The following is a 140,095-nucleotide window of genomic DNA, read 5'->3' as shown; positions in this document are numbered from 1 at the left end:
ATAATAATACATACAATAATAATAATAATACATAGTACATAATAATAATATATATAATAATAATAATAATAATAATATTAATACATAATAATAATAATATATATACATAATAATAATAATATACACACACATATACACATACATATATATATATACACACACACACACACACACACACACACACACACACACACACACACACACACACACACACACACACACACACACACAAAAAAAAAAAAAAAAAAAAAAAAAAAAAAAAAAAAAAAAAAAAAAAAAAAAAAAAAAAAAAAAAAAAAAAAAAAAAAAAAAAAAAAAAAAAAAAAAAAAAAAAAAAAAAAAAAAAAAAAAAAAAAAAAAAAAAAAAAAAAAAAAAAAAAAAAAAAAAAAAAAAAAAAAAAAAAAAAAAAAAAAAAAAAAAAAAAAAAAAAAAAAAAAAAAAAAAAAAAAAAAAAAAAAAAAAAAAAAAAAAAAAAAAAAAAAAAAAAAAAAAAAAAAAAAAAAAAAAAAAAAAAAAAAAAAAAAAAAAAAAAAAAAAAAAAAAAAAAAAAAAAAAAAAAAAAAAAAAAAAAAAAAAAAAAAAAAAAAAAAAAAAAAAAAAAAAAAAAAAAAAAAAAAAAAAAAAAAAAAAAAAAAAAAAAAAAAAAAAAAAAAAAAAAAAAAAAAAAAAAAAAAAAAAAAAAAAAAAAAAAAAAAAAAAAAAAAAAAAAAAAAAAAAAAAAAAAAAAAAAAAAAAAAAAAAAAAAAAAAAAAAAAAAAAAAAAAAAAAAAAAAAAAAAAAAAAAAAAAAAAAAAAAAAAAAAAAAAAAAAAAAAAAAAAAAAAAAAAAAAAAAAAAAAAAAAAAAAAAAAAAAAAAAAAAAAAAAAAAAAAAAAAAAAAAAAAAAAAAAAAAAAAAAAAAAAAAAAAAAAAAAAAAAAAAAAAAAAAAAAAAAAAAAAAAAAAAAAAAAAAAAAAAAAAAAAAAAAAAAAAAAAAAAAAAAAAAAAAAAAAAAAAAAAAAAAAAAAAAAAAAAAAAAAAAAAAAAAAAAAAAAAAAAAAAAAAAAAAAAAAAAAAAAAAAAAAAAAAAAAAAAAAAAAAAAAAAAAAAAAAAAAAAAAAAAAAAAAAAAAAAAAAAAAAAAAAAAAAAAAAAAAAAAAAAAAAAAAAAAAAAAAAAAAAAAAAAAAAAACACACACACACACCCCAACACACCTACATTACCCACGACACACACACACACCCCAACACACCTACACTTACCCACGCCACACACACATACCCAAACACACATCCCACACCCACGGCACACACACACACACACCCAACACACCCACACACACACACACACCAACACACACACCCCAACAAACCCACACTTTACCCACGCCACACACACACCCCAACACACCTAAACATTACCCACGCCAGACATCCCGACACACCTACACATACCCACGACACACACACACACACACCCCAACACACACCCACGCCAACACACCCACACACACACACACACCAACACACCCACACACACCCACGACACACACACACACACACACACACCCCAACACACCTTACAACATTACCCACGACACACACACCCCAACACACCACACATTACCCACGCCACACACACACACACACAACACACACACCTTACACTTACCCACGGCAAACACACACCCCAACACACCCAACACATTACCCACGCCATACACACCCCAGCACACATTACCCACGCCATACACACCCCAACACACCTACACATTACCCACGGCACACACACACCCAACACACCCAACACATTACCCACGCCATACACACCCCAACACACCTTACACACACCACGGCACACACACACACACCCCCCAACACACCTTACACTTTACCCACGGCACACACACCCCAAACACACCCAACACATTACCCACGCCACACACACCCCAGCACATTACCCACGCCATACACACCCCAGCACACATTACCCACGCGATACACACCCCAACACACCTACACACACCCACGGCACACACCCCAACACACCTAACACATTACCCACGCCATACACACCCCAACACACCTACACATTACCCACGCCACACACACACACACCCCAACACACCTTACACTTTACCCACGGCACACACACACCCCAACACACCTAACACATTACCCACGCCACACACACCCCAGTACACATTACCCACGCCATACACACCCCAACACACCTTACACATTACCCACGGCACACACACCCTAACACACACCCAACACATTACCCACGCCATACACACCCCAACACACCTTACACATTACCCACGGCACACACACCCGAACACACCTACACATTACCCACGCCACACAAACCCAACACACCTACACATTACCCACGGCACACACACCCCAACACACCTAACACATTACCCACGCCACACACACACACCCCAACACACCTTACACATTACCCACGCCCCACACACCCCAACACACCTACACATTACCCACGCCATACACACCCCCACACCCCTCACACATTACCCACGGCACACACACCCCAACCCATCTACACATACCCACGCCACACACACCCCAGCACATTACCCACGCCACACACACCCCAACACACCCACACATTACCCACGGCACACACACCCCAGCACACACACCCACGCCACACACACCCCCACACCCCTTACATTACCCACGGCACACACACACCCCAACACACCTACACATTACCCACGCCACACACAACCCAACACACCCACACATTACCCACGGCACACACACCCCAACCCACCTTACACATTACCCACGCCACACACACCCCAGTACACACACCACGCCACACACCCCAACACACCTTACACATTACCCACGGCACACACACCCCAACCCACCCACACATTACCACGGCACACACACCCCAACACACCTACACATTACCCACGCCACACACACACCCCAACACACCTAACACATTACCCACGCCACACACACCCCAACACACCTTACACATTACCCACGCCACACACACCCCAACACACCTACACATTACCCACGCCACACACACACACCCCAACACACCCACACACCCATGGCACACACACCCCAACACACCTACATTACCCACGGCACACACACCACCCAACACACCCACACATTACCCACGGCACACACACCCCAACCCACCCACATTACCCACGGCACACACACCCCAACACACCCACACATTACCCACGCCACACACACCCCAACACACCCAACACATTACCCACGCCACACACACCCCAACACACCCACACATTACCCACGCCACACAACCCAACACACCCAACACATACCCACGCCACACACACCCCAACACACCCCACATACCCACGCCACACACACCCCAACACACCTACACATTACCCACGCCACACAAACACACACCCCAACACACCTTACTCATTCCTCATGGCACACACACCCCAACACACACCCACACACCCATGGCACACACACCCCAACACACCCACACATTACCCACGCCACACACACACACCCCAACACACCTACACATTACCCACGCCACACCCCAACACACCCACCTATTCCCCACGGCACACACACACCCCAACACACTTACACACACCACGCCACACACACACACACCCCAACACACCCAACACACACCACGCCACACACACCCCAACACACCTACACACACCATGGCACACACACCCCAACACACCTAACACATTACCACGCCACACACACACACCCCAACACACCTACACATTACCCACGCCACACACACCCCTAACACACCTTACTCATTTCCCACGGCACACACACACACCCCAACACACCTACACATTACCCACGGCACACACTCCCCAAACACACCTACACATTACCCACGACACACACACTCCAACACACCCACATTACCCACGTCACAGACACACACCCCAACACACTACACACACCACGGCACACACACACACCCCAACACACCCACACACACCCACGACACACACACACCCCAACACCCACACACCATGGCACACACACACACCCCCAAACACTTTACACATACCCATGGCACACACACCCCAACACACCTAACACATTACCCACGCCACACACACACACACCCCAACACACCACACATACCCACGCCACACACACACACCCCAACACACCTACACATACCCACGCCACACACACACACCCCAACACACCCAACACACACCCACGCCACACACACACACCCCAACACACCCACACATTACCCACGCCACACACACACACCCCAACACACCTACACATTACCCACGACACACACACACACACCCCAAACACATCTAACACATTACCCACGACACACACACACACACCCCAACACATCTAACACACACCCACGACACACACACCCCCTGACACCCACACACTCCACGACACACACACACACACACACCTACACTTTACCCACGCCACACACACACCCCGACACACTTACACATTACCCACGCACACACACACCAAACACACCCACACACACCCACGGCACACACACACACTATAACACCCACACATTACCCACGGCACACACACACACTATAACACACCCACACATACCCACGGCACACACACACCCCAACACACCTTACACTTACCCACGGCACACACACACCCAACACACCTCACACACATCACCCACGATACACACACCCCAACAACACACTCCACACACACCACGCCCACACACACACCCCAACACACCCACACTCTACCCACGCCACACACACACCCCAACACACCCACACACCCACGCCACACACACACCCCAACACACCTACACATTACCCACGGCACACACACACCCCCAACACACCTACACATTACCCACGACACGCACACACCCCAACACACCCCACACATACCCACGACACACACACACACCCCAACACACCTACACTTTACCCACACACACACACACCCCAACACACCTTACACATTACCCACGCCAGACATCCTGACACACCTACACATTACCCACGACACACACACACCCCAACACACCCTACACATTACCCACGCCACACACACACCCCAACACACCCACACACCACGGCACACACACACCCCAACACACCCACACATTACCCACGCCACACACCCCAACACACCTACACATTACCCACGGCACACACACCCCAACCCACCTTACACACTACCCACGCCACACACACCCCAGCACACACACCCACGCCACACACCCCCACACCCCTTACACATTACCCACGGCACACACACCCCCAACCCACCCACACATTACCCACGCCACACACACACCAGCACATTACCCACGCCACACACCCCAACACACCCACATTACCCACGGCACACACACCCCAACCCACCCACACACACCACGGCACACACACCCCAACACCCACACATTACCCACGCCACACACACACCCCCAACACACCCAACACATTACCCACCACACACACCCAACACACCCACATTACCCACGGCACACACACACCAACACACACACACATTACCCACGCCATACACACCCCAACACACCTACACACACCACGCCACACACACACACACCCCCAACACCTACACATTACCCATGGCACACACACCCAAACACACCCACTCATTCCCTGCACACACACCCCAACACACCCACTCCATTTCCCACGGCACACACACACACCCCAACACACTTACACATTACCCACGCCACACACACACACACCCCAACACACCCAACACACTACCCACGCCACACACACACCCCAACACCCAACACACCCACGCCACACACCCCAACACCTACCCATTTCCCCACGGCACACACACACACCCCAACACACTTACACATTACCCACGCCACACACACACACACACCCCAACACACCTAACACATTACCCACGCCACACACCCCAACACCACATAACACCCATGGCACACACACCCCAACACACCCAACACATTACCCACGCCACACACACACACCCCAACACACCTACACATTACCCACGCCACACACACCCCAACACACCTTACTCATTTCCCCACGGCACACACACACACCCCAACACACTCCACATTACACCCACGGCACACACTCCCAACACACCTTACACATTACCCACGACACACACACTCCAACACACCTTACACATTACCCACGTCACAGACACACACACCCCAACACACCTACACACTCCACGGCACACACACCCCAACACACCCACACACACCCTGACACACACACACACCCCAACACCCCACACATACCCATGGCACACACACACACCCAACACACCTACACATACCCATGGCACACACACCCCAACACACCAACACATTACCCACGCCACACACACACACCCCAACACACCCACACATTACCCACGCCACACACACACACCCAACACACCTACACACACCCACGCCACACACACACCCCAACACCCAACACATTACCCACGCCACACACACACACCCCAACACACCTACACACGCCCCACACACACCCCAACACACCTACACACACCACGACACACACACACACACACCCCAAACACACCCAACACATTACCCACGACACACACACACACACCCCGACACACCACACACTCCACGACACACACACCTTACACTTTACGCACGCCACACACACACACCCCTGAACACTCCCACACACACCCACGGCACACACACACACACTATCACACACACACACACACACCAACACACCCACACATTACCACGGCACACACACACCCCAACACACCCACACATACCCACGGCACACACACACCACACCCTCACACATTACCCACGATACACACCAACACACCTTACATTACCCACGCCACACACACACACACCCCAACACACCTTACACTTTACCCACGCCACACACACACCCCCAACACACCTCACACATTACCCACGCCACACACACACACCCCAACACACCTACACACATTACCCACGGCACACACACCCCAACACACCTTACACATTACCCACGACACGTACACACCCCAACACACCCTTACACATCACCCACGACACACACACACACCCCAACACACCTTACACTTTACCCACGCCACACACACCCCCACACACCTTACACATTACCCACGCAGACATCCTGACACACCTACACACACCACACACACACACACACACCCCAACACACCTTACACATTACCCACACACACACACACCCCAACACACCTTACACATTACCCACGGCACACACACACCCCAACACACCCCAACACACCTTACACATTACCCACGACACACACACACACCCCAACAAACCTACACTTTAACGCCACACATCCCACACACTCACACATTAACCACGACACACACACACCCCAACACACCCATTAATACCCACGCCACACACACACCCCAACACACCACACATTACCCACGCACACACACAACCCCCAAACATTAACATCACACCACGACACACCCCAACACACCCCCAACACACCCACACATTACCCAGCCACACACACACACCCCAACACACCCACATTACCCACGCCACACACACACCCCAACACACCTTACATTACCCACGGCACACACACACACAAACACACCCCAACACACCTTACACATTCATCACAGACACACACACACACCCCCAACACACACCCACACACACACCCACGGCACACACACACCCCAACACACCCCACACACCACACACACACACCCCAACACACTCACACACACCCACGCCACACACACACCCCAACACACCCTACATTACCCACGCCACACACACACACCCCAACACACCCACACATTACCCAATGACACACACACACACCCCAACACACCTACACTTAATCAAGCCACACACACACCCCAAAACACCTTACACATTACCCACGCCACACACCCTAACACACCCACACATTACCCACGACACACACACACACACCCCAACACACCTTAACTTATCCACGCCACACACACACACCCCAACACACCTTACACATTACCCACGCCACACACACACACCCCAACACACCCACACATTACCCCACGCCACACACCCCACACACCTTACACATCACCCACGACACACACACACACCCAACACACACACCCACACACACACACACACACCCAACACACCTTACACATTACCCACGCCACACACCCCAACACACCTTACACATTACCCACGCCACACATAACCCAACACACCTTACACATTATCCACGCCACATACACCCCAACACACCTTACACATTACCCACGGCACACACACGCACCCCAACACAACTCACACATTACCCACGCCACACACACCCTAACACACCTTACACATTTCCCACGGCACACACACACACACCCCAACACACCTTACACTTTACCCACGGCACACACACCCCAACACACCTTACACTTTACCCACGGCACACACACCCCAACACACCTTACACATTACCCACGGCACACACCTTACACATTACGCACGCCACACACACACCCCAACACACCTTACACATTACCCACGGCACACACACCCCAACACACCTAACACATTACCCACGGCACACACACACACACAACAACAACCTCACACCAACAGTACAGTGCAAAGATTGACGATTAACCCACAAGTGATATACAAAAGTGGCAATTTCAACTCGAAGGAAAAGCTCAAAAACACAGCAATATTGATTGTGGCTGGATCTGACCTAACCTGACCTGACCTCGTGGCTGGATCTGTTAATCTAATGTTCATAATCCTCTAAAGCCGTGTTAAAGGACTCCGTATAAATGATAAACCGGATAATGGTCTAGGGGAGAAGGTAGGATTAATCAGCGTGGGTGGTCGCCTTGTTCTGGTACCTTACCTTAAACTCCTACAACCAAATCACGTTGAAATGGATTTCTACCCCAGAGAAGCTGTCAAGATTATTCAGTATAATTAAGTCCCAGTCATCAACATTTCTATACAATTAATGGGCTATCGAATTGACGTAGTTTGGAGAGAGAAATAAGTTGTATTGGAAATATACACAGCGACTTACCTTATATTTTTCAACACCAACACACACATGATGGCGTCTGTATTTTATAATCCTTGACAACTGGATGTATTAATTTAGGAGCATTTTGTTAACGTTAACTTCCGTCACACATCCACTAATCGCCTCGACCGTCTCACTACTGGCCGCCTCCCTCCCTCCACGTCTGGCTGTCCCTGGTCTAAAGTTCATCCACATCTCCGCCACACACTGAACCATCTCCATTGCGAACATACTGATACCATCCAAAGTGACAACTGAGAGCTCGACTCCCAGACACTGAACCACCCGATCGAAACTTCTATCTAACCGACGCTCTTGTAATGATAAGGACCGTATATTACATGTAAATGCTCACTAACAGAAGAACTGAGTTGCTTCTGCAGGAAATAATGGGAAACGTTTTTTATTCAGCTGATCAACAAAAATCACAGATGGTTCAGAGAAATGTGGCTCCAAGCTCGACTCCTGATTCAGCGCTTCGTTTGTGGTGACCAGCCACTCAGAACTCATGATACAAACGACAGGTTGACATATTCCCATAGGTAGAGGTTCTGCATGATGAATACATTCTGAATAAATTACACGTAATGTTATGTAGATAATCAGAATTTATTGCATATGCCAAACAAAGATTTTTATTTGGTACATTACGATATATTTATTTTTATGAGAAAATCTACAAAATGGCGTAAACGAACCGAAATAACCACTAATTTGTACCAACTGACACTGCTGGTAGTCAAGGCGGGCGGGGGAGAGGGCTGAGGGGTGGTAATGTGTGGTGTGTGTGATGATGATGATGATGAATGATGACGATAATGATGGCGTATATGTGATAACGACGATGATGATAAATAATGAATAATGACGATAATGATGGCGTATATGTGATGACGACGATGGTGATAAATGATGACGATAATGATGGCGTATATGTGATGACGATGATGCTGATGATGAATGATGACGATAATGATGGCGTATATGTGATAACGACGATGATGATAAATGATGATAAATAATGAATGATGATGATAATGATGGTGATGATGAATAATGATGATGATTGATGCTGTTGAATGATCCCCAGTTATTATAAGGCAATTCATCATCATTACACACACACTTGGTTTGATTTACAGGGGTGAGGGTGGCAAATACTGGGCATGCACCGGCTCCTGAATGTACCTGAACCCGCTCCAGTGTTAGTCAAGTCTTGTCTTGAAAGAGCTCACACTCGGTGTCGTCACAACACTCTCTGGTAGAATGTTCCAAGAGTTTACAACCCTCACTCCGAAAAAGTTTGCCCTCACAGTTTTCTGGACTTGCGGCTTCTTCAATCTTGAGCTGTGACCCCTTGTGGGGCGAGCGTCCGCCAGCTCCAAGTAGGGACACTCAACTGAGTAGTGCCCCCTGAGATGCTTATACACCTCACTAGGTCCCCCCTTGCCCGTCTGTAGTATAAGCTAGGCAAGTTCAGGCGCTCCTTTGAACATTTTCAACCAACTGACAGTCCCTAGCATATCTCGGGGACCAGATGGGGTGACAGTACTCCAGATGGGGAAGCACTTCACTCCTGAAGATCGTTACGAGGGACGGACCGTCTAGATATCTGAACGACCTTCTTATAAGACCCAATAATTTATTTGCCTGAACAGACCGAACGGCAAAAAGCTAAGTGCATAATATAATAAATCATGAAATATATACAGTATAGTGATCGTAAAATATGAAGGTGGGACTGAACAAATCCCAAGAATAATTAGATTTTGAAGAAAAGATTTTTAGCTCCCAAGGTTAATGCCAAACCCTAGGGACTGGCTACACTGATGTTTACGGTGTCCGAGTGTGGCTTGTGACTTGGACTTTTCCCCTCACTCTAAAAATAATTCTGCATTTAGATTAATTAATCATTCATACCGATACTTTAATATTCAATTTTTATATTATAAATATAATAAAATTATAAAAAGTATAGTTTTTAAGACAAAATTCACCATAAGAGGTGAAATAGTTATTTAGCCAACATTTAATGCGACTGAACACTTTGGCTGTTATGTTATTGGAGACGGACGTGAGCACAAGAACGAAACAAAATGTCTTTATTACGGCCACTCCAGCGTTTAATATCTGTAAGTTGAAGGAGATCCCACTACTTCAAGTATCATCCACCCAGAATTCTAGTAATTTTGCATTATGTTAATTCTAAATACCTCATGGGACCAGTTACCGGCGTACACCTAACTTGGGCCAGTGCTTGGGACTATACAGTAGTATGCTGCATAGGGTGACCTGTGCTGTAATGGTCTGCATGCTCGCCTCGCAGGCGAGTGGACCCGGGTTCTATCCCTGAGCAGGGTGAAACTATGGGCAAGTTTCTTTATGCCATTTGCTTCTTGTCTACCCAGAGTACTGGCAAGGGGGGACCTAGTGAGGTGTATAAGCATCTCAGGGGGCACTACTCAGTTGAGTGTCCTTACTTGGAGCTGGTGGACGCTCGCCCCACAAGGGGTCACAGCCCAAGGTTGAAGAAGCCACAAGTCCAGAAAACTGTGAGGGCGAACTTTTTCGGAGTGAGGGTTGTAAACTCTTGGAACAATCTACCAGAGAGTGTTGTGACGGCACCGAGTGTGAGCTCTTTCAAGACAAGACTTGACCAACTTTGGAGCGGGTTCAGGTACATTCAGGAGCCGGTGCATGCCCAGTACTTGCCAACAGTGTGTAACAGAGACATGACCGATCGCCCAAGCGGCTAACAAGCCGATCAGTGGCGAAGAGAGTAAAAGTAAAAAGTAATTGGGAACCTGGATGTTAATCAATTTGCAGGTCGTGTTCCGGGGTAATGGTTAGCCAGTGCAGTTGGTGAGTTTCCCGGTCCTCTCGGACTATTCCTTGACACTGGGTCATGCAGCTCGTTAACTTAGTGTGATTGTTGTGCTGGTGACAGCGGTAAATTTGCATAAGCGCACCCTCACTCTGTTGGAAAGTAAAAAATATATTTTTCTAGTGTATTTGTGTGCGTTTAGACCAAATATGACTTTCATAGGCACATTGAGACATCCTTTTAGTGTCCTATGATAAGATTTTTACCGAACAAGTATTTTACTCTGCAATTTCCCTCATCCTTCATGACCTGTCCACTACAGGTGATTTATGGTTGTATTACTGTTCCCAGAAATTACCAATACAGTATTTTAAGAGGCAACAAATTTTTATTTTAATACCCCTGTATTTGTCTTTTTTTTCTCTATCTATGATCATAAATCACCTGTAGTGGACAGGTCATGAAGGATGAGGTAAATTGCAGGGTAAAATACTTGTTCGGTAAAAATCTTTTCATAGGACACTGAAAGGATGTCTCTATGTGCCTTGTACATGAAGAAGTGGTATTGTATGAGAACACCACTGACACCAGAAGGAGTTGTTCAATTTTATTAATTTTTCCAGATTTCTTATTAAAGGAAATGTTTTAAAAGAAATGACATTTACTAGAACCTAATAGAACCTGACCTAACTTACCAAAGAAACCTACTTAACCTTCCTAATTTGCTAGCTGGTAAGCAGATCCCCACCATATTAAACAGAAAGTACTTATTTTGATATGTGGTACCAATGAAAGCAACTTTGTTGAAGCGTCTTGGTGTAATTTACTTTTTTTGCGGACCTGAGAGCGGGTCGGTTCTCAACTGGCTCAGCCATGTTAATATTGTTATTATTATCCACTCTGTATCTGTGTTTTTTTTCTGGCTAAATAAACTGTTTCAATTCAATTCAAACAGACGACACTGTGGCTAGGTTGATTTTCGGAGGAGTATTTACAGTAAATAAATAATTTCTTCACCTACAAATCATGTATAGACATCATTTTTGCAGTCCAACGAATTACCCAAAAGTACCAAAATGTACCCAAAAGTATATTAAATCAGGGTAAAATCTTAATGAATATATGTTTTACATCAATAAAACCTAATTAATAATGTTTTCATTGAAATGTAGTCAAAATAATGAAATAATAAACAGCGAAAAACGCTAAATTCCAAAGAGTCACCTATCCAAAATGGAGATATAATTGCCGATGTTTCTGTTACTTTGGGGTATTTAACATAGCCGTAGGATTTACTTTTCTTTAGGTTAGGTTAGGTTAGCGAAGTGCATCACGATGGATCTGAGTTATCTCCCTCGTTCACGAACTCTTTGGAATTTAGCGTTCACCAATAATGAAAGTTTTTCGCTGTTTATTATTTCATCTTACAAATTATTTTTACAAAAGTACACTAAAAATATTATTAAACATTTTTTGTGTATGTATATCAGATATTCGTTAAGATTTTACCCTTATTTGCTATACTTTTGGGTAATTCGTGGCTCCCTCATTTTTGTGTCATGTGATCAGTTTTTCACCAAATTTTACCCCACAATTTCCCTCATCCTTCATGCCCTGCCCACAACAGGTGATTTATGGTCGTAGATAGAGAAAAACTGTAAAAATAAAATAAAATAAAGTTAATAAAAATAAAAAGTTGTTGGCTCTTTTAAAATACCTACTACTGTATAATGATAAGAACATCTGTGGAAAAAATGTATGTAATCGAACAACTCCTTCTGGTCATAGCGGTGCTCTCATAAATTATGGAAGAAATTAATTATTTACCATAAATATGCCTTTGAAAAATCTGCCCGGTCAACTTGTGTTGTTGTCTGCACTGCATATTTACAACCGACCTACAGTATTTGATCCGCGCGTACTCTCATGTTCACAACAAAAAGAAAAAACGTAAAATTACATCATAATGCTTCAACACACTTGCTTTCATTGGTACCACATATCAAAATAAATATTTTCTGTTTAATATGGCGGGTTACTTGGGTTTTTAACCAATAAATTTTGATGGTCATATATTGTACATTAATCCCTATTTCTAGTCTCGGTCATACAATGGTACAATATTTTACATCAAGCCCTGATTTTTAGTCTTTTTTTCCTCCCATCAATTACAGTTGATATTGGTTTTCAGTTTTTCCAATATTCTTGTTTCATTTCAAATTATACAGGTATTGTAATTATAGTAGATACTTACAGTGATTATAATGTACAGTATAGCTAAATTAAAGTTTATTACAGGTATGTCTTGTCATTGTCATGATCCAATAAAGTGCAGGTAGCTCTTTTATTGCACTGAAAATGTTGTAACTTATAGTGTTAAAATGTTCTGGTCTAGGAAAATTAAGAGAACATCTTTGAGGTAAGAGAAAACGACAATTTTGTTAAAGTTAATATGTGATGGATTCATTTTCTCTGTTTTTAATGAACTAGAATATGAATACTGTACAGTATTTGACCATTTGTTCTTTTTGCAGTCTAGTAGTGGTCTTTACCACCCGACCTCACGATGCCTTGTCCATCCACCTGTTAACTCACACATCACAAAGAGGACAATTGGCATGATTCCTATTGTAATAGAACAGACAGGAAGAGGAGAACGTGCCTATGATATCTTCTCTCGTCTTTTGAAGGAACGGATTATTTGCATCATGGGGCCAGTAAGTTCACGATTACATTTTGTATAATTCAATAGATGAGGCCAAGGGCTTCTTTTGTCCTTAATGATGTAGTGGGAGCTGTCATCAGCTTTGGCTACTTTAGCTCACCAAGTTCACATGAATGACCTGGTGTCACTTGTTATGAATGTACCAGAGTTGTAAAACTAGTACAGAGTACTGGATTTTGTTACTTAAATAAAAGTATTGTTACATTTGCAAAATGTTACTCAGGTAGAAGTAAAAGTATCCAAATGTCAATGTACTCAAGTAGAAGTAAAAAAAGTATTTCATTCTTAAAATACTCAAGTACTGAAAGTAAAAAGTAACAACAAAATTATTATTTGTCTCTAATATTAAAATTAATCCACAGTAAATTATAAAAAATTGTTAACTAAAGATAAAAATACAAGACACATAGCATAACTGATTCTCAAAATTACGGCTGTCCAATCAGGATCTTTTAGGCCTAAATTTAAGCCCAGCCTGACCTACCGAAAGAGAATATGTTCAGCCGCTCTTCTCCCTACAATCCATTGCAGGGATGGAGAATGGGCTGAAAATATGTCCCTCCAACACTATGATCTGTTTCGTCCTTATCCACACAAGTAATGTCAACGTGGACTGCAGACATAATGTTGTCTCTGCTTGCATTAGGTTAGGATGATGACCTATCTGAGGTGGTGAATGACTAGCACTTCCCTTCCTGCAAACTCTGTAACTGTCCCATCACTAACACCCTTCAACACTATTGCCTTGATTGTCCCATTGTCAGGGACCTCCTACCACAGGGAGAGTCACTATGTCACTACCTACTTATTCGTAACAATTTAGATTTAATTCTTGTACGCTACCCACACTTTGGTTGGGTGTTAACTCCCATTGTTCTTAAAATTTTATCAATATTGCCTGCATACCACAAGTCATAATGTGTCCGGCGAGACACGAGTACCAATGTATTATTGTCTGACTGTATGGTCTTGTGACCAGGCTTGTCCCCCCTGGGGTGTAATAAATTAATTAAATAATAAGCCCAGCATGACTAAATAGATGCTCACAAGCAGCAAATGCAGGTAGTGGGGTGTTAAGCTTCAGAGATAAGCCACATAATGTCAGGAAAGACCTCAGTAGTTCCATTCCATCCCTGGGCATTCCAAGTAGCTATCAAGCTTCGTAAGTTGAGGAGTTTGTGAATGAATGTTGCCTCCATAGTGACTGAGTGTGACTAAGACTCCCTGTGAACTGTCAGCACAGGTATCATGCATCATGCAGTAGCATGGCTCCTCTAATTGGGGGTGTGACTGTGGTAACGACACGCTTCGATTCTAATTGATGAGTAGATACTAAATTGCTTTACATAAATTTTTTGGGGGGATCACAGCCTCTTTGAAATTCGTTTTAGGTACAGGGATATGCAAAGGGCAACTGACGTGTAACAGAAAGGTGAGGGAGATACCTAAAAATTATTGTCGAATAGAGTACTCAAGTAAATTTATTTCATTACTTTACAACTCTGGAATGTACATGTATTTCCTCAAGGTATTCTGTCAAATGATCTAACTTTTGATGATAGTAGTTGTAGGCAGCTATCAAACAGAGAGGTACTACTGCCTGGGAAAATGCTGAAGCATAATGTGTTGTCTAATGGTAGACCCTGCTGCCATATGGCATCACAAAAATTGTGACCAAATCCCAGGTTGCTCATCTGACTTTCTGCCACATTTACCGACAATTACAGTGTTTCAATTGTTTGTCTTACTTTCACAACACAACATATATACAGTATATCGTTTCTCACTCCTGATCTTTTTTCTTTTTTTCATTTTTGTATTTATTTATGGTTCTTTAATAATTATAGTATTATTGTTATTTTTATTATAAGTTTTATTTATTCATCATCATCACATCATCATCCCCCCCTGCCCCCCAAAGCTCCACTGTGAGTCAGTGACTTGTGCCTGGGTGGGCTAATCTGCTTAAAAACAAAACAAAACCTTAACTGTGTCAATTTAATATTATATTTTGAATAACTTTCACCATATTTGTTGCTTCCATCTACACCCAGTACTGTACACTGTACTGTATTCTTTTGATTGCACTTTTTGTCTATCACTTTTCACCATTTATAATATTTAATAGTAATCAAGGGTTTGTATTTAACATTGGGTAATTGTCTGAGGTTATTAAGGTAGTAGAAGGAATGATAGAACTTGAAATGTGGTTTTTCAATGTTACGGGACTGCCTTACCATTTCCTATTTTCTTGTTTTTGCCTTTTTTGCACAATAGTTTTATTTAATCCTTTGGCTGAATAATTAGATTTTGCAATTCATAACTAAATACAATAGTGACAGTATGCACAAAAAATTAAATGCTATTTTGACTGGTTTTACTTTTTGTTTTTAATATGACATCATCGTAAGGTTTCCATATTTGGCAGCACGTTCCCTTAAAAATAATATTTTGTGGTAGAAATAATTTTTTGTAAACAAATATGAAAATGTAGTAGTATTCCTGGACTCTTCAGTTATGCTGAACCTTTGCTACAGTAATTCAGTATCATTGGGGTTCTGAGTCAATTAATTTTGTTCAATACATACAGTTCTGTACTGTACAGTGTTGTAATTAAGGTTAGACCCTGATTTAAGAAACATCTCTATAAAATTTTGAAGTACAGTACTGATTTTTTTTTGAGCCCACACTTTGATTTATGAAGAAAACATGCATGTTTATTCTGATATATATACTGTATATGTACTGTGTTATTATTTCAGATAGATGATAACATAGCAAGTTTGGTGATTGCGCAGCTACTCTTTCTACAGTCTGAAAATACCAAGAAACCTATTCATATGTACATAAACAGGTAAGTGTTCCAGTTGATTGTAGCCTGTTACTGCCACGAGCACAACGCACTTGACTTGACACAACTAATGAAAGTGATAATGGAGTTATTTGAAGAGTTCACTGTTAATAACCTGCTGATAATCTGATGTGCCCTCTCATGGTTGGGGAAAGCACTACTGATCAGGAAATCCAAGAATCTCATATTTGTAATAAATTTTTAAAAAATAAGGGAAAAATAAGCAGATTTACTTCTTTTGCACATTACTGGCAACCTTTGATTATTATCCTGGATCTTGATACATAGGCCTTTGTGTCCATAATGTACAGTGATGCAGTATCTCTGTTAGCCAGAACAGTTGTTGCAGAGGTTTTCTAGGGATGAGAGAGTTCCTGATAATGAGATGACTCTCTCAAACCTGGAAAAAGTCCTACATCCTGTAATTTTTCCAGGCACAGGCACCTAGAATTGTAAGTTTGAATACCGCACACAATGAGGATGAGCTGCCATATTTATTGCTATGATATAGAAGAAAATCGATACATGGCATATTATAAAATTCAATAGCACATATTTTATGTACAAAATATAGCTCCTTCCACACTCAAACCATCCTTTGGGCAACGAGACACACAGTTCTGGCAGTCGGCCAGCTAACTCACAGACATGTGGCTGCCACATGGGTTGTGAGTATGCCTTGATGTCACATTGGGAGGGAGCGCGGCCACACAGTTATAGCCCAGTAACCGACCGCCTTCACTCACACATTCCACATACAATGAACCCTCAAAGACCTGGACTAAAAAGCTGATTGTTCAAATCTTCTGGCAAATGTACTAAATGTATAAAAACAATAAATAATTATATAAAAAACACCAAAATACAGTACAGTACATATTATCCTGGGGTTAGTTATACAGATCTTTTCCTGTGAAAAAGCCATAATTTTGAGCAAAATATTACTGTACTGTGCTCACTTTGTACTCAAATGTACTACACTAAAGGACTAAAAATTTTATCTCGTGCAAACTGTGTGATGTCTACTCAAATTATTCGCCGTCTCGCATGAATTCCAGCAATGCAAGTTATATTCTGCTAAGTTTAGTCTGTGACATCTTATAAGATGAAAACTTTAAGTCTAAAACTATACCTTCATCCTGTTTTGGGGAGGCTTCTTAGCCCAGAACCCCCAAATTTTTTGTCCGAATTTTCCGAAATCCGGATTTACGGGGTTCAAATTTTCGAGAGTTTACTGTGTACACGCCCATCTCTTCAGTTTTCTTATTCTTTAGTTTTATATTACAGTATGTTTTCTTTTATATCTAAGCCTTTGTACTGTAATGATTTTTCAGCATCTTTTATAGTGTAATTTCATTACATGTAACAATAAATGCGGTGGCTGGGCTGGCGACTTGGCTAACTAGTTATAACCAACCTCCTCCACACACGTTCACTTCCCACACCTTCACACCCATTACAGTAGGATCTCAAGTTTCACAGCTAATTGGTACTGGTTTAGCTTCGTGAAACTCAGAATCGTGAAACGAGTGACACTGAAATACGCTGTACAGTATTGTGCATGTCAATAAATCTAATCTGTTCCACAGTCAGTCGCCCGAACCTCCCTATAACGACCTACAACCCATCCAGAAAATGACATTAATGTATTCATACATATTTATATTGTACATATTGTTGATAACAATATTTATACACACTCATACTCTCATACTGTAGAATAACTTACCTTGATGGAGTCAGTTGGGGCTGGTTGATGGGTTCCGAGGCAGGGAGGGCTGGTTACTGCTCCCTCCTCTAACCTCAACATCAAATCCCTCAAGGTCTTGAGGGAGCTCTTCCACCAGTAAGTCACCCAACACTTCAATATCATCATCGGTGATGCCATCATCATCTCCTATATTGATATTTGCCAAGGCATTAACAGTCTGGGCCTTGAGCAGCTACCGTGTAATAAGAGCAGGCTGACGAGCATTGACACAGGGCATGTGCATGGCCTTATATTCCACCATAACCTTATCAATGACAGGGCAGATATGGTTCTGGGCATGAGGCCTGGTATCATATTCTTGTAGCTGTTCACCGAGACGTGTGATGGTTGTGAGCACCTCAATCAGCTGATGTGTTGTAGGTTCACCAGGTTTATCTTCCTCTTGTGTTGCTTGCTGTTCTTCTTTTTGGTCTTCATCCTTTTCCAATAAATATTGAGCTGTGACATATTGGCATGATGGTAGGCTCTAGGATAGGTAGCACGGTGAACAACCAGGGGTCTCCTCATGAAATCTTCTTTGAAGTCTTTAGACCCCTTCCTTGTTTTTCATCCTTGGCAAAGAAAGTGCTCTTAGGTGAGCACTTCCACAAAATGCCAGTTTCATCACAATTGAAGATCTGGTCTTGGCAATAACCACCCTCTTTCACAAGTGCTTGAAAGATGGGTGGATAATCTTGTGCTGTTACGACATTGGCCGATGCACTCTCCCCATGGTAGTGGGCAAACTTGACTTCATAATGCTTCTTAAAAGCAGCTTTTTTTGGTAGTGGAGAGTTGATGCGCTTCTTCTGTGCAACTGAAGTGTAATAAACATGTGCTTGATGCCTTATCTGTCGCCCAGACAGGTTGCCCTGCTTACGGTTTCTTTTTTCCACCCACTTGTGAAGGTAAAGTTCTGTGATAACAAACAGTAGGTTTTATTGTGAAGTATCAGAGAACATTCTGTTACTGGAAAAATCTTGAGAATACATTCACAGAAGTAGTTAAGGCTTCCTTGTTCTTCTTAACGGAACATATGATGGATTCGGAGCAGTTGAACCTATGCTTGATGTCACAGATATGAGCACCACTTTTGATCATTTCAAGCATCTCTTGTAGTCACGCTTGGCATGGGGCTTTCCTTGGTGACCACGGCAACTGTCACCCTCACCTTCTCTAAGGCCGTCATTACCACCAGAACCGCTCCCAACATTTACATCACTCACCTCTACTCGTAGTTAATACACAAGAATCTCGCTCATTCAAACTAGCTGCTGTAAACAAATAAAGATGGTGGATAATAAAAGGACCACGACAATGCCCACTCTCCCTTGATTCTTGGAACAGGTAATGAAAATGGCTATCATGAGAGGCTGGAAATTTTAATAGTACGGGTAGTCCGCGCTTAACGTCGTCCCACTTAATGTTGTTTCGGTACTACGTCGCTAAACTTTAGAGACCAAAAATTTGTTTAACGTCCCTGGTGATCCTATACTATGTCATTTTGCTTCGTCACGGACTACCTTCTATGGCGTATCACCCTCTCGTCTGTCCCCGCTATGCTTTCTCGGCTCGGCGCAGAGTCTTAGTGACTCACCACCCTCCTCCTCTCCCGCCACACTCCTCCCCTCCCCCACCTCCCTCCTCCTCCCGCCCACACTCCTCCCTCCCGCCACACCACACTCCCTCCCTCCTCCACACCTCCCTCCCTCCCCTCCCCGCCCCCCCCTCCTCCCCGCCACACTCCTCCCCTCCCGCCACACTCCTCCCCTCCCGCCACACTCCTCCCCTCCTGCCACACTCCTCCTCTGCTTCACTACCCACCACACACTCGCTCTCCCACCTCTGCCCATCGGTGAGTACCAATACAAACGTAGTAGTTGTACAGTATATGTATTCACTATTTTCCATAGAAATGGCAATGTTTTTTTGTATATGTAATGTATTTCATGGGACAAAGGGAGGCTGGGGAACGTAACTCCTGTATTTATCTATTTCTTATGGGGAAAATTGATCCTTCTAAAGTTGTTTCATATAACGTCGCATTTTTAGGAATGTAACCCTGACGTTAAGTGAGGACTCCCTGTACCGCAAAAAAATGAATCGCGAAACTAAAACTGCCGAAACCCGAGATCCTGCTGTACCATAATGTTTTTGGCAGTTACAAATTTAATTTATTTTTATTTTTTTCTGAAATGAACACGGACAATCGATAGACATGGTAATTGGGTAAGGGTCAGAAAAATGCATGGATTTGCAGATAAATGGATGTCTGAAACACGAATTTGCAAGGTTACGGTGTATAATTGTTCCCGGCTTCGCACCCCAAAAGTATCTTCATTTGACGGCCCATGTCACATAGTTTTTTTTTTATATACAGTAGTACCCCGCTTAACGGGGTCAATAAAACCCACAGGGTACCGTGTTAAGTGAAAACCGCGCTAAGTGAACAACAGAACATATGGGATTAATTCCAATAGAGACCAGCCCGACCCCCAAACTCCACTTTTTGACGACACATAACTATGTTGTAGTAAAAATTTTATCTTAACTTTATGATGGTATGAACAAACAAGTAATATAGAAGAGGTTAGGTTAGGAAAAATAAAGGTTAGGTTAGGAAAATTAAAAGTTAGGTGTAACACTTACGTTAGTAGAAGACACACACTGCGCAACCTTACAGCGTGGCTTGCCCAGGCGGAGGGAGGCGGGAGGGAGGGAGGAGAGGCGAGAGCAGGCAGGCAGGCGGGGTGAATCTAAAAATAGCGTCTCGAGCCGGACACTCACCGAGTATACGTGGAAAAAACCCGCGTTAAGTGAAAGTTCGGCTCTGGCGAGGCACCGCGTATACGGTAAAACGCGCTAAGCGGGGTATTACTGTATATACATTTAACCAAACTTTTATATAAATTATTCAGGAATTATTTTGGGAACAAAATTGTGTTTCTAACTAATTAGAACTGAATTTATAGACTGGTATAAAAATTTCTTACAATTTTTCATAACAGAATTGAGTCTCCATCATTATATTATGTCAAAGTATTCTGTTTAAGGATCTCTTATTGAAACGACTTCTCTCTAAGACAATTAGAACAGATACTGTGAATAAAATTTTTACTTTTTCGCTAGCTGTACATTCCAGGGATGAGAAATTCGTCTCAATGCCCAGAAATCTCTCATTCCTGGAGGAGCTCTGCACAAATTATTCCAGCTAATGGGGATATCACTGTGTTTGAACCTTTTCCTTTAAGCCCTGGTGGAGTTGTCACAGCTGGTCTAGGAATCTATGACACTATGCAGTATGTCCAACCTCCTATTGCTACATGGTGTGTGGGTCAAGCATGTTCGATGGCATCTCTACTGCTAGCTGCTGGGAGTCCAGGGATGAGGCACTCACTACCACATGCACGTATCATGATCCATCAGCCCCATGGTGGAGCTCAGGTTAGTCCAGGTTTATTTCATATCTATAGCTGTAGTGGTGATAGTACAGCATGCCCTTAAAATTCATGGGGGTTTGGGTCACAAAATGGCCGCGAATATCATTTGCAAGCCTGGGGGGAGGAGGGGGGGGTGTAAATTTATACTCGAGTGCAAAGAATTGTACAGTATATTCCCTTCATGTGTTTGGCTTTAGGACAGTTATTTTTTTTACCTGTATTGTATATATGTGTGTGTGTTTGTAGAAACACACACACACACACACCTTTCAGCATTCATTGTTGTCCCCACTGGATCTACAATGTCAGACTTCACTTCATAAATGAGCTAAAATGTGATTACATCCTGGAATAATAAAGGCTTTTGCCCACAATATTTCCTGTTATTTTTATAGTAAGCCTATAAAATATTCATTTGAGTTGCAAGAGTTAATTCAATTGTGTTGATCCAAATTGCATTGTTGAGTTTGCATTTGTTTGTGGTAGTAACCCTACCCATGTACTCTGAGCAAAGGTTAACTCGTGGACTCACAGTATAAATAAATTAGCCTATCTCTTGGGGTAACACTGCATTGACTGGCTGGATACCTGGACCATGGGGTTAGAATATCCAATTTATGACTAAACAATGTTATAAGAGTTCATTTAACAAAAGCATTTAAACTGTTCCAGTTAACTCTAAGAGTTTAAGTCACTCTGGGCTTTTGAGAAGGAAAACTTAGAGACAAACTAGACTTAGGAGTTCCTATGTCAAAGGTAGATTATATTATCATGAAATCATTCATTATTTCGCTTCTTAAATCAATACATTGTTATTCATTTAGTGTTTTGACATGGTGTATTTATTTTCAACTTAGTCTTCAATTACTAAAAAATTCCTCAGTTTAGTTCCAAGGACAAGGTGTAACCTTGGGATGGTGGAATTAGGTTAGGCTGTTAGGTTAGAATCATTGCATAGAGAATAAATTAGATATAAATCAAGTAAGATGAGATAAACTCTTGTACCCAACCTTCAGTGGTAATAAAACACGGTCTTGACATAGATCTCATTCTCCCACAGGGTCAAGCCACAGACATCCAGATACAAGTAGAAGAGATTTTGCGATTGAAGCACAGGCTTAATAATTTATATGTTAAACATACTGGCCTTGCTTTAGAAAAAATAGGTAAGTTTGTATGTATAGAAGAGTTAAAAACTCACTCCAGGTATAGACCCTCAAATCCGGGACCCTTGGCACCAAGTTTGAACTTATTTTGAGGATTTTCCGGTTTCCTGGGTTCTAAATAATCCATGTTACTCATGGTCTGCCAGTAGACGACTCAAGTTTTGCTTCCAATCACAAATACCAGCTCAGTTGAAATTTGTTTTATTTCTTAATTAACAAAATAAAGAAAACAACATTATTGTGTTGTGCATTAGAGCAAAATATACTTATTTTATTCAAATTAGTTATTACTAGCAGTGCCTATTATATGATAAACTCAAATACAGTAATAAGTATTTCTAAAACCTTGATGTTCATTACAGCCCCGATGATGGAGCGTGACAAATTCATGGAAGCAAGTGAGGCCAAAGACATTGGGCTGATTGATCAAGTCTTAGCCAGCCCACCTAAAGTAGGAGATACTGCACCTCAGCCTTCAGAGTGACCTGTCATGGAGTGTAAGCTGACCCAAAGAAAATATATGAATTACAATCAGCATACTGTACAGAAAACTATATTTCTCTCCCCTAAAGTAAACTTTCAATTGCATGACGCTTTTGTGACAGAGACAGGACTATCTAAGTTGATAATGTGGCATCTATTTCACTATGAACATATACTGTATGTCTCAGGTACAACAGTAATACAAAGAACAGGTGCTGGCATATTTATATTAATTTTTTTTTGATTACATGCTGCCAGAATTAAAAACCCTGAAGATTCTGTTAATGAAAGATTTTAAATAAAGATAACTGGCTAATATATATGAAATGACACAAAGTTTCTCTGTGTCATTTCAGCTTTTGACTAGACAATTTGAAAAATAATTAATGCAAGGTTTTGGTGAAATTTGAGGATGAAGATACAGTAGAATCCCAGTTATCCGGCATCCGGGCAATCAGTAGATTCAACTAAATGGCACCAAGTTAGCAGTACTCCAAGTTAGGAAGAATGAATCCCTCATGAACTTAAAGCAACTGCTGAGGAGTGAAGTAGCTAAGGCATCTGGGCTTGTTGCCCCCGGAGGTGTAATAAATTAATTAAATAATAAATAAGTCCAGCATGACTAAACAGATGCTCACAAGCAGCAGATAAGTCACATAATATCGGGAAACACCTCAGTAGCTCCATTGCTTCCTTGGGCACTCCAAGTACCTATAAAGCTCCTTCAGTTGAGGAGTTTGTGGATTGTTGCCTCCATGGTGACTAAGTCTGACTAAAACCCACCGTGAACTGTCCCTCTAATTGGGGTATGGCTGTGGTGACTTCACTCTTCGATTCTAATTGATGGAGAAGAGAGGGATTCGATGGGCGAGGGAGGAATAAGAGGGAAGGCTAGGTGAGGTGGGTGGTCAAGGTGCTAATGGACACAAGAAGTTCAAAGGTGAAAGTCCGCTGTTATGGCCACAGCCACCTGACCTGAACCTGACCTCACGAGACCTCTAGGTATGTGACCGCATGGTGTCTCCCCACACCTTTCCCTCCACCCACACAACTCTCTTACTATAGTTAATAATTAATTAATTAATTAATTGAAAATATATTATTAGTTTGCCACAGACATTAAAACTATCTGTTAGTTTGTTTGGGTCATGTAACGAGTAATGATTTTTGTTATTTGCAGTTGTATTGGAGTAAAAGTATTAGAAAACCATACTTAAGTAAAAGTACTAAAAAAATTTATTACTTTTTAAAAAGTAGATATCCAAAAATGTTACTTGAGTACGGTACTCAAGTAAATTTATTTCACTACTTTCTAACTCTGATTACATGTAACAATAAACATGGCGGCTGGGCTTACGAGTCAGTGTAGTTCATATCCCACACACAGTACACACCCAAGCTCTTCATTTTTCTTATTCTCTAGTTTTATATTATATTTTCTTTATTTCTAGGCCACATCATTTGTATAGAGTGAAATAAGTGTTAAAGAAGTCAGTTTTTTTTTTTAGATGAATTTGCCTGGCCAGCCTGTAACACTGTGCATTGTAGGATTTATTGGGGGATTCTAAGAATGATATGCAACTACAGTAGTACCCCGATTTACGCGGTCAATTGAACCCACGGGGTACCGCGTAAAGTGAACAACAGAACATATGGAATTAATTCCAATAGAGACTGGCCCGAACCCCAAACTCCACCTTTTCAGACACAATACCTATGTTGTAGTAAAAATAACATCTTAATTTTATGATGGTATGCACACAATTAATAATTAAGAGAAATATCAATAATATTAGGTTTTTTAACACTTACATTAGGAGAAAAGATGGCTGGGCACACGGGGATGGGAGGTTGGTTCCGAGGCAGAGGGCAGATTATTGGTCCTCACCTGTATCACTTGTATCAATTGTATCACTATCCACCACATAGGCATGCAGGGCCTCTTTGTCAAACCCCTCAAAGTCCATATCCTCACTATCACTATCTTGGGCCGGCTGTGGTGGGTGAAGAACTCGGTAATGTTTTGATGACTGGGCGACCTTGTGCGCATCCTGCCCGCGCCGCTTCCCGCGTATATGAGTAGACGCACCGCGTAAAGTGAAAGTCCGGTTCTGGCGAGGTACCACGTAAATGTAGAATCACGTAAAGCGAAACCGCGTAAAGCGGGGTATTACTGCATCTGAAAAAACTGTGTATATGGCACCTCACAATCCCTGAAGGTGCTGGATAACTGGGATTCTACAGTGTATCGGATTTAGTTTATACTTGTTCGTCTGGTGTGTTGATGGTACAGTATTGGTTTTTCTCGTGGTGTTTGCAGGTGGTGAATAGATTTTATACCGTACTAGGATTCTTCATGTGGATATTTTTGTAGATATTTAATTGCATGGTTTGTCTTCTTGTTTGAAAAACTATTAAAATTGTTGTGGTTTTTATGAGAATTCACTATTATTCCTGGGATTTTATATCTTTGTGGTAGCTATCCAGCACTGCAGTTAGTATCTAACTTAGAAACCCTTAGGTGAACAAGTATTATATTCAAGGTGGCATAAAAATCAAGACATTTGTTAGTGTATCGCCCTTTTCTGTTGAAAGTTGAAAAGGTGGAAAATTTACTAAAGGTCAGGAACAATTAGTTTTATGTATGCTAAAGAAACTATCCTAACCTTAACCCAACCCAGGCTGACTTAACCACACCTACATAATGGGGTCTGATGTCACATTGATGTCATGAAAGTGCATTCTGATGTCAGTGGGATGTCATGTGAGGACCAATGGCATCATCATGATGCCCTACAGGGACCGCTGATTTCATTGTCAAATCATGTGAATGTCTTCTGGTGTCGTCATTGAAAATTTCTGAAATTTCTAAAAAAATTGCAATTTTTAAAAATTACCATATGCAATATATTTATCATATTTTGCCCCCAAAATTAAATTTTTGCAACTTTTTTCAATATTTTTGCATTATATTTAAAAAATATATATTTGCCTAAAAAATTCATTTTGGATACTTTTTTGTAACATTTTTTATACATAGCTTTGCAATTTTTTTTTCATTTTTGTGATCCTTTTTTCATTTTTTTGCAATGTGTAGTATTGTAAATTTTCCAAAATTTTTCGGTTTTGCAATTTTTTTTACCTAGGAGGCCTCCTGGGGGCACTGCTGCCCCTGGGAGGGCCCCTGGGGGCACCACCACCCCTGGAATGGACCCTGGAAGCGATGCTGTCCCTATGGAGAGCACCTGGGGGCGCTGTTTCCCCTAGGCGGGCCCTTGGGGGAGCCACCACTCCTGGGAGGTCCACTGGGGGCACTGCTGCCCCTGGGAGGGTCACTGGGGAGGGCCACCATCCCTGGGAAGGCTCCTGGGGGCACAGCTGAACTTAAGTAGATCCCCTGGGCAGGCCCCTGGAGGCACCACCGCCCCAGAGAGGAACTCTGGGGGTGCTACCGTCCCTGGGAGGGCCACCTTGGGAGTGCCGTCGCCCCTGGGCGGGTTACGGGGAAGTCCCCTGGGGGCTTCGTTGCCGCTGGGAAGGACCCTGGGTTGCCACCACCCCTGGGGGTGTCATTGCCCCTGGACTGTCCTCTAGGGGGCACCAACGACCCTGGGAGGATCCCTGGGGGTGCCGTTGGCCCTAGGCAGGCCCCTGGAGGAGCCAATGCCCCTGGGAAGTCCCCTGGGGGCGTCGCTGCCCCTGGGAGGGCCCTTAGGGGCGCCGCTGTCCTTGGGAGAGCCCCTAGGAGCGTTGCCACACCTGGGAGGACCCCTGAGGGCACCACCGCCTGGTGAACTCCGCTGGGGGCGCCACCGTCCCTGTGAGGTCCCCTGGGAGGGCCCTTGGGCGTGCCACTGCCCCTGGAAGAACCCCTAGAGGCACCACAGCCTCTGGGAGGGTCCCTGGAGGCATCGCTGTCCCTAAGAGCCCCTGAGGGCGCCATTACCCCTGAGCTGGGCCCTGGGGGCGCCACCGTCCCTGTGAGGTCCCCTGGGAGGGCCCTTGGGCGTGCCACTGCCCCTGGAAGAACCCCTAGAGGCACCACCGCCTCTGGGAGGGTCTCTGGAGGCATCGCTGTCCCTAAGAGCCCCTGAGGGCGCCATTACCCCTGAGCTGGGCCCTGGGGGAGCCACCGTCCCTGGCAGGGCCCCTGGGGGTGCTACTGTCCCTGGGAGGGCCCATGGGTGCCACTGTCCATGGCAGGGTCCCTGGAGGCACCATCGCCCCTGGCCAGGCTCCATGGGGACGCCACTATCGCTGGAAGGGCCCCTTAGGACGCCACCGCCCCTGGCAGGGCCCATAGGTGGTGGCGCCCCTGGCAGGACACCTGGGTGAGGCAGTAGGACCCTTGGGGGCACCGCCGCCCCTTGCAGGGCACCACTGTCCCTGGGAGGACCCCTGGGGGCCTCACCGCCCCTAGCATGGGCTCTCCCAGAGGCGATGGTGCCCGAAGGGCACTCCTTGTGGTAGTAGTGCTCCAAGGGGCTCTCCCAGGGGTGGTAGCGCCCCCCAAGGGACCTCCCATGGGCAGTGGTGCCCCCAGGGGCCCGCCCAGGAGCGACGGCGCCTCCAGGGGCCATTCCAGGAGCATCAGCGCCCCCAGGGGACCTCCCAGGGGCGGTGCTGCCCCCAGAGGCCCTCACAGGCAAGGTAGGTAGATAACAGGTAGCCTCAATCCCATAGGATCTACGCTAATGAAAATAAAAATGAAATTTTTATACACGTATTTTTGAAGGCTTATGATGGTATTAAAAGTTGTACAATAAATGTATGGAATGGAGATTTTTTTTGTTTTGATTTAATTGGAGCCACTGATTAAATATATAAAATAAATATAAATATCTTACTTGCGACCCTGGATTTCATCCGTCGCTGATTGGCTAGCGATGACATCACTTATTAAGCTCCGCCCACTTAGTTACATCAAACAGTAGAACCAGATAATAATACCTCAATATTACAAATGCATGAAGTGGCAAAAGGGGCGTGGCTTAGCGATCTCGGGAGTAGAGTTGCCAATTAGTGAATTCCTATGGGCCTGCGTGAGGCTACCTGTTATCTTCCTACCTTGCTCACAAGGGCATTAGCGCCTCAAAGGGCACGCCTAGGGCTCTCATTAGGGGCAAAGGTGGATCCAGGTCGGAGACGGTACGAGTCAGTTGGGAAGATGAGCAGACTGGCGGTGACCAGTACTAATGACGGAGTTGAGTTGCAGGGCGTGGGAGTATTATGTCTGTCACGTTCATATTGTATTGTGTAATTACGTTCTGAAATGTATGGAGGATCATTTTTGTTATTTGTTTGTCAATTGCCCTCATGGTAGTTCGGACCCTTAGCATCAGCTAAGGTGTGGTGGTGCCAGTTGCCGGCTAGCCAGGGCAGTTGTATCCTGACCGGCATTGAGAGAGGATCACTTGTAACCTTGTCAATAGATCCAACTAGAACTCCCCTGGACTGTCATAGATAATGTAAAATTTTTAACATAGAAAATGTAAAATTTTGACCATACAATATAGTAAATTTTGACCATAGAAAACAGGAAATTTTGACCATAGAAAACAGGAAGTTTTGACCATAGATAGCAAGAAATTTTGATAAAAGAAAATGGGAAAATTTGACCTTAAAAATGGGAAATTTTGACCATAAGAACAAGATATATATATATATATATATATATATATATATATATATATATATATATATTTTTTTTTTAACCATATAAAACTGAAATTTTTACCATGGAAAACGGGATATTTTGATAAAAGAAAATGGGGAGTTTTGACCATAGAAAATAAAAATTTTGACCATACAAAATGGGATATTTTGATAAGAACCAGGAACACTTGATCAAAGAAAATGGGAAATTTTGGCAATAGAAATTGGGAAATTTTGATCAGAAAATAAGAAAATTTGATAACAGAAAACTGTAAATTAGATAAAAGAAAATGGGAAGTTTTCATCAAAGAACACAGGAAATTTTGATCATAGAACATGGGAAATTTTGATCACAGAAAATGGGTAATTTAGATCACAGAAACGGGAAAATTTGATTATAAAAAGGCCGTTTTTTCTAAAAACCAGTTTTTGTGATATAGCTTGAATGCGACGTCAGCAATGCAACCTACAGGCAATTAAAACATCTAATAATTACTTAATAAGTAATATCAGGAGGACATGTCGCTACCTGGCACTTAATTGCAATTCTCAAACCCCCTCCTTCACCCCCCACTATGCGCATCATGAACCTCATCTCTTGCCTCAGAGAGAGCAGTAATTAAAAGTCAACTCTCGAGGGGTGGAGATGGGTGAGTTATGGACGTCGCATTCGAGCTATATCACAAAAACTGGTTTTTAGAAAAAAACGGGTTTTTGTTCAAGCTCTGAATGCGACGTCAGCAAGAATACCCGAGCAGGAAGTGGAAAGGGAGGTGACTTTGCATACAAGGCTCCGCTGACTGAGGTCCCGATTATATTATAAACCGTTTTGAACTTTTCCAAAATTAGGAACATTTACCGGGAGGTAAAATGTTAATTTACTCACTATTCTGATGAGGAAGAAGGTCCTGGTAGTGGAGATTGACTAAATGGGGGAGGGAACCCAGCACCACCACATTAGAAGCATCTCTCAGAGATAGATGAAGATGGCTGTCTTTGAAAGTTTTTGAAGATCCCCAAAAGCCCATTTCCTTGATCTGACTGAGACTCATATGCCACAGAAAGGCCACAGACCCTGCATATTTCCTAGTGTCATGTGCCAAAAATTTCTTGCCAGGGTCTACTTGATTCACTAATTGAGATAAGGATTTTGTCAATTGACTAGGAGATAATTTCTTACCATCGCTTGATGAGAAAACATAAGGGCCTCTATTAGGGAATCTGGTTAACCATTCCTGAAGATTTTTAACTGGACACGATATGTGAGGAATCCTCGTTTCATCCATTAGAAGTTTTGTCCCAATAGGTTGAGCTTGGAAATCTTCCCTTTCATTTTTTCTTAGGAACTTCGTAGGAAAAAGGATAACATCCTCGTCAGAAAATACCAATAATGATGGATTATTGGAAATTGAAATCAGTTCACTGATTCTCATACCCGTTGCTATTGCTAGAAGGAAAGCTGCCTTCTGGAGTGATTTATCCCTGTTCAGATTTATATTGTAATTAGGCCCCATAAGAAGATTAGTAACTTTTTCCAGAGACCAAGGCGGGATTCTCTTGGGTCGAGGAAGTCTCTGAATGAAAAAGGACAATCTTAGCATTTGATAAATCCTTGGGTTGAAAGTAATATTAAAACCCCAAGCCAGAGGGTCAACCAACGCTGATTTATAAGATGCAATTGTCGATCCTTGAAGGCCTTTAACTCTGAACAGAAATTCTAACAATTCTAACACAACTGTTTCCGATAAATAATCTGGAGTTGTTAACTTGATAAATTGTTGAAAAAGATTCCAAGCTTTCTCATATTGAATAGAAGTTTGGGGTCTATGACCTGCTAATACTTGGTTAGCTATATTGGAATTATCCAACAACCTATTTAAACTTTTTTTGAGAAACTCCAAGCGTGAAGTGCCAAGGATATCTCGAACTGAGAATGTAGTACCTGGTCTAGACATCCTTGTTGCTATTGTAGAGGATTCGGGCACCAGTCCAGTAGATCCAGGCACCAAGGTTGTAGGATCCAATATGGTGCAATTAAGAGGACTTTGCCTCAGAAGGATCTGAGTTTGTGAACCACTTTGGGCAATATTTTCACAGGTGGGAATAGATAGATTGAATTCCAAAGGTTCCAATCTAAGAGGAGGGCATTTCCTAAAAGATTTAACCTTTCCAGAGATGCATAAATTGGCATCTTGTGATTTGTTAGGGAGGCAAACAGATCTATCTGTGGAGTTCCAAACTTCTTCACTAGACTCTTGAACTCCGATACCTTTAGGGACCATTCTGTTTCTGTCGATACTGGCCGGAGAGGGGACAGCTCATCTGCCCAATTGTTTTGCACTCCCGGTATATAAGTTGCTTTGAGGTAAAGTGTTTATGTTGCACAAATACTGAAATTTTTTTTTTTTGATAGTTGTAGAAGGGGCCAAGACCTTGTTGACCCTTGATGATTGAGACAAAACACTGCCGTTTTGTTGTCCGTGGCAAACAGGATCGTCATATTTTGTAAATTTGGGTTTGCCGACAAAAAGAATAGGACCACTGCTAATTCTTTTACATTTATGTGTTTGTCCCAAAGGAAGTTGCTCCACTTCCCTTGATTGAATTCCCCTTTTGAAGAATAGTATCCCCATCCTATTTTGGACGCATCCATACGAACGACCAAACCTGTTTGAGGTGGAACCCAGGGAGAGGGACCGATTAGATTGTCCCAGTTTGTCCACCATAACAGATGATTCTTTATCTGAATAGGGAGAGAAGAAGCAACGTTTCTGTTTCTGCGAAGCAACTTCGAGCCCAGATGAGATAGTTGCTTTTTCCTTAACTTTCCCAATGGAACCACTATTGTGGCAAAATTCAACAGGCCCAGAAGTTTTCCCAATCGTGCCAAGAAACCTTGTGCTTTACACAAAAGGCTTCTACTTTGTTTATCAAATATGTTACTTTTGTTCCTGGTAAATTGACTGACTGCCGATTTGTATCCGAGTGGAGACCTAACCAATCCAACTTTTGATATGGTATTAAATTTGATTTGACCTGGTTTATCTTTACACCAAGGTTTTGAAATAGTACTAGTGTACGTTGGGTCGCCCTTTGACAATCTTCGAAAGAGTTTCCCATTATCAGCCAATCGTCTAGATAAGCAAAGGTTCTTATGCCCTCCTTTGTAAGGATCTTTCTGGGAATATTTGCCAGTTTTGCAAAGACTTTTGGAGCAATTGTCAGACCGAATGGCATCACTGTGAATTGATAACTTAATTCCCCTACTTTGAACACCAGAAATTTTCTGTACCTGGGAGCAACAGGAACGTGATAATAGGCATCTTCGAGATCCACTTTTGAAATCCAAGCATTGGGCGGTAGATGCCTCAGATGGTCGTACGTGAGCATCTTGAAACTTCTTTTGGTAATAAATTTGTTTAGGATTGAAAGATCCAAAATCCAACTTAAATTGTCGCTGCCTTTCTTGGGGGCTGGGAATAGGCGAGACATGAAACATTTCTCTGACTGCAACAGTTCTATGACACCTCCGTTTAGTAGTTGACTTACAAATTTTGTAAGTAATGGGGTTGGCTTTTGACCCTTTTTTGGAAATGCTAGGGGAGGGCACCTCAACCAAGTCCATGTGAGACCCCCTTTGATTGTCTTGTAAGCCCATATGGAAGAAGTCCATCTGTTTTCCCAACCCCCTAGACGACCCAGTTGTCTGGCTTCATTGGAAGGGGGAAGTTGCTGAGGTGGTGGAATAAGGTCTCCTTCCATTTCTGAACAAACGGCCACCTCTATTAAGTCTTTGATTATTTCCTCCCCTAAAATTTCCCCTAGGTTGATAACTGACCCGGGCAGCTGGTCCTGTTCCCCTGTAAAACCTTCTTCTCCTAGGTTTCCGAAAGGTCTGAGGACTCCTGGGGACATTAATATTAATAGTATTCTCCAAAGATGATCTATAATTAATCAATGATTGTTCACCAAACAAAGCAGGAGAAAGAGGAGAAGAACGTATCAACAAATAAGCGCTACCACTTGAAGCATTATTTGTTGCTTGTTTCCTTAGCTGCACTTTCAGTCTTAGGGCTTTCAACAAATGATCTAAGAATGAGTTGTACAGGGAATATGGGATTCCTTGTAGAGCAGCAGCAAAACATTTGTCCACTTCTGAATTTTCTTCATAGTCCAGCACAAACTTAGTTAATAACTGACACATCATAATTGCAGACCAAACATCTGCTGCCAATTTCCTAATTTTAAATTCTTCAAGCAGCAGTGCAGGGGCAACTGGATTCAAATTTTTTTCATAACTTATATCAACACATTTTGAAGTAGACAAATATTGGGAAAGATCATATAAGGAACTCTTTTCGTCATTAAATTGGAACTTCAAAAAGCTAAACTTGTGAGCATTCCTGTCAGCGGGAATGAATGTTAAGTCTTTCAATAAATTAGCCCAGACTTCGTCTATTTCAGAGATCATCTTTGGGCAAATGTCAGGCCAAGAAAGTGTAGTATCACCTTCCAAAAACAAAGAATGATGAACCAAAGTAGCTTGTCCTTCCTGTCTCTTTGTAGTTGCCGAGATATCAGGAAGCTTAGAGGCATTTTCATAAAATATTTTGAATAAGGAATCCACAGATTCAGATGGATTAGTGAACAAAGAAGAATTAGCTCTTACCAATGTTATCCATGGCCTGTTAGAATCAACCTTACACTCAATATTATCCAGCAGCTGCGTGTCAGTCGACAGCAGCCTGTTTCCACTCGCAGTAACCAACTCTTTTGCCCCAGGTGGAAGTGGTTGCCAAGATGTGGATAGGATGAAGTCAGTCTCAACAGGTTCTTCCTGCTCAAGAGACTGGATACTATGATTAGAACCAGGATCATCAACCTGATCCTGGAATCCACTGAAATCAGATTGAGTAGATAGAGGTTTCTGTGGACTTCCTACTGCCCCATTGTCTGGAGGGTCCAATAACTTATTTCTCTTAGCAGAAGCAGTCTTGTCTAAGTGGGGATTAAGTCTTTTACCTAACACCAATAAACCTAAACTTTCTGCCGACTTGGGATCTTTCCATTGTACATTAAAAAATTTACTCTTCAAGGCCTTATTCCACCTATTTTTAATTTGTAATTGCAATAAATCTTTCTTATCACCTGTAGCTTGATGAAATTGAAAAATTTTATCATAACAAACTGCACAATCCATTGGTGAAAATAGGTTATTTGAGACACAGCTGCCATGAATTATGCAAGCCACATGAGGATCTATCTTAGTAATCCAAGTTGCTTTACATTTTTTATAATTACATGTACTATGGCCCCCTTGGGTCTTGGGTGAAACTACTACTACTTAAGTCAAATTCTCTACTGACAGACAATTCCTTGAATGTAGTGCCTGAGCTGAACTTTCTAGTCCTTGTAGCTCATCACTCATTAGTATCTCCTCAGGGACAGTTCCATAGTCTCCTCCATTATCCATAGGCCCAGACTCCTGTCCTTCATCCTCCAGTTGCACATCACTCATCTGAACTAGGAGGATACCATGAGTCACATTATATCATTATAACACAAAATAATAATAATAATTAAAAAGGGAGAAAGCATTTTCCCCCAAACTTAATCAATATGACTCATAAATGTTATATTATTCGTAAGTTAATGCATTAATATCTCTTATTGTTATACAAGTCACTCATATGACAAATATAAACAATAACTCACTATTTCATATCTGTCTCCCGACTCTTATTTATCAAGTATCCCTTAGCTCAATGAAACTTATTTATTTAAAAAAATTTTATAAAATAATTTCATTCAGAACATTTATTGAGAGGGATCATCAAGATCTATATTTGTTGCCAATCAGCGGCACAGACATTATCCCCCAAGTAAACACTTAAGGGAAAATTCCTACGTGCGCACTATCACCCGGCAGGGTTGACAGTACTGAGACGCTAACATAGCGCTCTATTGGCAGCAATGTTCACAGTTACTCTAGCAATATTCATTGGGTTGAGAATTCCACCCTGAATTGGTCTCGTATAACCCATAGAAGGTGTAAAGTTCATTTCAACATAACTCTAGATTGCTAGGAAGACCGGAAGGTCAACATTCCGGAAGGAACGCTAAGTCAAGCAGCCTTGCTAAAGTTCGCCTGGAAAGGCTGAACCCGCTACTGAGGACATCAAAAATAAAGTTATGAAGAGACAAACTCAACTCTGGCCTTTTTGCTGAGAACAAATAGAAACCCAAGGGCGGAAGCCCAAAGGTTTTTGTGAATGAACATAAGAGTAGGGAGAGAGATAGTCATGGTATTCATATTAGCACGTGAATAATTGGGGGACAAAGAGATCGTAAACAATATACATATATATGTATATATAAATAGATATATTCACATATTCTCTTTTAGTGAAGACGAGCCCGGGAGTGCGCAGCGACATTTACTGAGTGACTTAAAGGCAAGGGATAGTCACAACGATCTCAACGATCTAAATGACTCGCAAAGAAAATGTGTTTTGGTCGCCATGCTGACCAAAAGTCGTATAAGAAAATGTCCCAAATACAATAAATGAGACATAACAAAATAAAAGTCACTCTACTTCATCACTGTGCTATTAAGTACAAATACCGTATATAATATCCTTGCGGAGGTGAGTATTTCAGCAATTGGAACACAAATTCGCGGAGCTTCCCTTTGTGTGTATTATAGCTGAATCGCCAGGCAAGAGATGAGAGTCGTGATGTGCATAGTGGGGGGTGAAGGAGGGGGTTTGAGAATTGCAATTAAATGCCAAGTAGCGACGTGTCCTCCTAATATTACTTATTTAGTAATTATTAGATGTTGTAATTGCCTGTAGGTTGGCCTGGCGAATTGCCTAGGAATTAACATACCTAGGAACAAAAATGGGAAATTTTGATGAAAGAAAATAGGAAATTTTGATCAAAGAGAATGGAAAGTTTTAACCATAGAAAACAGTTAAATCTGATAAAAGAAAATGAAAAATTAATAAAAGAAAACTGGAAATTTTGACCAAAAAAGTGGGAAACTTTTATTACAGAAAATGGTAAATTTTTATCACAGAAATTGGAAAATTTTGATAACTGAAAATGGTATATTTTGATCACGAAAAATAGGAAATTGATAAAAGAAATCGGGAAATTTAAATAAAAGAACATGGGAAATTTTGCTTGTAGAAAATGGCAAATTTCAAAAAATAAAGTGGGAAGTTTTGACCTTAGAAAATGGGAGATTTTGGTCACATAAAACGAGAAATTTTGATAACAGAAAATGGGATGTTTTATCACAGAAAACTGGAAATTTTTAGCAAAGAAAATGGCAAATTTTTATAATAGAAAACAGTTAATTTACCACAATGAGTATTTTTGATCACAAAATGGGAAATTTGGATCAAAGAAAATTGGAAATTTTGGTCATAAAAATTGGAAATTTTGGTCAACAAAAATTGGAAATTTTCATCAAAGAAAAAAGATTTTTTTATTAAAGAAAACAGAAAATTTTATGAAAGATGTTATTGCTGTAATTGTAACCCAAATTATGCCTAAACTTTACAACTTCCTATCTTAAGAGTTGCCAGCAGTCATCAGCTTCATAAGGGAAACACTTCTTGTGCACATACTTTTTTTTAATAGATTAAGATTTTACAGATGTAACTCCGTTGTTTTACGATGAATCAGCATTAAAAATTAAAATCAAACTTGCACTGCTTCCTAAAAGTGGTCTTGCAACCCGCACATTTAAAGATAGGTTAATCAGACCTACCAGGAGAAGTGACCAGTAACACAATATCCTTTGCTAATTAAGCTAAGCATCCATAATTGAACCATTCTCAAAACTGTGACTGGAACATACTAACACTTGTACAGAGTTTCTTAATACAGTACAGTATTAGCTTTACCTTATAAAACTTAGGACATTAGCATATGATCAACCCATCTATCATTGCCAGTGAATGAGTGAAGATAGCAATTTGCTAACAGATAAATGATCTCCACTTTGGTATAATTATAACACATATGATCCCTAATTCACACTTCAACATCCCATACTATATCATCTCGTCCTGGTAATATATGGTGCTTTACAATATTACGGAGATTCCTTGAAGACTGCTGCTCAAATTCAAAAGCTTTCTTTAAGGATTGATAATCACGCAGGAGTGTGGCAACTTGGTCCTTCAGGGCATACACAGTGTCCACCAGACTCCTATAAAGAACAAAACATTTACAGTAAATGGAAATAGTCATACCTTTCAGACTTTCTCTAACAAGGACCAAACTGGTATGTGTGCCACACCCTTATAGAGTATGTGTCCTTGCCACATCAGAAAGTCAAGTCACATGGGACAGTAGGCCTTTAGTCAATCCAATAGAATGCCAGACTTTAATTTATACTAAATATTTGAAGTGAATGAGGGGATCTGATAGTCACTAGTTAGACCAAAACTATGATAGAGAACATGAGGGAGGTGACAGTCACTAAAAACTTGGTAAAGAACAAGGGGATCCAGTAGAGTTACCAATAAAGTTAATTTTACTTGAGTAAGAAGGGTTCAAATGAAGAATTATCAAAGAGGCAAAAGGAAATTTTTTGTTGGTATATATATATATATATATATATATATATATATATATATATATATATATATATATATATATATATAATATATCTCTCCATTAGCTGGAATCCTGGATCCCCTGAACTCTCCAAAAGCCAGAATTGAAATTGGGCTTGAAAATTTCTGGGGAAAACTTTCTCTATTTTGGGTCTGTCAATGAGTTTTCATGGGGAACCAGTGTTTCTTATTGGGGGGGGGGGGCACCCTCTTCACCACAATTCTCAGTAGGCAATGTTTCCAGGCTTACCAGGCACAAGTTGCGTGAGTTATGAGCAGATATTACTCGTTTGGTTGTGGATGGATCATGCCCAGCCGAGTACTATTGTCAATGACAGTTTTAAATGAGGCACACAATCACATTGGAATAACAAACCCATTGCTGTGAAGAGAGTGTCAAAAGAGGTTGAGTGCTGAGAGCAAGAGGCAGTGTGCCCTTTCTTTGAACCCACCCAGCTTAATAACTATTAGAGCAGTTGGTTTATCTAATGTTAATAATACAGGAGGAAAACCTGTGGTGATTGGTAGTAAAGACCATATTGAATAACTTTCATCCATACTTGAGCTTATAAAAATACTAAAATGTGTGTGGGGAAGAAGCAAGCCTAATGCTTCCACTAATTACAATCAAGGATTAAATTATTAGTACAGTACAGTCATCCCTTGGTTATAGCGCACTTGGTTATCGCGATTTTCGTTATCACGCCTCCATCAAAATCTGCACACCTGCTGTTATAGCGCATTTTTCAAGCCGAGAATTTCGTTATCACGCAGTTGCTTCCAGGTGTTTTTACCCATTTGCTTCACCTACATGTAATGAAGATAAAATCTTTCACCTACAAATTGACAATAACACATATGCTGTAATCAGACATATCTAAGTTGCCTCAAAAATTGCAACCCCAGTTGCAATTTCAAATTCTGTATCTTTACTAAGGAATAACAAAGTCTCGGGTGCACTCTAAGATTGAGAGAAAACGGAGGACTCAGGAGTCCTGAAGCAATGAGAAAACGGACTCCTCAGACGGGGGACTCAAATAAAGAAAGCATAGCTACATGTTTTGTGGACTACAGTATTGAGCGTACCCTTTTCATCACTTTGTAATAAACCAAGCCATGCTTTTGTGTTTTTCTGATACTTACCATAACATTATCTATACAGTATATTTAGTGGGTCTAAATCAGTGGTGTCAAACTCAATACCTTTTGAGGGCCAATTCTTATGTTAGTTACCCTCTTCAGGGCCAACACAAGTGCTATATCACATATTTGCAGGATTGAAGTTTACAGTTTCACACATTGCCTTACCTGGCTTACCAGGAATACTTCATTTGGGTTTGTCTGATCTTAGGTATGTAAAATTAATTTTACTAAATAAACAGGATTATATCTATTTCTTTCATAATTTCACGGGATGATAAATTTTACCGTCATCCCGCGGGGTACACCTGACCATCCCAAGGGCCACATTTGGCCCGCGGGCCATGAGTTTGACACCCCTGGTCTAAATGGTTGTAAAATGGGAAAATTGGGGTTGGGTCTTGGGTGCCTGGAACCAATTCGAATAAATCCCATAGGTTCTGTACTTTCGTTATCGCGTATTTCGTTATCACGCACTCGGCGCGGTCCCAATTAGGAGTGATAACCAAGAGATGACTGTAGTAGTACTTTGCCACTGGTTGAATGTTAGTAGTCGAGGCAATTATCTGTACCAGGGTTTTTTATAAAATTCTGATTTAATTATGATTATTTTCAAAACTAAAATAATGCTAGACATTACTAACACAGCCTGCAGTTACAATTCACTGATGTCACCAAAGTAACAAGAAAGAAAATACTGTACAATACTCACTTCTCTTCCATCACCACCTGGTTGCCATGGGTCTCTTCAACAATGATTTTCTCCTCCTCAGCAATCAAAACTTGAGGACTATCCAGTAAGGCTGAAAGATATACAGTGTATTAAATTTTTCATAAAGAAAGTTAAAGATCATTTAACATTAATATAAATATAAAACCAAATAATATGCCACTAAATTTAAAAAAAAATTTACTCGGTAGTTACTAACATAAAGAGTATAGTCACTAAAATCTACATACTGATATTCTTTAGTTACATAATAAAAAGTTGAATTAATATATAAATATGTCATGTTGCATCCTGATGTAAAGTTAGTATGAGTCAACATTAAGTCAGATAAAAGAAACAGGAAGGTTCAACATTTTGAAAATAAATTTATACAAGGTGTCCATTCATTCAATAAGTGTAAGTTAAGTCTATATTAAATATCCATCTTTATTTACCTTTCACAACAGTCTGCTCTTGCCCAACAGAGCAATTTTGGATGATAAAAAGCACATTACTGTCAGTACACATGCAGAAAATAAAAACTTAAATCAGATAACTGAAGCTCAGTAATAATTGCTTCAGAAAAAATCAAACCAACCCCGTAATACATGGGATCTGAGAGTAACTCTATCACAGCACAAGCCTTTGTTTTACTCATGCAACAATATTTAAATAAAAAACAAAACTGAGCGGGTCAACCGGTAATTCAAAAGGTCAGTCTTACGGAATAATGGTACTGTAGTAGCAGACATGTCAACTCAGCTGTCATACTTTCCTCCATTCACTGTGGATGTTTGTTTATAAATAGTGCAACACTTCCATCACTTAATGGTACATACTCTCATTGTCTCTGGGTTAAATCATTATTTTGTTTAATATATTCATCATACTCTGTATATGAAGTGGTAATGGTTACTTAACCTTTATTAAAGAAAAAGAAAGTTGAAGTATAACCATCACAAAAAAATCATGTTAGTCTTTGATAAATAATTCACGTTCACACTCCTTTGTGTTGTGGAATACTGTGACCAGAAATATGTGCACTGCACTGTACTTATTGTACTGTACATTCCTCTCAGCTAACAGCCAACACACTCCACTACCATCAGTCCACTTACATGCCTGTCATTGTTACCTGTTATTATAATCCAAAAGAGATAACTGTCCCATTGTGCTCATAAACTGAATCCAGATTCAGATTAATTACAAAGATTCTTCTCTGGGTACCGCATCCAGATTCAGGCATTGTAGGCTTGGTTGAAAAAAGAATTTTCCAATTCGTAATTTTGCAAATTTTCATGTTTTCATTAAATTAGAATTTTCGGGATTCAGTGCATGCATAATTAAAAAATTATAGTATAACTAACTTCCATTTATTATTGACTGGATGTAATACAACAGATTGTGACTATCCTCCTCCTTTTAGCATCATTTGTAAATCTATGAATATCAAACTGGATGTAGAATTTAGTTTATCCCTCTTCTTAAGCATGACTCAGCCTTCCCTGCTACTATGCTTATTAATTCTATGTCTGTAATGGTAACATCCACCAAACTTTACCAATATAATTTTTATACCTGTATTTAGGCCCTTCTCACCCAAGAGTGGAATCTTGCATACTCTATCAAGCTACTCTTGAACCTAGGTCACTTTTTAACAAAAATGGTGTCCTCTTCACTGCATCACCATAGCTCCAACACACTTATTAGGGATAATGCTGTCTACTTACTCCACCACCATGACCATTAAGTGAATTTATAATTCTCACCCAGGTGGTTGTTGCCCTACTTGCTCAGCAGCACAGAACTCATTGCAACACTTGAGTGCATTTCCCATACAATCAGTCAACACTAGCATCCTCTCTTCTTCATCACTCGCTATTCTTTGAGTCCTTTATTTATCACTAACATAAAAATCAAAGTCAACACATTTAATAAAATCATTATACAATATCACATTCACAGCAACTCATTTCTATATAATATAGAAAAACAGAAAAATTGGGAAAAAGATTAATGAAAAATAGCTATTGCTCACAAACAACTTGCCAATGCATTACTAAAGCACACAACCTGTTAGGATGCCAAACATATGAAAACCATATTCATCAAAAGTGAAAAGATGAAGACCTTTGAATCTAGTAATGACATCTAGGTATTCAAGAAACTTGGGCCACGTTGCAAAAATCTTAAAATTTAGCTTTTAAAACTTTGGCATAATACCCAAAAATAAGCAAAATTTCTTTTCAAAGCAAACAGCTTTCAATTTTTGTGAACATGGCTTCAGTAGAAAACACATGTATATGTATCTCACCTTTTTATCCCTATGGCATACTGTCAAGAAATTTCAGACATCTGCATAACACTTTAAATGTAGTTGAATCATAACTGATAAGGAAAGACTGAAGATACAACATAGACTTTAATTCCATAACTTCTATATAAAGCTAAAAGTTGTAACAAGAGCTTCTAAAAGAGACGAGTTACATGAGCTTCACATTACCATTTGAGGATCCTCTAAAGAAAACCAACTATGGATCGTCTGGTATGGTGTGGGAGTCATATGTCCCAGGTTTAAACTCTATTCTAATCTTAAAAGGCCCAAAAATCACGGGTTTTTCTGCATTATTATCACCAAAGAGAAATATGCTGGAAAATAGCTTAAATATTGAGAAGTGAATAATCTGTTCATAAAACAGAGGACAGGAAAACAAGGAAGTATCCTAATATAAATAGGAAGTCTGTCCAAACTTAGAACTCTTCCCCTGAGAACATTGAGAGTTTCTGGCATAGGAATTAAAAAATATAGCAAGTTATTACCTATGGAATACAATACAGTAATATATAATTGTTTTGAACAAACTGAAACTGGAAGATAAGTATTATTACCTTTTATTAGGAGGAAAAAGAAATACTGGTTCATGTTTGGTAAACCACTACAGTACAGCCCAGCTCTGCAGTGTAATTTGAACTAATACAAGTTCCAGGCTGTTGATTACACTTATCTTATAATTAACAGTGTAAGGCTAATATCTGAAGTCTTCCATTGAGTTTTAGTTTTGACCGCCTGCTGTGTCTTAAGTTATCAAGACACTATTTCACAATAAAAATATTCTTTGTAAAGCACTGATATTATTTCTTTAATACCACTGACCACATTTGGTACTCTTTAAAACAATGAATACCAAAAATTAAAGATGTACCATTCTTTCATGTCCTTAGCCTTTACAACACACAAACATAATAAATATAGCTTACTTTTAAATCTCCTTTTCACAGACTACACAAACAATTTATTTCTAAGTTTGTATTATCAACTTTGAAGACTCGGTAATCATTTGAAACAGTTCAAACTAATCAAGAAAATTTTGGACTTAACAAAACAAACAAACAGTTTTGGACCTTTCATTCTTGATAGTAAAATAATAAAAAGTTTTTGTCTCGACTTAAAAATCAGATAATCATAAGTATCCAGTATTATCCATTGTGATATGATGAGTTTTGCCAATAGCTTTCTTTAATTACCAAAAACCAACTGAGCAAAATACAGTACAGTAAAGATATTTTCAAAACATAGCAAAAGGGTCCTGTTATGTTTATGAACTGCTAAGTGTTTGAAATTATAGTACTGTATGAGTAATGATCACAGACTCTGAGAAAAGGCACATACATACATACATACATCTAAGTAAGCCAAAGTCTAAAATTTCAGTTTAAAACCCTCAAAAACTTACTCCATGTGTGTATGTTACAACTGCAGTAAACTTCCTCTAATCGAGACTAATTTAGGGGGTGTGAAACCTGCCAGATTTGACTGAATTTTCGGGTTGGGTGGAGTGTCTATTGTCTATATTGCAAGGTACCTAAAAACACCAGAACTATTCAAATTTTTAGTCTGAACACCCTTTGGGTTTTTATATGCCATATGAATGTTTTTTTTTTACCTCTCGAAGCTTGGTGTTCACTCTCGGTACAAATGAACAGTACTCGGCAAGTTACTGAGGGACTTGTGTTGCCAGGAGCTCTCATACGATTTCTTGCAGCAGTGTATGCTATCTCGGCTGTTACACTCGGCCCCAATCGACCCTCACACCCCCAAAATATCTCCATTTGATTGTCTGTATCATAGTTTTTTTTTTAGGATTATTATGGTACCAAATTCAACTTTTGAAGACAATTAGAACAGATGCTGTGGTTAAGTTTCTACACTTCTTTGCTCACCATAAATATTTTTGCTCATAGAAGAGTGCTTCAGTTGGTACTGTATACATTTTTCTGCACTATAATATGTCTGTTTAAAAATATAGAAACACATAGTACAGGTAATGATCAAATACTGTACCGGAATGCCCAGGTTATCACAAGGGATGTATTCCTAAGTCATTGCGGATAATGAATTTGCGAATATCGGGCAATTTTTCCCATAAGAATTAATGTAAATAGGGGGGATGCGTATCCAGCCACCAACTTCCAAAATATTTTTTTGATATACACTCCTCATTATCCGAGGCTATTAGGTTCTAGTGTTGCGTGTATAATGTAGTACATGCAGGTATCCCTTAAGATATGATCGCCATGCTTGACCAGACCGTTTAAAAAATTGCCCCAAACACAATATCTGAGAGACATAAACAAAATAAAAGTCACTCGATTTCCTCACCGTGCTAAGATGTATAAATACCAAATATAAAATCCTCGTGGCACTTAGTATTTCAGCTATTACAACACAAATTAGCGGAGCCTTCTTTGTGCGTATTTACAGCCGATTCGCCAGGCAAGAAGATGACGGTAGCAATGCGTGTGATGGAGGGTGCGGGAGGGGGTTTTGAGAATTGCAATTAAATGCCAAGTAGCGACCGTGTCCTCCTAATATTACATATTTAAGTAATTATTAGATGTTTTAATTGCCCGTCTGTTGGCCTGGCGAGTTAATGCTAGGCATTTACATACCTAGGTATAAAGCTAGACGTCACATTCTAGATTGAACAAAAATAGCACTAACAGCATTGCCTGGTAGAAGGAGCGCTAGGGGGATGTAGCTACAGGGACAATCTAAGTTGGCAACCTGTCAAGTCAACACACATATTCATTTCATACATATACACACCTATGCTCTTCATATTTCTTAATTTAATATTTATCTTTTTCAATATAATGTACAGGTATACTCCATATAATGCAATAAAGTACAGTCAACCCTCACTTTACGCGGTTAATTCAACCCACAGGGTACCGCGGAAAGTGAGAAAGGCGTAAAGTGAACAACATAACGTATGGGATTAATTGAAATAGAGACCGGGCCGACCCCCAAACTCCACTTTTTGACGACACACAACTATGTTGTAGTAAAAATATTATCTTAACTTTATGATGGTATGCACACACAATTAATAATTAAGAGAAATATCAATAATATTAGGTTTTTTAACACTTACATTAGTAGAAAAGATGGCTGGGCACACGGGGATGGGCGGTTGGTTCCGAGGCAGAGGGCAGATTATTGGCCCTCACCTGTATCACTTGTATCAATTGTATCACTATCCACCACAGAGGCTTGCAGGGCCTCTTTGTCAAACCCCTCAAAGTCCATATAAGTCCATATCCTCACTATAATTATCACTATCACCGACTTGGGCCGGCTGTGGTGGGTGGCGGGTGAAGAACTCGGTAATGTTTTGATGACTGGGCGACCTTGTGCGCACCATGCTCGCGCCGCTTACACAACATGGCGGATGGCGGGAGGTTTGAATCCAAAAATGCCGCGGCTCGCCAGCCGCTCTCCGCGTAAAGGGGTACACGCACTGCGGAATGTGAGCATTCCTGTTTCGGCAGGGTACCGCGTAAACGTGGAAACGCGGAATGTGGGTCCGTGTAAAGCGAGGGTTGATTGTAACTACAAAAACAATGCAAAAGAACACTCTGCGTGAGTGAGTGTGTGTATGTGTGTACGACGACTGTAAATGTGTGTTAACATTTAAACTAGCATTTACATTGCCAAATGAAAAATTCTAGAATGCACGGTGTATTTTTTCACACCACTATTTGGAAGTACAGGTACAGGCGTGGGGTGAGCGTCTCCTGCATGTGTGCACCGTGTGGACGGTCCTGTTGAACTTCATTAATTACAAAACCACGTATGTCTCTATCCACGAAAATAAAAACCCACTCGTGTGAAGCGGGCCTTACAACGGTATATAAGAGCTGCGGGTAGTCCACCTGGTTTTAAATATTGCCGTAGCGTATCGTAATTTTTCATTTGCGAATATCGAATAAGGGTATTAAAATACAGGGGGATCAATTGTGGATAAGTGAGGTTGTACAGTAAATAGCAAAGTATTCCTGTATCCCTTCTGCTATTAACTTCTAATGAGGCAGTTGAATCTTGGAGATGAAGCAGTTGAGGCAGGAAGTGATTGTACTACACTCACAATGAACGCCACTGAAGGTGTGCACTACAGGCAATCCCAGGGTTACGAACGTCCGACTTTCGAACATCCACGGATATGAACGAGATTAAACTATAATTTTGCAGTATTTTATGTACCTGAAGACTTACTATATTTACATTCATTCACTGTATTTTGTCATCCTATTTCTTTTTTTCTCTTAAATTAAGTGATTTTAGATTTATATAAGGACTTAGGCTATGATATAGTGGGATTTTACACAAAGTTCTGTACAGTATACAGTATGCACATAGCATGTGTTTCGACCTGGGTACAATTTTTACTTAAGAACGTCCCCAGGAATGGAACAAATTCGTAACCCGGGGAGTGCCTGCTATTTATATTTCCTAGACACTTAACTTTATATTTCCTAGACACTTCACTTTAGTGTTCCTCAGTAAACATCTCGACCTCAGTGGCAGCCCCCACTTACATGAAATTTCTCCCATACTAACTGGATTTTGGATGTGTTTTTCTGGGTTGGGGATACATCCAGTGATAGACCCCAGTCAGGTTTGTGATGGGATCTGGATTAAGCGAGTCCAGGTTAGAATGAGTTTCCTGCACTTGGTCACACATGTTTTGATCATGACCCAGGTCAATATTCCAACACAAGGTTGTCTAAACAGATTACACTAGGCTTACAACTTTCTCTCCATATATCCACTTTTAAGTACAATTCTTAATACAATAATAACAAATAAGGACCTGTACTGCTTTACAAGCTATATGAATTTGAACATTAAAAATACAACACTAATGGAAAAAACTCATTAGATAAAAATGTCCCTTCCAAATCCTGCCTAAAACTACAGAATATAATCATTGCCTTAAAAAAGCACAAAAGTAAATGTGCACATTCACATGACACTAACACTTTCAGAATACATTAATAAATGAATGAATCACTCCGACCTGACAAAGTGGAGTGATTCATTCATGAAAAAATACTATCTACTACCTCAAGGAGATGCCAGATGTCTCCATAGGCCACAAATTTTCTCACTTTCTGTGATGCCAACTGTACACGACCGTATGTGTGAAAGGATACAGAAATGATGATTGCTGTCGATAACTTAAGTGGGTTAGACGCAATGTAAATAAGGTCGTGGTATAAACTAAGTGACATAAACCGGTGTATTACTATATACAGTATAGCAGTATACAATATATCACACATACACATCACAGGTGGTGGTAATAATTACAAAATAATAATACAGTACATGTACCTGTACTGGAATAAAAATTTGTATCTTTTTTCCAATAACTAATCAATCAATCTGATCCAAATTCAGACAGAGTTTGGTTAAGTAATGACATTAAACAACTTCTTAAAATTATCAGCAAACTGAAGAAGTCATTTTTATGTTACAGGCAATTACAAAGTTATCCTTATCTGGCAGAAATGACAGTTGACTTTTATGGTTTATTCGCACGATTATCCTCATTTCATGTGACGTAAGCATCCTTGTGCTCAACAAACCTTCACACTTTACATAATATATCAACGTGAACTGCCCAAATTTCATCAAAATTTAATTACAGAACTACAAGAACTTAAACTGTTCTATGGTTCAGCTGGTTGTCACAGAATGAATCAAATTGTTGGAAAGTAACAGCACGGCAAATGGCTACATAAGTATAGTATATATTGAATTATAAACTTAATGTAATCTTCAATAGAAAGCAAAATTCAGTATCATATAATCATGTCAGTGATCCAAAAAAATATCAACGCACTTCCCACTTTTAATTTATCTTTTTTATTGTTTTATTTTATATTTTACTGTATATGTATATATATATTACTAAGTCACAATACAGCACTGAAATAATATTCATATTACAGTAGAACCCCAGTTATCTGGTACCTATGGAAATTGAGAGACTTTCCGGTTAATTAAGCCTCACGTTTTGGATCCCCCAATAAATCCTACAATGTACAGTGCTACAGGCTGACCTAGCAAATTCATGTCTCAGAAACACAGACTTCCTCAACACTTATTCCATTCTATGAGGCCTAGAAATAAAGAAAATATCATATAAAACTAGATAGAATAAGAAAAATGAACAGCTTGGGTGTGTACTATACGTGTGGAGGCACTCTCTACCAATGTGGTGTCATGGCATACACACACTGCAGTGCAGCAGCCACATATCTGAGGCAGCTGGGTGACTGCCTGGCTAAACTGTGTCATGTAGCCCCAGAGGATGGTTTGAGTGTGGAAGGAGCTATTTTTTGTACATACAATATGTGGTATTGTATTTTATGTTACACTATGTATCGATTGTATTGTTTATAATAGCAATAAATATGGCAGCTCATGCCCGTTACGCATGGTATTCAAACTTACGATTCCAGTTGATTTTGGAGGAAGTTTTATTTTTATTATTATTACTATTATTATGACACTGTATTTCATTTTTGTGGCAGTTACTCGGGCTCCAGATAACCGGGGCTCTACTGTAAACTGTTATTTTTTTTTTCTAAGTCATATCAGAGCATTGAAATGATATTCCCACAACAACTTTTATGATTGCTTATATAAACAAACACTGTGGCAGCCACCACTCAGCTGCAAATTATGAATATTTCACCACGAAAAAAAAAAAGAAAAAGAAAAAAGTGGTCGTATTAGAGGAACCCACGAATTTATGACTGTGAATTTGTATTTTGTGAATTATCATGACTCCACTGTATGACTGTTTGCAGGCATGTTAAAAGGTGTTATGGCTATTCAAATTCAGAATTCATAATGTATGGATTAAATTTTCAATGAAGATGGGATGCTGAGATATCAGACAATTTTGAAAAGAAAGAATGTTTCTTCAGTTTTGAAGAAAGATCAGAAGGGAAAATATGAGAATCACCAGAAGTGAGGATGTGTTATAGACAAACTTGTAATATCCCCAGTTGCAAAATTTTACACATTCTTAAGTCTGTAAAGGGCTTCAATTTGGGCAACAAAATAAACAATAAAACTTGTGGATGCTCTCCAGAATTAGAGAGCTGACAAAAGAGCACCCACTTTTGACCTTTAACCCCATGTAACCTTGACCTTCATTATAGGACCTGGGAGATGTCTGTAACACACCATTCTGTTGACATAAGCCTTAAAAAACATTATCATCAGACTTCCTTCATTGGTCCAACAGTTATTGATGCATACAAAATGTAGAACAGACAGACTTGTCTGGCTTTACCTGAGTTGCCAATATCAGGAACTTGGCTATAAATTATATTTCTTTTGTTTTAATCCCTTCACTACAAGGACATCCCTTTTAATATTGTATTTGATTCGGCTAATGCCAGACAAATTTTACTCGCCTCAGAGAGAACCCCATACACATGGGGTTAACAGCTCTAATCATGTGTATGACACATTTACTGTTAAGATGTCAGTTTCATTACCAGGCATCAGGAAATAATGAGCAGATATAAGTTTGTCTGTTTGGATCCTTGTAAAATTGGGCCCAAAACACAGATGCCCATGAGCTTTTAACTTCCAAACCCATAACTATATATTGATGACAAGTGTATAAACGATAGAAGTCAAGCTGTGTGGAAATACTGTACTGTACATTCATTGCTGTATTTACAAAGACAGTACAGCTAAAGCCAACCATCCCAGACTTATCCCAACAGGGATTCTACTCTCTCCTGAACAGTTAGCACCTCCCATAGTAAAATACAACGAATCTAACATGAACTTTGCTTGGTCGTATTATTCACTCTTATGTTACTGCTGCACCTTACATCTGGCTAAGAAATGGAATGGACATCATCATGAGTTCACCTGGCATTATCATCTTCCAAATATCATTATCCAAAAAATGCCATTCAAAACAGTGTATAGAACACAAATGTTCTCATAGTATATCAGTCATAGAAAAAATCAACAAACAGCATTAGATCATTAAAACAAGTATTTAGTAAGTCACTTGTGCCAATCTACCTTAACTTGAGCTAACCTCTTTATCTGGAATCTTGGGACTGAATTCATCAGTGAGAAGGTGAAAAACTTGTATGTACTGTATATATTATCTTGGAAAAACAAAAGAAGGGGCTCTAGTAAAATATGTTTTATATGATTTGGGGACAAATTGACAGATATATTTCTTTAAATGGAATCATAACAGATAATGTTGGTTGTAATAATCTAGTAATAAAGCTTCCTCAGCACAGCTCAGGTATCAAGAAGTTTGATATATGTAGTAACCCAAATACACAAGAGGCACTTAAGCACATCAAACCTAAACTCCTAAAATGAAAAGAATAACCTGAGTGGTTTAAACGTGCAGCAAACTCCACAAAAAAATAGATTAAACATTTTCTCCACTTAAACACATTCATGTTATAAGCAAAGAAAAACTGATACTTAAATCAAGAAAACTTTTATAAAGACTTGTCTACATATAGTAAATCAGTGGGCAGTCATGCATCCAGAGAAACATGAGAAAATAGGAACAATACAATGATCTCTCTACCTTCCATGTGATATCAATCTACAGAAGGATTAATTAGAGAACTGTTGCATCTGCCCATGAAGCCAAACAGTACCCATACATACAGTACCTGGTTATTCTGGTATATGAGTTAACCAATAGAAAAATAATAAAAGTTGCAGTACAAAAAACAATAAGAAATAATATAATATGGGTTTGCAACACCCCATTACCCTAAGATGGAGAAATGCAATAGCTTAATAAACAATAGTTGTCTAATGTATTGTACACTTTATATATTATTTACTTCATTTCAGGAATCACTCTTCAAGTTATTAAAAAAAATAACAATACAGTATTAGCTGACTAATACCCCCCTCATGTACTTTATTAAATATAACCGAGTTCAAGAATTACTCTTCATCACTGCAGTTATTAAGGAAAGATCCGTTCCATCTACTCAACACTATACGGTACTTTACCTCAAATAGGTACAAATCTATGGGGAGAGGGAGTAAAGAACAATATACAAAAATATTCTGATTAATACTGATGTTTGTAAAGCTTCTTAAATAGGTTTACATTACTAGGTACAGTAGTTTTCTTTTATCAATATTCTGTGACCAACTTCCTGGGTCTGTTAATTCTAATATAAAAACTATGTACTGTACATACAAAAATGAGATCTTTCTACAAACAAATAGTTTAGGGTGTTGAATTTGTTCAAATATATACTGTATAATCTACAAATTAAAATATACATAATCTACAAATTATATTACAGTACATTGCAATTCAAACTTAATCAGACATTTTCTAAGTCTGGAAAACAAATGCAAGCAAGAATATCATCATCAGGGGATTACATCTACAAACCATCTGGATAAAAGTCTTGGGTTATCTACTGATTTACATCTTCTTCACCCACAATTTGATGCATACAACCATTCACAGCGTCACATCCTTCTTCAATAGATTAAAAAGAAAAAATCTCAACAATCAAAATCAATATTTTTCTTGATTGCCTTTATGGCCAAACCACAGCACCAGTTGGACCGCTGGCCTTTGTTCAGCCGAAGTTCTCCAAATGGGGAAAGCGAGGGTGGGGAGTGGGGGGGCTGCTGGTGTTGGTGCTGGCCGACTCGGCAGTCCAGCCCCCCACTGCCACATGTACGACTCACCTGGCCCAAGTCAACTGAGTCCACGGAAGGAATGGAAAGAGAGGAGAGGACATGACAGAAAAGAATAAGACCAACCACCACAAGACAGAGCCAAAGAAATGGAACAAAATTCATTTGAGAAAACCATCAAATGCATTTCTTATACTGTATATTATTTTCCCTACTCTTTCATGCCTTTTCCTTAGAGATGGAGGGCGAACGGAAATAAAAGCAAACACACACACATACCAGTACACATTCCTTTCATTTGCTGGTATTCATTCCTTCTTACTGCTATAAAAGATATGTAAAACCTAGCAATAAGATTTATACCCTATTTTTCACCTGCTCTTCCATCATTCTCACTGTAAGTCTTCTAATGTCCCTGAACTTCTTATGCTAACTCCTCCTTAATCAACACTGCTAACCCCTCATACTATCATTCTCTCCTTGTTTTTCTGACCTATTTTCTTGTATCCACAGACCTCAGTTACACCTCACACTGTTCCCATTCTTTACAAGTGCCTATTTTGTCTTACTCTCTTTAAATCTTTCAGATACTTTCTCTTTCCTCACTCATCAACTTTTATAATCTTCTAACTTCTGAATCTTCACCATGAACTTTCCATTTATTATGAATTTTGTTTTTACCATGAATGTGCCTCCCATCATAGTAAATTCATGTCAATCACATTTCATCCTTCTATATGATTATGTATTTTGATCTTTCTGAACTGTCTACTTCTCTCAGTACACATTTTAATCAAAAACTCAATTTCTGTTTATTCCTGACGCCACATATTCCCCGTCCATTTCCTTGACACTAACTCTTGCATTTAAATCCTTCATCAGTCTTTCAATACAGTTATTTAGATTTCTTATAACTTCTCTTTACTTCTTGTTCTTCTCAATCTCTGGTGCATATGTACTCAATACAACTCATATGACCCATAATATTCTAAAAGTAACCACCTTTATTTTCTATCATACAATTCCGTATTTCATCACTAGGCAACACCACCACACCTTCATTTGCTCTTACTATTTCTCTCACATACACTCTTAATTTTACATCCCGAGCTCTCAACTCATACGGTATCTCCTTTGGCCTTCCGCTTTGTTTCACACAAAATAAAGATATTCAAGTTCTTTTCACTTATCCCAATTTCAATCATTGTTTTTATCATTCTGAATATATCCATGCACAATCAAGTATCAAAATGAGAATTGCTTTTGTTTCATTTAAGTTCGCAAATACCATAAGATAAGGTTACTGGCCAAAAAAACTCTAGAAAAAGATGGAGGTGCATGAAGTCCCAGGGAGATAATTTATCTCATGTTCATTTACATACCTGTACATTCAAATATTTACCTACTCAGACAATCAACTCAAAAGTGTCAAGATTATGGTCATGGAAGTCTGGTCAGCTCTCACAACTTAAAATAAATTTTGTTTCTGTGAATGTAACTAAGAACCAGTTTTTGTGGACCACCTATTCATAATAAAAAACATTTAAAGCCATTTTTCACATTTGCATGGTTAGCCATGATTACCTGCAAGCATGAAGGAAAATTTTATGGCCTTTCCTAATGCCAACCCACAGGATGGGAACAGCTAGCAAGACGGTTACCAGCTCCCCGAGGTAATAAAACACTACCCGGCTACCTATAGTGCAGATATACTTAATAGCTACTTCTGGTTACACAAAAGATGACCCCTCACCTCATATTACTACAAAACATACTACCGGATAATTATTTTACTTATGAAGAATCATCTTGTAGTTAAATTTGTTTGCATGGTGTAAGTCCAGTGCATGCATACACACTAGCACACATCCATGTACACAGGAATCCTCAATCACCATGATGCTAATAATTTTAGTAGCTATACTTTACTATAAGAGTGAGGATGAGGTGCATCACAGCACTGTGTGCCAGTCATCATAATCATAAATTCAAGAATCACGTTAAAAAATATGGCTAAGTTGCATTGGCTTTGTACCGACAGGCATATCTCGAGGTGCTGTCTCCAGGTCTTGTAGGTCACACCACAAATATTACATTTCAACCACTAATCCTATACTCATGTGTGTCTGTATCTGAAGTAAAAGTTTCCATTTCAAAATCTTACAATTACAAGTATTTTTTCATAAATTTCTTACATAAGTAGAGTGGTCTGACAGCTGTCTAAAATTTAATACTGTGTTGGAATGACACTTTTATTCCTGACCAACACAAGGAAGTACACGGAAGAGTTATACTGAAATCCACTTTTAAGAACATACTGTACTCTTAGAAAGATTTTATGAAGATTTTTAACACAATTTTTCAAAGAAAAACACCAATGGGTTACAAACAGGAAGAATTAACACTGATGATGGTAAGAAGGTGAGGAAACTTTGGAACTTAAAACCAAAAGGAGAAAGAAATGACAAGTAAACAGATAAAAACAGGCATTCACATCTTATAATAATGAGATAAATTATGAATGAGCAACAATCTTATATTTTTGTAATTAAATTATAATGACATCAAAAGACAAAAAAAAGGCATTATATTTTCACAACAATGAGATAAAGTATGAATGAACTGTTTTTTATCCTTAAAACATATACTGTACTGGACTAAGAAAATAAAGTAAACCAACATTAAATATAACAAAAACTCTTGACAGTGTTTGTGATCGATCTTAAAACCCTGGTTTATAGTGGAGCCTCCATAGTCTGACTTATGAATGTGCCCACCATTGACTTAAGGAACCCATGAAAGCCTTAACCAACAATGGCCAAGGCAATGAGCTGAAGATAAGCCTTCTCATCACAAGGAACTTCAACTCTTAAAAAGAGGTTGGAAAGAAGCCGCAGTTGCTGAGGAGTCAGATCATACAGCGAGTGTGTGACCCATTCAGCTCAATCATACCTAGGACACACTTCCTACTGATGCCAGCAGAAAACCTGAAGGTGGAGGACAACTACAGTCACTTTATCCACACCCTTCGTTCTAAACAGGGATTTAAGCATCAATCCCATGTCCCAAGGATGTCTGGGATGATTCATAAATACCAAAGCCAGCTAAAATAATTGGGAGGAGGTGAAACAAACTGATCCAAGGACTGCACAACTATGCACCTCCTAGGAAAGAACATGTTATATTCAGTGAGCATAAAGAACCACAAGATCTTCCTTAGCATGTGCAGATTGCTGATGTTCCATGGGTCTTCTACTGACAAAGTCAGAGCTCAAAATTCTGGACACTTCCAGAATGAGGAGTTTATTACTCCTCCAACAAGGAACACCTTGCAGGACTCTGATATAAATAAACATCAGCACCATCTGGTAAAACAGTAACAACCAATAAATCCAGGAATTATCTTACTCACAACATTACCCAAACCTTCACCAAAACCAAACAAGAAAAAACAAGAAAATCCGCATATAACTAATAATGCTGAGAGAAAGGGTTAAAAATTGCATCTCTATGCATCCTCTGTTCCGGGGAAGAAAGAAATTTGAATAGGAAGTGGATATGGGTGAAGACAGGGAAGAAACTAAATCCTACTGGACTATAAAAGGTGCTATTAGAGTAGTGATCTCTTTGAACTGTTTTAGTGTTGATATGGCTTGTAGCACAGAAGCAAAATGATGGAATATTTTAATAAACAATTTAATTCACAAAGCCCAAAGGATACCAGACTGTGACCATCCTGGAATCCAGAAACTAGGACCTTCCTTCACTCTATGTCACAAATATTGTGAATATACCTTTAATACTCTCACTACAGGGATGCCACATTTAATATTCTATCTGGCCAATGAAAGACAATTTTATTCAGCTCAGAGTGACACCTGGGGTTAAGGCCCAAGGACTCTGGATGAGCAAAAAGAAACCGTTTTATCCCTTGCAGGATTATAACTCACACTGTTACAGCCTAACTTACAGTAGCTGGTTGTCTAGCCCCCACATCTTACAGGCACAGCATCTCCCTAGTACAACACAACACCACAGAGAAATACTGTATAGTAAACATTAAAAGTGGATCCTCCATACAGGCCTAACCAACTTCCCCGGTACACTGCTCAGGCAATGCCACAATTCCACATTACAGCAAGGGGTGAGTCCCTTAAAACAAATTACCCTGTATCAAAATAGCTTTAATATAAGATATACAGTACTAGACGGTGCATCACAGTGCATGATCACAATTTGTACTGACAGAACAAGGAGGCAAATTCCCATTTGCCACACCTGTTAATGTTCAGTTAGGTTGTCAACACAAAAAAATTTACAAAACTGATGAACAGATGGAGAAATGATTTAATCATGTATCCCTGGTTTACGATTGAGCTGAGTTGAACATGAGTGGCATCCATTTTATTTGCTTCTCAACAAGGGCTGTTTATTTCTTGCCTCTTTTTTTAAAGTTTGACTTGTCTGTGGGAAGAAGTCTAATTTTCATGTTACTACCCTAGCCAGCATAAGATATGGCTTTCCTAGGTTCCTAAAGCCCTGAGCCTACACCAAGCACATTCACATGTTGTTCTAGATGGAATTAATTTACTGAAGGCTTAATACAGTACAATATCTTTACTCCAGACCACAAAAGCCAAAACAGATGACCAGAAGTTATTTTTACACATAAAGAGAGCAGGTGAAGAGAGAGTAAGTAAAGGTGATAGTATATATTAATAATGTATATGACAAGTAAGAGACAGGATGAAAGAGCAAGGTTAACAGTACTGAACTAAGATTAATGGAATATGAAGAAATGAAAAGAGAAAAAGTGTTCAATGCTGAGTGACAAAAAAACTATAATAAATAAAATTACTGAGGAGCCTTTTTATATCGTGGTAATGTATGTTTAAACAACCTCACTATATCAAAATTTGCATCACAGGTAAAAAAAAAAAACATAATTTATATGCATAACTACACATGTTTAACATTTTTCTGGCTTTTATATATAAGTACAGTACAGATACTAATTATGTACCCCTATTCAAGTTTATTTCTCCCAGCTGCAGTTTTTCTTCTTCTACTGTACCAGATGTAGAAGAGCAAGACAATCAACCATACAGTTGAGTACCATCATGGGGACAGCAAGGTGTTGGTAATTCCTGATCCACTCATGATACTCACCAGGATGATAAATAATTCTTGCACTTCTACAACTTAAACAAACAGTTAGAATCTATATGAAAAAAAACCAGACAGTAATATCACCCTTTAGCTATTAAGGACAAGGTAGCCTTAAAAAAAAAACATGCATAAATAACTGGACAAGTGTACAGTACATTATATCCAAAAAGTCAGAAGGTGGAAAGCTATACAGTAGAATACCCCAACAAAAATGATGATAAACATATGAAAAGGAATTGAAAAAAAGAAAAATTCACTCTTGTTTTCCTTGTTCTTACCGTATTTTCATATATTTTGAGTCTTCCTACAATCTTTAGGCACGTAATTTGTCGTCTCTTAAGTAGCCAATGATTTTTTTTAGGGAAATTCAACTTAACAACAGTGCATCCCTGAATTAAACATTTAAAAGTCTCGATACACAGCACACTGACTAGTACTGGAGTGTATCTGACTGTCAGTCCGCTGGTGGAAGAGTAGTCACCCTGTCAGCAGCACTATGATATTAGTTTATCTTGTAATTTACTTAGGCTCTCTAGCTCTTACCAATCATAAAATTTTGCAAAATATGAGGGACATCTTCTGCCGAGGGTAAAAACAAACAAAACAACGGTACTTTTCTGTTATCTGCCCCAATCAAAATTTAAACGTTATCTTGTATTTGGCTCTTAACTGGACAGCTTTCTCCTTGGAGGCTCAAACACTAAGCAATGATGGAAAAACAATGGAAAAAGCCTAGATGGTAGACCATAGATGTGTACTCCACGACTGACCAACATGAACTGACAGGCCCAACACACATATATTTTGTACTTGTCTTCACAGAGGTGGGCGGTCACATACCATGGCGACAAGTGCTTCACACATTTTTGTAAATGTCTCTCATAATCCAAAATTTTACCAAATACCGTATTAAAAAATTTGTAATACAGTATATATTTAACAGCAGCAGTGCATTACGAATTCTGAGTAGCTACTACAGTAATTTCAAATTTGAGGGGTAAAGATTATGGAGTTTTTACTGTACCTGTATATGTTTTTTAAAGCAACTACTGTATTTGGAAATCACTGTATACTATTTTTAATTTAAAATTTCTGTATAGTATTTCTGAATACTGTACAATATAGTTTGAATTTATTTTTTAAATACAAAAGTTAATTTACACCATGCAGGGTATGGGTGACCCACTGTAATAATGTGATATAACGAGGCTCCTCTGTATCACATTAGTTTTCACTTATTATTTTTAAGTGTGTCCAATCTAAGCCACTGATGGATGTCACAGGCAAATATCACCATTAAAACACTTTTGAGGCAGAGGGGGGGGGGGAGACCCTTGTGTCTTTGGGGTGGCTGGAGACAGTGTACAATGTACTGTACTCAAGAGGATGAAGGCCCACACAAGCCTTCGGCCTGTACTCGCAATAGGCTGAAACTGTGCTATATTGCACTATTGTAAGCATACTAAATGTTCTATTGCTAGCACTGACTTTCTCACACACATAAGAGGCAAGACATTAAGTATATGATGAACATTAGTGTACCTGGAAGATGCCTATGCTTCAAAATATTTATCATGTTCTAAGTCAAGGTACTAACTAAAACTGGTGGCACTAGTGGTTTAAGAATGTTTGTAATGAGGCTAATAACTTACTTGAGTTGACGGTGTAACGCGTCTTGGCACTGGTGCAGTAAGCTTCAATCACTCGCAGTATCAACGCATCATCTTCGTGCCACTTATCATCTGATGAGAGAGCGTGACTTAGCATATTTGTAATAATTGTAAGCCCGACACTACCCGTATAACACTGCTGATTTCAACAGTGACGAGAGCCGTTGGAAAGATCAGGGTCAGGGCCCAGGAACCACTAACACAACCCACAACTGTAATTTATATACACTATTATATCCCCTATAAAACATCAATGATAATAAAATACTTAAATTGCCAAAATATAAACAAATTTTATTTAATTTCTAATTTGCAAAACAGATCAATTGCTCTTCACTGGAGTTGATTTCCTGGGCAGGTAGAGTCCAGTGGTTCCAAACAAAATTAGAGAAGACCTCTAGACTTCTTTAAAATAGTCAGGTTCTTATCTCTGAAGTTATTTCTTACAACTTTTACCCATGTCATCCTTGGCCTATCCGTGGCTCTCCTCCCCTCCACATTTAGACTCATGAACCTCTTTTACCCAGATGGTCTCCTTCTTTCTCTCCACATGACCAAACACTCTTCTCTAATACTCTCAATACCCAGTCCCCCCCCTTTCCCCTCTTAGCTCTGAATGAGGTTTCCTATCTTTCAGTGTCAAACTGCACATACACCTAATTTTTCTCATTTTAGCTCACCCAAGCCTTGCCATTCTGAATACCTTGCCACTTGCATCTGCACTATTCAGAGTATGTCAGTCACACTTATGAAAACATCCTTCATTTTGGTCCAGCATCTCGTTACACTACCCCTCACACTGTCACTGGCTGATTCCACTCTTCTCAGCTCAGCATTAAATGCTTCCCTTACATTCTGTTACTTCAATTTCCATACTCTCCTTCTTGGAAATTACACTTTCCTTTCTCTGCATCCTTTAAGAAACATCTCACTCACAAGCAATGTGTGATGCAAGGCACATTCTTCCCTTGTTATAGTGCACAGAGAAACAGTCACACAAATAAAATAATACAAATGGATATTATACACGCTCTTTAATACTGAAATAGTTCTACAATAGGCTAAAATTCACCTTTACTCTTATGCCTGTTAAAATCTTTATTGTAAATGTTAAGATTCAATTAAATACCTTTTCGCTTAGGATAACGCTGATTCCGCTTCTCATCTCGTACAGACAGTCCAGGCCTCAAGGGTGGGGAAGGTCGAAGGCACGACATACTCCAAACCTACCACAACAAATACAACCTTATTAATTATACTGTGACTACTACTGTACTACTAATCATCATCATCATCATCATTTTAAGGCCATTTTCCACACTTGCATGGGTTAAGTGTGGTTACTTGATATGCCATCAGGTAAACACAGCCTAGTTGTAACCAGACAAATTACAAATAAGTTTTCTGTTGAATCCCCCCTCCCCCCCCCCCACTAATCCATTTTTACAGAGCAGAATCTGGGCATTATACTCATATGTGGGTCACAATTCCCTGAGGCAAACAAAGATTACCCACCTACCAAATAATAATCATACAGTAAGTCCTTTAATGGTTCAACACAGGCCATCCAGAATAAAAAGTAACAGACTTCCTCATTTGCCATCGTTCATTCTATCTGGCTGCCTGATCAGATGTGCTCTGCCATAGTGTTCCTCTTTCATAGCAAGGTCCCTAGATTTCCATGTGGCTTATTCATCATTTCATACAACACACATCAGCAACATATCCATCCCCATCGCCATTCTACACAATGGCATCTAATCATATATGTCTTCTTGGATATCAAACCCCAATCCTTTCAACTCTCTCTCACTCTTCTCATCCACTTCTGAATTACACATTCTTTTTATCAATCTTTTGTCTTCCATTCTCTCAGCTAGTCCTGGTTAGCTTTCTGTTCAACTCTCCTGTCACTTACACATCGTCCTATGTCCATGTTGCTTATTCTTTTCATCCTCTTCACCTCACAGACTGTTCCTAAGCACATCACTCCAAACACTTTTAATTTGCTCTTTCTTCTTCCATCCTATCACTTGCCCAATTTATACCATGATTAATCTCTCACTATTCCATGTCACATTACACTGACTAATACAAATAAGAAAAAGATAAACTACTGACCATTAACCATTGTGGTGCTTTTATTGTCCCAAGATAATTTAAAAAATTAGCATAAAACATTAGTAGTTGTATGTAAACATTATACAATATATTGCCCTGTACACATAGTCAAGCGAGTCTTCTCTTAATTTTGTTCTTTTAGTTGTATATGCTTAGCTAATATTTAAAAGTATATACAGTAAAAGTCCAAAAATCCGGACCACCCGAGAATCCGGACTTTTCGAAAACTCAAACTAAACTTTTTTTTTTAATTTAGTGGGCTTTTGTGTGTATGTGTGCATGTGTGAGCGCCACAGCTGCACAGCGACAACAAGCGACCACGCGGTCGCCACTTTAAAACGAGCAATCAAACTGTGACAACGTATGTAATTTTGAGTCCTACTCTTTCCATTTACAGAGTACTGTACAAGCCCATAATAATGGCTACTAAAGTAGATAAACTTCATTGTGTGAAGAGAAAGAAGAACACGTTGAAATTGAGTGACAAACTTGAAATAATTAAGAAACTAGAACGTGGTGTGAGCAATACTGTTCTAATGGAAACATACGACATTGGAAAATCTACAATTTATGATATAAAAATGGCAAAGAATAAAATTTTAGAATTCACAGCTTTTTCTTTAAAACTGCTCGTTTTGATAAATGAAGCATGCTATATTTGCTTATGAATAAACTATCAAAATGTACCTGTTCATCTCTTCTTTATTTCTCCTGAAATTTGAATTTTAAAAGTACTGCCTGAGAATCCGGAAAATCCGAAAATCCGGACCGACCCAATCCCCAAGCAGCCCGGATTTTTGGACTTCTACTGTACTGTAGTATTATTAGTTTCTCAGACCCAACTTTCTGTGCACTGCAAAGGTTAAAGATAAGGTGTATCCTAAATTCCAGCAACTGACCTTGCCTCCTGCAGATCGCCGGAGTCTGGCCGGGGAGTCTGTATTACTAGTGACACTGGTGATGCTGGCTTGCCGCGCCACCAATGAAGAGCTCTGTTGGGTACACACTCATCATTACCTTCCTTACTCTTGTTTTTAAACAGTATCTTAATTATACAACATGGATCATATATCAAATTATTTTGTATCTTGACATTTATTAATATGTATGTTGTCATGGGCATTTACATTGTAATATTTTTCAACACTTCAATCGTTTAATATTATAATTTAATAAGCAACAATGGTACATATATCTATACATCTCATAACTTCTAAAATTAAAATTATGCATCACCTGATTTTACAACCATAAAAATAGTTAAAGGTATACTTACAAGTCATCTAGCAGCAGTGCATTAAAAATAAGTGAAGCTATGGCTACACAAATGTCACACAATATTAATGCTAATACATTGGGAATGGACAACAACTGCAACACAGAGTAAAGATAAACACAATTATAAATAATAAAAGGGTCTCCTCAGATTCATTCATGCATAGCCAGTAGAGTGCAATGGGATAAAAATGTCAATATCGGGGAAGCAAGGTACCTAGCCAGTATCTGCAGGTATGCCCAAGAGCACAAGTGACCTCACCCAAGACTTTACTTCACGTCACAATGCTGTTCCTCTTAACTACAGACTTTATTTTACAAGCAAAACTGTCTTTCCAGGAACTGGTAAACAGAAATTCCAGTGTAAGCCTAAATATTACACTTGGAAATCTATATATGGAATACATGAAGAGATTCATAACCAATAAATAACACAAACATACCCACAACATCGTCATCTAGTGTCCAGTTAACCAGTACCTGGAGAAACAGATCAGTGCATTCTGGAAGTCAGTTCTATGTCTGGTACTGAACTTGACATATTCGATACTGCACACAAAAGATATGTGATAATAAGTACAATACTATATCACACTAACTAGAAGTGGTACAATAGATCACAACAATACATAACCTTGGGGTCAGTTCACTTCCTCAAACTCACCTATTTTATATAATAACTACAGTAGAAACAAGTAGTAAGTATTACAATTATATATTCAAAGTCTAATTTCACTATTATTATTCACCTCAAAACATACAATTTGATATCTTTTTAAAGTTCAATATTTTTTTGAACACACTATCAGAGTAGTACGCCGAGTTACTGGACACCTCTAAGACTGAACTGGGAGAGTCTCTGTTTATTACCCTCCAACAATGTAAAACTGGGATGATAACAATGGAGTGAACGTCTGCAAACTGTATCAAGTCTGTATGTGTACGGAGGTAGGACACAAAACAATCGGGTTACCAAATACAGCACCGTATAGTAAAGACTGCTGATCAAATAAATTATCTCGACATCTTTTCTGGTGAGTTTACAGAACAAAATACTGTACAGTAGTCATTTATGCACTATAATAAAATATTAGTGTAATACAAATGCGCAGGAGGGATACTATACTGTACTAGTGAGTATACAATACTGTACTGTACATTACAAGAGATCATTGGTGAGGCTGTATATATGTGTGCATTTGACAGACACAATTGGTGTGCTACCAAATACTGAAAAGATTTATATATAGTCAACACCATTCAATACAGTGAAAATCATACAATTAGTTTGATTTATAGTTTTACTCAGTAAAATAGAGTACTGGCAAGACATTATTGTACATATAAAGCCCTTAGTTTCTGTACAGTACACTGCATTACTGTGGTTAGTGGTAAAGTTATGTGTTGGGCACAACTGAAGCAGGTAGGTTATTGAGCAGCATTATTAATGTTACACATAAAACAAGATATTAATATGTCCAATAATCTCCCATGTCATTAATTTTATTCAGTGAAACTTTATGAAGTAAATAAATGTAATAATTTTCACCATAATGAATGGAGTATGTTACATAAGTAGGGTTGGGAGCTGTGAGGGAGAGAGGTCACCCTTGCCTCCCTCTCTCACCACTGCCAACCTTACACACTCATGCCATCCAATGGGAGGAAAGTTATATACCCTATACTTGATTAAAGTAGTTTCATTGAATAAAGTGAAGTACTTGTGGAGGTCAAATATCCATATTAAGACTTTATCTTGTACATAAAGTGAAGATAGTTCAAGTGGTGGAGAAAGGCATGTCCACTCAAGAATGGAAGCTAATTGTGTCTCCAATTAGTTAACTGTTGCGGATGAATTACGCAAGATGACCGCTGATAAGCATTTCTAAATCTGAGGTGAGTATCCTTTCAGTGTTACTGGTGACCGTATGACTGCCCTATGAAGGTACAGTACACATTTTGGCAAATTAACTCACTGTACTTGATCCTCCCAGTTTTACAGTACTGTTAACTGGTGTCTAGTCCATATATTACTGCTAAATGTTTATGAAGATATTAAGACAACTGTGATTAACTTAGGCTATGTTTTAGCGAACATTAAAAAATTTATAGCGTTTATGTGAATTTTAAATATGTAACAAGTGTCTGTCCCTTATAGTTCAAGGTTATACTGTACTTGGAGGTGGTTGGGAAGGGCAAAAGCTTTGTTATAACATGTTGTCCGCTGCTCTGGACTATCCTATGCAATAATTAGTCATGTAAAGCGACGTACTACTATACATATGAAAAATTGCAAACATCACAAGAGCTGCAACAGCAAAGGGTTCCAAGTAAATAACCTTATTTACTTTAACAAGCAATTAAATTGTCTGAAAAAACATATAACCAGTGATTTTAAACCAAATTTAAATCAATAAATATACAGTTTACTGTATTCAAAACTAGTAATATGAATATCTTTACTGTACAAACTCTTGTCACAGTGTTGTGAGTTAGATGGGCACACCTTGAAATCATCAACGGTGGCCTAAAAACATGTTTACCTCCAGAGCAGTGATAAGTGACTGCACCTCAAGCAGGACAAATATAAAAGAGCAGCCAAGGGTACACCTAACTGGCGAAGTCCTGAGGTAGGGAAGAGGAATTATCATCTGTGATTTGACTAGCATAAAAAAAATATTTACCAATATATAAGCCTGTAAAATTTACTGTCTTCATACAGCAACTACTGAAGTACAGTATAGCTAAATCTAGAGTACCAGAGGTACATGTACTGTGCTTTCTGGGTCAAATAAGCATAATATATATAGTACAGTATATATACAGTATTTGAAATTTTCAAATATGGTAAAATAAATGATCTACAAAAGTTATCAGGTCTCATTTCCAATCTAGTATATAAAAATATTTACTTGAATAACCATAGTAGACTAAAACTGAATTGGACAGGGACCTGCAGATAGCCTCATCCAAGATACCTTGCTTTGGTTGTGGATGGAGATGGATGACAGGGGCAGTTTGGGAAGACTCTTGGACCTCTTGATGGGCCAGGGTTGCAGATGAGGAGGCTTGGGAGGAAGACTGGGTTTTTCAAGACACTCATCTCTTGAAGAACTGGAAACTCCTGGTGCTGAAGGTCCACTATCAGTCTTCAAGATTCCTGAGTTGGACTTCTGAGTACTAATACATGGGATAGGTTGTAGATGGCAATATAAAGTAGACTTGAATGCATCTGAAGGAGCAACATCAACATGCAGAGAATGGGATGATGCTCTACGATGGAAATCAACATCAAGCCCTTCTGAAGAATCCCGCAGATGAGGAGGATTGCCATCTCGTTCACATGACTCACTAAAGCTGTGGAGACTTGAAAGTTCAGTGCAGGAATTTCCACTGGTTCCACTTGACTCTTGTGAAAAATTTGATTGAATTTTCAAGGTATTTAAGTTTGCTCTCAGTGGTACAGTCAGTTGGTCTCCCTGAGACTCTGAGCTAGTGACTTCTCTTTCACTATAAATTCTTGGAATCACCGTCACTTGAGATATCTGTGATGCCTGGGACTCAAAACTACGATCTCTTGACATGGTGACAGAAGTTTGGGGACTCAAGTGAGATGATATCTTCCTGAGCTTGGGTCTTACTGACTGATCACCCTGAGACTGGACAGACTTAGAGCTGCTGACCACATTATGTTTTAAACATGATGAAGAAACAGGAGGCATGATCTGTAATTTCACTGACTGAGATGACTGAGTAAAATTAGTTTGAGTTGAAGCAGATCTAGCAGCAGGTTTGGTGATGGTCCTTTTTGTCCCACCTCTCCGTATATGATAAGATGGCTTAAGAAATTTAGGTTTAGGGGGAACATCTGGCTTCTTGTCTGTTCTGAATCGTAGAAAATCTTTTTTGGATTTGTCTAGAATTATTGCCTTAGGACAAACACTTGCCTTCATCCACCAGTGGGCATACAACCCAGAACGAAACACTGCCTCTTCACTGGTGGGTTCTGAGTAACTTGTGTAACTAAGCTCATGTGCAGATGTTGAATGATCTAATGTGACTGAATCCATTAGAGAAGAAAGAGAATCTTCTGCATATGACACAGAGGCAGAAGTGTAAGGAGTTGTAACTGGCGTTACCAATAAGCTGTCTCCATCTGCACCACAGTCTGGAGTGAATGGGCGAACCTGGCATGATGATGCACTTCGTGAAGACTTAATATTAGAAAATTGCGAAGAGTGAGAACAACGGGATATGCTTGAACCACGGCCGAATCCTGGGGTTTCACTTCTCAGTGGACAACACTCAAGATGGTGTATGACATCAGCAAGACCTGAGTCTGATGATCTGTGGCTGTGAGATTCACAATTACATACTTTAGCAGGATTCTCCACACTGTGCACCAGTTGCACATAATGGCTTGAATATTTGGGAGTCTCCGACTGTCGTCTAGTTGATGGGATTCTTCTCCACAAATTTGGTTCACTTCGGGAGAGAGGTGAATTGATGGGTACTTGCTTTCTGTGGCTTTCATAGTAATCAACTCTGTCTTCTCCCGTCTCATCACCACTACAAGAAGATACATAATAGGCAACGTCTGATTTTGTTTTAAAGGGATATACTTTTTTGCGATCCCCTGATTCATCTAATACTCCCTCAAGTCCCAAAACATCATCTGATGAAATTGAAGACTCATAAATAGTTCTATCACAAACATTTGGTGAGCTCTCTGTTAACTCCCCATCAGATTCAGCTACAAGGTAGCTGGGAAGGATCATAGGTATAGCAGGGATATTTAGAGTTGATGAATGGGTAGTCTTTAACAGGGTGCCATCATCCTTACCTTGTAATACTAAATTTGAACTAATCATGGGCAGAGATCTGGAGCTAGAGAGACCAGTGCACATATAAGGGTCAGCACTGTTCTCTATGACATTACATTCTGAGTCACGTCTGGCACCACCAGAATAAACTTTAAAAAATTTATAAGTTGGTCTCACTATTAAGCAGTCACTCTTCGTTACATCCTTTGCTATATTCACTTCTTCAAATTGGGAATCTTTACCAAATTGTGCTAAACCAGTCTCTTCACTACTGTAGTTCTCACCGCCTGGTATTGAGGATAGCGTTGGCCACTTTCCATGAGGAAGACAATAATAATATTCATCACACGAAGAACTTTTTTCTCCTCTGTTGTCATTAATAAAGTAATCTTGCTGGACACCGTACGGCTTGGTGTACGTACAACGTTTGGCACTTCCTTCAAAATGCAAATTTTCCCCTTTAAAAGAAGCAATGCTAGAATCTTCTGGGTTGTAATATCTGACATATCCATAAGGGTTACTGCCATCTGTGGAAACACCTGATTCTCCTGAACTGGAAATGGAACTATTAAATCTTTTATCTGTTAATCTTGTTTGATATCTCCATTTCTGAAGGTTGCTGGAAGCTGTGCTGGAAATGTTAGGGAAAGGGTACTGTTTTTTCTTTGGAATGGGTGAAAGGACACCTAGACGATTCTCTGGTTCTTCTCCGACCCAGTAACCACCATCACTGGAAGACTCACTTGTGTCAGATTTTTCTTCTGAGCAACTAAACTTTTTCATCTCTTGGTGCTTTGACTCAAGATCAGAATCATTACTAGACTCATCACCCGTTTTTATTGAACACTCTGTTTTGTGTCTCCGTAACTGAACTAAGTACAATACATTTACATCCTCTTGGTCTCCGGCTAACTGTCTTAAAAGTTTCTTAGTAATGATTTTCCTTCTGTACATATTAGTTATATACTTTGTCAGGATAGCATAGGGCCTGCTCACATAGAAGGATTCACTGGGTAGCACTGGTAAGGTTGGGGACACAGGACATGACATGCTAAATAAGCTAGATCCTACAGCAGGTGTTGTGCAATGGCAAGACACGCTCTGCAAATGATGGAAACCACCAATGCCACCAAATCCCACACTACCAGCACATTCACCAATGGGGTAACAAGGTAAACCACAAGACATGCACATGGAAGGTTGAGACAGACTGTGTGGGATGACGGTGCCGGTACTACTGGGCCACACACTTACATGAGCTGGGGGTACAGGGGGGGAAGTTAACGAGGATTTATGGGAGGTAAAGTTGGAGGTTCGTGCCATACGGCTCTGCTGACTCAGGGCTTCTACCCATTGCTGCTGATCTTGTCGGGTTTGGCAGAGAGCTACAATACGTTCTGCCACTGGACCTGTCAGAGAGACGTTGTAAAATTACAGGTATTTAAACACTAAAATAATTATCGGGGAACTATAATAAGTCACATATTAATTCATGAATTTTTTTAGATGTTCAATTATTTCTTACCAAACATTCTCAAAACTTATTCATCAAAGCATTCTTTCAGGTTTATCTATTTTAAATACTCTCTCACAAACATAAAGCACTCTTGTCAGTATTAGTGTACTGTATTTAAATTCTCTAGGATTTATCAACCATTACCTAATAATGAAATATTGCATTGTTCCACTTCGTCTCTGACCTGAAGGTTACCGGTACAGTTCACTTTAAATGTCACACACATGAGATTACCAGATCACCTAAAATCACAGTGCCGAGTCTATCTGGCATGAAAAAATAGAGGAATATAAATATCCAGTAGAGCAAATTTATTATTGTGTAATAGGTGTACTTGGAGTTAACCATAAAAAAGTTAAACAGGAGATCATTATTAATTAAAAGTAAACTTACCTGAAACTTCAAAGGCATTTTTGTGGTGATCATTGTCATCCAGCTTGTTGACATGGATACTGGTTAATGGATAACTTCCCTGCAACCAGAAAATATTCACACAAAATAATATAAACCTGAGGAGATTCATCTATCTATACTTATTCCTCCATTTTTGTGTGAGGTGAATTTGAGGGTGTATGGGGGTGAGAGGGTGTATCCCAATGAGGGTGTATGGGGGCCATTGAGAGGTGTATGGGGGCACTGAGGGACATGGGGGCACTGAGAGGGTGTATGGGGGCACATGAGAGGGTGTACATTGAGAGGGTGGGGGGCATGGGGGGCGCACCCTGTATGGGGGCACTGAGAGGGTGTATGGGGGCACTGAGAGGGTGTATGAGGACATTGAGAGGGTGTATGGGGGCACTGAGAGGGTGTATGGGGGCACTGAGAGGGTGTATGGGGGCACTGAGAGGGTGTATGAGGACATTGAGAGGGTGTATGGGGGCACTGAGAGGGTGTATGGGGGCATAACAAGAATAAAGAATAACAGAAAAGAGCTTGAACAACAAGTGGAAATATTTACATACACTCACTCATCTTAACATGTATTACATATAACTTCATAAATGGTACTACAGTACCCTGTACCTGTACTGTATTAACATTTAAACAATATTCTTTTCATGGAGATGCAAAGTTATTTCAGAGCTTCTCTTACATTTATATGGATAAAATAAATTAATTTCTCTAAACACAATAAGTTTCCAGCAAAAAATTTCTTGCTTGTACTACAGATATAGCCCAAATTACACTACTGTGGGAGTCATTTATGGCTATTAAGAAAGAAAAAATAGTGCCCTAATCACCCATCTTGGTTTACTTACTTGTACAGGTTGACAACCCTTTATCCGAAATTCCAAAAACCAAAAAGCTCAGAAAACCGAAAGTTTTTTTGTGGAGCATTTTTTTTTTTATTAGCCCACCCGGGCACAGGTCACTGACCCACATCGGGGCCTGGAGGGCGAAAATGTAATAGTAATAATAATTATAATAATAATGATAATACAGTAATAATAATACTTATTCATAGTAAATAAAAATTTTAATAAAAAATACACAAAAATAAAATAAGAATCATATTAATAATAACAATAATATTGTAATAATAAAATAATAATAAAAAAGAAATACAAGAATGAAAAATATCAATGAATTATTATAATTATTATTATTATTATATTTTAGCCCCCAGGCCCCAATGTGGGTCAGTGACCTGTGCCCGGGTGGGCTTATCCCTGTGTATAAAAAAAAAAAAAAACTAACTATTCTGAAAACCGAAAAATTCCAAAAACCGAAATGCATCTGGTCCCAAGGATTTCGGATAAGGGATTGTCAACCTGTATAAGAAAAAATGAGCCTAATGACCATTATGTAAAACATGAATTTACATACGCCCTTTACCTCAAAAATAAAGGCACTCATCCTCGGCGAAACTGCTAGTGTGACCAATACAGTAGGAAAGAGGACCAAATATCGATCCCGGTGGTCTGGCAAGAGTGCTACTGAACCCATGCGTACCACCTCTCCCAGGGTCCCCAGGGTGTCTCCGCCATCCCAGCCATGCACACGGCCCGTCACTACTTCTAGCTCCAGCTCCTTTTGCCGTCTGATAGCTCCACAATTTGACTGTTGAAAAACAACCCAACTTTAGTAATGATTGACCAGAGAAAAAGTCTCAATTTGGTCTCTGCAAGTAGTTCCCATAAATTATACTCATCTGGACATATCTGGTATCATGTCAGTGTAAAATAACTTGTGAATACTAATTAGTTTTGATTAGAAGGTAAAAGAAATTTTACAAAAATGTAATTTACATGAATATACTGTATACTGTACTGCAATTATAACAGTATCTACAAAAGCATGATTACTATCTTACAGCACCTTTACTCATTACTCACAGCTAACTCTTTGTAAACATGGGAGGAGCGCTGTGTGTCTCCACGGTCAGGATGCCCCTCTTCCAGGTGTCTCTCGTACTCCTGCAGCATCCCGGCATACTTGTCCAGCCGTCGGAATGGTTTACTTAGGGCAGTGGTCAGCACCATGATTCCTGGTCTTGTAGCACCTTGGCACTCCATGAAACTATTGAGGTCATCCCTAAAATAAAAAAAAATAAAAAAGAATAATTAAAATAGAAGAACACTGACTACTTTAGTTCTCCTTAGAAATCTTAACTGTATCAACATTTTAACTGCTCACAAAATGCAGAATATACCCACATCATGTTAACAAGAGCAGATATTACTTACGAAATTCCTCAAAACTTACTTATATTTTTCCAACATGCACACTGCCCGAGGATGGTTGGTACAGTATATTTTATGAACATTCTGGAGCTGAGGAGCCATGGTAAGGAACGCTCCACCTATACGTTGATCACGAGACGGTCTTTCACTCTGTTCCTCCATTGCCGACACCAGATGAGAATGCGTTAAAGTGACGTCATCCAAATTACTGACTAGCTGTTTATACTCGGCATCTGATAACCTGAAATAAAAAGAAGATATTTTACATGAAAAAATAATTGATGTACTGTACTGGACACACTACTGTACCTAAAAAAAGGTTACCCTAAGTGATATACCCTACAGTAGGCATACACTCCACTCAGCAGAATGTAATACAAAACTGTAATCACTTTTTACGTCTTAACACTGTTTTAACGTATTCTTGGCTGATTGTGTCCTGGTACAGTACTGTAATGTACAGAACTGCACAACACAAACTGTATACAAAAATGCCAGCTAGCGAGGAAACAACCTTCTACAATGAGAGCAGAATATGAATTGAGCAAGTCAAGCAGCTAGACCACCCACACACCTGGTAATTGGGGTACACATTGGAGCGTGATGCAATCTCTCGGAACTCCCGGAAAATTTATTCCCAGGTCCAGAATGGAGAAATTTGGTCAGATTTTCTCAGAACCTTCTCGAAAATTTTCCTGAAAATGCACCTGATTTTATCCTCAGAAACTTGTTTGCAGATATGGAATGGAGAAAGTTTTTCCCAGAATATTTCCAGCCCAATTTCCATTCTGGCTATTAATGAGTTCTGGGGAACAGGGATTCCAGCTAATAGGGAGATTACTGTAGGTGACCTGGTGATGCTTACTGAGAGACCATTAAGAGATAACCCCACGACAAGAGGTCAAGTCTAAAAATAAACTTGTTTGTGTTCAAGGTGTAACATAATGAGTGGATTACCTACACATCATTATCACAGGGTATTCTGACACTTGATATCCACCCTGAAATGATGCCTTTGTATTGAGTAAAATTAAAACAGGCACAGTATCCGAATCTTTTCATGATAGATTTTCACCGACAATATTAAGGAATACCCAAACTGTATCATGTTCACTGTGCCCAAACTGTATCATGTTCACTGTACCCAAACTGTATCATGTTCACTGTAAAAATGTCTTTAAGTATAGTATATCAACACAACTAAACTAGTAACAAGTGCATGTAAGGAAAAGTGGTAGCGTGTGATGATGCCAATAACAAACTTTTATCAATGTTTTATCTACAGTGCAGCTTAGATTATAACTTGGGCTTTTTATTCAATATTTATTGAGCTGGAACACATCTCGGATTTTAACCACTAGTTCCTCAGGGAAAATTGACCCCATTTTGCAAAAATCAACAAACAAACACTTTCTCAAAATCCCATGTTACTCATTAAGCAAGATCTTACTACAGTATTGTATTTTGATTAAAACATGAATTCAATACAGTACTTTTTAGAAGATCATACAGCCGAGCTTCATATGCAGTAGCTCTGTCACTTCAATACATCCAATTGTTAAATTAATAAGTCCAATGATGTACGACTGATGGTCCAATTTTTAGCCAAGTCCACAATATACCGGGGTAGTTTTAAACATAGCATGACAACATTACACCTTGTGCTGATTTTTTTTCCTAAAATATTTCTCTATAACTTTACCTATTAATGTTTTCCTTTCTACTTTGGTCATCAAATCCTTTTATCCTGACTGAGAGATACATCACTATGCAATTAAAATTTTCAGGAAATATGGAGAAATCCTGAAAGTGTTGTGCTCCACTTTTACATTTAAAAACCATTGTGGAGGAGACTGAATTATAGTTTTGATTCTACTATAAATGCAGTGTTGGGCAGGGACCCACACACATAGGTAGTAGGCAGCTACCAAACAGGGAGGTACTACCGCCTGGGAAGATATTGGAAGCATAATGTGTTGTCTAATGATAGACCCTGCTGCCATATGGCATCACGAAAATTGTGACCTAGTCCCAGGTTGCTGATCTGACTTTCTGCTCCATTTACACACAAGTACAGGGTCTCAATTGTTTCTCTTACCATTGACAACACAACATACATATATTGTTTCTCACTTTTTATCTTTTTTTCATTTTTGTAATGCTTTATTATTATTATTATTATTATTACTACATTTTTGCCCCCCAGGCCGCGATGTGGGTCAGTGACCAGTGCCCGGGTGGGCTAATCCCAGTATAAAAAAAAAAAAAAACCACTGAATAAACATACTTGTTCAAATTACTGTATAAATACAAATAAGTCCTTAACACCAGCGGAATGCACAGTAGTAACACGATGTTGAAAAACTAAAACACACAAAAACTTACAATTCTGCCTTGCGTAGAGCTGCCAGATGAGATCCCAGAAGGCCTTGCAAGTCAGCTACATGGTTGCGCTCGGATTCAAGTATATCCTTTAATACTAAGTTGCGATAAATTTGCTGCTGTTGGGAATGCTGTGGACTGATGAGATCAGCATCACCTCGCTGGGGTGAAACAGATCCACCATCTTGAAAATTAAAAATACAATTAACTACTGTACTTTAACTTCAAGTTATCTCCTTTACCTTTCACTATTCAAAATAACAGGAAATGGCAGCCCCTAGTATAAAAATAAGCTTAAAAGTGTAGGGCCCCATTTATATCAGTGTGTAACTTCATGCAGACCCCATCACACAAATGCCAAAAGCACCATATGTAAGGCCGGCATATTAGTGAGAGTCAAGAACTCCTGCTGATAACTGCTTAAACTCATTTGATGTAGGAGTACTGCTTATGGATCTACTGCACACCACTAACATATTTCAACTCTGGCTAGTGATTTAATGCATATTAGGGTACAATACAGTACAGTACATGAAGCAAAGTTTGAATAAGATGAAGAGTAATTAAGTAGCTAATTAATAAAGCAAGATGTATCATGAGTATTACTGAACACATGCACTTCAAATAAAGCAAATTTTTTACCAGTTCAAAGATGAAAATCCAAAACTGGTTGTTATTATATATATTATTAGACACAATCAAACATAACAACATCAACATTAAAATATACGGAGTGCAGTACGTACTATAAAAACTATACAGTATAGTCTCGGTTTACGCGGTCAATTAAACCTGTGGAGGTCCGCGTAAAACGAGAAACGTGTAAACGAAATAACAATAACAGAACATATGGGATTTATTGAAATAGAGACTGAGCCGACCCCCAGACTACCCTTTTTCCAACACAATACATACGTTTTAGTAAAAATAACATCTTAATTTTATGATGGTATGTACACACAATTAATATTTAAGAGAAATATCAATAATATTAGGTTTTTTAACACTTACGTTAGTAGAAGAGATGGCTGGGCACATGGGGATGGGGGGTTGGTTCAGAGGCAGAGTGCAGATTATTGGCCCTCACCTGTATCACTATCCACCACAGAGGCTTGCAGGGCCTCTTTGTCAAACCCCTCAAAGTCCATATCCTCACTATCACTGACTTGGGCTGGCTGTGGTGGGTGGCGGGTAAAGAACTCGGTAATGTTTTGTTGACTGGGCGACCTAGCGCGCACCCTGCCCGCGCCGCTTCCCGCGTAAATGGTGAAATGTACCGCGTAACTAATAATTCCAGGTCTGGCCAGGTGCCGCGTAAATGACCAAACGCGTAAAGGAAATCCACGTAAATCGAGACTATACTGTAATCATAAATCTAACATCAAAACAAAGTAGAAGCTCCAATACCTGTTAACTCACACAGCCCCATACCTGGTGGCTTGTATTCTTTGACATAATTTGAAGGGAACCATCCTGTCTTGTCATTAAACGTGCCCTCCCACCATCCTCCCTCCTCCTTCTGTGTCACAGTGATGAGGTCTCCCTTACCAAAGCATAACTGTGGCAAGAATAAGAAACAACAATTAAAAATTATATTCATGTATATTTATGTCATCTGATATATTATGAATCCATTTGTCAAGCATTAATAGATGAAAAAAAATATGTGTGAATTTTTCCTTCAAACAAGTTCACTAACAAGAGAAATCCACAACTGAAGAACAAGATTATAATTCCTCACACTGAAACAAAGTACACACACACACACACATACACACACACACAAAAAAAATACTGTATATACGTATACAGTATATATATGGTTCTCAACCCTGAATATATGGAACCACATAAAAAGTTCAGAATTTGACTAAGGCCAATGTTGGATCCCTTAAATATGTTACCCCAATGCCAAACATGATTCACAAATTCAAGTATACAGTTCAGTACAATACAGTATACAAAACCTAAATAAAGACACAAAATTTATATACAATACAGTACTGTACTTACTATTAATACCTGCACAATACTCATGCATACAGTCACACAAATTCAGTATTACAGTAGCTAAAACAACCATCTGTGCATACTTTGTGGGAAACAATATGAGACCGTGAACAATAAATTTTGGTTTATGAGGGCTGTCACTAGCCACATGTAAAATTTTGGAGCATATTGACCCCCACCTGCACAGATAGTTGTTTTAGCTACTGTACACATACATATGCATGCAGGCACATATTATGCACGCATGCACATGCACACACACACACACACACACACACCAAAAGCCTAGTTTGTACTACTACACCAACTTCACTACAGTATCATCACTAGTACCACTATCAACACCATTATCAACAATTCCAATAATATCAGCATTGGAATTTTCATAAGACAAGTGTCCGGATACTGTACTGTATACTATGTTGCCAAATAATTAATTTCCACTACCCAACACTGACCAAACACAACTGGTGAAGTATTATTCTTTAAATAACAAACACTTACTCCTGATATACTAACACTGGCCACTAAAAACATGGACATTACAGTATTAAAATGCTTACCTCATCATTATTTTTGCCCTTGAAGGAGAACAGTCCTTCAACCAGCAAAATTCCATTTTCAGCTGCCATTACGGGTCATTGGCTGGAACAATACTACTACACTATGCTCATCACATTCACCCTCTGCAACAATAATAAATTGAGTTAGGATTATTGTGCTGTACTTTCCATGATACACTGTATAGTAAAGTCCTTTGTCACAACTAATTGCAGTAATTACAATGCTGTAATAATGTCCTTACTGACTAACAATATAGCAACACACTTCAGGTTGCCCAAAATCCCCATAGTACAGTACCACTGCAATTAAGCCACACCAAAACTTGAGGGAGCCTCGAGCTGTGGTGTGGGCATAGGTACCCTTTACACTAAAGAATTATGACTAGTATTGCTGCCTCCAACCAACCTGGTGGCACACAGCCAAGAATCCACCAACACAGGAAGTTGGAGCTTGAAGCGCAGGTTACTACAGTATGTGCAGAAAGCACGATGACCTCAATAGCAAGGAATCTCACTTATGCTCACACCAGACATGTGACATCATCGTCAATTCCTCAATGATTCATTATTTACTTCATATACAGAGCGCTGAAAAAATAGTTCGGTGTAACTTGTTAAAAGATGATCAAATGAGTTGATAAATAACAAAACACAAGGACATATTAACTGCACAACACATAATCAGAGATACAGTATATATCTTCCTTTTGTGGAGTAAAATCAATCATCAGCCGTACAGTAGACGAATCTCAAAATTCTTGAAAACATGCACCAATAACTTGAATTTCATGACTAATTAAACCAAGTATTGAAACTATGCCAAGTTATCGAGGGTTTACGTACACATACATAGATCAATAATGTTTTTTGTGTTGTATTTTTGTAGGAAGGGGGGAGGGGGGGGAGGAAGGGGGGAAGTGCTTCGATAATTCGGAATTTGGGATAACTCCGCAAGGTCAGAGCCCCATATGTGCCGTGTTATCAAGGGTTTACTGTACAGCCTTCTGAAGAATGCTTTGGATCCATCATTCAATTATCTGTGTAGACCATACCACAGGAATAATTTTCATATAATGGAGCCACAGAAAATTCTATTCATTAACTGGGCAAAGTCACATGACAAGAACCAATAACAAACTTGGTAGCTATGAAAAACTGTGAAGATCAATTACATATTCACATCCTTTAGGTTTAGTGGAACAGAACTATTTTCCTCTTCTGTTAAGGTACAAACATTAACATTTTTAACAAAATCAACTACAGTACATAAAAAAAAATAGCAGAGGAAATAACTACACAAGTGGCAGGTGTTAAAAACAGACCGTGCCCCTGTTGTCACTGTGCCAAATATCTCCAACTGCCAGTACAGTTATTAATCCCACACTGGCATCATCCCTGACACATTCCTTTCTGACAAGTAACATCCATAAACAGATATCTCTAATGTTGTAGTACAGTATGACCCTTTCATTCATTTAGTATCTTTTCATCAAACATGGTTGGGTCCTAATACTATTTATAGAGAGTATCCCTGTGAGGTAACAAAAGAGTCAGTTATGTAACAGTCAATGAAGTCTCCACACATTAGACTTCCTATTTATTATAAATAGGATTGATCCTGAAATCCCTTCTTCTGGCAGAACCCAGCACCAGGAAGAAACTCTTGTAATATTGTACAACATACCAGGGGTCCTCAAGTCTTTCAAATAGAACCTCACAATATAAACCTAGGTTAATCTGTTCATCCAGTTTTCACAGTGGATGTTTCAAAGAACTCAAGATTTAACTAGGGCCGTGACCATCCAACTAAGCACTTAACTACCATAGTGACCAGCTCAATACCATCTATGAACCTGAGTAAATCTGAGTAAACCTGGAGCGAGTCATCTGCTACCAAAAGAGGGGATGTATATTAGGATCTATACCCTACTTCTGGCATTCACCCTCAACCAAGTAGCTCCCATAATTCTGAATCAGATAAAACTTCAGGGGAGGAGGAACTACCACACACTTCTTCAGGGTTGACAGTTATACACCTAAAGGAATTGATCCATTGCATTCACTGAGTCAGGAATTCAATACTGTTATTCCTTAAATCTTTCACCATATAGAATTGGTGTTAATCTGAATTCTCTGGGAATGCCTACTCTTAGAAATCCAGAATCCACATAAATTTTAAATTAACATCCATCCTGACAGCAATGAAACAGTGGACAACATCTCCCCTAGGAGAGGTGTGTACTGTACATGTACTCACTGTTCAGGTCAGGAAAAAAAGGAAGGAATTAGCATGTACCCAAGACTAAAAGGAACCTAAAAATGGTCCTCCCACAATAACAATAAACAACTACAACTTTATATAAAAAATAATCTACTGTACGTACAGAACTCTGAAAAGCAGTTACCGCAAATAATCCATTTTGACTCATAAAACTTAGGATTAGGAAAGCAAGCTGTCTCCTTACCCAGCTTTGGGACAGAAGCTGGCCTGAATGGAGCCATCTGTATACTACTGTAATTTCATGAAAAACTTTAATCTTCCTCCTCATCTTATACAGATATGCCTTTGCAAATACGTACACTAAACTTAAAATACAAAATTTAGATGAATAAATGATCAGAATCTTAAAACACATCTTAAATTTTGAATAGTTAATTTATGTGATCAAATGAAATCGTTCATACTTTGTGAATTGCTAACATCTCCACATGTGATGAGACAATCAGGTAAGCACCAGGCAGATTAGGATGTACAGTACAGTTTAAGAGACCTGAACACCTGTACAGTACTTCAGTAGTGCCACAAGTCCATCTGACTCAGTAATAATAATTGTCCTGATAATAGATATAGATCTGAATACACGGGCACAGAACCAATGTCTAAAATACACATAAACAACATATTATAAACAACATAGTATTAAACAAATAAACACAGTGGCTCATGAAGGGTGGTGGGAGTTGGCACACACAAACACTGCTATATTCTACAGGTACTTGCACAGTATACAAAAAAATTAAACATACCTTTATGAGTACCTTATACTTCAGAGCCAAAATTTGAAGTTTAGACACAATTCAGTGTTCAGTACTGTATTATACTTAATCTTGACTTTCATATACTGTATTTAATCAAACTTATTAAGTATATGAACTGCTCACTCACAGTTCCCTTACCTCAATAACTCTTCTTTTTTCTGGTGTAAACTGTTAAAACTAGTATACAGAGATACCCCGATTTACGCGGTCAATTGAACCCACGCGGTACCGCGTAAAACGAAAACCGCGTAAAGTGAACAACAGAACATATGGGATTAATTCCAATAGAGACTGGCCAGACCCCCAAACTCCACTTTTTCCGACACAATACCTACGTTGCAGTAAAAATAACATCTTAATTTTATGATGGTATGCACACACAATTAATATTGAAGAGAAATACAGTCGCCAGGTTAATGTCCATTCAAATAATGGACTCAACTCCCCTCCCCCCCATTCTCACACTCGCTGGCTTCTCCCTCTCTGAGAAATGTTTGGGTGAAAACACTAAATTTTAAGGTATAGTAATAAATAATACCTCAGACTAAAGTTAGGATAATTTAATTTACATTTCTGGATTCCTTGCAGGTCAGGGAATAGTTTGAATGTAAACTTCATATATTTTGCACAAAAGATAAAATGTTTGCTTTGTGTAAACCAAATTATTACTTAAGATCTAAAATTTGTATGTCTAATGCAAAATCCATGATGTTTATATTCAAAATGATCATCATATTGTAAGAATTCCAGCAATGTAAATTATATTCTGGCCGGGTAATTTGTATGAATTTTATGAGCTAAATAAAAAAATTATACTTTACCCGCGTATATGAGTAGCATAAAATGAAATTCCGGTTCTGGTGAGGTACCGCATAAATGTAGAATCGCGTAAAGCGAAACCGCGTAAATCGGGGTATTACTGTATACTATAATGAGGTGCCTGACTGAGAAGGATCCCCATGAAAGGAAGACTTCATATCAAGAGTAGAAGACTTTGCTTTTTGAGGAAATAAGGCGTAGCAGAGCGAGTTAAATATATGATCCATGGGTTATGCTGTACAGTACACTAAAGCATCACTAGTACATTAACACTAATACTCATGAACGTGTTAAGACTCCCTAATACTACATTAACCACTGCTGAATAAAATTCTCTGGCACTAGCAAAATAAAATAGTAAAAGTGGCATCCCAGTAGTGAAGGGGTTAAATTGTATTTCAGATAAAGAAGTACTGTATATGAACTGCAGTGAGGTAAGCTTTTATCATTCCCTAACAAGTGTCTCCCTCTCATGGTTTGACTGTGAGGTTACACTGTGCAGGAAGGTGTGAGGAAATGGGGTACAGTACCGTACCACTTTGGCAAAATCTTCATTATATAGAGGATTTCTATTTTTCAAGACCATCCTATGTGTTAACTAGTCCCCTGAAGATACAGCCTACAGTCCATACCATCACTCCTGACTACCCAGTAGTCCTTTCACTTGTTCTAAGCTCATATAAATTTTGCCTTTCAGTTTTAATTTGGAAAAAAATTGGACATCCAGGTTACTATCCCTTATACTATAATAGCTTTAATCCCTCTCTCTGTATGACTCTGACAATACCCATGCTCACACATACACCCAATATCCATATGCTCTCAGTACAAGAAGGTGGGATTGTCAGCTTCATTCCCCTGGACTATAATTTGCACAAAAAACCTTTAACCTTTGAACTACACATTAATAAAGCAGTTACAAATATCCAAGACCTGAATCACATGAATGAAAAGCACTTGTAAATATTAAAACATGATAATAATGTTCCAAAGACTAGTAAAATTGTACGGATCAATGAACCAACTCAAATGTTCCATAGATTACACAAGTCAGTAGCAAAATGAGAGCATAATTGGCAACCACACCAGCACCTGGCTCCCAGGTGGCTTTCCCTGGCATCGTTCCAAGTCTCTCGCATGTCATTCAAGACCACCCATTTTTCATGTTAATTACGAGGCTGAGGCCACCAGTACACTACCTGTAACCACACATGTACAGGTGGCACCTTTATACATGAAGCTAGAAGTTATTTATAATATCTCAGTACTTCCAAGAGGACTTCTATTTAGTGATGACAGGTCCCCTCAACCAATATGTTTTTCATTTGCTTATTATAACATGGAGGGAATACCCATGTATAATGTACTGGTATGCTTTAGGACCAAATTTGAAATTCACGAGCTATTTGCTGTAGCTTTCTGTGAGGTTGATAGGAACAGAGAGCACAAACTGTAGGGTCAAACATACATGAATGGTATTATGTATGCTTTGTTGCCAATACATACTGTACTGTTGAATAAAAAAAAATATTTAATGATGTACAGCTACTAAGCAAGATTTTCCTGCAAAAATCAAACAGGTATTGTTTATTACTTACAAACAAGAAATCACCTTGTAAGAACAGCTTAAAAGTGTCAACACATGAAAATGAGATGAAAGATGAGCATTAAGTGCCACAGCACAGTGAAATACTACTAATAAATCACAAATAATATGAATAATTTTAGTAGGAAACTCCACTTGGCAACTGTGAGCCACTAAACTGAACATTTACAGTTCCAGAATCAAATTGCAGAGACAGGTTAATACCTCCAACTCAGGGCAGCCTGCCAGCCTCACTGCCTTGGCCCCCCCCCCATCCATAAAGTTGCCAGATGGGTCGACTACTCAGTTTACCAACACTGGTTGAATCTTTTAGCTTGACTTAGTCTTTATATCATACACTAAACAAATTATTAGTGTTATCTTTGATTTCAATTTCTGACTCATTATATATGTGAAAATTTATTAATAAACAAAGAAATGAGCCAGCTGGCCTATGGAAGTTGGCAGACACTGCTATACTGTACTCTCTACCGTACAGTAATTAAAACATTTTATACTGTACGTATGTGCACCTAATATATGAGAATTTGAGAGGTAAGTATTCTATACTGTATTATATTCTAAACATATACAAGGCACTGATCATGGTGGCAATGGGATTCTTGCTTTAATATTTAAATAAATTCACTTATTCTTTGGTAAGTCCTGATGTTGTTGATCTTGGCAGCTTGCTAGACACTTCTACGTGAAGTAAATCCTTAAATCAGAGCCACACAAGCGCACTCCAACATATGAACCTAAGTGATGAGTGTTTATATCAAAAGCGTAGGAATGACCGTGGGTGGCAGAAGACTTTGCATGTTTGTACACCATCCTCCCCTCCCCCAATCTGTTTCCAGGTGCCACTTGCTTATTTGTTTTCGTTTTTGCTTTTTTGTCCAGACATTATTTCAAGACATGTTTTGAGCTACAGTACTTTTTTTTTTTTTTTTACAAATTTTGTTCATGACAGTACATTGTACAGCCCCCCAACAAATTTTTTTTAGATTTTCCGTCACTACAATTTGAAACACTAGACGAAATGCTTTGGTATGATCCCCAGTGCATCATCGTAAGTTGGTATGCCTGCTGGCCATATCAGCAACAGCTAGAGACAAGGTAGGAATGAGGGAGGGAGTCGTCCTTGGCATACTAGAGACTTCAGTACAGTATAACAAAAAATCTATTAAGCTTGAGCTATATTAATGCATGTATCGTGTTGGGTAAAAGCAAGGCATATGTCAGCAAGCCACTGAATGATGATTACAATAACATTGAAATATATATTAAATGGAAACGTTTCGGAACATCATAACCAAGACCGAGACTCCAAAACAGACATTTCACCATCACGTCATTGTACTAATGTAGTTTCATTCATACAGGTACGGATTTTCACAATACAGTATGCCGACTCATGATGTTTACGATGTCTGATTTATGAAGTGATTAAGCAAATAGTACTTGATATTAGAGTGAACACCTAGAAAAAGTGCAAAAGAGGGCATGCAAGATTACTCTCTCCCCTTCCTACTCCACATATCAAGAGGCGCTCAACACACTGACCCTCTCGGCTCTCACTGACCATCACCACGACCTCTTCTGCGGTGAGAAGCTTCTGCACCATCCTCAACACCGGCTCCTACTACCACCCGAGATCCCTCGTCCGTGAATTGCTGTTCAACACCACAACCGCATCCAGCCCATAAGAGCACGTACTGATCACTATAAGAACAGCCCAGTACCAACCATTGTAAAAATTGTCAACAACTCATAATCAACCAGTGTATTCACTGTAGTATGACCCTCTCCCCACCTAGTTATTATATATCATATTTGTATCACTTATGTTACTTGTATATTATTTGTCAATCTAGAGACCCATTACCCAACTATATATTTTCAGCTTTACGGCTGCCATGCTCTTTCAATAAACCATTAATTATTATTATTACAATACAGTATATCGGTCCACATAGGATCTGCCATGCTACTGATATGTAAATTGCATTGGTTCAACACTGTAATAAGGTTCAGATCATGGGACTTGAAGGCAACAAACCCCCATCCATCAATAGTAAGACATTTGTAGTTGTAAGTTTCAGTGTGGCACCAGTTGTTTTATGGCACCTAACCCATCATGATACTGTGGGTTCACATCGTTCAAAAACCTACACAGTACAGTACTCATTCGTGCTCAAAGGTCACGGATGTAGAACTAGTAATCGTTCAGAAACAGGTTGAGTAACATTGCTCAGAAACCTTCTTATCACATTGGCTCCACGGTTAACGATACCTTTATGGAGGACTATACATACCATTATTCTTTTTATTACTATACAGGAACACCTTGATTCAAGAACGTTTGGGTTACAACACTTCAAGGTTGCCATCATGCCTCCCAGAACTTAACTAGTGGTATATTAATGCTCCCTAAGATTCAGGAACAAAATATTGATAGCATTCATGGAACAAATTTGCTGGAAGAGGATTACCACTGTCCTTCACATGGCTCAGATGCGTCTCAACAGTGCTTGGGTTCATAGTGTCAGGTGCCTTCTTCCCTACCCTTTTCCAGGCCAGCAAGACATTTCAGTCTCTTATTTTTGTTTATTTAGTGCCTTTCTGAGCCCCAATTATGGCCGATAAGTGTAAGAGTGGACTGGCCTGCCTCAAGGAGATTGTGGAGAAAAGAAATAAGGTGCTTGTACAGTTCATCCATCCTGCACATATTTTTTCATCATCCTGACCCAGTTCCATCAACTTTTCATCAGCTATTCAACTTAAGGGAAAACCATCCACTCCCTCTGAGCCCTCCAACAAAACAGGTAATGCAAAGACTGGAGATCTGTGATTATCTTACGTAGCAAATTAGTCCACCATCGCTTTATTCCTGAAACACCTGCACCGATATCAAATGTCCCGGTCATATGAACTTTGCTGCAAGGGCCTAGAGCAGATTTTATCAATGCAGCTGATTGGCTGGGCTAATCTATAGCTCTCCAGTAACTAATGTCTCTTCTTTATATTCTACAACTGCAAGTAACATTAACTATTATGTGTTGATCTAGAATGATATCCAAAGCCTAAGAAGTAAAAATTAGCATATGAAACACATTGATAACATAGATATCTTAAATTGAAAAAAGACAGTAAAAAAAAAAAAGATAAGCAACATCCAATCACGAACTTCCTTTGATTTAGCCCAACAGTAAGCTCGGAGTGAACAGATTAAAGTCATCCTAAAGTTAACACTACGAACAGGTTTATTCAGCCATTTAAAGTCAAGAATATCTCTATGACCCCCCCCACCCCCCGCCTTGTTGCCTTTGGCACAAGTAAGTCTGGGCATATATCAGCTGATACCAGATTATTGAATCACACTCATATGCAACATTTCAGCCACTTGCTCCTCATGGATGTCTGTCTTTCTGGTTTCATTCCAACTTCAGGAGGCTGTGTCATTTTCCATTGTAAATTTGTAAACCTTTAGAACCCTTTGAAGTGCCATTGTTTGTTTGTTTGTTTCTAGAATTCTTAAAAAATAAAAAATAAATACTACCCACTGGAATACTCGTACTCTTTCCCAACGCCACAAAGGCAGTACAGTACCCGATTTGAACTTTTACTAAAACTCGGCCATATAATCAAGTACAGGGGGACCCCAAATTCGCGGGGATTAAGTTCTCAAAATGGCCGCAAATCACCAAATCCGCAAATAACATTTACGGATGGGGAGGGGGGGGTACATTTTTACTTGTGTACAAAGAAATGTGTACTATTCCCTTTATGTTTTTGCCCTAAGGACAATTATTTCATTTATCTTTATTATAAATATATGTGTATGCATAGACACACACATATTTACAACACTGTACAAATAAAGGAAATTACTGTCTCTTGAATGAATGGCTCCCTGTCCCAGCAGCGGCGAAAATGCCGGCAACTTTAAAACTACCCACAAACATTCTTGGGTACATTCAGGGCCTCATCCACGAATAATAGAGGGCCGTGACATAAAAATCCGCGAACTTGGGGGGGGGGGGGCTCTACTAGAAAAAGCCGTTACTATACCAACCAAAGATGGAATAAACAAACTAAGAGCAAGACATTGTACCTGAAAGAGGATAACGGCTCAAGCCTAGCGTGGAAACACACACTCGGAAACATGAAAAACACACAAGTTTTCATTTAACAAATCCCAAGTCACAGTCTCTCCCCTAAATCTACCCTGAGCACTGTTTCCCCTACATACCTGATGGAAAAGGATCAAGGACAACCCAGAAAACCCTCATCTGACCCAAAGAGAACCTTTTTAAATGACTAACGAATCCTAAGTCAAATACGTGTAGCAGCTCTCAATAACAATTGGAAGAATTTTTTTTGTGTAATTACAATATTGAAATTGAAGTGAAATGTCCCAACTGCAAATGAGCATCTGATGGCTTTGTAAGCTATCCTTGGCCTTACCGTTTACTATTGTTGTATACCTTCACTGTTTAGGCACAGTGTACAGTACTATACAGTACTTTCATGGTCTATGTGCACATGCATTGTCTATACACATGCTGAACTGTATACTTACATTGTCTTTATACATGCCAAAGCAATAATATTGTACACTTATATGACAAATTCACTGAATAAATATAATTATTATTATCGTCATCATTATCATTATGAACCAAGCCCAGGCTTGTTACATACCAATGAGAAAAAAGTAAAAGGTAAAGAAAGCATTATAACCTCTTGTGGGTATTATCTGGAAATACTGTACTGTAAGCACACATTGGTGGAGAAAGCAATTGGGATTTAGGGAAAATTTAAAACTCTTCTTTCTCCTCATTAACAACAACCACACACACACACTGCACAAGTTAATGAGGCATCCTGAAGGGTCCTTCCACATTCTTTGCTCAAATGCATAAAGCAAAGAAAATTCCCAGATGACAACATTATGTGCAGGTCTGATTCATTTTGAGGTGTGAATCACTGTAAGTCATCACAACAGAGTATTGTACTGTATACTGCCTGAATAATCAAAGCTGTTGGAAAAACACTTATCATGCAATGTTACTCGACACTAGCAATAAAGATCTTAAGAAATGTCAAATTAACCCTGGGCTTGCAAAGTAATATTCACTGAAAAGAACAGACTGGATCTACAGGCTTATCAGATTGGTTATTCATGACATCACAGAAATTGGTTCCCTTGGCTTCAATCACCAACACACCACTGTTAGATCATTATATGTAAACACTTGCAAGACAATGTAAGAGGAGTAATATCTACACACCCATCTTATACAACACCCAGTCTGATCTTACTACCATTGAATCATGCACTTATCTTATTCTAAATATATGAGGAATCAGACGGACACATCTTTCCTTTAGGAGGTTGACAACTCGAGTTAAGTGGCTGTTACTCTGAACTTGGTGTATAACATTGTGAAATGAAATGTGACCCTTATAGTCTCTGGGCAGACCATAAGTTTCAATATCTCATTTAAAGCAACAGATGTCAGAGAACAGTGAACTACCACCAGCTGCCACGGTCTAGAGTAAAACTCCAAAAAGACTGTATATGTATTACTCACAAATTATATCAAGTTATAGAAAATTATCATATTAACATCTCACTAACCTGCATACAAATACGCCTAGCACACTATATACATGTTTCATTTTATTACCAAATAGATCGCTACTAGTACTATGTCCATTCAATTGTTCTAGTTTCCACATATTTTTTTTCTTCAATAACAGCAAACATGAAATACTGTACATGCACACAATTTGAATTACATACCAGAGTAATACCAATAAGTGGAACACATAACCAAGTCATGACAAAGATTTCCTGTATAATTTCAGAACATACATTACCTTCTGTTTAACTTCAAGGGCACATTTTCAGTGACTCGCATGTACTGTCAAATTCACCTGTTAGTTTGTCTCACAGGACACACCACAGAGTACTACAGAACCACTCTCCTCACAAACACTACTGACACAATCTCCCGCTGTGGATCCCCAGTAATCCCAATATGACTGTCGACATGGCTGGGAAAAATGTTGAGCCCACTGGGAGTGCATCAAGTCTGCCAAGAATTTGCTGCTATATTTAGCTCCCCTGACTTCCCACCCTCCCTCCTTGCCTACCCACCACCCAACCTCCTCCTCCTACTCCCACTCTCCTCCTTTCAGTCCTCTCTCTTGTCTGTCTGTATCTCTTACCATCTATGAAACAAATGATAGTGTTTATTGTACATATGACTAAAAATAATACCTTTACTGCAATTCATAAAACAAGAGAACTGGCAGGCATAACACAAAATGAATACTATATTGGTATTTATAAATTATATACAGTGCCATTTTGGAAAGCAATATAACATATATATATATTTTTTTTTTTTAATATTTCAGTTGAATATTTTTTACCACATTGGGAAGCAGCAATATATTTTTCATACTGAACTCAAAGATATTTTAAACTATGGCCACACACAGTACATCTAAAAAGCTTCAAATCTGTAATCCATGACTGTAACAAAAGTCATTTAGAAACCAAATTAGAGAGATGAAAATATTCCAATTTAACCAATGATTGGCTCAAAATCACATTAAAATTTTGATTCAAAACATATTTCTGAGCTATCAATATTTTCCATCTTAACCTTACTAACAAAAAAGTTGTCCTTAATATAAAAGATAATAATTACTATGGAGAAGTAATGGAGTGATGCTGTTATCCCATCTATACTTGAGTTGGGGTTTAAGCAACTATCTATAATAAGCAAATCTAAGGAGTTGAAACTTAAGTAACGAACTTGTGTGAAAGGGTTTCTTAACCTTTTCCAGGCGATTCCTGCACTTTATAATTTTATTCTGGTGCTGCCAGATAATTTTATTCAGCTAAGAGAAACTTCCCACAGCCAATGACAGTGAGTGTCTGCTATCTATGTCACTGCCCCTCCAGCCAATGACAGTGAGTGTCTGCTATCTATGTCACTGCCCCTCCAGCCAATGACAGTGAGTGTCTGCTATCTATGTCACTGCCCCTCCAGCCAATGACAGTGAGTGTCTGCTATCTATGTCACTGCCCCTCCAGCCAATGACAGTGAGTGTCTGCTATCTATGTCACTGCCCCTCCAGCCAATGACAGTGAGTGTCTGCTATCTATGTCACTGCCCCTCCAGCCAATGACAGTGAGTGTCTGCTATCTATGTCACTGCCCCTCCAGCCAATGAGCTCAGAATCCCTCTCTCTTTCTCCCCCAGTTCTTTTTTGTTGTAGCGGGATCTAGACTCTAATATCGTATAAAGTAAAAAATAAGCCATAAGCGGGTGGGAGTTTTGGTGCTTCAAGTCAACACTGCAACAACCCAGTACATTACTTTATGACATGCTACGTACCATCTGCAAGTACAGTCATTTAGCTTCAAAATGCATCAAAAATGAATGTTGTACAGTATCTCAAAAGACAACAAAGTTATGCTTATTAGAAGTTGGAAAACTTTAAAAGCGGTTTTCTCAGTTTAAAATTTTGACGCGAATAACTCTTACGATGCGGGGGGCCTCATATATGTGTGTGCGTATGTAGACACACACACAGGAAACACTTCAAATTAATAATAATGGGAAATTCCTCTCACAAATAATCGGTAACAAATTTAATAACAAAGGATGGAGTTGACTTGAGGGTAGACTCTCACATTTTTAATACATTTGTTTCTGATTATTTGTGAAAGGATTTTCCCATTTTTAATTATTTGTATGTGTGTTTACACACACACATATATACTGTATACAATACAGGTAAAAGAAATTACTGTCTCAAGAACAAATGGCTCCCTGTCCCAAATGCAAAAATGCCTGCAACTTTAAAACTACCCTTAAGAAATTTTTGGGTACATCCAGGGAGTCATCCACGAATAATCGAGGTCTGCGAATAAAAAATCCTTGAATTGTCAGGGAATGCTGTACTAATGTAAAAATAATGAGTAAACTTATCTTAAATACAGTGCAGTATAGTACAGTCCAATAATAATGTTATACTCACAAGACAACAGAGTGCTTGTAGCCTAAGTTGGTGAGTCTTCACTAACCACTCTTAATAATTAACAATACAGTACAGTAAACCCCCGCTTTACGCGGTTTCACTTTACGCGTTTCCACGTTTACGCGGCACCCTGCCGCAACCGGAATGCTCACTCTCCCCGGTGTGTGTACTCTTTTACGCGGAGAGCGGCGCGAGCAGGGTGCGCACAAGGTCGCCCAGTCATCAAAACATTACCGAGCTCTTCACCCGCCACAGCCGGCCCAAGTCAGTGATAGTGATAATGATAGTGAGGATATGGACTTATATGGACTTTGAGGGGTTTGACAAAGAGGCCCTGCAAGCCTCTGTGGTGGATAGTGATACAATTGATACAAGTGATACAGGTGAGGGCCAATAATCTGCCCTCTGCCTCGGAACCAACCCCCCATCCCCGTGTGCCCAGCCATCTTTTCTACTCATGTAAGTGTTAAAAAACCTAATATTATTGATATTTCTCTTAATTATTAATTGTGTGTGCATACCATCATAAAATTAAGAAGTTATTTTTACTACAACGTAGGTATTGTGTCTGAAAAAGTGGAGTTTGGGGGTCGGCCCGGTCTCTATTTCAATTAATCCCATATGTTATGCCGTTCACTTTACGCGTTTCTCACTTTACGCGGGCCGCCGTGGGTTCAATTGACCGCGTAAAGTGAGGGTTCACTGTACAGCATATTCTTTAGTTTAATTGTTTATAATTTTATAGCTGTGCTTGGTCAAGTAATGGAGGTTGCCACAAAATACAAATGTTTTCCATATTTTAAGCTGTTTGGCAAAATTGACCAATAAAAACCAGTGGCGCTTCCATCAAAACAAAACCCAACATCCTATTTTTTACATGCAAAGTCTACTGTATGTATTTCACTCTTCAGCAAAGGTTTTGTGCATAGATTTACCATAAATAACATGAGTTACTCTAAAGATATTACAGACATGTACAATACCTCTGTACCTGTGCATGGTGGTACATACTGCACTTTCCTCCTTAAATGTTAATAGAACCAGTTGACACTTTCTGGCATGGCTCATGTAGTGCGTTAAGAGTCCTACCCCCTGTTGAGATGCTTGCCTCACACTTGAAACACCAGTGATTACAGCAGAAGAAAGAAAATAAATGTTGAGGAAAGCTAATTAATAGTCCTTAGTATGTGCAGGATCTGAGGGGGCACTACTTCTCAGTACAGTACTCCCTTGTGGCTGCTATGGGTCTGCACAAATCCCCCCCACCCCCAAAAAATCTAGTTCTTGTCAAAACCAAATACAGTCGATCCATGCACAGACGCCATGTTTACTGTTAAACCATTGACCAGTTAGAGACAAGGAAAAATTTAAAAACTTGTAAAAGTACTTCTTGTCAGTTTCTTGAGGAAAGAGACGTTTATCAGTAAGATTCATTTTATGCCATAACAAGACATTTATTAAATGATAGGTTTTCATAATGTACAGTATTTTTTCCTGTTATAAATGAACATGACCTATATTTCCACGGAGATTGATACGTATTTATGGAGATATGACCACTTATACCAGCAACAACAAAGAACTTCCTTAAGTGGGAAGGGCTTCGAAGATGAGGACAAATGTGGGGTAATGTATGAGAACACCGCTACTACCAGAAGGAGTTGTTTGATTTCGTTCATTTTTTCCACAGATGTTCTTATCATTAAAGTAGGTATTTTAAAAGAGGCAATATTAACTAGTGTACTGACCACGGTAGTACATGTTAGTCAAGGTAAAATCAGACGATTCATATTATGCCCAATAGCAAGTACAACATGTAGCTATAACTTCTTTATCGAGTCCCTCAGTAGAGACATCCATTTTCTCACCGCTTCAGTACTCCAGAGTCCTCCGTTTTCTCTCATGTACCTCAGAGACTGATATTTCTTAATACCTCATATCGTGTTTAGAGATTTGAAATTGAGAGAGAACACAATTGTTTTACATTAAATTAGATATGTCTGATTACAGATGAAACATTCAAGATCCCTCGTAAGTGATGTTGAAAGCTTCAACTGTATTTACTGTAAGTAAAATTGTCAAATAAGTTAGAGTAGAGTCTGCCAGTAGAAGTGACGAATCCCTGACATCATCATCATCCTTGGTGAGGCTCTGAGTTTCCAACTGATACTGAGGTTAGATCATTTTGATTCCCAATCATTAGAGAGAATCTGATGTTTGTATTGAAATTATTGTCAGTTTTATAATTTATTAAGTAATTAATATCCTGAAAAGAATGTCAGTCTTCTTACCTCCAAGATCTAACAGCAAACTTTCAGTAGGCCCTTGTCTCTATTTTGATGAAGTAGTAAGAAAGACGTTATCAGCTTGTGCGTTTGACGTCCATTCCACTATTGCCTGGCAACCTCGAGCTCTGGTTAGATTGTAAACAATAGACATAAGAAATTGATCTGACCCATGACACTAATTCTCATAGCCAAATGTACAGCAAATGTTTTAAATGAAGTGTATGTCAATACATGAATTGCCCGTTCGGCTTGCCTGAGTTGCCAGTTATGTCGTACATAAATGCCTGCAAGAGAGGGAGAGTCACTCTTTTTGACTCTCCCTAATCGTACCTCAGGTAAGTAACGAGTGCCTCACGCCCGCCATATTAAATGAATTTAACTCGGTTGAACTTTGTTGAATATCAGTGTTCATGTTTTAACACAGTAAAATTCTCATGCCAAGTAAGAATTAACTTAAACATCGTCTGTGTCGATGCCAGACGTATGATTGTTTGTAATCGAGTTTAGACTTTTAGAGCCCATTTTTGATGCTCCCTTGTCGTATCTCAGGAATGAAGTGTTGTAGCCGAATACCCCGGTAGCTGCCTACCAGCAAGATGTTTTTAATTAAGCGAGAGTTACGCACCCTGGAAGCTACACCCGGGCAGATGAGCTCTCTAACCCTCATGTCAGAGTCCAACCGGCGCTAATAGTGAGCTTCATTTTTTATAGTAAACACCAGTGAATGACCCTGGTGTACTAATCTCAGTTATATGTGCAAAGTAGTGTTCTTGTATGTGAATGGGGATAATTAACAGAAATATAATTGACCCAGTTGAGGTTTTAATTAATGTAGTAATACCTGTGCTATTAGCAAGTGTGTAAAATGACCATCTTCATTGTCAGACATAATAGGAGGTATAAAATGTTGAATGTTAATCAAAGATCTATTTTGTTACTTCTAAAGTAAGACCTAGTGGTCCTTTTTTGTTGTGTGTTACAGCAAAATAATCAGTGATTGAACCTGTTTTTGTTTTTGTGGATAAAGGTTCAACTTAACAAACTATTCATTTGATAAATATTGATTTAGTAAATTGCGAGTATCACTGCCCCTTCCCGTCTAACAATTAATTGCTTCTCAGAAAATAATCACTGTAACCCACGTGCCTAAGCTCGTATCTACCTAACATTTTAATGATAGTTATAATCAAATAAAAGCCTGGGTGGTGGCAGTCTACCTTGCAAATATAATTATACCAAGGGATGTTAGAGAATGATATGGTTTTTCCAGGTTAATCCATTGAATAGAATATAACTAAGTACTGATAAATATTGAAAAAATAAGAGTAAAATATAAGAAACAAATGACATTGAAATAAATATATAAGATATAGAAAAGAAAGATAAAGAATATTGAAATACATAAATAAATAAAAAAAATTGAAAGAAATAAACACTAAGAAAAGTAAAATAGAGAAAATAAAGTAATAAGCATTCTGAAATAAAGACTTGGAAAAATAAAAAGAAATAAAATAATATAACATAAAAGAGAAATAGAAAAAACACAGAAAACAAAAACCAAATAGAACTTGACCTAACCAACCAATGAAACCTACCTAACCTTACCTAACTTCCTCGCCCCCCCGGGACCCCTGTTATAGTAAACAGAAAATACTTCCGATATCTGCTATACCAATGAAAGCAGCTTTTTTGAAGCGTCACGGTGTAATTTTGCCTTTTTAGTGGACATGAGAGTATGCTTGGACTGAGTGGGTTGGTCATCAACAAACAGGGCAGACGAAAACACACACTGACTCCGCAGAGTTTTTAGAGGAGTATTTATGGTAAATAATTAATTTCTTTGGCTAGATATTCGTCCATTGCCTGTCGTCAGGTTTTGATATGAGATTAGGATTTTTTTTCATGTTTTTTGGTGTGTTTTATTGACATCTGATCTTCATTTCTTGTGCAAATTAAGTTTTTACAAAATATTAAAAATTTTATTTTTAACAGAAACAGATAATTTGCACAAAAATAGAGGTCAGATTTGAGTAAAACACACCAAAAGAAAACTTATTCTCATACAAAAAAAAAATAACCTACCTACCTAACCTAACTTACAAGGAGGAGGAGGAAATAAAGAGACAACTGACTTTAAGTGAGGAGTATAACCTCAGGTAAACGTGGCGGGAACCTGCGGACAGCCAATGGACGAATATTAACCATTTCCTCACATACAAAGCACGTGGACACATCATTTTAGTTACACAATATAAATTTTTCACAGTGTTATACCCCACAATTTCCCTCATCTTTCATACCCTGCCCACTACTGGTGATTTATTATCATATCGAAAAACAAAAACTGAAAAATACTCATAATTACAATAAAAAGTTGTAGCCTATTTAAAATACTTTATATAATGATAAGAAAACATTTGGAAAAAATGAACGAGATCGAACAACTCCTTCCGGTGGTAGCGACGTTCTCATAAATTACCAATTGTGGGGTCAAGACATACGCACACACACAAAAAAATAACCTACTTTATTACTGTATTGGCATAAAACAAATCTTTACTCTTTAATCTTGCATGAAGAAAGTTTCTCAAGCTGTTGGTGGAGCCGGACCATTCTCGTCAAGTTTGATATAATCGTGCACTTTTAACGTAGGTTACAATATATCATCAGTTACTGGATCATTGGCAAATGTTTGTAAGTACATTAAGTTGAGATGCTGTCCAGGACTAAAGTGCCTGACTAATAATGGAAATCATTGCTATAAGACCTTGTTATTTGTTGGGGTATTGGATAATTTGATATTCGAGAGGTAAGAAACAAGTTTATTTCTCCAGTGTAATGAATGTATTTATAAAGTTTTTCATTCTATAAAGAGCAATTGTTAACAAGGACCAACTATTTTAGGGTATAATCAAGAGGGAAGTAACTAACAAGTTTTCTTCTTTAACAGGTAGAATTTTCTTCCTAAAGTTGCTCTTTCTCACAGGACCTTATTGTAAGCGACTATCAATTATTATTATTATTATTTAAATTTCAACTATCATTTACAGTCAGCAAAACGAAGTTAATGAACACAGAAAAAGTACAACATCAAACTACAACAAAATAGCGAAATCAAACGTACATGTTTTAGACTACCAGCAGTAAAGAAGTATACACTATTCAAACAGTAACATCTACAATTTCTTCTGTGTGTACCTGATCTATTGGGACGCAGTAGACACCAGACAAACTCAGTACAAGGAGCACAGGTAGCGACTTACTCCTCGACCAGATCAAGGATGGGCCCCGAGTGACAAGTAAACAATAACACCTACACACAACTGACCTAATATTTCCCTTTAAATTCATTGTTACAGTCCTTTTAATTTACTAAATCATTATTACTGTATGGTATAAGTAAGTATATGAGATAAATGGATGTAGTGATGAGATTCAGTACGTTTGAGAAATTGTTTTAATAATTTTAACACCATTTAAAAGTAAAAAAAGAAAAAAGTAAAAGTGTGAGCGGCAAGCAAGTTACTAAGTTACTAACACGTATTCAACTATATTATTTGACAACTTGAAATTGCTTTTATGGTAAACTGCTTATCCTGTTGTCATCTATGTAAACTTTTTTTTTATTTACGAGGAATTATTAGCCGATTCCTTTTAAAACAAGCAAGCTAACCAACAGCACTGTATAGCTTCCCTCATCCTTACTAATTGAAACATATACAAAAATATAATAGTTTGCTTAGGCTAAACTGATTAGATTTGCTTGCTTTAAATCTTTCATTTATCATTATTCATAAACAGTTCTATGTCGTAATTTGATTAACTCGTCACCAGAGCCCTAGTACAAGGTCCTAATGATCATTAAGCTCCTAGTGACTAAGAATCCCCTATACTAAGCTAGTGACCAGGGATCACCTATATTAAGCTCCTAGTGGCCAGGCCAGGGACCTCCTAGTGGCCAGGCCAGGGACCTCCTAGTGGCCAGGGTGTTTCTTCAAGATCTAGGAGCGAGGAGCTAAGATGGTGGTGGTGTTCCCAGAGATGTCCTCCAGCTGGTTACTGTCACTTGTATTGAACTGTAGGAGGATGACCAAGTAGGTGGCAATGAAGCTAGCGATCTGTTGGTGTTTCAGAGTTTAGTGTCACTTACTGTACAGTGCATAAAGAAGAGACAGTGTTGGTGTATCAGAGTTTAGTGTCACTTACTGTACAGTGCATAAAGAAGAGACAGTGTTGGTGTATCAGAGTTTAGTGTCACTTACTGTACAGTGCATAAAGAAGAGACAGTGTTGGTGTATCAGAGTTTAGTGTCACTTACTGTACAGTGCATAAAGAAGAGACAGTGTTGGTGTATCAGAGTTTAGTGCCACTTACTGTACAGTGCATAAAGAAGAGACAGTGTTGGTGTATCAGAGTTTAGTGTCACTTACTGTACAGTGCATAAAGAAGAGACAGTGTTGGTGTATCAGAGTTTAGTGCCACTTACTGTACAGTGCATAAAGAAGAGACAGTGTTGGTGTATCAGAGTTTAGTGCCACTTACTGTACAGTGCATAAAGAAGAGAACAGTTTCCCAAATCAACTCAGCCATAAATTTTCAAGGGAATTTTACACAATTTGGTATAGGTGATGGATATGAATTGATGGCGTGCATTTGTTATTAAAAAGGGGACTTGTGAGTGTTACAGTAAGATACATGACAGTGAAGGGACTTACTGTGACGAGTTTGGCCTTGGCTAAGACAAACAAACGGCCCATGTTAAAGTCCTGGTAGGCGGCCAGGAGCTCCAAGATTCGACTCAGCTGACAAGTAATACAATAATAACACATTTGGAATAGTTTTGTATTGTTTTCCTCTATTCCTTATTTTGTTATGAGCAAAGCGACGTTAATACAGTCAGAACCAGACAAGTAGATCGAAATATACATGTTATTACGAAAGGAAAAATATACAGAAGTAAAGAGAAATATGAATGAACATATAAACACAATTTTGAAAGTGAGAGAGAGATAGAGCAAAATACCTGGTCGTCGTGACGGTTGGGAAGGTTCGGCAGTACTCGTAGGGCCAGAATGGTGTTCCGTACAGCTTCCCTCTGGACAAAAAATTAAACGATTATATGTGTGTCATCTCCCTGGTATATCAGAGCTGTCAACTCCCAGTCATGACAGGGCTGTCAACTCCCAGTCATGCTAGAGCTGTCAACTCCTATTCATGCCAGAGCTATCAACTCCCAGTCATGCCAGAGCTGTCAACTCCCAGTCACGCCAGAGCTGTCAACTCCCATTCATGCCATAGCTATCAACTCCTAGTTACGCCAGAGCTGTCAACTCCCAGTCATGCCAGAGCCGCCAACTCCCAGTCATGCCAGAGCCGCCAACTCCCAGTCATGCCAGAGCCGCCAACTCCCAGTCATGCCAGAGTTGTCGACTCCTAGTCATGCCAGAGCTGTCAACTCCTAGTCATGCCAGAGCTATCAACTCGGACCAGTCATGCCAGAGCTGTCAACTTGTACCAGTCATGCCAGAGCTGTCAACTCCCAGTCAGCTTACATTGTCAAGTGCCCGCCCCCCAGGACACAGTTGTGTTGGTGGTGCTGTAACTAACATACAGTACGTTATCACAACGCCAGTGACTCAGCACATGATATATGTCTTACCGTATCAGTGTCCGATATGAGGCAATTATTGTTCTCACAAGAAAAAGAGAAACACTGGAGCACCTTAGCTTTCGTCTTTATTCAAGACATCTTCAGAGGCAACTGATTTTATCATTATATATATATATATATATATACTGTACATATACACATATATTGTGTGTGTATGTTAGGTTGCTTGGCCCCACACGGAGACTTACTATGCCTTAAGGATGACTGGGTATTCAGTATCTATCGGACTGGCCATTTCTTTAAGTGAGTCGGTGGCCCCGAGGCACTATTTCCACCACCCATCCTGGGGTAAGGTAATTCCAGTCTCACCGAGTAAAGTTGTATATAACGACAATAGCAAATGATTATATATAATTTAGTATTTGTTTTATTCACAAAATTATCATCAAGACACAAGAACTGAGTGTACAGACCTTCTCTGTTACTGTGTCTGGCACGCAGCAGATGAGGATGAGGCAAGTGATGAATTGCGTAAGTTTTGCAACGATGGATAAAAGTTCAAAGAAGTTAGTGTTCGTCAGGTTGATGAGGCCGAATACTATTATGGTTATAGAAACGATGGAGTAGAACATCATCACGATCACCGACGTAGTGAAGTAACTGTTGAAGTGTTGTTGGAACAGCTGTAGTCTGTGTACAAGGTGGGTCATGGCGGCGAGCTCATCCTCAGGTAGCGGAGGTGGACTCCTGGAGAGAGGAGTGAAGGCTCCGTCGCTGGCAGTTTCCTTCCCCACCTGGTCAATTGTCAACAAACTTACAGAACACACAACAGATGGCTTCCCGATGTGTGCTAGATGGCGGTCTTTAATACGCACCAGGGTTACCAAAACATCACTGTAGCTCAGCAAAATAATTGATGAGATGGCATGGAAGAGCAGCAAGATGGCTGACTGCAAGATAAGCAGACACAAAGCCAACATCATATATACAGAAATTATCCATTTATATGAAAAATTACTGAAGTAAGAACTTTCATTCCGTGTGGAAAGTAGTGTAATAATGGTGGTGCCCCAATACACGAACACAGAGTAGCCTGATGTGATGCAGTAGACCACAAGTAGGACGGGGAAAAATATATCCATGAACTGATTTGGTGTGTCAGTGACAGTGTGCTCGAGCACTCTGTTGAGGTGACCGAGTAGTCGTGTCAGCTCGGAACTTTTGAACAACAAGGAGAAAAAGAGGATAACACCAGTTGCAGCCAAATGGAACAATGCCAGTGTTTTTGTAGTCTGAACTGTTTCTCCCAGCTCCACAGTTTTATCATAAACGTATATGAAAGGAAGTGTAGCAAACTGAGTGTTCATAACAAGAACAAGTAGCCAGGACCAGACCACCATACAATGGCTCTTTCTCAGTTGTGGTATAGGTGTGACTCGTGCTGATCGCGGGCTAGCACTTCCTCCAGGACTTACTCTCGTGCCCTGGGGCAGAGCCTCACCCAGCTGCTGGTGTACCCCAGGTGTCTTCCAGGTGTAGGGCAGGCCTCCCAGGACCTTAACGACTTTCAGACTCACAAGGAGAATCTTAAACGGGTCCAATCTCTTCCTTATGGCAAGGCTATAACGCATGTTGAATATTTTCCCTGTGAAAATTTGGTAGTAATCGAAAGATTTGGCACCAGTTAAAGTCAGATTAGATACTTTCCTTGTTAGGTCAAGTTCTGTTGGGCAAAGTTAATTGCGAAAGGAACACAGACAGATTAGGTAAATTTCTGCTCGCTTAAATCTCGCATTGCGTGAGTTTACTGTAGATTAAGTCTGATTTGATAAGGGTGAAATACGTTAGGCTACTCGGAGGTCGCAGGGCAGAGGCGGATGTGGACCAGCGTACTATAGGTGTCTCACCAAACGACTGAGAACCAGACGATTAAGCGGCCAGAGGACACTGTTAGTACAGTGATATTGATGTTGTCGGCTCGGCGGCACATACGACGGACTGGCAGCCTTGTGTACACACAATATAATGAACACGCTATGCAAGACCCTGGGGTGAGGGTCAACACGGGAAACACTTTATATCGAGTACAGAGCCAACGACGCCAGCACTGCCAACGCCACCACTAGTAACGCCATTACTTTTAATTTTATCCTCTTCGCGACTGATCGGCTTGTTAGCCGCTTGGGCGATCGGTCACGTCTCTGATTACTTTTCCTTTTCATTTATCTTCTTCACCAAAAGATCGGCTCGCTAGCCGCCCGGGCGATCGGTCACGTCTCTGTCACGCACTGTTGGCAAATACTGGGCATACACCGGCTCCTGAATGTACCTGAACCCGCTCCAGTGTTGATCAAGTCTTGTCTTGAAAGAGCTCACACTCGGTGCCGTCACAACACTCTCTGATAGATTGTTCCAAGAGTTTACAACCCTCACTCCGAAAAAGTTTGCCCTCACAGTTTTCTGGACTTGCGGCTTCTTCAATCTTGAACTGTGACCCCTTGTGGGGCGAGCGTCCGCCAGCTCCAAGTAGGGACACTGAATTGAGTAGTGCCTCCTGAGATGCAGATACACCTCAACTAGGTCCCCCCTTGCCCGTCTGTAGTATAAGCTAGGCAAGTTCAGGCGCTCCAACCTCTCAGGGTAGCTGAGGTGCCGAAGTGCAGGCACCAGTTTGGTGGCCCTCCTTTGAACATTTTCAACCAACTGACAGTCCCTAGCATATCTCGGGGACCAGGTGGGGTGACAGTACTCCAGATGGGGAAGCACTTCACTCCTGAAGATCGTTACGAGGGACGGACCGTTTAGATATCTGAACGACCTTCTTATAAGACCCAATAATTTATTTGCCTGGTTTACCTTCTCGCAATGGGCCGAGAACTGCAGCTCATTGTCAACATACACACCTAGGTCCTTCTCACATTCAGTCTCAACTAGTGCAGTTTCTTCATCCCATTGGGACATATGATACGCCTCCTTACCGTTGGTACGCCCCAGGTGCATCCTCTTACACTTCGTGACATTGAATCTCAGCAGCCATTTCTTCGACCATTCCTGGAGCCCACAGAGGTCCTTCTGCAGCTCTTCACAGTCCGCTTGGTTCTAAATTTCCCGAAATAACTTGGCGTCATCGGCAAACATTTGTATGGAGGAGTGTACAACGTCAGGCATGTCATTTATGAAAAAAACAACAACAGCGGGCCCAATACACTGCCCTGTGGTATCCCACTTGTGACAGGTACAGGTGACGATTTCGTGCCATTAATCACCACACACTGCTTGAGGTCATGTAGAAAGTCTTCTATCCAAGCTAGAACATTTCCCCGAATTCCGTACCCTTCCAGTTTGATTTTCAGCCTTTCGTGGGGTACACTGTCGAAAGCCTTGGCAAAATCTAGGTAAATATTGTCGATATTACCACCCCGTTCCAGAATATGGGTTCAAATATCCAATACCTTGAGCAATTGTGTTAAGCAGGAGCGCCCCGACATAAAACTGTGTTGGCAATCCTTTACAAGGTTGTTTCGTATTAGATGTTCCATTGCGGCATCTCTGATAATACTCTCGAGTACTTTACATATTATGCTGGTCAGGCTCAACGGTCTATAGTTGTTCGTGGAGTGACGACCGCCCTTCTTGACGATAGGACTTACATAAGCCACTTTCCATTCACTGGGGACCATTTGTTCATCCAGGCATTTACAAAACAGGATCTTCGGGGGCTCTGCAAGCTCGTTGCACAACTCTCTTAGCAATCTAGGATGCACCATGTCAGGTCCGGGACTCTTATGGTCTTTTAGCCTGGACAGTTTATTTCTAATACCCTCATCTGTGAACACAATGTGGGTCAGTGCTGTGTCGAACCGTCTGTCCTCAAACGCAGGAAGGTTAGTTGCATCCTCTCTTGTGAACACCGAGGAAAAGAAGCTGTTCAATGCCTCAGCTTTATCCTGGTCAGAATCTGCGTAACTACCATCCACCAGCCTCAGGTCTGATACTCCTACTCGCGTTTTCAATTTCGATTTTGCATAGCGGTAAAACGCCTTTGGGTTTGACTTGACCTCGCATGCAACCAGCCTCTGGAACTCCTTTTCAGCCCTTCTACACTCTATCTTTGCTTTGTTTCTGGCTCTTGCATACATCCTCCTGTCTTGCTCATCGTTTGACCCAACCCATTACTACCACCGCTACCACCAGTGACACTATTACTAACACCACCACTATTACCCTTGGAATATTTACTGCTACCATGATCACCACTACCCCCATTACCATATATGCCACTATCAATAAAATACTATTACTCGCTGACCCATCTTGACTCATCACCTAGAATCGATGGGTAAGTAAGGTTCTGTTTGCATAGGTAGAAGAGGTGTGTGTGCGCGTGTGTATTTGTGTGTACGTTTCCCGGTCTCTTTTCCCGACCAGGGTGAAACTATAAGCAAGATCCTTTACGTCATTTGTCTCTGATGATCTGGCAGTAATTCGTATCCTGGATGTTACTAGATTTGCGGACTGTGCTCCTATACCGTACTTCAGTGGTCCCCAACCTGTAGTTCGCGGCGGAAGTAAAATTAATGAAAATATGTAATAACTTGATGCATCATTATAGTTATGTGTACATGGTGGTGTTAGAAATTGCTCACTGTATTATTCACGACGCAACGTTTTGTCCTTGGGAGTTTGTTTACACACCGCGCCAGGTCATGAAGCAATAACACAAACAGCTGGCGATTGATGTAGAAATTAATTTATTATGCACAGTTATCCATTGCCTCCTAAGATGTCCCCACACACAACGCTTCCTTGACACCTGCTGGACCACCACTCCACGACCCCTTGACGGAGACACGATGATCCTCCCCATACTGGCCACATATTATATAAATAATATTGATAATGTGTTAAAGGAATATCCTTCCTTCCTTCGGCTTTAGTAAGCCCCTTTATAATATTTATACTGTATATACTTGACACTTGCCAGATGCTTCTGGTGTTATTGTACAGGGGTACCTAGTGACAGCACTAGGATCCCCGCTTCCTCTATCAAGGAATAAACTATTGAAATTGAATTGAAATAGACTTTGCAGATTTTTTTGCACTCTTTGCACGTCAGCCGCTTCTGGCCTAATGGATGATCAAGTGTGTTTTAAAAGAAAAGTCATCCAAATATTTCATGGACAAATATATTAATATGTAATATTTATGTATACACCTGTATATGTAAATTGTAACATATTAAATAAAAGATAAAAAATTAAGACGTCAGATGTTTACCTGTAGGCTTACCTTAACTTATTTTTTATGTAATAAAATAATCATAAGATAATGAATGTATCCAGGCTGTTGACACTCCAACGCTCTTAATAATAGAGCGACACTGAAGAAAATACAGCAACCATACGAGGAAAAAAATACGAGACATAACTGGTAAGGTATTAATGCGATTTGAAAACTAACAATAACTACAAGACGTAAAGATACACTACACACAGTATGGAAAATTAGACCAAACAAACACCCCAGTGAGGAATGGAGTCACAATTACGATAAGGGTACCGATGAAAAGGCAACACCCCGCACAGTCATCACATCACACCCAGGCAGACAAGGCTGTGGTCGATGGCCGCTTGAAACCGCACTCAAAGGCGTTGTTACACTACATACTTTATGATGATTTATTGCAAAAAATTATGGAGGTAATATTGCAGTAAAAAGCAACCCCAGAATTCCAGAAATTCACTACACTCAATCGATAGAAATTTTTTCTATGATCATTTTCTTAGATTACACTTCCGTCGCAAATTGATAATAAGGAACTCTGGGTTATTACATAGCGTCTGGGGTTTCGGGGCCGAAGCCCCCGCCTAGGACCATCGTGGGTCCGGGGGCGGAACCCCCGGCTAGGGGGTTATGGAAGGTTTTAGTTTGGTTATATTGTGTAAGTTAGCAAGCACAAAGTACCGTGAATTCAGAACACTCAATCGATTGAGCTACTTTTTTTTTTTCGTAAATAACAGAATTTCTGTTGCGTAATGTGTTCTGATGTTTTCTTGTTGCGATTCGGATAATTTTGGAATTCACTTCTACCACAAATCACTCGTTTTGGCTCTTCCCCACCCAGAACCTTGACTTCCCACGCTTTCCCCCATTATTGTTAGAGGGGGGGGGGAGGCTAAATCCAAAAAAAAGAGTGATTTCCGATAAAAACGAATGTCAGATTTGAACCAATCGCATCAAAAAACACCAGAAAAACGCTGTTTTTTTTTCTCAGAATCTTTGGTTGCTGTAATCTGCAATTTTATCATTATGCATAATAACTGAATTAAGATAAATGGGGGTAAGATCGGGCAAGTGCAATTCACAGAGTTTGGGCATTACTGGAAGCGACGGTATAAGGCTCAGTCACGCTGGGAGATATCAAACAGGTGTCGTTAAATTTGTGCACCTTCTCGTCACCTTGTCAAGCGCTGAAGATGTTTGAGCAAGGATAGTCAGAACTAATGGAGGTTATGTCATAGGAAAAAGACTGTGGCAGGGAGTTTTACAGAGTCCTGGTCAGGGGTTTCCATGAATTTTTGCAAGTGAAGGTTCGACAAAGTGTAATTTCAACAGAAAACAGGACGGGACCTTTCCGATGTCTCGTAGACAGATTGAAGACGTGTGATGGTGGCACTAGTGAGTATCTCGTCAGAACATGCTATGGAAATGTTTATACTTTTACTTGACTTTTATCCTCTTCACCACTGAGCAGCTCGTTAACCGCTTGGGCGATCAGTCACGTCTCTGTTACGCACTGTAGGCAAGTACTGGGCATGCACCGGCTCCTGAATGTACCTGAACCTGCTCCAGTGTTGGTCAAGTTTTGTCTTCAAAGCGTTGGGATAGCCCTATACACTTGAAATTTTTCTGGTAAGCGTATTATCGTTAATGGTTTTGAGGACTTTCTGCACAAAATCGAGGCGCAACACCACACCAAGCCCACTGATGATTTTAATTATTTCATGAAAGCGGCACATGACTTCCATAAACAGCGGCTATCTGTTTATTAGTGAAGGAAGTTTGGATCTCAACGTACAGTACAGTAGGTCTAAACCCAAAATAAAGTACACAACCAGACACAAGACAGACAGATAAAATAGACAGCTTAGGTAAAGATACATAGAAACAGAATGTATTATGTAGTAGTCTGGCCATAACATAAATAGAAAACGAGTTATTGAAGGAGAGAAAATGCAGCTTTAAGAGAGTAACTATTATATTTATCCTCTCTTCACAGTTAGTCTATTCTTTATCTTATTTATACTAATATCTACAAATTATGTCACCATCTGTTTTACTTTATACCGCTCTAGATAGTTTTTGATAATATTCATAATAAAAGAGGCTATACTTAATGACGTTTACCCGCTTAAACCACCAATTAATTACAGTAGTAAGACCTACGCTGACACTGCAAGGGCGGATCTAGTGGGGGTCCTGGGAGTCAAGGCCCCCTTTTTTCATCAGAAAATTCCAATACTTTTTATTTAATGCAGTATTGTACTCAGGCGTTTTTGTATAGTAAACAGTAATTACTATTGACCTCAGAATATCTCCTTATACCAAGTAAACATGGCTTCAAAATGCTATGATATTGGTCAGATTTCAAAATATTTTCTGGAGGGGGGGGGGGGGGGCCCACCCCCTAATCCCCAGCTGGGTTATTAATATTATTATTATTATTTATTGGGCACTCCCCTACATCCTTGTGTAAGGTGAAGCGCAGAAGCGTTTACAGCGCCCAACAGGGAAGCATGCTAAGTTCATGCTTGCCTTTATGTTTTGTTACGAGTTGGGGATTTAGATATAGTTAAAAGTCTACCCAGATCCCAACAGGCAACAACAATGAAAATACTAAGACAATCGGACTATAAAAGGGTAGACAAAGGATGCGAGTTTTTGTTGTGTATAATAAAGTACCATAAATTCCTAAACTAAATATTCAGTTTTGTTTAACAGTTATCCCAACAACAACTAAGATCCCAACAGGCAACAACAATGAAAATACTAAGACAATCGGACTATAAAAGGGTAGACAAAGGATGCGAGTTTTTGTTGTGTATAATAAAGTACCATAAATTCCTAAACTAAATATTCAGCTTTCTATAATTTACCCTTAACCATAATTAACCTAAACATTAACAGTATATACATATTTATACAACATACAATAATTTGAAGCAAGTGGACGTGGGGGAGACAATATAAGATTACAAATACTTGAGTGCGGAGCTGAGATGGCTGAAAAGTAAGGCTGAGTATTGTAGAAGACGGTAGGTAGTCACTGCCCGTAGGTTTCCAGGATAGGTGATCCTGTGGTCACTTCCCAGAGTGACGTCCTCTCTCCTCGAATTGGAGCTGACAAAGAAGACTTTGAGGAGGTGACGCAACAACCAGGATATGGAGAAGGGAAACCCCGGAGTGGTAACTAAGACGAGTCATACTCGTGTTTCGTCCCTAGATGGCGTTGCTCGTGGTGCTGGGTAGGTAGATCATGACAATTGGTGGCGGGGTTCGTAACAATATATTTTCAATTTGCATCTGCCTGGTGTGGACCGTGTGGCTGCTAGCAATATGACTTACTTCCTTGCTGTTATTCAGTTTATAAGTGATAGGTAATTATGTACAGTAAAAATACCATCGAGATGTTCTCACCAAATCCAAATTCGTCTACATGAAAAAGGAATATAATTAAAATTTTCCTTGGAGAGCAAGCCAGGTCTTGGGAGGGGCAAGCCAGGTCTTGGCGGAGGCGAGTGCCCCCCCAGCCCCTACCCCCAAATGACGCCCCTGATTACTTGCAATGAGAACTGTACTGTTTTAGAAAAAATGACTGTTTACATTTAAATAGTGACACTAGCCGCCCAAAGATGGCGTTGGTGGCTCATCTTTTATTCTTTTAATTTTCCTAATTCTCCGTGAAAAAAAGAGAATAAAAAATCTCCCATTGACACTTTCCGATGAAACCACCATACTCCTTTTAACAATAATCATATTTCCCGCAATTTTCCCCAAAATTGCCAGTTCCTTTGATTTTCCCCTAAATCCACTCAAATTTCCCGGTCAAGGAACTTTTCCCCCAAAAGTGGAGCTCTGGACTGAACCGTCTCGGAGGAGGAGCTTCATACAGTGTTTTCAACTTGTCATAATATTACAAAAATAATTAGGCCTCTTTGTAGGTTATGTATATAAGCTACTGTGCCAAGTAGCTTATATACATAACCTACACTCTTGTTTGTGAAAATTTAATTAAGGTATGGAGTTTAGTATATTTAATCAACATTATCAATCGATTATGGAAATACGAATATAAATTACCAAAATACTTAAACATTGCCAAAAATTAGACGAATGATCAAATTAGCCTTGTTAACAGAGAAGGGCGGGGGGGGGGGGCTCACACTACACAGCGGGATTCGGGAAGTTGAGGATTTAATTACCTTTATTGACACAGTTCCAATATAAACGAAAGGTTGATTGGTTGGTGATACGGAGAGAAGAGGGTGCAAGAAGGGTACAGTACAAGGTAAACAAAAGGTTTATACCATATGCCTCTCTCACATGATCTGAAATTGTCTTTTCTTTAGTTTGATGGACAGAAATGTGATTAAAGTGTGTGCTAGGCTTTGAAGGTTGCTAAGTGCATTTGGAGAGAGAAATTTTTTCTTAGACAAATTCCAGCAATTATAAACTACATGACCCTTATTATAATAAACAGAACAAGTGACCGCAATAATGGATCAACGATTAATTAAATTATCGGCCAGTTTCGGTGTTGTTACTTTATTCTCCTGTTTTTTTATGGGGTTAGCCCACCCAGGGAAAGGTCAGCGACCCACATCGGGACCTGGCGAGAGGGTGAAAAAACCCTAAATACATCAGGTAAATAAAAAAAAAAGATCAATAGTGAGAAACGATATACCGTATGTATGTTGTGTTGTCAAAGTAAGAGAAACAATTGAGACCCTGCAATTGTGTGTAAACGTGGCAGAAAAACAAATCAGAAACCTGGGAGGACATCACTATACAGTAGCTCACAGTCACCCAAACAGATTACAATGTGAAGTGATTTTTGCTATGTTTTTTGTGACTGTAGTGCTTGTCTTGTCAGCACAAGAGCAGCAGCACTCATAAGTCATATGAATACCCAGATGTGTATGTATACACTCCTGTGCACATCTAGGCACTAATTTAGGCTCACTGATAATCACACAGGGACCGAGTTGTACACTCGCAACAAAAAGTATCGGTACATACTGTAGTGTGAACAATTTGAGACCAGTAACGATAGGTATTGGGAAAGGCGAGTTGTTCCAGCCGTATGTTGGCAGCCCTGATTGTCAGCCATATGGCAACACCTAGTGGAGGGGGGGGTTATGAGGATACACTTACCAACCTTCCCGACATATCAGTGTATACGTATCGTTTCGGCACTCGTCGATCTCACCCTGCACCGATACTTTTTGGTGCGAGAGTACACTTACTCTCACTTACGTATGCAGACACTCAAGTATTCCCGAGTTACTGAGGTATGTACAGGTACTGCATATAGAAAGTATAATGAACACAGACTTGAACACTCTCAAAATATCAGAAAAATGTTAGTGGCTGTAAATCTCTCAGTAACGATAAAAAATAACACTCACAGGGAAATAAAACTCACAGGATATCAGAAAACAATTTTTATTCATATATCGTATGTACAAACCCTTAACCATAAAGCCATTCTCGTATGTTACAGTCATTATGAACATTCTGCAAGAGCAATATAAACGCATTTGTATTCTACAAACTTACAATAACGAAAAAGGCATAAACTACAATATACAACAATCAAAATAAATACAAAAATGTACAGTGTTTGAGCGATGAAGGTCGCTCATTACAAAGTGTCGTTCTGTTTCTCTGACACTTACTATACAAAACTAAAAATACTGAAAAACAAGAGCTGCAGGATGCCATAGTTTCTACAGCCAAACATGTGTCATGTATAGACACCTGCACCACATACCTGTAGTATATGCAGGACATGTGCGTACTGTATATACACATATAGGTGGGTTTCTTTCTGTTTTACCTGATAGAAAACTGTACCTCAAGTACAGTCCTCACACAATCAGTCAGACAGCATCAGTCCAGTTCCATCTCGTCTGAATCCATGAAATACATCAGAACCGTAATCTTAGTATCTATAACTCCCATTCTGTCAAGTTCGTGTATAACCATCAGGCGTTACAGCACAATGGAGATGAAAAATAAAACTAACGTATCTAAATACTGCAAAGTAGTCACACACAGTTACAGAAAAAAAATTGGTAAAGCTTATTGTCCGTGGCACAGCAGTTAATGCACTGGCCAGCAGCTGCCAGTGTAGGGAGAGTCATTGGTGTCCAGGCGACTGAGAGCGCCCTAGACTGCTACAGTGCAAAGCACCTTCGAGAAAATACTTCAGGCATCCATGATTTCACTAGGAGTCAAATCTTCAAGGAACTTAACTATCAGGATTTTATTTATTGTTGTAGAGTTCAAGGATATTCCATAAAAGAAAAATAATTATAATCATTTGGAATAAACCCGTAGAAAGATTTAAAGGATTTCACCCGGTATATTTAGGAGTATTGTGTGGTTATTTGATTCAACTGACAGTATATGGCAACATATACGTACAGTATATTTACACATAATTAGGTATATGTGACGTATTTGACAAATGATAATGGAGATCAATAATAAAAAAATACAATACGTAATCTAAAACTTATCAGTCGACGATGCAGCTTGTGTCAACCTGCAAATATATATAATATTTATATATACTGTATATATATATTTATAGCCTCAGGATATTGTAGAAAGACATAGTTTAAATACAAATCAAGCCATTCAGACACAGGAAGCAATTTACCTCATTAAGATAAGACACACTGAAAAGTCAACACGGGACCATTGTCAAACTGATCTGCTAATTGCTGTTGAAATTGGCTGGACAGAAACTTGAGACAGGTATGATTGCTTGCATCTTGTAAGACATGATTTGGTTATATTTCCAGAAGCATCGGTAAACGCCACAAGACCCTCCATATTGACCACGTCAGCAGGTGTAGTAAGCCATGGAAGACGTATTTGGCACTTCAATCAGGCTCTAGTTACTCTTGAGGGGACTTAATGCTAGTGCCGCGATGGGTCAGTGTGCTGTTGGGAGGAGGGAGTGGGGTGAGAGTGCAGGGCTGGGGGAAGGAGGGGGTGGGTGAGAGGGCAGGACAGGGCTGGGGAAGAAGGGAGTGGGGTGAGAGGGCAGGGCTGGGGGAGGAGGCGCTGTGGCTTTTGTAACACACACACACACACACACACTCGCAGGTTTCTCGTGTTCCTTTATCATCAACACTTTCAGTATCAGGTATCCACATCACAAGTGCATAGTTCAGGTTATAAGTTCATTAGTTTAATTCTTTGTGACGCATGGGGAGTACTTCACACAGGAGTTCACTCTGGTATAATTACGCAAATATTGTCTGTACACAGTTACTCCATCACTCATTAACAGAAAATTAAGTTCATGAGATTTTTTAATATACGTTTAATATACAATAAATGAGCTATGAAAATGTTAATGAGTGTGTGAGTTGATCTTCTTTGAGAGGGTGTGGCACTGCCCAACAATACTGGTGCGGCGAGGCCCTGTGTTGGCACTCTCTCGAGTAGAGGGCCACCAGGGCCGCGAGGTAGACAGCTCTGCAGCCAGGAAAATAAAGCGCGGGGCCAAGGCAGGACCCTGAAGCCCGACCCCGCAGAGCACTACTCTGTCACTACTAAGCGCACTTGGCTGCTGCATAGCTGGAGTGGACTGGTGTTTGACGCCATCACGAAATAATGCAATTTTTATCCTTTTCCACAAATCTCTTCCGTGTGGATGGAGATCCCGGGGTTGTTTGAGATGTCCCAGCCTGGCGTCTAGCATATGCCAGGGCATCATTAGGCACATAACTTATACGAACACCACCGTAAGCCCTTCTGGGTGGCAGCTCATAGTCGAATTCATCGGAAGATGATGAGGAACAAGTGGAACAAACAGACTCATTATCCCAATCAGCATCTTCTAGTCCTGGGGCTGATGGTGTTTTTCGTGGGGTCTGGCCGTTAGGTGAGGGGGCAGACCCAGAGTAAGAGCGAGACCTAGGGAACCCACGTGACCCATGGGATCTATGATGACGCTGGCGACTGGGCGCTGCACCTGCAACTGGTGCAACTTCCAAGGCTGTAGGTGCTGACCCTGAGGATGAAGATGAGGAGGATGAGTCACGAGGATCACGAGATGGATCCTGTCGACTTGCAGCATCTCCAACTTGTGCTGGGTCAAACCTCACTGAGCGGTTGTGTCTGTCTTTTTGGCGAGAAGAGAGGGAGCTTTTTCTTGGTGCTCCAGGTGTTGGGGTATTGGTAGGTGATGTGGAGGCAGATGATTCACCATGCTGGCTCAAGTCTGGCATGGAAGCATGTGCAGGAGAAGCTCGTCCCCTTGTGGCCTCTTCAGAAGCCAAAAGTGCTTCCAAATTTAGGTCAGACATTGCAGATAAATCCAATGGTTGTCGACGAGCAGCATTTGATAATACATCTGAGTTCTGCAGCAGAGATTCTAGTGTTCCTGGCGCACTTGTGGCAGCAACCTCTCGTAATAAATTGATTCCCTGCTCAGCAAGAATACGACCAAGAGAACGCTCAAGCACCAAACGATCTAAACCAGCTCCCACTAGTTCAACTCCACGCTGTACTGCTTTCTCCGGTGGTATAGTGTCCCCATCCTCGCCAGTTGGTGTGGATGTGAGAAGTTGCTTTTGCTGGGCTGGGGGTGAGTGAGGACTTGTCTGACAGGATGAGGATACCGTGCTTCCATCTGTTCCTCGGAAATCCAATGCTCGTCTTCCCATCTTTGGAGACTGCTGAAGTTGCAAGGCCTTGCGACCCATCTTAGGGGAACGCATTAAAGGATTTGGCTGGCCTTGTCCTCTAATCTCTTCACTGCTTACAGCTGCCACAGAGCGATGGCCAGGCCTGGGTGAACCAATTTCCGAGGCAGCACGTGAACCTCCCATCTCAGATGGGCCATGGGAGGAACCAGCTTCTGAGAGATTGTGAGGCAAATCCATTGGGTGTCTGAGTGGGTCTTGTCTCGAAGACTGTGCAGACTGTTGACGTGGAGATCGCGGAGAACGTGGGGATATAGGAGATGCAACAATTTCACCAGGTCGATGCTGTACCGAATTCTCTGCCGATGCCATGGACATGGGTGAGCGTGGACTAGAGATATAAGGTGCAGATATGTGAGCATTTGGTTGAGTCATGCCATGGATGCCTGACATGGATGGTTCCCTAGAGAGTGCAGGAGCGTTCCGTGGTCTCTGTAGATCACGAATTTGAAATGAACTTTCTCTGGTAACTCGGGGCTGAGGACCTATAGCATTGGACGGCTTTCTGCTAAGGTGGGGTGACCGGGGGCTGGTTGCGTCAGAGCTCTCCACCGGGTTCTCCATCAGCGGGGAGGTGGCCAAGGCCCGCCGTCGCATTTTGGGCGACTTGGACACCACCTGTATGTCAGGCAGTGGTGACTTAATTCCTTTGCGTCCAGGCAATGGTGAAGTAGCATCACTCTGATCAGAGGTTGAGTCTTGACTTACATGCTTGGTCGGAGGCCGGGTGGTGCGAGGCGATGTTAACGTAGAGTCAGAGGCATCATAGGACAAAGAAGATCGTCGTTCCAGGCCATTGGTTTGTCTGGGTTGCTGTAGGGGCGCCTGAGGACCGACGGGTGTGTTGGCATTACTGTCAGAGGGTGTGGGAGGCTCGCCCTTACTACAGGCAATAGAACAGAAGATGGCCCCTCTCCGAGGTAAGAAGGGCCGGCCCAGGAGGGAGGCGTGACATGTGTGGCAGCAGAAACACTCCTCAGTGGCGTGCCAGTGTTGTCCTTCGTGTGTCATTTGACCTGTAAGAAAATTAAAATATAAATCTTTATGCCAATATTGACTCGATAGTTGGTAAAATGTTTTACATTCTCTTTTGTACAACAGAGTTTTATATTACTGGTGTACTCAATACGTCTGAAGACAGCAATCATTTACATGCATCAAGGGCCATAATTATGACAACAAGTAATAATGTACAGCAATATTGTACCAGCAGTTTAACACTATACACTACCTTATATGGATGTCGACCAAAAAATGTGAATAATGAACGAGGATGAAAACTGTCTTGCCATTGACCACAAAGTTTTCTTTAACATATAATCGACTTAATCTTACGCCTTACTTCCGTACATCAACTTCACAAAACATTTATTCTATAACTCACTCATTCCCTCCCTCTCTCCTTAGTCTCTACCAACTTCTCTTCCTTCTCCCTTCACTTATTCATTCCCTCACAGCCTCCCTTACTCACCCTCCCTCCCTCCCACCATTACTAAAGCGCACGCACGCACGCACGCACGCACGCACGCACACACACACCTACCTTGGTCCACACCGATGGGTTCCCCGCAGGTATCGCAGTACTCGGCGAACATGGCGTCGAAGCAGTGGAGGCAGAAGGGTCGACCATCCCTCATAATGTATCTTTGACCGCCGAGCTGACGGTCACACTCGAAGCAGGCGAAGTGTTTCATGTGCCACGCTCGACCCTCTGCCTCGGTACACTCGTCAGCCAGGATGATCTGTAATACAATGAAGGTGTTTGAGGTATAGTTATGTTTATTAGAAGAGATATTTAACAGGTATAGGAGTATTTTTAGCATTGAGATACGAAAGGTGATTTAGGTGTAAAGGCGATGAGAGAGAGAGAGAGAGAGAGAGAGAGAGAGAGAGAGAGAGAGTTACTGACAGGAAAACAGACCATTAAGAATATAATTTAAAGAAACTTCACCAAACATTTCTTTAAGTTCGGCGTTAAAACCACAACAAAAATGAGGATAATTTAATGCTGTCATTCTAACCGGGTCTCGCCTCTATTCCTGGTACCTTCGTCTCTTCCTTCATTTATCACCATCTCTTCCTATTCTTTCCTTTCTTCTTTCCTTTTACTTAACCCCATCTTTACGTGACACCAAGATTCTAAATTATTTCTACGTCTCCTACATCTTCTTTCATCTTCTCTCTCCCCCTACCACACTACCGTTTCCCCCTCTCTCTCCCCTACCACAGTTCCGTCTCCCCCTCTCCCCCTACCACACTACCTTTCTCTCTCTCTCCCCCTACCCACACTACCAATCTCCCTCTCTCTCCCCCTACCCACACTACCTCCCTCTCCCCCTACCACACTACCGTTTCCCTCTCTCCCCCTACCACACTACCGTTTCCCCCTCTCTCTCCCCTCTACCGTTTCTCCCTCTCTCTCCCCTACCACACTACCGTCTCCCTCTCCTACCACACTACCGTCTCCCCTCTCCCTCCCCACTACCGTCTCCCCCTCTCCCTCTCCTACCACACTACCGTTCTCCCTCTCTCTCCCCTACCACACTACCATCTCCCCTCTCCCCTACCACACTACCGCCTCCCCTCCCTCCCCTACCACATTGCCGCCTTCCCTCTTCCTTATCACAGTACTAATACGTTCCCCTACCTCATCATCACCTTTCCCTATCCACACTACCAACGTCGGCCCTCCGCAGCACGTGAGAGGCTAGCCCTGAACTTGTTTACCGAAGCGCGATTCCTGAGAGGTTGGTGTTGATTATCTCATTATTGTTAACGACCGCCATAACCCCCCCTCACACGCCCGTCCAGGGACACACGCCTGATAACACGCCCGTCCAGAGACCACGCCTCATAACACGCCCATCCAGGGACACACGACTCATAACACGCCCGTCCAAGGACACACGCCTGCCTTCACTAGATGATCATCCCGGTAGTTAATATATGTGATTTTTTCTTCAGACATCCACACGACGCATAAACTTATTTACCCTCTACACCAATGACGTCTACGAAAACAAATTTCTATCAATATTAGCGAACACCAGGCAGACCTATACAGCATAAAGGTATAATATATGCAACAAATAAAATGACAAGTATCTACAGTTACACTAATTGGCGACATCTCTTTTTTTCACATTTTCAGTAACTTTATTCTCGACTTCCCACAGATTTTCACTAAAATTCAATATCTGGCTGTCAGCTGTCAGCGGTGACAATATCATATATATCGGTTTTTATTTTAATATGGACGCTGAAACGGCAACTGACAGACACACAAACCCACACACTGAATTGATCAATAGGAGTTAATGTTCCAGTAGATTTCAATAACTCACAAAAGTTATAAAAAAAAAGTCCAACTTTTTCTCAAGAAGGTAAAATCGTTGAACCAAAACCAAACTAAATAAAAGACCACGTCGACCCCAAAACCCCGTCGACCCCAAAACCCCGTCGACCCCAAGACTCCCGTCGACCCCAAGACCCCGTCGACCCCAAAACCCCCGTCGAACCCCAAGACCCCCGTCGAACCCCAAGACCCCGTCGAACCCCAAGACCCCGTCGAACCCCAAGACCCCGTCGAACCCCAAGATTACAATCCCGAACCCCCAAGACTCCCGTCGACCCCAAGACTCCCGTCGAACCCCCAAGACCCCCGTCGAACCCCAAGACCCCCGTCGACCCCCAAGACCCACGTCGACCCCAAGACCCCCGTCGAACCCCAAGACCCTGTCGACCCCAAGACCCCAAATCGACCCCAAGACCCCCGTCGATCCCAAGACCCAGAAGGAGGAGGGAGGTTGACGATGTTGAGCCGCTGACAACTAGGGCCCGCCACAGTCTGTGATTAAATGAACAGGCCACCCGTCCGCGTGATGACTGGGGGTATAATCTCCTCAGTTACAGGATTACAACTCTTTGATTCCTCACCCACTTCACTGTATATGGGAGGCTGGGGTGGAGGGAGGCTGGTGGGAGGGAGGCTGAGGAGGAGGGGAGGCTGAGGAGGGAGGGAGGCTGAGGAGATGAGGGGCTGAGAGGTAGGGGGCTGAGGAGGTGCAGGGGCTGAGGGAGGAGGAGGAGGCTGGGGTGGTAGGGAGGAGGTTGGGGAGGGAGGAGTGAGGAAGTGGGGACAGTGGGGTGGAGGGAGAGAGGTGGGGGAGGAGGTGGTGGAAGAAGAGGAGTGTAGTGTGGATGTGAAGATGAAGTGTGGAATCAGTGGAGAGTAAAGATAGGGAGAGGCAGAGAGGAAAAAATGGATAAAGAGAGAGAGGCGATACCTGGGAACAGAAGGATTTATGTGACGTTATATGGATTAAATGAGACTTAGGACGAGGGAGAGAAAAAAATAAAATGTTGGGAAAGAAAGATAAAGTTTGGGGAGAAAAATATATATTAGGGAGAAAGATTCGAATACTAGGGGAAAAAGAGGAGAGAAAGAAATATCTATGGAAAAAACTGGAAAAAAAAGGAACATCCAGGGAAAAAAGAGAACATCTAGGGGGAAAACAGGAGAAAAGGGAAAATCTAGGGAAAAAAGGAGAAAAAGGAACATCTAGGGGAAAAAGAAGACAGGAACGTCTATGGGGGGAAAGAGGAAGAGGAACATCTAGGGAAAAAAGAAGCAAGAAACGAACATCAAGGGAAAACCCAGAAAGAAACGGCTATAAAGTCCATTTCTGGTTACGGACAGAAACAAAAGAGAAGCAGGAATAATGAAAACAACAAGACAGATTAAGTATGAGAGACAAGAGGTGTTTAATTAACAGGTGAAATAAACTGAGGTTCCTAATCTTCATGTGACCCGAGTATGAGAACCAGTGTGATGACGACTACCTCAGTATAGTGATTTAGTGGTCCAGGTAAGTAAGTAAGTAGTTGGTTGAGGTAGTGTAAGTGGCTGAGTGAGTAGTAGAGGTGAGGAAATAGTAGAGTAGAGGTAAGTAAGTGGTTGAGTAGAGGTAGAGAAAGTGGTAGAGTAGAGGTAGAGAAAGTGGTAGAGTAGAGGTAGAGTAAGTGGTAGAGTAGAGGTAGAGAAAGTGGTAGAGTAGAGGTAGAGTAAGTGGTAGAGTAGAGGTAGAGTAAGTGGCAGGTTTCCAAGTAAAATTACAACAGATGGTGAGGAAAGTAAGAGAGATAGCGGAGGCGTATGAATATGAAGGAAGGACCCAAAGGGGGTGTGTGGTGAGGGTGTGGTGGTGGGGTGTGTGGGGGTGCAGGGTGTGTGGTGAGGGGGTGTGGTGGGGAGGGTGTGTGGGGTGGGGGTGTGTGTGGTGGGGAGGGGGTGTGTGTGTGGTGGGGGAAGGGGGTGTGTGGTGGGGGAGGGGGGTGTGTGTGGTGAGGGGGTGTGTGGTGGGGGGGTGTGTGGTGAGGGGTGTGGTGGGGAGAGGGGTGTGTTGGGATTGGGGGTGGGGTGGGGGGGTGTGTGGGGAGTGGGAGGAGTTGTGATCACTAGGTATTGTGGTGGTCGTCTCAGTGTCGGTAGGTGGTTGGTGGGGAGTTCCTGTATGTATAGGTGGGTGGTGGAGGTGTCCATGTGTATGCAGGTGGGTACAGGTGAATCGAAAGGGACTGGAGAAGGGTTAAATGGAAGGGTGGATGGATTGAAGGTTCTAAGTACACACAACAGTAGTAAAATTGTCAATGTTAAGTGACGTCGAACACCCAAGACGTGATAACCAGGTACAGTAGAGGGGCGTCAGAGGTGGTGGTGTTAGTGGTGATGACTTTAGTACAGCACATGGGGCCCCCTAAGGACTGTGTACAATTTACGGCTAACAAAGAGCTCTGTAATCCTCCCCTCCTTCACCCCCATACTTCCTTCTCCGACCCCTCCACCCGTCTCCCCTACCTCCTTCTCCGACCCCTCCACCCGTCTCCCCATACTTCCTTCTCCGACCCCTCCACCCGTCTCCCCTACCTCCTTCTCCGACCCCTCCACCCGTCTCCCCTACCTCCTTCTCCGACCCCTCCACCCGTCTCCCCTACCTCCTTCGACCCCCCACCCTCTCTCCCTTACTTCCTCCCCCTTACTAATTAAGAGAAACATCCTTTACCCCTAGCACGTAGGTCTTCAATCAACCAGCCTCTCCTCACTCTGGCAAGTTACTACGTTTACTTAGGGGGGAGACAGTCCTCATACACTGCCATCCTCTCACACCGACACAGATAAATTGTGATCTCTGTTCTGATCCAATTACTATAATTTCCAAACTAATTCTTATATATTTTCCACTTTATAAAATATTCCAGGTTATTAAAGTGAGATCCATAATATCACTTAACTTCCTTGTAATTCTAAATCATTTCATATTCTTTGAGTTGTAACTTTTACTTTTTTCCTAATCCGAGTGGACCATTACCGAAGTTTCCCCCGCCCTAGCCAGACTCATTAGAGAAAACGGGTCTCCAGGGAGGACTCATAATAACGGAGTGGTGGCCAAGTGCGCTCTGAGCAACTCACCAGCCTCCTAATTTGTCTCTCAACTTCATATTTTAGCTGAACAGTTTTATTTCAGAATATAAAACTCTGAATATTTTCCATTCGGTATAAAAAATTGAATCTTGTCCGGTAAACACTGCGAAACACGAACCATTAAGAAATAAAAGTTAAATGGTAAACTCCCTCGACTTGTGTAACACTGTCAATGTTTTTTTTTTATTTAAAGATGCAATTAATATTTAAATCACACATTTCTTCATTAAATTATACAACGGGATACACGCGGATATAGAAAATTCCTCTATAATTAAAACATTGACAAAATAAAGGTTAAGAGACTATTTACAATTTAATATATCAATTACTAATATTAATGGAAAAGATAATGACAATGAACGGATATTATTTTAACAATGGTGGATATAACCTTGACAGTAGTCACACTCAACCTAACCTAAACAAACCAAACCTAACCTAACCTATCTAGCATAACACTTGGTACCTCTGTTATGTTAAATGGGTGAGATACTAGAGTTAATTATCATCTAACACCGAATTTTTTCATGAGGTGAGGTGAATGAGAATCACCTCTTATAGCCAATAACTGAACAGTACTTTGGCCAGTCTCTTGAGTTAATAACCATCTATGATAGAACTTTAATTTCTTCTCTTACTTGGAGCGATAAGACTAAAAAATCCCCGCCTCGGTCACTGGGCATTCTGAATTACTACACTACGAAACCAACGACTCACCTCGTCACAAGCAGCACAGCGGGGTTTGAGGGACTCTGCGTGATGCCTGCCGCAGTAGAGGTGTGCGTCCTTCCAGAAGTAGATGAGATCGACGAGGAGCTCCCGGCAGACGTGGCAGTTGAAGCAGGCCGGGTGCCAGCAGGCGTTAGGTCCTGCCCTCGCTGCCACTACCACAATGTCTCCGCCACTCACGCCCTCCCCACACTGTAAAAAATAAACACGTGTTAGTTATGTTTTGGGTTCCTACACTCTCAATCATCAAAATGGCCGGACACAACACCCTAATACTGCAATGACAAAGTACATATTTATTCTTGGATATATTATTACCTGTTAGTTATGCTGTGTCGCCAAGGTTCATACCCTCACTGTATCAGGCAGTCTTATGAAAGTCCATCATCCATTACATGTTAAATTTAATATACACAAAATACTCCGATCAGTCTCATTCACGGTGTATACTGCCTAATGACTGATGACTAATTATTGATTCACTTAATTCTTGAAGATCATAGCAAGTATCATTAAGGAATAAGGTTTTGGCATCGACCGCTATCTTAAGACAATTTTCACACCTAACAATTTCACTTTAGTTCGTCTCTTGGTGCTTGTGCTTAAAACAACTCAGATTATTAACTCGTAACGTATTCAAATTTGGGGTTTAGATTCACACTCATATCACGCAGGGATCCTAAACTCACAAGGCAAACTTTTAAACTTGGTTCCTCGTCTCACAAGAACTTCACACTGAGTCCAATTTCCACATAAACTTCACGCTGGGATCTTAAACTCACGAGAACTTTATAGTAGACTCCAAGACTCATAAGAACCTCACGTTAGTCTTCAAGAGTCACTGGTGGGTCTGGGTGGGTTACTAAGCGCACGAACAGAGGAAACACCAGAGGTCTGTGTTGCACTCCTGACACTGCACAGCCTACATCCACAAGCTGACTCTGGGTGACTGGTAGACTTGTGGTCAGTGATGGCTGTGGTTACTTCTACGGCCTGCCACTCGTCAAGGGAAAGCTAATGTGCTGTGTTTAGCTTTCTGTCAAAATCTCATGTCCGCCGGGGGACGTTGAATGAGTTCAATAGTTATTTCAGAACAAAAAACTTTGGAATTTTATATATATACTTGTATGGCATTAAAAATATTACCAAAAATATTATATGTAATAATTTATCGCAGTTTGTTTAATTATTGTGATCAACTAATTTTTTGGGTGTACTGTACAGTTTCTTGAATAATTACGAGTATTTACTCCCGTGTAAAGAGAAGATGAGGTACAGTAGTTTTGTAAACATCTGTACTACGTCACAGACACCTGGCCAGATCACCTGTATCGGTAAACATTGCACACTATATAAATGTTATGGTTAAGGTAAATGCAACACTTCATAATTCTTCCAGGACTTAAAAAAAGTTTTATTTAAATGACTCTAAACTTTCGACAAACCTACAATAGCTGTTTTTCCCAGACAGCACTGTACATTGTCCTAACTCGAGGCGGAAGATGCAGAAAACTGAGGAAGTGTTGAGCTAATGGCCGGAGTCGATACTTCATATATGACCTATTATTGTACCCCACACCACTTCACTAATATTAACCATCAGTCCATAAATGACAAAATTACGTTGTCTCATTCACTATCTTTGTACTGACAATAAACTACTTCCTCGTCAAAACACTCCTTCAAAGGTTAAATCAAGTACGAATAATATTATATAATGTCTTCTACCGGGGTCACGACACTCATCAGTATGTGTTCTTTACCATTAGTCTGACACAGTATATATGTAGGTATGTTGTCAACGAGTTCTTACCGCCAGGAGGACAATTTCCTTTAAGAACTGTGGGACCAGAACGTGGCGGTGACTTCAAAGGGTTCGTGTATTATTGTTTTACATTATTGTTCATTAGATTCTTCGTATGTCGCTACCATGACCCGACCTGACCTTAGATCTTTATCGTATATTTCACCTGTAGTTTGTCCAGGTCAGTCACCCTTATCTCTAACTTTGAATAAGACTTATTTCAGAAACGAGTGTGAAGCTCTAAACCTGGACTCTGGACCCCGTAGGCACACTTGCACACTCCATGGACCCGACCACTGGCCATCTCCCAACACTCCCCCACCACCCTCCCACGGGACACCAAACTCTGGGGGGTGGGGGGTGGGGGCAGCAAGGACTCCCCCCCCCCCTCCCCCCAACTTATACTTTCATGACTGAGTATTTGTCTCCCTGACGGACACTCTGAGTGATCACCTCTGAGGCCCCACCACGAATATATTACAATTACCTGCATATTTTTCCCCACGACCAACCAGGATGAAAGTCTGTGTTTACTGCCAGTCAAAACAACTTATTTTTTATTGTTGACATACGTAGCTATTCATTTTTTGTTATACACTAATTCATTTATTCACTATTTATTTTAACCAGAACTTTATTACAATTGCTCAGACCAGTAATTATTATTATTATTATTATTCGAATTTTATTAATTTTTTTTAAAGTTTTTGCACTATTATCATTCTTACCATTATTTATTGTATTATTACTATCCATATTGTTCTTGTTACGTATATTTCACTTTCATCTCGTAATGGCCTGGTGTCTACTGAGAAAACCAATTTATCACAAGAGAATATTTCTGCTGGGCTGGTCGTCCATATTCCTGATGATCTGGGGAGTGTGGGGGATGTGTCTGGGGTGGGTGAAGTGTGTGTGTGGGGTGATTGGAGACGGGGAGAAGATGGGGTGTGTGGCGGGGAGGGTGGGGAGTAGAGGGGGTGAGGGGTGTTTGAAGGATAATGGGGGATGTTATATATGGTAATCTAAGCGAGTGATTGTGACGGGTTGGTGGTGGTGGTGGTAGAGATAGGTGGTAGTGGTAGGGGTAGGGGTAGGTGGTAGTGGAGGGAGGGACAGGCCAAAGCTCTTGATTGGTGCACGATAAGGTAAAGCAAGTTGCTCTTCGCTGATTGGCTGGTTGGCTAACTGACTGAGTGAAGAGGGTCATTTTATTTTATTATTTTTTCGGCTTGTTTAATCTTATTCATCTTTATTCATTCCTATCGATGAGTTATATCTTCTATTTGTTATTGTTCCTTCATCCGTTATTTATTTATTTATTTATTTATTCATTCGTTATTTATTCATTTGTATGTGTTCTTAAATTTGTGATTCTAATTCATTTTTTCGTCTGTTATTTGTACTAGGGAAAGAAAGACCCTGTAACGAGGGAAATAAAAACCCCGTAGCTCCGGAAAAAAGACACCGTAAATAGGGAAAGAAAGACCCTATAACTAGACCAATAAAGACCCCATAACTAGACCAATTAAGACCCAGGCAACTAGACAAAGACCCCTCCTCTTCCCCACTCCGCCCACCAGTTGGAAGGTTTAGCGAGCTGTAGAGAAGGAAGGAAGGAAGGAAGGAAAGAAGGAAGGAAGGAAGGAAGGAAGGAAGGAAGGGAGGAAGGAAGGAAGGGAGGGAGGGAGGGAGGGAGAGAGGGAGGGAGGGAGGGAGGAAGGAAGGAAGGAAGGAAGGAAGGAAATACTCACGTTAGCGCAGGTCATGGTAGAATGAAGGTTGACTGGTAGCTGCTTGACTGATCCTCTCCCCAGCGATTCCCTCTTCCGCTGCGCTGAGAATAACCGCAGCTCCTTCTTCTCTTCGTCGCTGAGACCATTACAGTACCGCACCTGAGAAGATATGGTTGCGGTTACTAATTCACTCAAGACGATAGTAACGAGTGCTTCATGTATTTTATATGTTAATACAGTAAGAATTCAGAGTGTATTATCCTATTGTATTATGATGTATTTTATATGTTAATACAGTAAGAATTCAAAGTGTATTTTCCTATTGTATTATGCTGTATTTTTTAACCTGAGAACAACAGTAAATTAATGACATCACATTACATTACCTGTTCTAAGTCACATTACATCACATCACATCACATCACATTACCTGTTCTAAGTCACATTACATCACATCACATCACATTACTAGTAGTTCTAAGTCACCTCACATCACCTACAACTGGGCAACCAATTAGCGTGACCTGACATTCCTTTCACACGATCACTAGGGCACAATACGTCATAACTCACTAATACGCCACTCAGCTGTGTGTGTGTGTGGGGGGGTGTGTGTGTGTGGGGTGTGTGTGTGTGGGGTGTGTGTGTGTGGGGTGTGTGTGTGTGTGTGTGTGTGTTGCTTTAAGGGAGTACACAGCCCTAACTTGTTTATATATGCAGAAACACCAAAACCTCTCAGTGGCAGATCATTCACAGTGACAGATCATTCATAGTGACAGATCATTCATAGTGGCAGATCATTCTCAGTGGCAGATCATTCATAGTGACAGATCATTCATAGTGGCAGATCATTCTCAGTGGCAGATCATTCTCAGTGACAGATCATTCTCAGTGGCAGATCATTCTCAGTGGCAGATCATTCAGTGGCAGATCATTCACAGTGACAGTGGCAGATCATTCACAGTGGCAGATCATTCACAGTGACAGATCATTTACAGTGGCAGCTCATTCACAGTGGCAGATCATTCACAATGACAGATCATTCACAGTGGCAGATCATTCACAGTGGCAGATCATTCACAGTGACCGATCATTCACAGCGACAGACCATTCACAGCGACAGATCATTCACAGTGACAGAACATTCAGTTAGAATTTGAAGTAACAAGATACACTCAACCCGATTTGACTTAGGTGTAAGTATATCGCCGTGAAGTGGGTCGGGAGTGTGTGTAACTGAATTAGAAGCACCGAGGGCGTGTGTGAGTGTTGACCTTGGTATGATGGGGTCACGCCCTTTGACCTGTGTGACGTGTGATCATAGGTACACCTTTGTAGACGCCGTGATGTGTTGTGAGTGTGTGTGCGTGAGAGAGAGAGAATAGGGAAACAAAGATGACAGTAATCTACACACACACACACACATGACTACTGACACACTACACACACACTGGTGCTACTGTTCCTGCTGGTGCACTGACTGGTGCTACACACACTGGTGCTACTGTTCCACTGGTGCTACTGTTCCCACTGGTGCTACTGTTCCCACTGGTGCTACTGTTCCCGCTGGTGCTACTGTTCCCACTCGTGCTACTGTTCCCACTCGTGCTACTGTTCCCACTCGTGCTACTGTTCCTGCTGGTGCTTCTGTTCCCACTCGTGCTACTGTTCCTGCTGGTGCTACTGTTCCCACTGGTGCTACTGTTCCCGCTGGTGCTACTGTTCCCACTGGTGCTACTGTTCCTGGTGTTCCACTGTTCCCCATTGTGGGTCTTCACTGTTTACTGTTTACTGTTCCTGCTGGTGCTACTGTTCCTCACTGGTGCTACTGTGTTCCCCACTGGTGCTACTGTTCCCACTGGTGCTACTGTTCCACTGGTGCTACTGTTCCCACTGGTGCTACTGTTCCCACTGGTGCTACTGTTCCCACTGGTGCTACTGTTCCCACTGGTGCTACTGTTCCCACTGGTGCTACTGTTCCTTACGTTAGTGTTTATAACTCAATCACTAGCAATATCTCAACACAACTTCCTATACTTATAAAACAACTTAAAATAATAACAGTTAAGATAAGAGAGGAAGCTTGACAATAAGTACCATACCTTTACTTATAACACCATTACACCTTTATACTCGTAAATTCACTTAAAACTTATACTTATCCCGTACCATCGTGAGCACCACACATTCTACTAATCTACTTAAATACTATTAATAATACACTAACTACCTATAACTACTTGTAAATAATCCCTTCATAGCTGAAATGCGTCATAAATCACCTTTCATAACTATAAGCACCACAATCGATACTGTTACGGGTTATTATAGGGTGAGGATCCATTGTAGAGAGTTGAGAACCTTTTCCATGAGGGTTAAAAGCCATATAAGTAGGGTTAAAAACCTTCTATTTACGTGATATTAACTATATAGATGGTGTGATGTAGGTGGAAGATGATGATAGGTTATGTAGGTGTGCTATGAGGGAGTGTGAGGGATGATGAAGGAGTATGAAGGAGTATGAGGGAGTATGAGGAAGTGTGAATGACATGGTGAGGTATAATAAAAACATAAACAGAACAAGGTGGCAGGAAGACACGCAAGACCCACCTCATTATCATGCGGGGGAAGCTGATGGAGGAGCTGTTTGATCCTGTACTTCTCACCCACCGAGTTAACATAAGGCACCTTGTCCTCCGGTAGAGCAGAGAAGTAGAGATGAACCTATAGGACAAAAAAATATATCCACGTTTAGAGATTTCCTTCAGCAATACAAGATTCAGCTATAAAGTAAATGATAAAAGATGAAATTCTATCTCCTGTGTTGATGGTCAGAGTGTGAATTCGAGGGAAACTTGGAATATTTAGATGGGAAACTCAGGAAAGATGAAATACACACTTACTAGGTAGTATCTTGTTACCTGTACGTGAAGGATACACCTGTAAGGACAAGATATACACCCTCATACGAGAAGACAATACAGATTTATACACTCTAATAGCAACCAGCCTAGTAAACATACACAGTTATGCACTCTTAATCATTAATGTTAGAGGCTACAAATCATTCTCACTTTAATTAAATACAATAATGCGGTCTCGTGGCACAACAAAAACACACACTAATCTCACACTACAATATATTAAACACATATTAATTTAATGACTGCAAATGCCACACTTATCAAACTTACACAACAGTACACTTGTAAATGGGTCTATTATGATAATTATGATATCTAAGACAAAAAATGGCAGACAGATATCAGTCTCGGCATTTAGGATAACAACAATCAAATTTTAAATACACACACGACTGGTTTTATATTAATATTGTAGAGTTTGTGTAATATTTTTGTTTTGGTTTTCACGACTATGACAGAAAACGGAGACTAAATGTATAATAGAAAACGGGTAAAATAAGGAACAGAAAACGAGATTGAGTAGTAAAATTTCCTTACCTACAACTACACTCTTTCTTACCTTCCTTTCCTCTTCCCCCCTTTCTTCTTTTCCTTCTCCCTTTCTTCTTTTCCGTCTCCCTTCTTTTTCTTTCCTCTTCCTCCCTTCCTTCTTTTTCCCCCTAAAACCTCTCTCCATTTTCCTCCCACCCTTTTCATTTTCTCTTCCTCTCCTTCATCCTCTCCCTTTCCCTCTTCCTCCCTCACTCACCATCCCTCCCACATTCTTTTATAATCAAATCTATAGCTGAATTTTTTTTTTATTCACATTCTACTGAACATCCCTTTATCCTCTACCCGGTCGATGCACTTGTCTTATTTTCTGTCCTCCGGTTCAGGTTTCCAGTATATCCGTTTAAAATTGCTATTCATTTTCCTTCAATTAGATTCCGGTTTTTACATTAGTTTCTCTCTTGTTTTCGATCTTCATTTGTCTTTTTTTCGTTGTTTTCAATTTAAGATTTTTAACGAAGCCCGTGTTGACGTTAGTGCTCGAGGATTCTGGACGCGGGGACAGCAAGCCTTCTTCGACATCAGGATTTTTGGTCCCATGGCCACATGTCACCGTAACCTAGCTCTCGATGCTGCACATAGGAGGAACGAGAACGACAAGAGAAGGGCATATGGGGCGAGAATTCAAAACGTTGATCAAGGCAGCTTCACTCCTCTAGTGTTCACAACCTCTGGTGGGATGGGCCCAAGTGCAAGATGTTTCTACGCCAGACTCAGACTGTTTATGCTACAGCCTGATGAGATGTCGACTCAGGGGAACGAGAGCTTCTGCCCCAACTCCGACAACTGCTGCAGATATTGACTATGAGGCTACTGTTACTGAATGCCGCATAGATCTGCGGCTCAACTAATTTAACACAGATAGGATAGCTACTTATGTATTAGGATATTTAATATTAAGGTAATTAAATGGTGGCGAAGGTGTGGCTATTGGGGGAGGCTGGAGGCCACGTTAAAAAAAAGAAAAAAGAAAAAAAAAGTAGTAGTAGTAGTAGTACCGACAGAGGGGTTCATCGGCAACTCCTCCCCGCCATCCCTCCCCTTAAGAGCGCCGTGTCCAAACATCCCCACACCTGTACTGAGCCGGTCTAGCAACTTATTGTCTAGTTAATTACCTGTGTTGTCCTGTGGAGGGTCCCTGAGGCGCTGTGGTGGTGGGGGAGGAAGAGGGAGGCTCCGACAGACACCCCAGATGATAGATGTGTCCCAAGGATTGATTAGGACTAGTCGGTGTTGTGATGGGCCCTGCATGATCTGAGAGCCTGATGTAGTAGTAGTAGCCTGATGCACTGGTACGACTTGAATCAAAAGTCCTGATTGATTTGAGAGGTCTGAATGTATCGGAAAGCCTCGCCGCTGCTAGTTAATTGAAAGCCTGATTAATATGAATGCCGGATTGAATTGAAAGTCTGATTTATTGAACACCGTGATTGATTTGACAGCCAGATTTATTGGGAAGCCTTATTTACTGAAACGTAACATTTAATTGAAAGTTCGATTGATTGACAGCCGGATTATTTGAAAGCCTGATTCCTTTTTAAGCCAGATTGACTAAACAACACAAAAGTATGAGAGGTGAGGAATGTTACTGATAGAATGTTAAGTTAGAATGACAAGTAAGTTTTATTGATCTTAGGACCAGTCTTTTCTTCACTTGAGAGTAGCAGTGAAGCGGTTAATATTTTCCTGACAGCTTCAACAACATGACATCGAAAGTAATTATATTTTGGTGATTTCTATCTGGATAAAACTCAACTATTTACACATTATTTTTTATTTTTTTTTGTGTCAACGAACTCAAAAATATATAATAATAACTATAAATGTATTTTGAGAATAATTAGGCCATTGTGAATGTTACTTTGTTTACAAAAAAAAATACCCATCTGTACTTTTTAATAAATATTGACTAAAAAACCAAGAAAAGTTTTGAAAATTTAATTGAATCGTTTTTCTCGTCTATTTTACCGTTAGTTCAAATAGATTTTAAAGATAAATAAATTAATTTGAACTATCTTACACATCAGAATCACCCAGTGTGTCTGTAAAAATCGACTACACTCCGCTATACTACACTACACCCCACCCCACTACACTCCACACTATCTTTACACTGCACTACGCTACACTGAATCTCATAAATCAAATTACTTTCAAAAAGATTGATTTATGGCTGACAAAACTCCTTCTCAGTCAATAAATAACAACTCCTTTTGTTTCTCATTATAAAATCGTTTGTTTCTCATTATAAAAGATACATCATATGATCATTTCCTGTTTGATCTTTAATGGTTTGAGAGATAAGGACAAAAAAACAAACATCTCCTCCCCAGTGTATTAATTCAATAACGAAGGTAATTTACGAGGGCATCTAATGAGACTGCCAGTCTTTGTTCCTCAGCTGTTGCAATGTTGATTATCATGATGGTGTGTATGCTCTTCATTAACGGAGGGGGGAAGGAGTAATTTGGTCTTAGTTAGTTAATTTGGTCATCTCGTAGTAGTAGTAGTTGTAATAGTAGTAGTAGTAGTACAGAGGCGTATTACTATAATCATTACTCATTTCTATTTTGTTTTTTCTATTCTTCTGTCAAACACTGAGAGAAGAAGATCAACGACAGACCTCTCTTTCTCACACCGCGACTACGACTGACACACCACAACACTAGGGCGGGAAATAAATACCAGAAAAAAGACGACGAAAAAAAAAACAAGAAAAATTAAACAAAGAAAAAAATCTAATCAAGTTTTAATTGCGTCAAAAACAATTCCAGCCATCATAAAAAACAATAGAATTAATTTCCAGGGTAATTATATTAGGGCGAGAAAGAGTGTCTGAGGGGAGGGAGGTCGGGAACAGCTCGTGGGGTGAAAATCTATAGAAAATAAAAGGAATTCTATACAGTGCAATTCCCTGAGGACAGAACACGGCAACTGGATTAGCTAACTTAATCCCGTCTCTCCCTTCAATGACGTCTATAAACCTCGTCGAGTGCTCAAGAATGGGAAGAATAAGTGCACAAAAATGCGTTACCCTGAAAGGAAGTTTAGGATCAATTGCCTTCCATGTTATTCCAGTTCTTATGGAGTTGGTGCCAATGGTCTATAAAGCTTCCTCTTCCTGCAGGTGCCGTCGGGAGGAGGAAGTGGTGAAGTCTTGATGGATTTGGCTGTAGCGATGGTGCTGAGACAGGTTGAGGAGACGGTGCTGAGGAGACGGTGCTGAGACAGAGAGGTTGAGGAGACGGTGCTGAGACAAAGAGGTTGAGGAGACGTTGCTGAGACACAGAGGTTGAGGAGACGGTGTTGAGACAAAGAGGTTGAGGAGACGTTGCTGAGACACAGAGGTTGAGGAGACGGTGCTGAGACAGAGAGGTTGAGGAGACGGTGCTGAGACAGAGAGGTTGAGGAGACGGTGCTGAGACAGAGAGGTTGAGGAGACAGTGCTGGAGACAGAGGCTGACACAGAGAGGGGCTGAGGATGATTTGGTGCTGAGACAGAGGAGGCTGAGGAGACGGTGCTGAGACAGAGAGACTGGAGGAGACTTGGAAGTGACAGAGAGGTTAAGGAGACGCAGCTAGACAAAGACTGAGAGACTGAGGAACTGAGGAGACATCGCTAAGACTGAGAGGGAAGGGACAAGACCTCATGAACTACGCATACACTTGATGGCTGTCAGGCTGTCTATACTTCCCCCTCCCTCTCTCTTCCTCTTTGTCAGTCTGTCTCTTTCTTTGTCTGTCTACTTCTCGCCTGCTCACTCTCCTTATTATCTCTCTCACCATCTTTGTCAGACTCTCTCTCTCAAAAGCAGGGGAAGGCAACTCTACAGTCTCCCCTCCCCAACAAGCATAACATATAACATAACTTTTATTCATCAGCAAATTAGGGAGGCGGACGAGTCCATTTATCAGAGGCTGGAGGGGAGGAAGGGTCGAGGGGGAACCTGACGACACTTCCAATGACGGCTGTGTAGGGGGCGTGATGGATAGCCTCTTAAAATTATTCACATCTTGTCGAAAATAACATAGATCATCCCAGCCTCGCGTCAACACAGGGGCGGTTACCAGCTTTATATAAACAGAACTTTGTGATATATCTGTTTGGTCCCCCCAAGTCTTCATCCTGCTGTACTGACGATTCATAAAGAAATATTAACAAATATTACATAACTCCAAGAAAAAATGAGATATTTACTGTAAAGAAAACTATCATATTATAATTTTCTGGGTCGTGAACTCCGTAGCTGAGGAGTCACAGTACTTAAGCTTCCATCTGACTCATAAATATCCTTGACAAGGACCTGAGAGGGTCGCCATGATCCTATTTTAATATCCAGGAGTCTGATGCCTCTGGCAGCTGCGACAAATGCGTACAGCTCCCAGGGTGACGACGATCAAGTGAACGAGTGTCGTACAGTGCAGCAGCCCGCAGGAAGGTTCGTGATTCTCGACCATGTGGTGCGTGAGGGATGACTCACTGTGCACGACCCCTCAGGGTGACGACCTGCCCCTATATCGTAACTCCTCGTCGATGAGTTTTAGCTTCGTGTTGTCATCATCATCACGGCACGAGTTTGATAAATAGACGATAATGAACCGGACACACAGGAAGGGATCTCGTGTTAGATATGTACACCCTGACGTAGACTGTATACACATACTTTCTCACTTAAAGGGGTTTTAGCCAAATTCTATATATATATATATCTATAAAATAAATATTTTCTATGATCACCTTTTAACACGATACAAAATCTGTACTCCACCCTATATCAGTACCCACCCTAAACCTGTACTCCACCCTGTATCAGTGCCCACCCTCAACCTGTACTCCACCCTGTATCAGTACCCACCCTCAACCTGTACTCCACCCTGTATCAGTACCCACCCTCAACCTGTACTCCACCCTGTATCAGTGCCCACCCTCAACCTGTACTCCACCCTGTATCAGTACCCACCCTCAACCACACGAGGATCAACAGTTAAAACAGAGATGATGGTTGATGCCGTCACAACTACACGTTATTACCACAACCATCAGGGCGTCTCCCCCACATGGCACCACGCACTTTCGTCACCCTCGACCCCCTGATCGGAGTGCCACCTTTAAAAAGAATAATCTGGCCTCCCCGGCTGCTAGGTGGCCCGGGGTGGCACCAAGACCAGGCCACAGGTGCACGGAATGGCACCGACTTTTTTCCCCTCCAGTAAGAAATTGATTCCGTCTCAGTTTTCTTTATCTTGTGTCAGGTGGTGGAGGCCTGTGACGCTGACGACTCCAATAATACTCTTCTATATTTAATATTTTAGAGAGATCCTTCCATAAACATACACCCAGAGGAACAGATACACAGGACAGAATAACAACTTGACTTCGAGTAGCTGTAACAAAAAAACACAGGATCGTTCATCAACATTCTACAAAATATCCACAAAACTACATAAACAAAAAATATACTGTATAATGCAATGGTGAGTAACTTCAACTCTGGACTAAGGTTTGACCCTTCTCAGCCAGACGTGTCCCAAATATTCAATAACTTCTACGTGGGGACCCCCAAAAAATAAAACGATCAACTCGCAACAACGCCAGAAAATTCTTCATTACGGACGAGGTAAAGTGAGTTAGCAAGCTGTGAGGGGCAGCTGGGCCTACGATAAACTTGATTGATAAGCCCTTTGCGAGACTCTGCGACCCCGTGCAGTTTTCTTACGAGCCATAAAGACCGCTGCGTCGGCCTCCCTTCGTCGCACTTCTGTCAGGCGGAGGCGTGTGTGTGTGTTTCCCTTCACTTATGGCAGCTGGACACTTTGACGTTGAGACTGCCATACGAAAAGAAAAATGTGGTTTCATCTGTTCGTGTTTGTGTCGTTGCTGAAGCACTCTTGACATTCTGACCTCGACGCTGGTACTGATATGTCGCTGTCTGTCTGTCTGTCTGGTCTGTCCGTCTCCTGATGCTGTTAGAGGACGCCCAGTCTCTGTCTGCTTGTGACAGTTACACACACACATATAGGGAAAGTTGTTCTATATTAGTTATTCTGTCTATCTGCCTGTCTCCGTGTGTGTGTGTGTGTGTGTGTTGTAATATGTTCACAAAACCTTAGTTCATATCTATTGTATATTTCTTCATCACCTCCTAACTCTTTCCTCTCTCTTACTCATTACCGTCTCGTTTCTCTCTATCACCTTCTTCTCCTGTCCCTTCTTCCTCCCTGTCGTTCCCTCTTCCTTTTTCTCTCTTTCTCTTGTTCTCTGTGTTTTACCCTATCAGTCACCCATTACTCTTCCTCTCCCTTCTCTTCCCCTTCCTATTATCCTCTTCCTCATCACTTTTTCCCATCAACCTTCCCTTCACCCTCTTCCTCTTCCCATCACCCTCCCTTCACCCTCCTCCTCTTCCCTTCACCCACCTCCTCTTCCCTTCACCCTCCCTCCACCCTCCTCTTCCCCCTCCGATTACCCTCCTCTTTCCCTCCCATCACCTTCCCTCCACCCTCCCTTTTCCTTCCCTTCACCCTCCCTCCACCCTCCTCTTTCCCTCCCATTACCCTCCTCTTTCCCTCCCATCACCTTCCCTCCACCCTCCCTCCACAACATAAGCCTCTAGACCCCTGACCAATGGCCCATCTCTTGATAAACGGAACACCGCTATTTTTCGACAGTCAAATCCCATCGTTGGTCAAGCGGCAAATTGGAAGATGCTGATAGACTGTAGTTTAAAAGTGCTGAGGCGCTGTTCTCAGGGACACTCTGGCCAAGGACTCCTAGGATCTATCTCCCTGCTGTGCTATCCTTCTCTCTCTGTAGGACTCGTTTCTCCCTCTGTAGGACTCGTTTCTCCCTCTGTAGGACTCGTTTCTCTCTCTGTAGGACTCGTTTCTCTCTCTGTAGGACTCGTTTCTCTCTCTGTAGGACTCGTTTCTCTCTCTGTAGGACTCGTTTCTCTCTCTGTAGGACTCGTTTCTCTCTGTAGGACTCGTTTCTCTCTCTGTAGGACTCGTTTCTCTCTCTGTAGGACTCGTTTCTCTCTGTAGGACTCGTCTCTCGCTCTCTCTCTCTCTCTCTCTCTCTCTCTAGGACTCCTCTCTCTAAGACTCCTGCATACTTATACGTGCTGAGATCACCCCCCCCCTGAACCGGTAGGCAGTTCACGAGATCTCATGAAATTTTAGGTTAGGTTAGGTTAGGTTAGGTTAGATTATGGATGATGACTTTCACTGTAGTTAAGGATAATGACTCACTGTACTTAAAGATGACTAGAACAATCATAAGCTTTGGAACTAAGGACAGAACGATACACAACAATCCAACCTATGGCTAAAGACCCCTGGATGACTGAATGCTCCTAGTAACTACCTCACTGGGGGGGAGGGATGATTATTATTCACAGGTGGAGGCAAGGTGAGGTACTTAAGAATCACCAGGTAGCGACAATATCCCTCCTTCGGCTGCCATCTCTGTCAACACCAGCAGCAGTAGCGGTAATGTATCGTCAGGTGACATACTCTTGTAAGCTAGGTTGACGGGCGGACAGGGAGTTGCTGCTCTGAATGATTGACGAGTGTGGGGTACTGAAGAAAGAAAGACGGACGAAGAGGTGGTGGTAGTAGTGGTGGTGGTGGTGGTGGTAGTAGTGGTAGTAGTGGTGGTGGTGGTGGTGGTGGTGGTGGTGGTGGTAGTAGTGGTGGTGGTGGTGGTAGTAGTAGTAGTAGTAGTAGTAGTAGTAGTAGTAGTAATGATAGTAGTAGTAATAGTTGGTGGGGTTCATAGATGTAGACGTATGTAGAATTGGTACCTAGTTTGTTGTAGTTATAGGGGTCAACGGTCACAATATTGGGGTCAGGAGATCATGTATTTTAACGTATCAATATTTTGTATTTTATTTATATTTTTATATTTTGTTGGGGTTTCCTTTATTTACATTTTAATTTTATATTTAGGATCCCTTTATATTTAATGTCCCTATATATTCAGTGTCTATAGTTATTTACCATACGTTCATAGTTGCTGTATATTTATTTGACATTACGTTCATTGTTGCATTATATCAAGATTACGTTCGTTGTCGCTTTATATTTCACCTCTCTAAATTTTCTTACTATTTTTACATGTCTTCAACTTTACGCTCGTGTGAGTTTCTATCTGTTCACTATTATTTTACTCATGACAACATCAGTCCAGGAGACGTCACAGTAAAGTGATAGAGAACAACACCTCACCACGTCCACTGTCTCACCAGCACAAGCGCTAGTCATCTGTTTCCGTGATGTCTAATCCGGGAATACCTTGTGATAATAATACTAATTTTCTAGTCTCTTCCCGCTCCTCTCGTATACTGAAGAAGGGGTTGGATAATATTTACACGAACACCTTCTGTGTGCTTCTCAAATAATGTTCCAAGTTTGGGTATTACGATAAATGTGAGCGTGTAAAATTGATCCGCCTCGACTAGACTCTTCCCTCCAAGAATTCTCACAACATTTTTATACGATAAATTTTTACTTGGGTAGACGAGAACGCTTACAAGTACGGTAGAGTCTTTTAACGTAATTTCGACGTCATTTACTTAACTAATCGCTATTTATTTCGTAGATTTACCGAGGAAAGAGAAATTTAAACGTATATGTATTCTAGTCGGTGGGGGTTACCCTAAGTCAGGTAGAGTTATCGTCGGCATCTAACAAAAGTATAGTACACACGCGATAAATCTTTCGAGCCAATCACGGGCGAGTTTCATTCATCAGATTGTCAGGTGATAGCGGGTGGGTTCTCCATGGGGTAAGAGTTGTAGTTGTAGATGGTATTTACAACTTTACAACACGTAAATATAAAGTCATTATTTTTGTGTTTGTTGTTTTGAGTTTACGAGACACCAGCCAGCCCCTTTCCACTCGTGTGTCGTAAATGTATAACAGTGTGTAATATTGCGGCAGTATAGCAAGTTAGTCTATCCAATATGTCATATACAAAAGAAAGAAAGAAAGAAAGCGCACCAGCTTTTGTTTTTTATCGTGATTTACCATTTAATGATAGACTCTTGAAATGCCAACCTCCCAGCAGCACTCAGCACCTCCCAGCAGCACTCAGCACCTCCCAACACTCCTCACCACCTCCCAACACCCCTCAACACACTACCACCCTCCTGTTGTCTCATAAATTAACAGGACAACACAACAGAGAGACAGATAAGTTTAACACAGGAAAATATTATAACGACACCACCATTAACACCGTCTCACCACTTTACCATTGTGTTACAGAGAAATATGGCTTCCTAAAAGATATTAACCGAGATGTATATTCTTTATTATTTACAAAAGACGTAATTAATTGCTGCTAGTTTGTGATGAATAGGTAATTTTTTTTTTCATTTTTTATTATTATTTTTAAACGAGAGAGAGAGAGAGAGAGAGAGAGAGAGAGAGAGAGAGAGAGAGAGAGAGAGAGAGAGAGAGAGAGGTTAAACTCCTCCCTCTCCCAGGTAATTTAACTAATATCAATACAATAAATTAATACAAAATACAATATAATATAATACAACAAATAACTAATTAGTGTGAGATACAAACTAAAAAAAATAATAATGATAAATTAGTTATATAATTTCAACTTCAGAGACAATAAACAAAAATAATCACGAAAATTAACACACACACACACACACACACACACACACACACACACACACACACACACACACACACACACACACACACACACACACACACACCAAAAAAGGCAAATAATATTGACAATGTAAACACCCTCGACTAATTCTCATCCATACCAATTCACCCACGACAGACAGACAGACAGACAGACAGAGACAGACAGACAGACAGACAGACAGACAAAGACAGACAGTAACGCAATTAAAATCCATCACCAGTACACCTGCATCACCTGAATCACTAAGTATTAGCGCCATTATCTCACCATTCTGTTGCTCGTCTGGGGAGGAGAGTGAATCAGTATTGTCAGTGTAAACAGCCGGTTGTCATGGTCTTGTAAACACACGTTAGAGGGAGAAATTGTGGTGGTTCGTTGGGGTTTGGTTGGGGTTTGGTTAGGGTTTGGTTTGGGGTTTGGTTTGGGGTTTGGTTTGGGGTTTGGTTGGGGTTTGCTAGTTTGGTTTTGGTTTGCTAGTTTGCTAGTTTGGTTTCGGGTTTGGGTTGGTTTGCCAGTTTGGTTGGGGTTTGGTTGTTTGTTCTGGTTTGGTTTCGCCTTGGTTGGGGTTTGGTTTGGTTTGGTTTGGGGTTTGCGGGTTTGGTTGGGTTCGGTTCGTCTGTCTGGTTCCATCAACAGCTTCAACAGTGATTGTGAAGCCGAGAGAAAAAATGAAGCTATTGTTATTGGTGGTGAAGTCAAGTGGTGAAGCCAAAAGAGAGTCATGATGTCGAGAAGTGAAGCCTAAAAGAGTCGCGAACCCAGCGAATTGTGAACTATGAAGCCATGGGGAGTCATAAGTCAGGTTAATTGATCTATGAAGCCAAGTGACACGTGAAGCTAACTGTACCATGAAGCCAAGTGACACGTGAAGCTAACTGTACCATGAAGCCAAGTGACACGTGAAGCTAACTGTACCATGAAGCCAAGTGACACGTGAAGCTAACTGTGTCATGAAGCCATGTGACACGTGAAGCTAACTGTGTCATGAAGCCAAGTGACACGTGAAGCTAACTGTACCATGAAGCTTTAAATCTCTAGGCACCAAAAGATAAAGTTATTTGGTAGTTAAAAGCTTCTCTTAGTCGGCCCTTGTGACTGAGTAAACACAAGAGGTTAAACCCACTATGTAAACAACAGATCTCCGTGTCACAGCCAATCCAGCTATGCCACGTCATTACCCTGTGACGTCATTGCCAAATACGGTGACGTCATTGCCAAGTACAGGATGAAATGTGACGTCATCAGTCATATATACGTCACCATGCACATTATACGACTCTAAACACACACATCACACGTCACCACACACACTACACATCACCATACATCCATCATAGGTCAGCTAACGAGTAGGAGTGGTGTTGTTATGGTGGTCACGAACTCTGTTGGTAATTACCCTTCCGTAAAGTTAAATTGGCTAGAAGAGCCTTGATTGGCTGATCCCCGCTATGTGCATTTGTTTTGTTTTGCTTACTGTTCTTCCTCTGTAAAGTGAGGGACCGTGGAAAATAACAGCTCTCTCTCTCTCTCTCTCTCTATCACCCCCGAAAAAAAAATCCTTCAGGAGAGAGACGCCCTTTCTATACCCTGCCGAGAGTGTTTACCCCAGACAAGACTACGAAGACCTGACATAACCTCAAGAGACACCAGGTATCCTTCGGGAGACAGGAGTCATTAGGAACACCTGTACCTCCCTCCCCCAGGTGTCTCAGACTGCTGTAGGTACATTTTTTTAGGAATCATATATCACAGACTATGTTCACTTGAGGTAATAAGGCCGCTTTGTACACCTTATCTCCGGTACCTCACCTGCCGAACACCCCTTACCTGAGAGAGAGAGAGAGAGAGAGAGAGAGAGAGAGAGAGAGATATTCCTTAACGCATAATCCTTGGGGGTGTGTTTCCCAGCACAAAAATACCTTCAACAGGACTTTATCTTCACATACTCCTATCTGGTTACTTGGGGTAGTCCTTCACTGGGTAGCCCTAGAAATACTCCTGTCCTGTCCCCTTCGTCAGAGAGGTACCTGGCAAGTCCTCAGACACTCCAACGGGGTCCTTGCGAGTCCTATTTGTCATTCCCCTTCAGTAGGCGACGTCCCTTAGAACATTCCTGCCAAGGTTCTTTTTGTAGCAGGGAGACCCACTACCCACGACCTTTCAAGCCTCGTTCCCTACAATAGAGAGGACCTTCGCCAGCCCCCACCCGCGCCCTACAGGAGAGAAGCGCCCCAGCGAAAATACCTGCGTCACCTTAAGTCTGGTCACCTTCAGATTAACGACGTCACACCTCCCTCGACCTACCTGAAGTTCTCGTCTCAGGTGAGTTGTCGTGGGTCAAAAGCTCGTCATATCTCCAGTGAATATTAACACCTTCTCTCCTCCTCACCTGTACCTGTTGCTCCGGTAATCACTCAGGTAAGATAAATTACCAGCATTGTTCACATTTCTAATTGTATTTATTAGATGTATTTTTTTGGACAATTTTATTTATATTATTGCGAAAGTAATAATAAAGAACATATTTATAAATTAAACCAATGGTCAAAGTTATATTTTATCTTACAATAAAAAAAATTTTCTGAGGACATGAAAAATAAATTGCCGAGTCTTTATTATTAAACCAAAATAAACTCAACTTGAAAGTAACTATTCTTGAAAGATTACGCTCCATAAAATACAATATATCGGTATCACTATGTTTTTATAATATTTTTGAAAGGAATTTTCCCGGCGTTTTAACACTGCCAAAAATACATAGAGAAGGAATTAAATTATACGCTTCGTGTCCAAAAAAAAAAAATTCTGCATATCTATCACAAAATTGGGATTCAGGTATATTTATGTAAGAACAAAAATCTATATTATATCTACTGCGAAAAATATTCATTCCTAAAAATACCAACTTGTTATTTTTACTGAATCACCAAACAACATGGAGCAGTTTCCTTCATCCTCAAGTGCGTTTCCTGGACGTATAGGAGGCGGCAACACGACGGACCACCGGGATTTGGTCGTGTTTGGTCGTGTTTTCTACCCAACCACGGCGATATTTTGCGGTTACTGGCCCGTCACTCCTAAGGGCCCGTCACTCCTTATCTACTAGAGCTGTGGCGGGTTAGTGGAGGGCGCCGCCGTTGTTACACATCTCTGACAATACAACTTGTTTTTTAAGACAAGTCAAGGCGTCGGGGTCATATTACTGTGATGTGGGTTACGTTACTGCACGTTTGGTTTGGTTAAAATTGAATTCGAACCTAAGCTAACCTAAGCTAACCTAAGCTAAGCTAACCTCAACTAACCTAACCTAAACTAAGCTAACCTAAGCTAAGCTAAGCTAACCTAAGCTAAGCTAAACTAACCTAAGCTAACCTAAGCTAGGCTAACCTAAGCTAACCTAAGCTAACCTAACCTATGCTAACCTAAGCTAACCTTGATAGTTAATGAATAATATACATCAGTAGACGTGTGTTAATCGTTCCCAGCAACTGAAGAACAAACACACGACTAAAACAAGAACAAACACACGACTAAAACAAGAACAAAAACACACGACTAAAACAAGAACAAAAACACACAACTAAAACAAGAACAAAAACACACGACTAAAACAAGAACAAAAACACACGACTAAAACAAGAACAAAAACACACGACTAAAACAAGAACAAAAACACACGACTAAAACAAGAACAAAAACACACGTCTAAAACAAGAACAAAAACACACGACTAAAACAAGAACAAAAACACACGACTAAAACAAGAACAAAAACACACGACTAAAACAAGAACAAAAACACACGACTAAAACAAGAACAAAAACACACGACTAAAACAAGAACAAAAACACACGACTAAAACGAGAACAAAAACACACGACTAAAACAAGAACAAAAACACGACTAAAACGAGAACAAAAACACACGACTAAAACAAGAACAAAAACACACGACTAAAACAAGAACAAAAACACGACTAAAACAAGAACAAAAACACACGACTAAAACAAGAACAAAAACACACGACTAAAACAAGAACAAAAACACGACTAAAAACAACAAGAACAAAAACACACGACTA

General features: G+C 40.4%; 5 protein-coding genes across 12 annotated transcripts in view; 1 reads left to right on the top strand and 4 right to left on the bottom strand.

The window, feature by feature from the left end:
- Positions 1–11,088: 11,088 nt before the first annotated feature.
- Positions 11,089–25,957, top strand: LOC121871400 (ATP-dependent Clp protease proteolytic subunit-like). Its single transcript, XM_042373639.1, has 6 exons — positions 11,089–11,218; positions 14,445–14,627; positions 17,398–17,489; positions 22,488–22,680; positions 23,737–23,842; positions 24,205–25,957. The coding sequence occupies exons 1-6, from the start codon at positions 11,183–11,185 to the stop codon at positions 24,324–24,326; spliced, it is 732 nt and encodes a 243-aa protein (XP_042229573.1). The 5' UTR covers positions 11,089–11,182; the 3' UTR covers positions 24,327–25,957.
- A 1,816-nt stretch (positions 25,958–27,773) lies between these two features.
- LOC121871314 (galectin-3-like) lies at positions 27,774–28,268 on the bottom strand. The gene has a single exon (XM_042373534.1). It carries the CDS (start codon positions 28,266–28,268, stop codon positions 27,774–27,776), a length of 495 nt encoding a protein of 164 aa, XP_042229468.1.
- A 9,179-nt stretch (positions 28,269–37,447) lies between these two features.
- LOC121871398 (rho guanine nucleotide exchange factor 7-like) lies at positions 37,448–97,590 on the bottom strand. Of its 8 annotated transcripts, XM_042373632.1 has the most exons (16): positions 95,694–95,807; positions 92,499–92,620; positions 77,104–77,285; positions 76,698–76,820; positions 75,532–75,682; positions 74,128–74,308; positions 71,765–71,983; positions 71,395–71,593; positions 70,895–71,119; positions 69,452–69,530; positions 68,797–68,951; positions 62,344–62,436; positions 60,453–60,549; positions 59,306–59,395; positions 40,463–40,553; positions 37,448–38,201 (listed from the first exon to the last, which is right to left on the bottom strand). In XM_042373632.1, the coding sequence occupies exons 4-16, from the start codon at positions 76,764–76,766 to the stop codon at positions 38,024–38,026; spliced, it is 1,827 nt and encodes a 608-aa protein (XP_042229566.1). In that variant the 5' UTR covers positions 76,767–76,820; positions 77,104–77,285; positions 92,499–92,620; positions 95,694–95,807; the 3' UTR covers positions 37,448–38,023. The 8 variants fall into 8 exon arrangements, with proteins under 8 accessions (XP_042229566.1, XP_042229569.1, XP_042229565.1 ...); XM_042373635.1 differs by lacking the exons at positions 77,104–77,285; positions 95,694–95,807 and adding an exon at positions 97,519–97,590; XM_042373631.1 differs by lacking the exon at positions 77,104–77,285.
- On the bottom strand, positions 62,444–68,789 carry LOC121871397. The gene is made up of 2 exons (XM_042373630.1): positions 65,698–68,789; positions 62,444–65,344 (listed from the first exon to the last, which is right to left on the bottom strand). Exons 1-2 carry the CDS (start codon positions 68,734–68,736, stop codon positions 65,330–65,332), a joined length of 3,054 nt encoding a protein of 1,017 aa, XP_042229564.1. The 5' UTR covers positions 68,737–68,789; the 3' UTR covers positions 62,444–65,329.
- Positions 97,591–108,815: 11,225 nt separating the features above from the next.
- The window catches only part of LOC121871313 (protein espinas-like), a 36,536-nt gene continuing 5,256 nt past the window's right edge, over positions 108,816–140,095 (bottom strand). The window contains exons 2-6 of the mRNA XM_042373531.1: positions 125,476–125,589; positions 122,884–123,024; positions 119,314–119,517; positions 113,656–113,854; positions 108,816–113,128 (exon numbers count right to left, since the gene is read on the bottom strand). Coding sequence (XP_042229465.1) covers positions 111,009–113,128; positions 113,656–113,854; positions 119,314–119,517; positions 122,884–123,024; positions 125,476–125,589 — 2,778 coding nt within the window. The 3' untranslated portion in view covers positions 108,816–111,008. The remainder of the gene's footprint in view (positions 113,129–113,655; positions 113,855–119,313; positions 119,518–122,883; positions 123,025–125,475; positions 125,590–140,095) is intronic.

The sequence above is a fragment of the Homarus americanus genome, unplaced genomic scaffold, assembly GCF_018991925.1.
Source record: "Homarus americanus isolate GMGI-L3 unplaced genomic scaffold, GMGI_Hamer_2.0 scaffold45698, whole genome shotgun sequence".
Taxonomy (NCBI): Eukaryota; Metazoa; Arthropoda; class Malacostraca; order Decapoda; family Nephropidae; genus Homarus; species Homarus americanus.
Note: the sequence above shows the minus strand (reverse complement) of the source record. Positions and strands in the feature narration are given on the sequence as shown.

What these genes read in the sequence shown, in the direction of transcription:
- LOC121871400 (XM_042373639.1), top strand. Translation starts at nt 11,183, where the DNA reads ATGTCTTTATTACGGCCACTCCAGCGTTTAATATCT. An exon ending in CACTCCAGCGTTTAATATCT is followed by an intron (nt 11,219 to 14,444) that starts GTAAGTTGAAGG and finishes TTCTTTTTGCAG; the next exon opens with TCTAGTAGTGGTCTTTACCA. An exon ending in TTATTTGCATCATGGGGCCA is followed by an intron (nt 14,628 to 17,397) that starts GTAAGTTCACGA and finishes TTATTATTTCAG; the next exon opens with ATAGATGATAACATAGCAAG.
- LOC121871397 (XM_042373630.1), bottom strand. Translation starts at nt 68,736, where the DNA reads ATGTGCATGTCTTGTGGTTTACCTTGTTACCCCATTGGTGAATGTGCT.
- LOC121871398 (XM_042373635.1), bottom strand. Translation starts at nt 76,766, where the DNA reads ATGGCAGCTGAAAATGGAATTTTGCTGGTTGAAGGACTGTTCTCCTTC. An exon ending in AGGGCAAAAATAATGATGAG is followed by an intron (nt 75,683 to 76,697) that starts GTAAGCATTTTA and finishes TTCTTGCCACAG; the next exon opens with TTATGCTTTGGTAAGGGAGA. An exon ending in GGGGCTGTGTGAGTTAACAG is followed by an intron (nt 74,309 to 75,531) that starts GTATTGGAGCTT and finishes TTAATTTTCAAG; the next exon opens with ATGGTGGATCTGTTTCACCC.
- LOC121871314 (XM_042373534.1), bottom strand. Translation starts at nt 28,268, where the DNA reads ATGGCGCCCTCAGGGGCTCTTAGGGACAGCGATGCCTCCAGGGACCCT.